General features: G+C 46.1%; 1 protein-coding gene, 1 long non-coding RNA gene and 8 other non-coding genes across 10 annotated transcripts; 5 read left to right on the top strand and 5 right to left on the bottom strand.

Annotated features, from left to right (window-relative positions):
* Positions 1-37446: 37446 nt before the first annotated feature.
* Positions 37447-60439, top strand: LOC140400025 (histone H2B-like). Its single transcript, XM_072489515.1, has 2 exons — positions 37447-37542; positions 59207-60439. Exon 2 carries the CDS (start codon positions 59279-59281, stop codon positions 59663-59665), a length of 387 nt encoding a protein of 128 aa, XP_072345616.1. The 5' UTR covers positions 37447-37542; positions 59207-59278; the 3' UTR covers positions 59666-60439.
* On the bottom strand, positions 37498-59037 carry LOC140400026 (uncharacterized). The gene is made up of 2 exons (XR_011937983.1): positions 58935-59037; positions 37498-37769 (listed from the first exon to the last, which is right to left on the bottom strand). It is a non-coding gene; the product is annotated as an uncharacterized lncRNA (long non-coding RNA).
* Positions 60440-65395: 4956 nt separating the features above from the next.
* On the top strand, positions 65396-65467 carry trnag-ucc (transfer RNA glycine (anticodon UCC)). The gene has a single exon. It is a non-coding gene; the product is annotated as a tRNA-Gly (tRNA).
* Positions 65468-71435: 5968 nt separating this feature from the next.
* On the bottom strand, positions 71436-71526 carry trnap-agg (transfer RNA proline (anticodon AGG)). Its single transcript is given in 2 exon segments — positions 71436-71471; positions 71491-71526. It is a non-coding gene; the product is annotated as a tRNA-Pro (tRNA).
* A 5024-nt stretch (positions 71527-76550) lies between these two features.
* trnas-uga (transfer RNA serine (anticodon UGA)) lies at positions 76551-76632 on the bottom strand. The gene has a single exon. It is a non-coding gene; the product is annotated as a tRNA-Ser (tRNA).
* Positions 76633-81908: 5276 nt separating this feature from the next.
* On the top strand, positions 81909-81981 carry trnak-cuu (transfer RNA lysine (anticodon CUU)). Its single transcript has one exon. It is a non-coding gene; the product is annotated as a tRNA-Lys (tRNA).
* Positions 81982-94733: 12752 nt separating this feature from the next.
* Positions 94734-94806, bottom strand: trnak-cuu (transfer RNA lysine (anticodon CUU)). The gene has a single exon. It is a non-coding gene; the product is annotated as a tRNA-Lys (tRNA).
* Positions 94807-95194: 388 nt separating this feature from the next.
* Positions 95195-95276, top strand: trnal-uaa (transfer RNA leucine (anticodon UAA)). The gene has a single exon. It is a non-coding gene; the product is annotated as a tRNA-Leu (tRNA).
* Positions 95277-99327: 4051 nt separating this feature from the next.
* Positions 99328-99418, top strand: trnap-cgg (transfer RNA proline (anticodon CGG)). Its single transcript is given in 2 exon segments — positions 99328-99363; positions 99383-99418. It is a non-coding gene; the product is annotated as a tRNA-Pro (tRNA).
* Positions 99419-105370: 5952 nt separating this feature from the next.
* trnag-ucc (transfer RNA glycine (anticodon UCC)) lies at positions 105371-105442 on the bottom strand. Its single transcript has one exon. It is a non-coding gene; the product is annotated as a tRNA-Gly (tRNA).
* Positions 105443-144179: the final 38737 nt, after the last annotated feature.

The raw sequence follows: 144179 nt of genomic DNA, 5'->3' as shown, positions 1-144179 counted from the left end.
AAATGCAATGTTGTCATTCATGCAAATGCAATGTCGTCTTTTAAAATCTTTCCTACTTCAAGACTGTGACAAAAACAACTTTACACCTTGGTTTCGATAAAACTAACTTTGTCTTTATTGACCAAAGTCTGCATGCAGATGGCTACAGGTTAGAGAGAGAGAGAGAGCTGTTAAGGTAAACCTGCTCATTCTTTCTCAAGCTCGCAAAGACATGGAGAAAACGTTCAATATTTATACAAAAGCTGTATCATTTTACAAAAACAGACCTTGTTCAAAAATGTCAATACAGTCATAACTTCTGATCAAACATGTTGTCATGGAAAGACCCTGACTCGGCTTATTTGCAGTATTTTGTCTTTAGAGGGTTTAAGACGTGGTCCTATTTTGTTTTTACCTCTGCCCTCATGATGCCTTGACGCAGATGAACCTAGGACATGAGGAGGTTGTGTTATTAGGACATTCCTAGATCGTGGCTTTGTTATCAGGTTTTAATAAGGTCAGGCACTATTTTCCCTCTTCTGGCCTTGTATGATACAATTATGTGGATTCTTAGCTTTGTCTAGTTTGTCAGGGTCTGATCTTGGCACTTAGCCGACACAGCTGTCCGACACTTGGTTACATAAATTGGCTATTTTTCCCATCATGCTATTGCTGAGTTTGTACACTTTCACATCAAGAGGCTTGGAATATAAAAGCAGGGATGTACTTCTGAAGCTTTATAAAGCATTAGTTAGGCCCCATTTAGAATACTGTGAGCAATTTTGGGCCCCACACCTCAGGAAGGACATACTGGCGCTGGAGCGGGTCCAGCGGAGATTCACACGGATGATCCCAGGAATGGTAGGCCTAACATACGATGAACGTCTGAGAATCCTGGGATTATATTCATTGGAGTTTCGGAGGTTGAGGGGAGATCTAATAGAAACTTACAAGATAATGAATGGCTTAGATAGGGTGGATGTAGGGAAGTTGTTTCCATTAGCAGGGGAGACGAGGACCCGGGGGCACAGCCTTAGAATAAAAGGGAGTCACTTTAGAACAGAGGTGAGGAGAAATGTCTTCAGTCAGAGAGTGGTGGGTCTGTGGAATTCATTGCCACAGAGGGCGGTGGAGGCCGGGACGTTGAGTGTCTTTAAGACAGAAGTTGATCAATTCTTGATTTCTCGAGGAATTAAGGGCTAAGGAGAGAGAGCGGGTAAATGGAGTTGAAATCAGCCATGATTGAATGGTGGAGTGGACTCGATGGGCCGAATGGCCTTACTTCCGCTCCTATGTCTTATGGTCTTAAAACTGACACCCACTCTTCTGCTCACACTCTCTCTCTCACACACACACACCGTTAACTGAATATTACAAGGTTTTAGACATCACTGAGAATCTCACACACGCTCTCACTCACGCACACACTCATAAACCATTAACTGAGCAGTAAGCAGTAAAATATATGTTATGTACCATAGAGTGACAGTGAGGATAAAGCACCCACTCATACACACACACTCTCTCACACACACCAGTGAGCATCATATATCACGGAGAAACAATGAGGGCAAATCACACTTTCACACTCTCCATACAGGCACTATCTCTCACACACACTCATGCTCTCTCACACACCAGTCACTGAGCAGTAAACAGTTAAATATGCATTGTATGTCTCAGGGGGATAGTGAGGGTAAAACACACTCTCGCCACTCTCACATACTCACACACTCCAGCAACTGAGCAGTGAGCAGCAAAATATGTTGTATATGATAGACAGACAGTCAGGGTAAAACACACACTCGCACACTCTCCAACACCTGTTACTGAGCAGTAAAATGTGTTATATATCACAGAGATGATGTGGAGATGCCACCGTTGGACGAGGGTGAGCACAGTAAGAAGTCTTACAACACCAGGTTAAAGTCCAAAAGGTTTGTTTCGAAGCACCACCTGTGGGACTTGAACCTGGTGTTGTTAGAACATAGAACAGTACAGCACAGAACAGGCCCTTCGGCCCTCGATGTTGTGCCGGGCTTTGTCCGAAACCAAGATCAAACTATCCCTCTCCCTGTCATTCTGGTGTGCTCCATGTGCCTATCCAATAACCGCTTGAAAGTTCCTAAATGTCCGACTCCACTATCACAGCAGGCAGTCCATTCCACACTCTAACCACTCTCTGAGTAAAGAACCTACCTCGGACATCCCTCCTATATCTCCCACCGCAAACCTTATAGTTATGCCCCCTTGTAACAGCTACATCCTCCCGAGGAAATAGTCTCAGAACGTCCGCTCTATCTATCCCCCCTCATCATCAATATAAACCTCTATTAAGTCGCCTCTCATCCTCCTTCACTCCTATGAGAAAAGCTCTAGATCCATCAACCTTTCCTCATAAGACCTACCCTCCAATCCAGGCAGTATCCTGGTAAATCTCCTCTGCACCCTTTCCAATACTTCCACATCCTTCCTATAATAAGGTGACCAGAACTGCATACAATACTCCAAATGTGGTCTCATCAGGGTCGTGTAAATTGCAGCATAACCCCACGGCTCTTAAACACAAGCCCCTGTTAATAAACACTAACACGCTATAGATCTTCTTCACGGCTCTGTCCACTTGAGTGGCAACCTTCAGAGATCTGTGGACATGAACCCCAAGATCTCTCTGTTCCTCCACATTCCTCTGAACCCTGCCGTTGACCCTGTAATCCGCATTCAAATTTGTCCGACCAAAATGAATCACCTCGCACTTATCAGGGGTTAAACTCCATCTGCCAATTTGCGGCCCAGCTCTGCATCTTATCAATGTCTCTTTGCAGCCTACAACAGCCCTCCACCTCATCCACTACTCCATCAATCTTGGTGTCATCAGCAAATTTACTGACCCACCCTTCAGCCCCCTCCTCCAAGTCATTGATAAAAATCACAAATAGCAGAGGACCCAGCACTGCTCCCTGTGGTACACCGCTGGTAACTGGTCTCCAGTCTGAAAATTTTCCATCCACCACCACCCTCTGTCTTCTATGTGATAGCCAGTTACTTATCGAATTGGCCAAATTTCCCTCGATCCCATACCTCCTTACTTTCTTCATGAGCTGACCATGGGGAACCTCATCAAAAACCTTACTGAAATCCATGTATAGTACATCAACTGCTCTACTTTCATCTGCACACTTCGCTCCTCAAAGAATTCAATCAAATTTGTGAGGCAAGACCCTTCACGAATCCTTGTTGACAATCCCGGATTAAGCTGCATCTTTCCACATGGTCATTAATCTTATCCCTCAGGACACTTTCCATGAACTTATCGACCACCGAGGGCAGCACGGTGGCACAGTGGTTAGCATTGCTGCCTACGGCGCTGAGGACCCGGGTTCGAATCCCGGCCCTGGGTCACTGTCCGTGTGGAGTTTGCGCATTCTCCCAGTGTCTGCGGGGGTTTCACCCCCACAACCCAAAGATGTGCAAGTTAGGTGGATTGGACAAGCTAAATTGCCCCTTAATTGGGCAATCTTTCCAAATGGTCATTAAACCTATCCCTCAGGACCCTTTCTACTAACCTACCGACCACCGAAGTAAGACTAACCGGCCTATAATTACTAGGGTCATTCCTATTGCCTTTTTTGAACAGAGGAACAACATTCGCCACTCTCCGGTCCTCTGGCACTATCCCCGTGGACAGTGAGGACCCAAAGATCAAAGCCAAAGGCTCTGCAATCTCATCCCATGCCTCCCAAAGAAACCGAGGATATTTCCCATCTGGCTCAGGGGACATGTTGCCCCTCAGATTTTTCAAAATTCCTCATAAATCTTCCCTCAGAACATCTACCTCCTCCAGACTACCCGCCTGTCTCACACACTCATCCTCAAAAACATAGCCCCTCTCTTTGGTGAACACTGAAGAAAAGTATTCATTCAACGCCTCTCCTGTCTCTTCTGATGCCACACAGAAGTTCCCACTACTGTCCTTGACCGGCCCTAACCTCACCCTGGTCATTCTTTTATTTTTCACATAAGAGGAAAAAGCCTTGGGGTTTTCATTGATCCGACCCGCCAAGGACTTCTCATGCCCCCTCCTAGCTCTCCTAAGCCCTTTTTTAAGCTCATTCCTTGCTACTTTCTAACCCTCAAGCGACCCTACTGAACCTTGTTTTCTCATCCTTACATACGCTTCCTTTTTCCTCTTGACATGACATTCAACCTCTTTTGTGAACCATGGTCCCCTCACATGGGCATTTGCTCCCTGCCAGACAGGGACATACCTATCAAGGACACGCAGTATTTGTTCCTTGACCAAGCTCCACTTTTCATTTGTGCTTTTCCCTGACAGTTTCTGTTCCCATCTTATGCTTCCGAATTCTTGCCTAATCGCATCATCATTACCCCTCCCACAATTATTATTATTTTTAAAAAAATAATTTTTATTAAAGGTTTTCATAAAATATCAATAACAAAATGAAAAAGAAACCCAACAGGGTTAAGTACAAAACACAGTCCAGAAAAACAACCCTCCATATCCCCCTCCCGCCCTGTACATAAATAATAAATTAACATTGACACCCTGACTTAATACAACAAGTATATCCAACCCCTCAGACCCTCCAGTGTAAATAACAAAACCAAAAAAAATAAAGTGACCCCCCCCCCCCCCCCCCCCCCGCCCGAGTTGCTGCTGCCATTAACCAATGTCTACCGCTCTGCCAGGAAGTCTAAGAACGGTTGCCACTGCCTAAAGAACCCTTGTACCGACCCTCTCAAGGCGAATTTCACCCTCTCCAACTTAATAAACCCCGCTATATCGTTGATCCAGGATTCCACGCTTGGCCGCCTCGCATCCTTCCACTGAAGAAGAATCCTTCGCCGGGCTACCAGGGATGCAAAGGCCAGAATTCCGGCCTCTTTCGCCTCCTCTGCTCCCAAATTTTGAGGGCAGCCACCACCACCGGGCTCGTGGTATACCTGCTTGGAGGGAGCGGCAGCGGTGCCGTTGCCAGCGCCCCCAGTCTCGTACCCACACAAGATGCCGTCTCCAGCCTCTTCCATGCGGCCCCCTCCCCCTCCATCACCGACTTGCGCACCATCGTCGCATTGGCGGCCCAGTAGTATCCACAGAGGTTGGGCATCACCAGTGCCCCCCTATCTCTCCTCCGCTCCAGGAACACCCTTCTCACCTTCGGGGTCCGTCGCGCCCACACAAACCCCATTATACTCCTGTTAACCCGCCTGAAAAAGCCTTCGGGATAAACACGGGGAGGCACTGGAACAGGAATAAAAACCTTGGGAGCACCGTCATTTTGATTGACTGCACCCTACCCGCCAAGGACAGCGGCAACGCGTCCCACCTCTTGAACTCCTCCTCCATTTGCTCCAACAGCCTTGTAAGGTTAAGCCTATGCAGGGCCCCCCAGCTCCTGGCCACCTGGACTCCCAGATACATGAAGCTCCTCTCCGCCTTTTTTAGTGGGAGCTCACCAATCCCCCTCTCCTGGTCCCCTGGATGAACTACGAACAGCTCGCTCTTCCCCATGTTGAGGATGTACCCCGAAAAGTCCCTGAATTCCCTAAGAATCCTAATTACTTCTGGCATTCCTCCCACCGGGTCCATCACATACAGCAGCAGGTCGTCCGCATAAAGTGACACCCTATGCTCCTCCCCACCACGCACCAACCCCCTCCAGTTCCTTGACTCCCTCAGTGCCATAGCCAGGGGTTCAATCGTCAGTGCGAAGAGCAGGGGGGATAGAGGACACCCCTGTCTCATCCCTCGGTGCAACGGAAAGTACCCTGACCTCTTCCTGTTTGTGGCCACACTCGCCATCGGGACCTCATACAACAGCCTAACCCACCTGACAAACCCCTCCCCAAACCCAAACCTCTTCAGCACCTCCCACAGATACCCCCACTCTACCCTATCGAAGGCTTTCTCAGCGTCCATCGCTACCACTATTTCCGCCTCCCACTCCCTCACCGGCATCATGATAACGTTCAAAAGCCTCCGCACATTCGCGTTCAACGGTCTCCCCTTCACAAACCCCGTCTGGTCTTCATGGATGATCTGCGGCACACAATCCTCAAGGCTAAGACCTACGCCAGCACCTTGGCATCTACATTTAGCAAGGAAATCGGTCTGTAAGATCCACACTGCAGGGGATCCTTGCCCGCTTCAGGATCAAGGAGATCAGTGCCCGGGACATCGTCGGGGGCAAAGCCCCCTCCTCCCTTGCCTCATTGAAGGTCCTAACTAACAGCGGGCCCAACAGGTCCAGATATGTTTTCAAGAATTGGACCGGGAAACCATCCGGCCCCTGTTCCTACCTTGCCTGCATGCTTCCTATCCCTTTAATCAGCTCCTCCAGCCCAATTGGGGCCCCAAATCCCGCCACCAGTCCCTCTTCCACCTTTGGAAACCTCAATTGGTCCAGGAAGCGGCCCATCCCTCCCCCCTCCCGTGAGCTCGGATCGGTACAATTCCTCGTAGAAGTCCCTGAAGACCCCATTGATGCCCGCTCCACTCCGCGCCCCCCCCCCCCCCCCCCCACTGTCCTTAACTTAGCTGCGTCCTGCTTCTGAAGCTGATGTGCCAGCATCCGGCTTGCCTTTTCCCCATACTCGTAAATCGCCCCCTGGGCCTTCCTCCACTGCACCTCCGCCTTCCTGGTGGTCACCAGGTCGAATTTGGCCTGGAGGCTGCGCCTCTTCCTCAGCAATCCTTCCTCGGGCTCCTCCGCATACCTCCTGTCTACCCTCACCATCTCCCCCACCAGCCTCTGTCCCCACTCCCTCCGCTCCTTGTGGGCCCTAATGGAGTTCAGCTCTCCCCTCACCACCGCCTTCAGTGCCTCCCATAGCATCCCCACTCGGACCTCCCCGTTGGCGTTGGTCTCCAGGTACCTCTCTATACTTCCTCGGACCCGCTCGCTCACCTCCTCGTCCGCCAACAGCCCCACCTCCGAGCGCCACAGCGGGCGCTGGTCCCTCTCCTCCCCCATCTCCAAGTCCACCCAATTCGGGGCGTGGTCCTAAATGGCTATTGCCGAATACTGAGTATCCTCTACTCTCGCTATCAACGCCCAACTCGAGATGAAAAAGTCGATTCGGGAATAACCCTTATGGACATGTGAGAAGAATGAAAATTCCCTAGCCCCCGGCCTTGCAAATCCCCAAGGGTCCACCCCTCCCATCTGGTCCATAAACCCCCCTCAGCACTCTAGCCGCCGCCGGCTTCCTACCCGTCCTAGACCTGGAGCGATCCAGTGTCGGGTCCAGCACCGTGTTAAAGTCTCCCCCCATTATCAGGCCCCCCACTTCCAAGTCTGGGATCCGACCCAACATACGCCGCATAAAACCCGCATCGTCCCAGTTTGGGGCATACACATTGACCAGTACCACCCTCTCTCCCTGCAACTTACCACTTACCATCATGTACCTGCCGCCATTATCTGCCACAATGCTCAACGCCTCAAACGACACCTTCCTTCCCACCAAGATCGCCACCCCTCGATTTTTGGCATGCAGCCCCGAGTGAAACACCTGACCTACCCACCCTTTCCTCAATCTTACTTGGTCTGCCACCTTCAGGTGTGTCTCCTGAAGCATAACCACATCCGCCTTGAGCCCCTTCAGGTGAGCGAACACGCGGGCCCGCTTAATCGGCCCATTCAGTCCCCTTACATTCCAGGTTATCAGCCGGATCAGGGGGCTTCCCGCCCCCCTCTCCCGCCGACTAGCCATGGCCCCTCCTTGGCCAGCCACGTGCCCACACCCCACACCCGGCCCGTTCCCCACAGCGGCATACCCCCGTCTAGTCCCCCCCCACCCCCACACTCTCCAGCTCCTCCTTGACCATAGCAGCAGCTCGATTTCCCCCCCCACTCAACCCCCCTCCCCCGGTTAGGACCCATCCTAGCTGATTTACTCCCCCCATTGCACTTCTGCAAGTCAGCTGTCTCCTGCTGACCCCGGCCACTCCCGCCTCTCCTTCGACTCCTCCCATTGTGTGGCACACCCTCCTCTCCCGTCCCCATCCATAGGCTCTCCCCCTCCCCCTTCTGTTCTAAGCGCGGGAAACAACCCTCGCTTCCCCGCCCCGGCCCCGCCCCCTCCAGTCTTCAGCGTGGGAAAAAGCCCGCGCTTTCCACCTACCAGGCCCCGCCACCTCTGACGCAGCTCCTTTTACAGGCCCTGTCCCCTCACCCCTGACTCGGGCCTCCCCCTCCCCCGCGGGGCCCCATCTCACCTTCAAGAGCCCCCCCGACCAACCCAACCAAAACAGTGCCCAACCCGTCCCAGCCACCTTCTCCGACCCAAAAGAGAAAAAACACAAAGAAAAAGAAACCCGGAGCAATACAAAAGCCCCCCCCCTCGAAACAAAAATAAACATAGCATATCAACCATAGTCCCCAATCGCCCATCCCGACCCTCAATCTGTGTCCAACTTCTCGGCCTGAATAAAGGCCCACACCTCCTCCGGAGACTCAAAATAGTGGTGCCGGTCCTTGTAGGTAACCCACAGTCGCGCCGGGTGCAACATGCCAAACTTCACCCCCTTCCTGTGCAGCACCGCCTTCGCTCAATTGTACCCGGCCCTCCTCTTCGCCACCTCCGCACTCCAGCCCTGATATATCCGAACCTCCGCGTTCTCCCACCTGCTGCTCCTCTCCTTCTTGGCCCACCTGAACACACATTCCCGATCGACGAACCGATGGAACCTCACCAGCACCGCCCGCGGAGGCTCGTTAGCCTTGGGCCTCCTCACCAGCACTCGATGGGCCCCTTCCAGCTCCAGGGGCTCCTGGAAGGACCCCGCTCCCATCAGCGAGTTCAACATGGTGACCACATAGGCCCCCACGTCCGGCCCCTCCAGCCCCTCCGGGAGGCCCAGAATCCGCAGATTCTTCCACCTCGACCGATTCTCCATCTCCTCGAACCGCTCCTGCCATTTCTTGTGGAGCGCCTCGTGCGCCTCCACCTTTCCTGCCAGGCCTAAGATCTCGTCCTCATTGTCAGAGATCTTTTGTCGAGCCTCGCGGATCGCCACTCCCTGGGCCGTCTGTGTCTCCAGCAGCTTATCAATAGAAGCCTTCATCGTCTCGAGCAGGTCCATTTTATTCTCTCTGAAGCAGCGCTGGATACCCTCCTGCTGCTCTTCCGCCCACTGCATCCACGCTGCCTGGTCTCCGCCCGCCGCCATTTTGTCCTTCTTCCCTCGCACCTTCTTCGGGTCCACCACCACCTTTTTTTTCACCCCGCTCCTAGTTGAAGCCATATACTGACGGGGAGCTGTTGTAGACTCCTTCCCACACTGGGAAACGTCGAAAAAGTGCCGTTGGGGGCATTGAAAAGAGCCCAAAAGTCCGTTTTTGTGGGAGCCGCCGAATGTGCGACTTAGCTCCGCATAGCCGCAACCGGAAGTTCCCCCCTCCCCCAATTATAAACCTTGCCCTGCCGTATGGCCCTATCCCTCTCCAGCAAGACTTCTTGCTGTTTTCACAGAGGGACAGTGAGGGTACAACACATGCTTACACGCGCTCTCCCCACACACACACTCTCTCTCACACACACGCCAGTTACTGAGCAGTGAAATATGTTATTTTTGATAGACAGTGAGGATAAAACACTCACACACCTGTGACTGAGCAGTAAAATATGTTATATATCACAGAGAGACAATGAAGGTAAAACACACACTCTCTCCCCCCACACACTCACACTCCTGCAGACTATTTCTCACACTCACACCCTCCCTCACACAGACTGACACACTCACTTGCACACGCTCCCTCACACACACACTCTTTCATATTCACACTTTCTGATACTCACACTCTCTGACACAACAGTTACTGAGTAAAAAGCAGTAAAATATGCATCATCTATCATAGAGACAATGATGGTAAAACACACGCTCACTCTCTCTCTCACACACACCAGTAACTGGGCAGGAACAGGAAAATATGTGCAATATATCAAAGAGAGATAGAGGGTAAAATGCAAACATGCTCACACACACACATGCTCACACACACACATGCTCACACACACACATGCTCACACACACACATGCTCACACACACACATGCTCAAACACACACATGCTCACACACACACATGCTCACACACACACATGCTCACACACACATGCTCACACACATGCTCACACTCACACATGCTCACACTCACACATGCTCACACTCACTCATGCTCACACTCACATGCTCACACACATTCATGCTCACACACATTCATGCTCACACACACTCATGCTCACACACACTCATGCTCACACACACACATGCTTACACACACACATGCTTACACACACACATGCTTACACACACACATGCTCACACACACACATACTCTCTCACACGCACTCGCTCTCACACGCGCACTCGCGCTCTCACACGCGCTCGCTCTCACACGCGCTCGCTCTCACGCACGCGCTCGCTCTCACACGCGTTCGCTCTCACACGCGTTCGCTCTCACGCGCGTTCGCTCTCACGCGCGCTCGCTCTCACACGCGCGTGCGCTCTCACACACGAGCTCGCTCTCACACACGCGCCCAATCTCACACACGCGCTCGCTCTCACACACGCGCTCGCTCTCACGCGCACTCGCTCTCACGCGCACTCGCTCTCACACACATTAATGCGATCACTCACACTCTCTCACACACATAAACACACACTCACTCATCAATAACTGATCAGTCAGCAGAAAATACGTGTTATATATCATAGAGTGATATTGAAAATAAAACACACGCACACACACTCACATTCTCTCACTCTGACACACCAGTAACTGAGCAGGAAGCAGTAAAATATGCATTATATATCACAGAGACATTGAGGATAAAACTCACACACACTAACTTAGCAGTAAACAGTAAGTATGCGTTATGTATCACAGCGAGATTGCGAGTCTTGACGAACAAGGCAGATGAAGTGAGAACATGGGGTTATGATGTATTTGCTGTCACTGAATCACAGTTGGGAGAGGGGAAGGATTGGAAGCTCAATATTCCAGGATACAGGATCTCCAGGAGAGATAGGGCAGGAGGTAAAAGAGGAGGGAGTGTCACAATTTTGATCAGAGAATGAATTACAGCAGTAAGGAGAGATGACATCTTAGAAAGCTCTTCAACTGGATTGGATTTTGTTCATTGTCACGTGTACCGAGGTACAGTGAAAAATATTTTTCTGCGAGCAGCTCAACAGATCATCAAGTACATGAAAAGAAAAGGAAATAAAAGAAAATACATAATAGGGCAACACAAGGTACACAATGTAACTACATAGACACCGGCATCGGGTGAAGCATACAGGGGTGTAGTGTTAATGAGGTCAGTCCATAAGAGGGTCGTTTAGGAGTCTGGTAACAGTGGGGAAGAAGCTGTTTTTGAGTTTGTTTGTGCGTGTTCCCAGACTTTTGTATCTCCTGCCCGATGGAAGAAGTTGGAAGAGTGAGTAAGCCGGGTGGGAGGGGTCTTTGATTGTGCTTGCCGCTTTCCCCAGGCAGCGGGAGGTGTAGATGGAGTGAATGGATGGGAGGCAGGTTCGTGTGATGGACTGGGCTGTGATCACGACTCTCTGAAGTGTCTTGCGGGTTTGGGCCGAGCGGTTGCCATACCAGGCCGTGATGCAGCAGCTAGGATGCTTTCTATGGTGCATCTGTAAAAGTTGGTAAGAGTTAATGTGGACATGCCAAATTTCCTTAGTTTCCTGAGGAAGTAAAGGCCCTGTTGAGATTTCTTGGTGGTAACGTCGATGTGGGTGGACCAGGACAGATTTTTGGAGATGTGAACCACTAGGAATTTGAAACTGCTAACAATCTCCACCTCGGCCTCATAGATGCTGACAGTGGTGTGTCCAGTTCTTAGCTTTCTGAAGTCAATGACCGGCTCTTTAGATTTGCTGGCATTGAGGGAGAGGTTGTTGTCGCTACACCACTCCACTAGGTTCTCGATCTCCATCCTGTATTCTGACTCGTCATTATTTGCGATTCGGCCCACTATGATCGTATCATCAGCAAACATGTGGATGGGGTTGGAAACAAATTTTGCCACGCAATCATGTGTGTACAAGGAGGATAGTAAGGGGCTAAGTAGGCAGCCTTGCGGGGCCCAGATATTAGAACTATACTGAAGCCAAATGGGAAGAACTTAAAAACCAAAAAGGAGCAATCACATTGCTGGAGTGTTCCATTGGCCCCCTAACCATCCGAGAGAAATAGAAGAGTGAATATGGAGGCAAATTTCAGAGAAGTGGAAAAGTAATAGGGTTGTGATAGTGGGAACAGTGGGGGATCGCAACTTCCTCAATATGAACTGGGGTAGTCATAGTGTGAACGGTTTAGAGGGAGCGTAATTCTTAAAATGCATCCATGAGAACTTTTTAAGCCAGTACGTAGAAGGACAGACAAGAGAGGAGCGGTCTTGGGCTTCATTTTCAGTAACGAAGCTGGACAAGTGGTTGAAGTATCGTTGGGGGAGCATTTTGCAGACAGTGATCATAACTTCATTAGATTCAAGATAGTTCTGGAAAAGGAGATGGATGGACCTGAGATCAAAGTTCACAAATGGAGGAAGGCTGATTTTAATAAGATCAGATATGATTTGGCCAGAGTTGATAGGGAGCAGACACCATTAGGTAAATCTGTGACAGAACAGTGGGACACATTCAACAAGGAAATAGGGAGAGTACACGGCCAACATGTTCCAATCAAGAAAAGGGTGGGACCAACAAATCCAGTCAACCATGTATATTGAGGGATATACAGCGTTGGATAAGTAGAAAAGGGGAGGCTGGTGGCAGATATCAAGGGCTCAAAACAGCAGAAGTGCTAGAGGTGTATCGAATGTGCAAGAGGGGACTTAAAACGGAAATGAGGAGAGCAAAAAGGAGACATGAAGATAGAACATTACAGCGCAGTACAGGCCCTTTGGCCCTCGATGTTGTGCCGACCTGTGAAACCACTCTAAAGCCCATCTACACTATTCCCTTATCGTCCATATGTCTATCCAATGACCATTTGAATGCCCTTAGTGTTGGCGAATCCACTACTGTTGCAGGCAGGGCATTCCATGCCCTTACTACTCTCTTAGCAAAGAACCTACCTCTGTCCTATATGCTTTGTTATTCAATGTTACATTTCTGATAATGACTTCAGCTGATGATTTAAGATCTCACTGCATCCGTTGAAAAAAATACAGAGGTTTGTCCTGGAACTCGCCCTGCTTACTCTTCAAATGTCTTTGACAATTTGAGGTTTAAACATTCATTTGCCAGTAATTCCCTGCATGTAACACCCATGAAATTTGACTCCTGATTGCAGTGGCACAATTTATAAACCCACCCCTCAAATACTCATCGTTGTGCTGCTTTGTTCCTGTTTTCAGCTTCTTCATGGGTTGTTCACCAGAGGCCCTGGAGTTCACTCCAGCACTGCTGGCAGCTGCAAAATGGAGGAATCTCTCTCGGGCCCAGAACACGTGATGTCAGCGTACGGGGCGTGTGACCTGCTCGCTGGCGCCGCCTCCGGTGGGAGGACTCGAGAATTTGCTGAAAATAACTGGCCTGGGACTGTGCACTGACATCAGGAGGAGCCGGTCCACCTTGCGCACTACTTGATAAGGCAGGAACGCGCGGGATGGCCGTTAATCTTAAAACGGCCATCACAGCCAGCACTTTTAAAAGCTGGTCGTGACCATTGGCCATTCCTCCTGCAATCTGGATTATCGCCAACATCCTGTAACCTTCCCGAGATCCACCCACAGGTCACGACCGTGAGCTTTAAAATGCAAGGCCTATGGTACCCTTGTCTCTAATAGCCGATGCACAGAGTTTAAGAACAGGCAGGTTTGCTGGAACTATAAAACGTTAGTTAGGCCTCAGCTGGAGTAATACAATCACACTCACAATGTATCAGAGAGTGAGTAAATCCCACACTCACACACTGTATCAGAGAGTGAGTAAATCCCACACTCACACACTGTATCAGAGAGTGAGTAAATCCCACACTCACACACTGTATCAGAGAGTGAGTAAATCCCACACTCACACACTGTATCAGAGAGTGAGTAAATCCCCCACACACACTGTATCAGAGAGTGAGTAAATCCCACACTCACACACTGTATCAGAGAGTGAGTAAATCCCACACTCACACACTGTATCAGAGAGTGAGTAAATCCCCCACACACACTGTATCAGAGAGTGAGTAAATCCCACACTCACACACTGTATCAGAGTGAGTAAATCCCACACTCACACACTGTATCAGAGAGTGAGTAAATCCCACACTCACACACTGTATCAGAGATGGAGGAAATCCCACACTCACACACTGTATCAGAGAGTGAGTAAATCCCACACTCTCACACTGTATCAGAGAGTGAGTAAATCCCTCACTCACACACTGTATCAGAGAGTGAGTAAATCCCCCACACACTGTATCAGAGAGTGAGGAAATCCCACACTCACACACTGTATCAGAGATGAGTAAATCCCACACTCACACACTGTATCAGAGAGTGAGTAAATCCCACACTCACACACTGTATCAGAGAGTGAGTAAATCCCACACTCACACACTGTATCAGAGAGTGAGTAAATCCCACACTCACACACTGTATCAGAGAGTGAGTAAATCCCTCACTCACACACTGTATCAGAGAGTGAGTAAATCCCCCACACACTGTATCAGAGAGTGAGGAAATCCCACACTCACACACTGTATCAGAGAGTGAGTAAATCCCACACTCACACACTGTATCAGAGAGTGAGTAAATCCCTCACTCACACACTGTATCAGGCAGTGAGTAAATCCCACACTCTCACTGTATCAGCGAGTGAGTAAATCCCACACTCATACACTGTATCAGAGAGTGAGCAAATCCCACACTCTCACACTGTATAAGGGAGTGAGTAAATCCCACACTCACACACTGTATCAGAGAGTGAGTAAATCCCTCACTCACACACTGTATCAGAGAGTGAGTAAATCCCCCACACACTGTATGAGAGAGTGAGGAAATCCCACACTCACACACTGTATCAGAGAGTGAGTAAATCCCACACTCACACACTGTATCAGAGAGTGAGTAAATCCCACACTCTCTCACTGTATCAGGGAGTGAGTAAATCCCCCACACACACACTGTATCAGGGAGTGAGTAAATCCCACACACACACTGTATCAGGGAGTGAGTAAATCCCACACTCTCACACTGTATCAGAGAGTGAGTAAATCTCACACTCGGGCACTGTATCAGAGAGTGAGTAAATCCCACACTCGCACAGTATCAGTGAGTGAGTAAATCACACTCTCACACACTGTATCAGACAGTGAGTAAATCCCACACACACACACTGTATCAGTGAGTGAGTAAGCCCCACACTCACACACTGTATCAGAGTGAGTAAATCCCACACACACACACTGTATCAGAGAGTGAATAAATCCCACACTCTCACACAGTATCAGAGAGTGAGTAAATCCCACAGTCGCACACTGTATCAGAGAGTGAGTAAATCCCACACTCTCACACAGTATCAGAGAGTGAGTAAATCGCACACTCACACACTGTGTCAGAGAGTGAGTAAATCCCACACTCTCACACAGTATCAGAGAGTGAGTAAATCCCACACTCTCACACTGTATCAGAGAGAGTAAATCCCACAGTCACACAATGTATCAGAGAGTGAGTAAATCCCACACACACACACTGTATCAGAGAGTGAGTAAATCCCACACTCACACACTGTATCAAAGAGTGAGTAAATCCCACACACACACTGTATCAGAGAGTGAGTAAATCCCACACTCACACACTGTATCAGAGAGTGAGTAAATCCCACACACACACTGTATCAGAGAGTGAGTAAATCCCACACTCACACACTGTATCAGAGAGTGAGTAAATCACACATTCACACTGTATCAGAGAGTGAGTAAATCCCACACTCACACACTGTATCAGAGAGTGAGTAAATCCCACACTCACACACTATCAGAGAGTGAGTAAATCCCACACACACACTGTATCAGCGAGTGAGTAAATCCCACACTCACACACTGTATCAGAGAGTGAGTAAATCCCCCACACACACACTGTATCAGAGTGAGTAAATCCCACACTCTCACACTGTATCAGCGAGTGAGTAAATCACACACACACACACTGTATCAGAGAGTGAGTAAATCCCACACTCACACACTGTATCAGAGAGTGAGTAAATCCCCCACACACACTGTATCAGAGAGTGAGTAAAGCCCACACTCACACACTGTATCAGAGAGTGAGTAAAACACACTCTCACACTGTATCAGAGTGAGTAAATCCCACACTCACACACTGTATCAGACAGTGAGTAAATCCCACACACACTGTATCAGAGAGTGAGTAAATCCCACACTCACACACTGTATCAGAGAGTGAGTAAATCCCCCACACACACTGTATCAGAGAGTGAGTAAATCCCACACTCACACACTTTATCAGAGAGTGAGTAAATCCCACACTCACACACTGTATCAGTGAGTGAGTAATTCCCACACTCAAACACTGTATCAGAGTGAGTAAATCCCACAGTCACACACTGTATCAGAGAGTGAGTAAATGCCACACACTCTCACTGTATCAAAGAGTGAATAAATACCACACTCACACGCTGTATCAGAGAGTGAGTAAATCCCACACTCACACACTGTATCAGAGCGTGAGTAAATCCCACACTCACACACTGTATCAGAGAGTGAGTAAATCCCACACTCACACACTGTATCAGAGAGTGAGTAAATCCCACACTCACACACTGTATCAGAGTGAGTAAATCCCACACTCACACACTGTATCAGAGTGAGTAAATCCCACACTCACACACTGTATCAGAGAGTGAGTAAATCCCAGACACTCACACTGTATCGGAGAGTAAGTGTATTCCACACTCAAACTACATCAGAGAGTGAAGAAATCACACACTCTCACACTGTATCAAAGAGAGAGTAAATCCCACACTCACACTGTATCACAGAGAGAGAAAATCCCACACATACACTGTACCAGAGAGTGAGTAAATCCCACACTCTCACACTGTATCAGAGAGAGTAAATCCCACAGTCACACAATGTATCAGAGAGTGAGTAAATCCCACACTCTCACACTGTATTAGAGAGGGAGTAAATCCCACACTCACACACTGTATCAGACAGTGAGTAAATCCCACACTCACACACTGTATCAGACAGTGAGTAAATCCCACACACACACTGTATCAGAGAGTGAGTAAATCCCACACTCACACACTATCAGAGAGTGAGTAAATCCCACACTCACACACTGTATCAGAGAGTGAGTAAATCACACACTCACACTGTATCAGAGAGTGAGTAAATCCCACACTCACACACTGTATCAGAGAGTGAGTAAATCCCCCACACACACTATCAGAGAGTGAGTAAATCCCACACTCACACAGTATCAGAGAGTGAGTAAATCCCACACACTCACACTGTATCAGAGAGTGAGTAAATCCCCCACACACACACTGTATCAGAGTGAGTAAATCCCACACTCTCACACTGTATCAGCGAGTGAGTAAATCACACACACACACACTGTATCAGAGAGTGAGTAAATCCCACACTCACACACTGTATCAGAGAGTGAGTAAATCCCCCACACACACTGTATCAGAGAGTGAGTAAAGCCCACACTCACACACTGTATCAGAGAGTGAGTAAAACACACTCTCACACTGTATCAGAGTGAGTAAATCCCACACTCACACACTGTATCAGACAGTGAGTAAATCCCACACACACTGTATCAGAGAGTGAGTAAATCCCACACTCACACACTGTATCAGAGAGTGAGTAAATCCCCCACACACACTGTATCAGAGAGTGAGTAAATCCCACACTCACACACTTTATCAGAGAGTGAGTAAATCCCACACTCACACACTGTATCAGTGAGTGAGTAAATCCCACACACTCACACTGTATCAAAGAGAGAGTAAATCCCACACTCACACTGTATCACAGAGAGAGAAAATCCCACACATACACTGTACCAGAGAGTGAGGAAATCCCACACTCTCACACTGTATCAGAGAGAGTAAATCCCACAGTCACACAATGTATCAGAGAGTGAGTAAATCCCACACTCTCACACTGTATTAGAGAGGGAGTAAATCCCACACTCACACACTGTATCAGACAGTGAGTAAATCCCACACTCACACACTGTATCAGACAGTGAGTAAATCCCACACACACACTGTATCAGAGAGTGAGTAAATCCCACACTCACACACTATCAGAGAGTGAGTAAATCCCACACTCACACACTGTATCAGAGAGTGAGTAAATCACACACTCACACTGTATCAGAGAGTGAGTAAATCCCACACTCACACACTGTATCAGAGAGTGAGTAAATCCCCCACACACACTATCAGAGAGTGAGTAAATCCCACACTCACACAGTATCAGAGAGTGAGTAATTCCCACACTCAAACACTGTATCAGAGTGAGTAAATCCCACAGTCACACACTATCAGAGAGTGAGTAAATCCCACACACTCACACTGTATCAAAGAGTGAGTAAATCCCACACTCACACACTGTATCAGAGTGAGTAAATCCCACACTCTCACACTGTATCAGAGAGTGAGTAAATCCCACAGTTACACAATGTATCAGAGAGAGAGTAAATCCCACACTCACACACTATGTCAGTGAGTGAGTAAATACCACACTGTATCAGAGAGAGTAAATCCCACACACACACACTGTATCAGAGAGTGAGTAAATCCCACACTCTCACACAGTATCAGAGAGTGAGTAAATCCCACACTCACACATTGTATCAGACAGTGAGTAAATCCCACACACTCTCACTGTATCAGAGAGTGAGTAAATCACACACTCACACACTGTATCAGGGAGTGAGTAAATCCCACACTCACACACTGTATCAAAGAGTGAGTAAATCCCACACTCTCACACTGTATCAGAGTGAGTAAATCCCACACTCACACACTGTATCAGACAGTGAGTAAATCCCTCACACACTGTATCAGAGAGTGAGTAAATCCCACACTCACACACTATCAGAGAGTGAGTAAATCCCACACTCACACAGTGTATCAGAGAGTGAGTAAATCCCCCACACACACTGTATCAGAGAGTGAGTAAATCCCACACTCACACACTGTATCAGAGCATGAGTAAATCCCACACTCACACACTGTATCAGAGAGTGAGTAAATCACACACTCTCACACTGTATCAGACTGAGTAAATCCCACACTCACATACTGTATCAGACAGTGAGTAAATCCCTCACACACTGTATCAGAGAGTGAGTAAATCCCACACTCACACACACTATCAGAGAGTGAGTAAATCCCACACTCACACACTGTATCAGAGAGTGAGTAAATCCCCCACACACACTGTATCAGAGAGTGAGTAAATCCCACACTCACACACTGTATCAGAGCGTGAGTAAATCCCACACTCACACACTGTATCAGAGAGTGAGTAATTCCCACACTCAAACACTGTATCAGAGTGAGTAAATCCCACAGTCACACACTGTATCAGAGAGTGAGTAAATGCCACACACTCTCACTGTATCAGAGAGTGAGTAAATCCCACACTCACACACTGTATCAGAGAGTGAGTAAATCCCACACTCACACACTGTATCAGAGAGTGAGTAAATCCCACACACACACTGTATCAGTGAATGAGTAAATCCCACACACACACTATCAGAGAGTGAGTAAATCCCACACACACTGTATCAGAGAGTGAGTAAATCCCACACACACACACTATCAGAGAGTGAGTAAATCCCACACTCACACACTGTATCAAAGAGTGAGTAAATCCCACACTCACACTGTATCACAGAGAGAGATAATCCCACACATACACTGTATCAGAGAGTGAGTAAATCCCACAGTCACACAATGTATCAGAGAGAGAGTAAATCCCACACTCACACACTATGTCAGTGAGTGAGTAAATCCCACACTGTATCAGAGAGCGTAAATCCCACACACACACACTGTATCTGAGAGTGAGTAAATCCCACACTCTCACACTGTATCAGAGAGAGTAAATCCCACAGTCACACAATGTATCAGAGAGTGAGTAAATCCCACACACACACACTGTATCAGAGAGTGAGTATATCACACACTCTCACACTGTATCAGAGAGTGAGTAAATCCCCCACACACACACTGTATCTGAGTGAGTAAATCCCACACTCACACACTGTATCAGAGAGTGAGTAAATCCCACACACACACTGTATCAGAGAGTGAGTAAATCCCACACTCTCACACTATCAGAGAGTGAGTAAATCCCACACTCACACACTGTATCAGAGAGTGAGTAAATCGCACACACACACTGTATCAGAGAGTGAGTAAATCCCACACTCTCACACTATCAGAGAGTGAGTAAATCCCACACTCACACACTGTATCAGAGAATGAGTAAATCCCACACTCACACACTGTATCGGAGAGAGTAAATCCCACAGTCACACAATGTATCAGAGAGTGAGTTAATCCCACACTCACACACTGTATCAGAGAGAGAAAATCTCACAGTCACACAATGTATCAGAGAGTGAGTAAATCCCACACTCACACACTGTATCAGAGAGTGAGTTAATTCCACACTCACACACTGTATCGGAGAGTAAGTGTATTCCACACTCACACTACATCAGAGAGTGAAGAAATCCCACACTCACACACTGTATCAGAGAGTGAGTAAATCCCACAGTCACACAGTATCAGAGAGTGAGTGTCAGAGAGTGAGTATATCCCACACTGTATCAGAGAGTGAGTAAATCCCCCACACACACTATCAGTGAGTAAATCCCACACACACTATGTCAGTGAGTGAGTAAATCCCACACTCACACACTATCAGAAAGTGAGTAAATCCCACACTCACACTGTATCAGAGAGTGAGTAAATCCCACACTCACACACTGTATCAGAGAGTGAGAAAATCCCGCACTCTCACACTGTATCTGAGAGTGAGTAAATCCCACACTCTCACTGTATCAGAGAGAGTAAATCCCACAGTCACACACTGTATCAGAGAGTGAGTAAATCCCACACTCACACGCTGTATCAGAGAGAGTAAATCCCACACTCACACACTGTATCAGAGTGAGTAAATCCCACACACACACTGTATCAGGGAGTGAGTAAATCCCACACTCACAGACTGTATCAGAGAGTGAGTAAATCCCACACTCACACACTGTATCCGAGAGTGAGTAAATCCCACACACACTATCAGAGAGTGAGTAAATCCCACTCACACACTATCAGAGAGTGAGTAAATCTCTCACTCACACACTGTATCAGAGAGGGAGTAAATCCTACACTCACACACTGTATCAGAGAGTGAGTAAATCCCACAGTCACACACTGTATCAGAGAGTGAGTAAATCCCACAGTCACACACTGTATCAGAGAGTGAGTAAATCCCACACTCACACACTGTATCAGAGAGTGAGTAAATCCCACACTCACACACTGTATCAGAGAGTGAGTAAATCCCACATTCTCACACTATCCATGAGTAAATCCCACACTCGCACATTCCAAGAGGCTCACAGTTCCTGAAGGAATCCCACACTCCCGCACAGTCTCTCTGTGGTTAATGTTCCCTCTCACCGACAGCCAGGTGACTTTTCCCGGTGAATCTTTACGCACTGACAAACTGGGACTGGAGACATTCTTTCTGAAATGTACTTCCTGTTTGTAATATGATTGTAATCTGAGGTTTATGATTGGTGGAAAATCCTAATTCTGATTGGTCTGTTTTTATATCCAGTCAATTAAGCAGAACATAACTGGCTGTCCTCATTCTCACAATGTCCAATCACAATCATTCCTTTCCCCATTCCTCATTAGCATAGAAGTGAGGCTCTGTCTATTTAATCAGCGCTCGGAAGGGGTTTGCTTTATTTCTGGGTGAAATTGACGATGGCTGACGAGAAGAAACCAACATCGAAACCAGCTTCCAAGAAGGGAGCCAAGAAAGTCATTAAGAAACCGGCAGTCAAGGGCGGCAAGAAGCGGCGAAGGTCGAGGAAGGAGAGTTACTCCATCTACATCTACAAAGTGATGAAGCAGGTTCACCCCGACACCGGCATCTCCTCCAAGGCCATGAGCATCATGAACTCGTTCGTCAACGATATTTTCGAGCGCATCGCGGGTGAGGCTTCCCGCCTGGCCCATTACAACAAGCGCAGCACCATCAGCTCCCGGGAGATCCAGACCGCCGTGCGCCTGCTGCTGCCCGGGGAACTGGCCAAGCACGCCGTGTCGGAAGGGACAAAGGCGGTGACCAAGTACACCAGCTCCAAGTAAAACTCCACAATGGACTCAAAACCACCCCAAACACAACGGCTCTTTTAAGAGCCACCCACAATCTCTGTGAAAAAGCTTCACCATCTTTTCCCGCATTGACTTGAGAAATCTCTTTGTGGAGGATAGAGATTTGTCCCGTTCCAGAATGTTGTGAATGTGGCTTCGTACCCGCCCGTCACAGACACTTTCACACAGAAGAGAATCAAACAGAATTGAGAGCGGATTTTAAACCCAGTCTGGCATTTGTGACGGACAATGAGGAGAAACACAATTTCAGGAGGGAATTATTTAAATTTAATGATAACTATATTCAGAGTTTAACAACTGGTGAGTTAAATTCATAAGGAAATTTTTTTTTTCTCTCGGGTGTTGTATTTACCCCTCCCGGAACAGACTAAAGGCGGGAATGAAGAGGTTATTTTAGGGCTGATCTGTTTATTCCGCAGTTTTCCCAGGGGACGGAACCAGCGAGATTTGAGCACACACAGGACCTGAGTCCATTGCAGCGCTTTAAGATCTGCCTCTCCCCGGCCCTCCCTATTCTCCGGACACAAAGCTGCCTGTTCCACCGGCTGGATAGAGTCGGGGATTCTCTCCACACTTCCCAGTGTAACATTCCCGGCCGCTTTCAGGAGAGAGGCTCCGAAATCAGCCATTTCTCTCTGTCCCTGTGAAGCCTGTGTGAAGGAGTTGGTTGGTAATCTCGATGTTTCTGCTTTTGCAGTGAGCTGAGATTTGCTCTGTTTTAAATTGCTGAACGGGGTCTTATTACCGCCGGTTACAGAGAAGAGATTGACAAGTTCAATCTGTTACTAAAATAGCGCCTGGATTCTGGGAGGGAAAAATCAATAAACAGATCACCAAGTGTGAGATTCAAATAGTTTCCTGAACATTGAGCCGGTCCGTTATTTGGGATTTTCCTGCACTGAAATTGGCGGGATTTTGGGATTTGTAAATGTCAGCCAATCAAAACCTGTAGCTCCTTCTCTCCAGCTCTCCGATTGGTTCAGGCAGAATTCACTCCGCCGCCTTGGCTTTGTGCTGAAAGCTGTTATTATTCTGTTATTTTCACAGCCCCCAAATCACCTCATTAGCAGCTGTTTTTAGCGGGAACGGAGCCTTCTCCCAATTCCTGAAATGTTCATTGATCCATCATTTTATTCCCAGTAATTCTCCGCAGGGTAACAGTCCGGAGTGGGATGATTCCAGAGCGGAATAAGGAGAGTCTGAGGACTCAATCCCACTCCCTGTTTTCAGTGAAGGACACTCGGTCCTGACTGAAGACTAAACGGAGCGTTTTCCTTCCGGGAATGCTGTGAACAGGGATTGATTCCGGGACAGTTAGAAAGCGAGAGGAGAATGAATCACATTTAAACTAAATGTTAAACCCGCGCCTGTGATTGGTGACGGGAAGCGCTGAATTAAACCAAATAAATAGAAGGGATTTGAAATCTCTGACTGAGGACGACATTTATTTGAATTCGCTCCTTTGCCACAATGAAATTGGCGGCTTTTTGAAATGGACAAATTCTCAGCTTCTGCCGGTTGTTGTGGGTAAATCCCGCCCTCTTCTGTTTCCAGTGAGCTGATTGGTGCAGAATATAGGCAAATGAGGTGAACTGAGCAGCGACCAATCAGAGGAGCTGTCAGTTTATAAAAGAGTAAATGCTGCAGAAATTGTTCATTGTGTGAAAGTGTTTGTGAGATTGGGACAATGTCTGGAAGAGGAAAGACCGGCGGTAAAGCTCGGGCCAAGGCCAAGTCTCGCTCCTCCCGGGCTGGACTGCAGTTCCCGGTGGGCCGTGTTCACAGGCTCCTGAGAAAGGGCAACTATGCCCAGCGTGTGGGGGCCGGAGCCCCGGTCTATCTGGCTGCTGTGCTCGAGTATCTGACCGCTGAAATCCTCGAGCTGGCCGGCAACGCGGCCCGGGACAACAAGAAGTCCCGCATCATCCCCAGGCACCTGCAGCTGGCCGTCCGCAACGACGAAGAGCTCAACAAGTTGATGGGAGGGGTGACCATCGCTCAGGGCGGGGTGCTGCCTAATATCCAGGCCGTGCTGCTGCCCAAGAAAAGCAGCGCTGGCTCCGGCAAGAAGTGAAGCGACCATTCTTTAATCTAATAACCCAAAGGCTCTTTTCAGAGCCACTCACTTTATCTGAAAAGGGGCCAACTATTGTCTGTCCCTCAGATTCTGCTCGGCTACTTAATGTGCAAATGTTTCACGCTTTATGACATCAATCCGCAGCGCATTCTGTGCAGATTATTTACATGTTCAGTATTTATGATACATGTGAATTGACGGTGTTTATTGGGGATAAAAGTCTGAACTGAATTGATCTTAGTTTCAATAATATTCCTCAAATAAGTAAGTCTGTTACTTGTAATCTATCCGCAAGTGACTCCGCTCTATTTAATGTGTAGATGACTATATCTGTAAGTGGGTTACTGTGTGACTCGCTTCATACTCGGAGCCTCAGATTAACCTCAACCCCTGGCTCACAATTTGCAGGAAAGTTTTTATGGAAGCAGTTTATTGGGGTAAGAAATCCTGGGTAACTGAAATTGTACATCCAATAAAAATGTTTTGATATTACATACTGTGCGGCAAAACTGACAACACCATCGTTTATAAACTATGAATTTTCTTTGAGATATGGAGACGAGAAACGTCATTATGATGCAGAGTAAATTGTGAGAATTCCCCTCAAACCTCCTCCTGCTGTGATGTCAACTTTTCTGTGAGTGAGTTGGCCTTTACGGTATTTCTACCTATCTATCGATCCATCCATTTATCTATGCAAGTTTCTACCTCACTATCTACATATCAATCGTTGGACTCGAAACGTTAGCTCTTCTCTCCCTACACATGCTGCCAAACGACGAGTTGCCATTACAGAGACCTGGTTGAGGGAAGGGCAGGATTGGCAGCTAAACGTTCCAGGATTTAGATGTTTCACGCGGGATAGAGGGGGATGTAAAAGGGAGGCGGAGTTGCGCTACTGGTTCGGGAGAATATCACAGCTATACTGCTAGAGGACACCTCAGAGGGCAGTGAGGCTATATGGGTAGAGATCAGGAATAAGAAGGGTGCAGTCACAATGTTGGGGGTTTACGACAGGCCTCCCAACAGCCAGCGGGAGATAGAGGAGCAGATAGGTAGACAGATTTTGGAAAAGAGTAAAAACAACAGGGTTGTGGTGAATGGAGACTTCAACTTCCCCAATATTGACTGGGACTCACTTAGTGCCAGGGGCTTAGACGGGGCGGAGTTTGTAAGGAGCATCCAGGAGGGCTTCTTAAAACAATATGTAGACAGTCCAACTAGGGAAGGGGCGGTACTGGACCTGGTATTGGGGAATGAGCCCGGCCAGGTGGAAGATGTTTCAGTAGGGGAGCATTTCGGTAACAGTGACCACAATTCAGTAAGTTTTAAGGTACTGGTGGACAAGAATAAGAGTGGTCCTAGTATGAATGTGCTAAATTGGGGGAAGGCTAATTATAACAATATTAGGCGGGAACTGAAGAACATAAATTGGGGGCGGATGTTTGAGGGCAAATCAACATCTGACATGTGGGAGGCTTTCAAGTGGCAGTTGAAAGAAATTCAGGACCGGCATGTTCCTGTGAGGAAGAAGGATAAATACGGCAATTTTCGGGAACCATGGATGACGAGAGATATTGTAGGCCTCGTCAAAAAGAAAAAGGAGGCATTTGTCAGGGCTAAAAGGCTGGGAACAGACTAAGCCTGCGTGGAATATAAGGAAAGTAGGAAGGAACTTAAGCAAGGAGTCAGGAGGGCTAGAAGGGGTCACGAAAAGTCATTGGCAAATAGGGTTAAGGAAAATCCCAAGGCTTTTTACACGTACATAAAAAGCAAGAGGGTAGCCAGGGAAAGGGTTGGCCCACTGAAGGATAGGCAAGGGAATCTATGTGTGGAGCCAGAGGAAATGGGCGAGGTACTAAATGAATACTTTGCATCAGTATTCACCAGAGAAGAAATTGGTAGATGTTGAGTCTGGAAAAGGGTGTGTAGATAGCCTGGGTCACATTGAGATCCAAAAAGACGAGGTGTTGGGTGTCTTAAAAAATATTAAGGTAGATAAGTCCCCAGGGCCTGATGGAATCTACCCCAGAATACTGAAGGAGGCTGGAGAGGAAATTGCTGAGGCCTTGACAGAAATCTTTGGATCCTCACTGTCTTCAGGGGTTGACCCGGAGGACTGGAGAATAGCCAATGTTGTTCCTCTGTTTAAGAAGGGTAGCAAGGATAATCCCGGGAACTACAGGCCGGTGAGCCTTACTTCAGTGGTAGGGAAACTACTGGAGAGAATTCTTCGAGACAGGATCTACTCCCATTTGGAAGCAAATGGACGTATTAGTGAGAGGCAGCACGGTTTTGTGAAGGGGAGGTCGTGTCTCACTAACTTGATAGAGTTTTTCGAGGAGGCCACTAAGATGATTGATGCAGGTAGGGCAGTGGATGTTGTCTATATGGACTTCAGTAAGGCCTTTGACAAGGTCCCTCATGGTAGACTAGTACAAAAGGTGAAGTCACACGGGATCAGGGGTGAGCTGGCATGGTGGATACAGAACTGGCTAGGCCATAGAAGGCAGAGAGTAGCAATGGAAGGATGCTTTTCTCATTGGAGGGCTGTGACCAGTGGTGTTCCACAGGGATCAGTGCTGGGACCTTTGCTCTTTGTAGTATATATATATAAATGATTTGGAGGAAAATGTAACTGGTCTGATTAGTAAGTTTGCAGACGACACAAAGGTTGGTGGAATTGCGGATAGCGATGAGGACTGTCGGAGGATACAGCAGGATTTAGATTGTTTGGAGACTTGGGCAGAGAGATGGCAGATGGAGTTTAATCCGGACAAATGTGAGGTAATGCATTTTGGAAGGTCTAATGCAGGCAGGGAATATACAGTGAATGGTAGAGCCCTCAAGAGTATTGAAAGTCAAAGAGATCTAGGAGTACAGGTACACAGGTCATTGAAAGGGGCAACACAGGTGGAGAAGGTAGTCAAGAAGGCATACGGCATGATTGCCTTCATTGGCCGGGGCATTGAGTATAAGAATTGGCAAGTCATGTTGCAGCTGTATAGAACCTTAGTTAGGCCACACTTGGAGTATAGTGTTCAATTCTGGTTGCCACACTACCAGAAGGATGTGGAGGCTTTAGGGAGGGTGCAGAAGAGATTTACCAGAATGTTGCCTGGTATGGAGGGCATTAGCTAGGAGGAGCAGTTGAATAAACTCGGTTTGTTCTCACTGGAACGAAGGAGGTTGAGGGGAGACCTGATAGAGGTCTATAAAATTATGAGGGGCAGAGACAGAGTGGATAGTCAGAGGCTTTTCCCCAGGGTAGAGGGGTCAATTACTAGGGGGCATAGGTTTAAGGTGAGAGGTGCAAGGTTTAGAGTAGATGTACGAGGCAAGTTTTTTACGCAGAGGGTAGTGGGTGCCTGGAACTCGCTACCGGAGGAGGTGGTGGAAGCAGGGACGATAGTGACATTTAAGGGGCATCTTGACAAATACATGAATAGGATGGGAATAGAGGGATACGGACCCAGGAAGTGTAGAAGATTGTAGTTTAGCCGGGCAGCATGGTCGGCACGGGCTTGGAGGGCCGAAGGGCCTGTTCCTGTGCTGTACATTTTTGTTCAAACCTGCTGAGATTTTCCAGCATTATCTCTTTCGTATTTATCCCTCCATATCTGTCGGTCTTTCTACCCATTAATCTATCTAAGTTACTCTTTCGAAGGGTCGGTGCAGTCTCGATGATTACGAGGTATTGTTGATGTTTGTATCAGCAATCACCGCAAGTCTAGTGAATTGGGCTGTAATTAAATACAGGCTGGCCCACAACTATTTGAAGCCTACTTGTGACAACAAGCGATGTTCATTTCATAAATTAATTCCATCCTATTAATTCTGGTATGTGATAATTTCACTAAAGCTTCCTGAAGCCGATGCTTATATTCGAAATCACGTCAAATGAGTATTGGGGGGTGAAGCTCCCTTCCTGACAGACTTGGTGGCTCTTAAAAGAGCCTTTGTTGTTGTTATTGGTGAAGCCGAGGTTTAGGCGCGTTCCCCGCGGATGCGGCGGGCCAGCTGGATGTCTTTGGGCATGATGGTGACTCGCTTGGCGTGGATGGCGCACAGGTTGGTGTCCTCAAAGAGCCCCACCAGGTAAGCCTCGCTGGCCTCCTGCAGGGCCATGACGGCGGAGCTCTGGAAGCGCAGGTCTGTCTTGAAGTCCTGAGCGATCTCTCGCACCAGGCGCTGGAAGGGCAGTTTGCGGATCAGCAGCTCGGTGGATTTCTGGTAGCGGCGGATCTCCCTCAGAGCCACAGTGCCGGGTCTGTAGCGATGGGGCTTCTTCACTCCGCCCGTGGCTGGAGCGCTCTTGCGGGCCGCTTTGGTAGCCAGCTGTTTGCGAGGAGCTTTGCCTCCGGTCGATTTGCGCGCTGTCTGCTTGGTCCTGGCCATGATGTGAAACGCGTGAAACGCACACGCTGAGAATGCTGGCGCCGCTCTCTCGCTGCCTATTTAAGACATTATAGTGACCGCCCACTTCTCCTCATTGGATGCAGCCCGAACCCGTGGACAATTTTGAAAAGAGCGATGATTGGGAAGGATATCAGTGCCCTGATTGGTGGACCTGCAACTGACACCCCATCAATTTCAAAAAGCCCGCCAATTTCACAGGGACCAGGAACGGATATTTAACAAAACCGAAAAAATCAATTTCAAGTTGTAAATATCAAAAACTTCTCAATGATTCCTTCTCCAATTTTTGTCTCGGATTGGACGCAACCGAGAGAAGATGAATAAAATCGAGCAGGTACATAATTCCCGCTCGCATTACAATGTCAGTGTTCACTATGTGCGGTTACAGGTTTGACTTTGGGGAATGGTTGTTTCAGACTGTACAACGCATCTATGTCGCCTTGCAATGAGAAAACAAATCAATGATGGGAAATGATTTCCTGCTCTAACGCTACCCGTCTTAACAGAAAACCGCGGTTTCCAAGCTGACTCGCTAAACCAGCTCGATGAGTTATGCTGCTGCCATTCTAAGGTCAGTGCTCTCAATGTGAGGATTTGGGCGGCTCTTAAAAGAGCCTTTGTGTTTTATTAAATTGTCAAATGGATTTTCTCAGCCGCCGAATCCATAGAGAGTGCGGCCCTGGCGTTTGAGAGCGTAAACCACATCCATGGCGGTGACGGTCTTGCGCTTGGCGTGTTCAGTGTAGGTGACGGCGTCCCTGATCACATTCTCCAGGAAAACCTTCAGCACCCCGCGAGTCTCCTCATAGATCAAACCCGAGATGCGCTTGACGCCGCCACGGCGAGCCAGGCGGCGGATTGCTGGTTTGGTGATGCCCTGGATGTTATCACGAAGCACTTTGCGGTGCCGCTTTGCTCCGCCTTTGCCCAGTCCTTTGCCTCCTTTCCCTCTGCCAGACATGATGCTTGTTCAGTCAAATCGCTGCTGAATGAGAGACGAGCTGCTGCTCTTTCCTTTATTATACAGCCCGCCCCGACCTGACCGAGAGAGAGAGGCGGGGAGCAGACCGAGTGACAGACAGAGCAGTGAAATGTCTTTGATCATCCAGCTCCGCCTCCTGCCTGCTCCAACCCACATTTTATATTCCAAACAGAAGTGAAAAGAGGGCGCTGAACAACACGTACAAACTGTAACATCAGACAGCAGCTAGTTAGAAACGCGGATCTATTAAATCCAGACTTGTCAGTAATATTCCCGCCTCAGTTCGCTCCTTTCTAGAACCAGCCCAACTATCTGCTCCCATTTCAACCCCAGCTCCTATTCCATCCCCACACAACTCCTCTCCCAGACGGGTTGGGAATTTTACCAACATCCCTTCCAGCTGATATAGTGTTTAAGTTGTCAGGCGGGATTTCTCCGCCATGTTAACTCTTTTACAGACTCTCCCCTGAATCTGTGAATAATGAAACTAACACAAACTGTGACTGTTCCCCCGGACACATCCCCGGTTCGGAAGAGACAGCAACATCCCTGTTTTAGTGCAGAGTGGGGGGGGGAGGCCCGGTGCAGAGCATGTCAGCGAGTGAGCGGCAATACAGGATTGACATTTCTGTCTGAAATCTGCTCCCAGCACCGGGACAGCGATTCATTGGTCGGGGGATCAGCTCTTTCCTGAGAGATGTGTGTGGCTCTGAGAAGAGCCTTTGGGTTCAGAGGTTTACAATTTGCTCGCCTTCTTTCACTTCTTTGCTGGTTTCTTAGCCTTTACTGATTTCACTTTGGGCTTGGCCTTCAATTGGGTCGGATTTATTCTGCCCGTGGTCTTTTTCACAAGTGACTTTTTCTTCGGGGCTGCTTTCTTCGCGCTCTTTTTGGGAGTTGCCGCCTTCGTGGCTGCTGGTTTCTTGGGAGATTTCTTTGCTGCTGGTTTCTTGGGAGATTTCTTGGTTGTTGGTTTCTTGGGAGATTTCTTGGCTGCTGGTTTCTTGGGCGATTTCTTGGCTGCTGGTTTCTTGGGCGATTTCTTGGCTGCTGGTTTCTTGGGAGATTTCTTGGCTGCTGGTTTCTTCACTGAAGGTTTCTTGCCTGCTCCGGTCTTTCTCACTTTCCCCCCGGTTGTCTTCTTAACGATCTTGAAGGAGCCGGAGGCGCCCGTGCCCTTGACCTGAGCCAAGCTGCCGTTGTCCACACTCCTCCTGACACTTTGCTTGATCTGGGCCCCCCGTTTATCCACATCGACCCCTTTGCTCCGCAGCGCCTTCTTTATGGCCTGTAAGGAAATCCCCTTGCGATCGCCGCTTTCCGCCACAATCTGGAGGATCAGCTCGCCCAGCCCGGGACCTTCTTGTTTCTTCCGGGGAACCGCCTTCTGCTTCTTGACAGCCTTGACTGGGGCGGCGGCTGGAGGAGCCGTTTCGGCGGCTGCACTGTCGCTCATGTCCGAGACTCTGCACAAAATCTCTCCGTCAATGTGGGTGAGAAATGAAGCCTCTGGTGGCGGCACTGAGCAACTTAAAGGCAGCGAGCGGACGGGGCGGAGACAACCTGCTCTCAGCTCCAGGCTGCTGCTGCCTCTCTGTGTTTTTCTCTCGTCCCAAACTCTCCAATTCCACTCAAATTCCAGCTCCACAGTGTCCCAGGATAATTCCTTCCTGTCTCTCACACTCTCATGTTTGCTGTAGAAAAGGTTTCACGCGATTTGAAGGCTCCATTTTGCATTTAAACCCGTTTTACTGATGCACTGTTCGCGCTCTCTCACCCGATCGCTCTCATTTTCCCAACCTTTCCACAGAAATCTGGAAAGCAGCATCGAAACTGCCCTGAAATCCAACTTGGAAAAGTAGGAGGGGAACAGGGGGACTGTTGGAATGAAAAATATTTCCATTTAGTCCCAGAGGGATTGGGAGATCTCCTGGTCAGAGCGGACACACAAACACAGTTGGTTTCTCCTGTTTGGTCCGCCCCTTTCACACACTCTCTCTTCCACAATATTCACATCCACACACAAGGTCTGGAAATGACATTTCCCAGGGCAGAATTCTCCCTCTTCTCAACACTTGTTTCCCAATCCGTGTCTTAATTATAGATTTTCATCTCACTTACTGATCAATTCTCTGAGTTTTCTGTTTACCTAAATACCCGGCAGCAGCCAGTCATATTTTTAAATCTAAATTCATTGATGACACACCTCCCTTAAAGGTGAAAATACAATTGATCTCTCTATCAGTGGAGATTTTCCTATTTGATGTGATCCTCCTGCACTGCCCGGTAACACTGAACCCCAAACTCAACAAACAGGGACCCCCAGTTAAAGAATAATCCCACCCCCTCTGAGAGTAGAGCTTTTCACAGTGACACACACATTCTGACCATTCTGATCCCAATAGCAAATTTAAAAAATAAAGATGGACTCGCAGAGCCGGACTTTCTGTGTGGAGGAGGGACAGTGACCGTCTCACCCACAACACGGCAGCTGTGTTCACAGTGAGGGCCAGTGTTTCTCGTGTTATCACTGTATCCAGTGTTCACAGTGAGGACCAGTGTTACACGTGTTATCACTGTGTCCAGTGTTCACAGTGAGGACCAGTGTTACACGTGTTATCACTGTATCCAGTGTTCACAGCGAGGGCCAGTGTTACACGTGTTATCTCAGTGTCCAGTGTTCACAGTGAGGGCCAGTGTTACACGTGTTATCACTGTACCCAGTGTTCACAGTGAGGGCCAGTGTTGCACGTGTTATCACCATGTCAAGTGTTCACAGTGAGGGCCAGTGTTACACATGTTATCACCGTGTCCAGTGTGCACAGTGAGGGCCAGTGTTACACGTGTTATCACTGTATCCAGTGTTCACAGTGAGGGTCAGTGTTACACCAGTTGTCACTGTGTCCATAACACTCCTGATGAAATATTGAAAATTTGAGACAGAGAAAAATAGAGAGTGACAGAGAAACAAGGATAAGGATGAACTCATAGAGCTGGACTTTCTGTGTGGAGGGGAGACACTTCCACAATCCGGGCACCTGGAAATCAGAGGAATATTTACAACCAGGGGAGTTTCCATCCAGGAGAGTGTTTAAAATTAGTGAGTGTAAACCAGGAGAGTGTGCAAAACCATGAGAATGTGCACAATAAAAGGTGTGTAAACCAGAGAGTGTGTAAACCAGGGTAGTGTGTACAACAGGGGAATGTATAAAGCAGGGAGTGTATTCACCAGATGATTGTGTGAATCATGAGAATTGTAATAGCAGAGAAGTGTGTAAATCTAAAGGTGAACAAAGAAAAGTACAGCACAGGAAAAGGCCCTTCGTCCCTCCAAGCCTGTGCCGACCATGCTGCCCGACTAAACTACAACCTTCTACACTTCCTGGGTCCGTACCCCTCTATTCCCATCCTATTCATGTATTTGTCAAGATGGCCCTTAAATGTCACTATCGTCCCTGCTTCCACTACGTCCTCTGGCAGCTAGTTCCAGGCACCCACTACCCTCTGTGTAAAAAAGACTTGCCTCGTACATCTACTCTAAACATTGCCCCTCGCACCTTAAACCTATGCCCCCTAGTAATTGACCCCTCTACCCTGGGGAAAAGCCTCTGACTATCCACTCTGTCTATGCCCCTCATAATTTTGTCTATCTCTGTCAGGTCGCCCCTCAACCTCCGTCGTTCCAGTGAGAACTAACCAAGTTTATTCAACCGCTCCTCATAGCTAACGCCCTCCATACCAGGCAACATCCTGGTTAATCTCTTCTGCACTCTCTCTAAAGCTTCCACATCCTTCTAGTAGTGTGGCGACCAGAATTGAACACGATACTCCAAGTGTGGCCTAACTAAGGTTCTGTACAGCTGCAACATGACTTGCCAATTCTTATTCACAATGCCCCGGCCAATGAAGGCAAGCATGCCGTGTGCTTTCTTAACTACCTTCTCCACCTGTGTTGCCCCTTTCAGTGACCTGTGGACCTGTACTCCTAGATCTCTCTGACTTTCAATACTCTTGAGAGTTCTACTATTCAATGTCTATTCCCTACCTGCATTAGACCTTCCAAAATGCATTAGCTCACATTTGTCCGGATTAAACTCCATCTGTCATCTCTCCGCCTAAGTCTCCAGACAATCTAAACCCTGCTGTATCCTCTGACAGTCATCATCACTACCGCAATTCCACCAACCTTTGTGTCATCTGCAAACTTACTAATCAGACCAGTTACATTTTCCTCCCAATCATTTATATATACTACGAACAGCAAAGGTCCCAGCACTGATCCCTGTGGAACACCACTAGTCACAGCACTCCAATTAGAAAAGCATCCTTCCATTTCCACTCTCTGCCTTTATGACCTAGCCAGTTCTGTATCCACTTTGCCAGCTCACCCCTGATACCATGTGACTTCACCTTTTGTACCAGTCTACCATGAGGGACCTTTGACAAGGCCTTACTGAAGTCATTATAGACAACATCCACTGCTCTACCTGCAGCAATCATCTTTGTGACCTCTTCGGAAAACTCTATCAAGTTAGTGAGACATGAACTCCCCTTCACAAAACCATGCTGCCTCCCACTAATATGTCCATTTGGATAGAGAGTGAACCAGGAGAGTGAGTGAACCAGGAGAGTGAGTGAACCAGGGGAGCGAGTGAACCAGGGGAGCGAGTGAACCAGGGGAGCGAGTGAACCAGGGGAGCGAGTGAACCAGGGGAGCGAGTGAACCAGGGGAGCGAGTGAACCAGGGGAGCGAGTGAACCAGGGGAGCGAGTGAACCAGGGGAGCGAGTGAACCAGGGGAGCGAGTGAACCAGGGGAGCGAGTGAACCAGGGGAGCGAGTGAACCAGGGGAGCGAGTGAACCAGGGGAGCGAGTGAACCAGGGGAGCGAGTGAACCAGGGGAGCGAGTGAACCAGGGGAGCGAGTGAACCAGGAGAGCGAGTGAACCAGGAGAGCGAGTGAACCAGGAGAGCGAGTGAACCAGGAGAGCGAGTGAACCAGGAGAGCGAGTGAACCAGGAGAGCGAGTGAACCAGGAGAGCGAGTGAACCAGGAGAGCGAGTGAACCAGGAGAGCGTGTGAACCAGGAGAGCGTGTGAACCAGGAGAGCGTGTGAACCAGGGTAGTGAGTGAACCAGGAGAGTGAGTGAACCAGGGGAGTGAGTGAACCAGGAGAGTGAGTGAACCAGGGGAGTGAGTGAACCAGGGGAGTGAGTGAACCAGGGGAGTGAGTGAACCAGGGGAGTGAGTGAACCAGGGGGTTGAGTGAACCAGGAGAGTGAGTGAACCAGGAGAGTGAGTGAACCAGGAGAGTGAGTGAACCAGGAGAGTGAGTGAACCAGGGGAGTGAGTGAACCAGGGGAGTGAGTGAACCAGGGGAGTGAGTGAACCAGGGGAGTGAGTGAACCAGGGGAGTGAGTGAACCAGGAGAGTGAGTGAACCAGGAGAGTGAGTGAACCAGGGGATATAGTGAACCAGGAGAGTGAGTGAACCAGGAGAGTGAGTGAACCAGGAGAGTGAGTGAACCAGGAGAGTGAGTGAACCAGGAGAGTGAGTGAACCAGGAGAGTGAGTGAACCAGGAGAGCGAGTGAACCAGGAGAGCGAGTGAACCAGGGGAGCGAGTGAACCAGGGGAGCGAGTGAACCAGGGGAGCGCGTGAACCAGGGGAGCGCGTGAACCAGGGGAGCGCTTGAACCAGGGGAGCGCGTGAACCAGGGGAGCGCGTGAACCAGAGGAATGAGTGAACCAGGGAAGTGAGAGAACCAGGGAAGTGAGTGAACCAGGGAAGTGAGTGAACCAGGGGAGTGAGTGAACCAGGTGAGTGAGTGAACCAGGGTAGTGAGTGAACCAGGGTAGTGAGTGAACCAGGGTAGTGAGTGAACCAGCGGAGTGAGTGAACCAGGGGGTTGAGTGAACCAGGGGAGTGAGTGAACCCAGAGGTGGAACAGTGGTTCGCACTGCTGCCTCACTGTGCCAGGGACCTGGGTTCAATTCTAGCATTGGGTGACTGCCTGTATGGCGTTTGCATGTTCTCCCCGTGTGTGTAGGTGGGTTTCCTCCGGGTGCTCCGATATCCTCCCACAGGCCATAGATGTGCAGGTTTGGTGGGTCGGCAATGCTGAATTCCCGCTGTGTCCAAGGGTGTGTCGGTTCAGTGGGGTTACGGGTTTATGGGGATAAGGCGGCGAGTGGGCGGAGCTGGGGCGCTCTTTCAGAGGGTCGCTGCAGACTCGATGGGCCGAATTGCCTCCTTCACACTGTAGTAATTCTGTGGTTCAGTGGAAAGGTAGTTTGCAGAAAGTGTGAGTTTGAGGGGCTGAGTGACAGTGTAATAACAAACAAGCTGCAGGCAATGACTGCAAATTGAATCTCTCATTGGGACAAACACACAGCTACAAAGCTGATTGGTTGAGCCCGAGGGCGCAGGGCCACTTGCAGCCACACACACAGTCCCCCCAACACGGGCTCTAGAGGAGGTTTTGCCCGATATGTAATGACAGTGAAAAGGGGAATATTCCCATTGATTCTCAATGCTGAATTGCGGCGGGGATGTGCGCATGCCCGGTGTAACCCTCCCCTGCTTGTCGTCATTCTGAGATTGGGAGCGCATGCGCAGCCCCTCCCCCACACTCTCCATTTGGTCAGTGAGTGGAATCGCTTTGTTGAAGCTGAGGGAAATGTCAATGTCAGGGCCCAGGTCAGCGAGGAAACAGCGTTCTCATTGCAGCAGCACCTCCATCTGGGAGTGTGAGCAAAGAGGCTCAGAGATCATTACTGACTCGGGGGGAGTTCAGGGAGAATCGGGGGCTGTTTGCAAGAGGCGCAGCGGAGCACGATCTTGTGCCGGGACTTGGAGTGAACCGGGGGGGGGGGGCGTGGATGGAGAGCTCTTTCTGGGCCTGGCTTATTGTCTGATTCTGGGTTAGAATTTGGAGAGTATTTTCTTTCTTTTACTGATTGGGGGCAGCACGGTGGCATCGTGGTTAGCACGGTTGCTTCACAGCTCTAGGGTCCCAGGTTCGAATCCCGGCTTCGTCACTGTCTGTGCGGAGTCTGCACATTCTCCCCGTATCTGCGTGGGTTTCCTCCGGGTGCTCCAGTTTCCTCCCACAGTCAGATGTGCGGGTTAGGTGGAATGGCCATGATAAATTGCACTTAGTGTCCAACACTGTCCAACAGCACACATGGGCTGGTTTCGCACACTGGGCTAAATCGCTGGCTTTTAAAGCAGACCAAGTGCAGGCCAGCAGCACGGTTCACTTCCCGTACCAGCCTCCCCGAACAGGCGCTGGAATGTGGCGACTAGGGGCTTTTCACAGTAACTTCATTTAAAGCCAATTTGTGACAATAAGCGATTTTCTTTTCATTTCACATGGTTAGGTGGGGTTACTGGGTAAGGGTGGAGGCGTGGAACGCTCTTTACAAAGATGGGCTCGATGGACCGAATGGCCTCCTTTTGCACTATAAATTCTGTGATTATCAGTTGAAAGAATAGACTGATCTATCATTGGCCTCATCTGACCCTGATTTACAAGAGATATGCTTTCTTCCCCCTAGTTCAACAGATGAAGAAATGAGTTCCAAGAACAAGATGATGATTCCTCATGTGCCGCCATCTCCTTCTAACTGACAGTAAGTACAATATTAATCCAACATTGCAGAGACACAGACACAACATCAACTCCACCGTCACAGAGAACAGAAGCAGTCACACTCACATTGACCTCAAGTCCCAGATAAACATGTCCAATCCAACAGTGATACACGAGAGGGCAGGTGGGATAATTTTCCACAATTCGTCCTCCCTCCCTCCATATCATGGAACGTTGGATCAACTTGTTCTGATAACAGCTTTTCATCTGTAAAGTAACCAGTATAGTATTAATTAGGTATAGATTCAGCAATCAATGTGGATGTAATCCATTTGCACTTTTTTTGCACCTTAGTGCAAAATACATAATAATAATCGCTTCTTGTCACAAGTAAGCTTCAATGAAGTTACTGTGAAAAGCCCCTAGTCGCCACATTCTGGCACCTGTTCGGGGTGGCAGTTACGGGATTGAACCCGCGCTGCTGGCCTTCTTCTGCATTACAAGCCAGTTGTTTAGCCCACTGTGCTAAACCAGTCCCTGGTTTATCTCGAACGATCTCCGATATAACGGTACAGTGTCATTTTCATGAGACGTGGATACAGATCATTTGTTATATCAATATTATCACTAAAAGTAATAATGGAAGATCAATATTGAACCAAAAGTTCACCATTAACTCAGAACAGATATTGACAAGAACAGAAAACACAATAAAATCATGCTCATCAGAGAGGTGGACAGATAGAGATTAAACCCAGAATTCTCTAACAGAGATAGACAGCTACAAATGCAAGCACACAGAACAGAGGCAGAGAGTTATAGAATCAAATTGATTTTTCACTAACACATGACCCATAACAGAGACAGACAGCTACAGTGGAAAACACACACTCTCACACACATTCAGACACCAACAACTGAGCAGAAAGCAGTAAAATATGCCATAGATCATACACAGACAGTGAGGGTAAAACACACTCACACATTCTCCCACAGTAAGCAGTAAAATATGCATTATCTATTACAGAGAGACAGTGAGGGTAAAACACACACTCATATTTTCTTATGCACATGTTCACTCACAAGTAACTTAGCAGTAAGCACTACATAAGCATTATATATCGCAGAGTCTGAGGGTGAAACACACACACACCAATCACTGAGCATTAAGCAGTAAAATATGTTATATAGAGCACAGAGTAACAGTGAGGTTTATACACACTCACTCACACTCTTTCTCTCATACACTCTCTCTCTCTCACACACACACCCATGCACTGTCTCTCCCACAGACACTCACAAATCCAGAACATAGTAGTAATCAATAAAATATTAATTATATATCACAGAGAGACAGTGAGGTTAATACACACGCACTCACTCACTCTCTCTCTCTCTCACACACCAGTCACTGAGCAGGAAGCAATTAAATATGTGACATATATCACAGAGATACAGTGAGGGTAAAACATGCACTCACACTCTCTCTCACATGCACACTCTCTCGCCAACACACCAGTCACTGAGCAGTAAGCAATAAAGTATGCGATATATACCACAGAGATACAGTGAGGGTAAAATATGCATTCACTCTCTCACTCACACGCGCTCACTCAGACAGTCACACAGCAGTAACTGAGCAGTAAGCTGTACAATATGTGTTATACACCATAGAGAGACAGTGAGGGTAAATCACACACTCGCGCTGTCTCTCACACACTGTCTCACATTTTACTGCTTACTGAGCAGTAAAATATTTGTTACATATCAGAGAGAAACAGTGAGGGTAACACACACACACACACTCTGTCTCTTGCACACACTCTCAGACACAGTCACACACACTCACAAACACTCTCTCTCTCATAGAAACCCTACAGTGCAGAAGGAGACCATTCAACCCATCGTGTCTGCATTGACCCTCTGAATGAGCACGCCACGCTAAGACCAATCTCCCACCCTCTCCTTGTAACCCCACCGAGGGTCAGTTTAGCATATCCAAACCCCATAACTTGCATATCTTTGGACTGTGGGAGGAAACCGGAGGAAACCCAAACAGACACGGAAGAATGTACAAACTCCACACAGTCGCCCGAAGTCGGAATCGAACCCAGGTCTCTGAAGCTGTCAGGCAGCAGTGCTTACCACTGTGCTACCCTGCTGCCCATCAGCAGCACATCCACTTTTCACCCTGTTGCTCTCTCACGCACATACACAAACACTCACTATCCCTCACACATACAGACTCTCCCTCACACACACTCTCACTCCCTCACACACACACTACCTCACACACACTCTCACTCACACACTCTCACTCACACTCACTCCCTCACACACACTGTCACTAACACTCACTATCTTACTCGCACACTTTCACTCACACTCACTATCTCACTCACACGCTCTGTCACACTCCTTCCCTCTCACTCACACACTCTCGCTCACACTCACTCCCTCACACACACTCGGACTGACACTCACTATCTCACTCACACACTTTCGCTCACAGTCACTATCTCACTCACACACTCTCACTCACTCCCTCTCACACACACACTCTCTCTTGCACACTATCTCACTCACACACTCACACATACTCACTCCCTCTCACACACACTCACTCCCTCTCACACACACTCACTCCCTCTCACACACACACCATCTCACTCTCACTCTCATTTATGCTCACTATCTCGCACATTATCTCACTCCCTCTCACACATACTATCTCACGCACACACACGCTATTTACTGAGCAATAAGCTGTATAATATTTGTGATGTATCACAGAGAAACAAAGAGGGCAAAACACACACACAACTGTCACACACACTTACGCTCTCTCTCACACAAAGATGCTGCTTCTCTCTCTCACACACTCTCTCTCTCACACACACTCAGTCACTCTCACTCACACACATACCAGTCACTGAGCAGTAAGCAGTTAAATATGTGATATATATCGCAGATACATAGTGAGGGTAAAACACACACACACCTGTAAGAGTAAAATATGTGTTATATATCACAAATACATAGTGAGGGTAAAAAACACACACACACCTGTAAGAGTAAAATATGTGTTATATATCACAGATAAATAGTGAGGGTAAAACACACACACACCTGTAAGAGTAAAATATGTGTTATATATCACAGATACATAGTGAGGGTAAAACTCACACACACCTGTAAGAGTAAAATATGTGTTATATATCACAGATACATAGTGAGGGTAAAACACACACACACCTGTAAGAGTAAAATATGTGTTATATATCACAGATACATAGTGAGGGTAAAACACACACACACCTGTAACAGTAAAATATGTGTTATATAATCACAGATACATAGTGAGGGTAAAACTCACACACACACCTGTAAGAGTAAAATATGTGTTATATATCACAGATACATAGTGAGGGTAAAACACACACACACACTTGTCAGAGTAAAATATGTGTTATATATCACAGATACATAGTGAGGGTAAAACACACACACACCTGTAAGAGTAAAATATGTGTTATATATCACAGATACATAGTGAGGGTAAAACTCACACACACCTGTAAGAGTAAATAATGTGTTATATATCAAAGAGAGACAGTGGGGGAAAATACACACAGGCTCACACACACACAATCTCATACAAACTCACACCCCAGTAACAGAGCAGCAATCACTAACATATGTGTTATATATCAAAGACAGTGAGGGTAAAACTGACAGCCAAACTCACTCACACACACACACACACACACACACACACACACACACAACAATAACTGAGCAGTAAGCAGTAAAATGTTATATATCATAGAAACAATGAGGATAATACTCACACTCTCTCACTTACCCACTCTCACTCACCAGTAAATGAACAGTAAGCAGTACAATATGTGTCCTATATCACAGAGAGATATGGAGGGTCAAACACACTCTCACACACCAGTACCTCTGTGAATCAATCTTATCATAAACTTTCTTGTCACAAGTAGGCTTACATTAACACTGCAATGAAGTACCTGTGAAAATCCCCTAGTCGCCACATTCTGGCACCTGTTTGGGTACACGGAGGGGGAATTCAGAATGTCCAAATTACCTAGCAGCATGCCTTTCGGGACAATCGACCCATGAGTGTGTGCAGTAACCTCACTGTCTCTCTGTGATATATAATGAATATTCCACAGCTTATTGCTCAGTTACTGGTGTGAGGGAGTGTGTGTGTGTGTGTGTGTGTGTGTGTGAGAGAGAGAGAGAGAGTGTGTGAGTATGTGTGTACCCTCACTGTCTCTCTCTGCTTTATAACTCATATATTTCACTCTCTCCCGCATTCTCTCTCTCACACACTCGTACACTATCTCATTCACACACACCAGTAACTAAGCGGTAAAATATGAATTATATATCGCAGAGAGACAGTGAGGGTAAAACACACACTCACACTCTATTTCTCTGGCAAACACTAACTCTCACACACACTCACGCTCTCTCTCACTCTCTCGCTCTCTCTCTCACTGACTCTCTCTCTCACACACACACACACACGTCACTGAGCAGTAAGCAGTTAAATATGCGCTATATATCACAGAGGGACAGTGAGGGTAAAACACACACTCGCACATCAGTAACTGAGCAGTAAAATATGTGTTATGTATCACAGAGACAATGAAGGTACTCACACCAGAGACACACACACAGATTATTTCTCACACTCATACACTCACACACACACAGTGACACATTCAGAGGTGAGGGTAAAACATACACTCACACTCTATTTCTCTGGCAAACACTAACTCTCACACACACTCACACTCTTGCTCCCTCTCTCACAGACTCTCACACACACCAGTCACTGAGCAGTAAGCAGTTAAATATGTGTTATATATCGCAGAGGGACAGTGAGGGTAAAACACACTCTCCACTCTCACACTTAAGTAACTGAGCAGTAAGCAGTAAAATATATTATATATGATAGCCAGATAGTGAGGATAAACACGCACTCCCACACCAGTAACTGAGCAGTAAAATATGTGAAATATCAGAGACAATGAAGGCAAAACACACACACTCACAAGCAGACTATATCTCATACTCATACACTCTTGCACACACAGTGACACATTCTCTCGCACACACTCACACATACTCTGATATTCACACACACTTTGACACAAGAGTAACTGAGCAGTAAGCAGTAAAATATGCATCATATATCACAGAGACCGTGATGGTAAAACACACTCTCACTCTCTCGCGCACACACACACACACACACACACACACACACACACCGGTAACTGAGCAGCAACAGCAAAATATGTTATATATATCAAATAGTGACAATGTCAAATACACATAGGCTCACTCGCTCACGCACCCACTCCCCCTCTCACGCACCCACTCCCCCTCTCACGCACCCACTCCCCCTCTCACGCACCCACTCCCCCTCTCACGCACCCACTCCCCCTCTCACGCACCCACTCCCCCTCTCACGCACCCACTCCCCCTCTCACGCACCCACTCCCCCTCTCACGCACCCACTCCCCCTCTCACGCACCCACTCCCCCTCTCACGCACCCACTCCCCCTCTCTCTCACCCACTCCCTCTCTCTCTCTCTCTCACGCACCCACTCTCTCTCTCTCTCACACCCTCTCAAACATACCTGTAACTGAATGGCAGACACTAATATATGCATTATATATCACAGAGGCAGTGAGGAGAAAACTGACACCCACGTGCACACACTTCTGCTCACACTCTCTATCACACACTCACTCACACACCGCACTCCAGGAACTGAACAGTAAGCTGTAAAATATGTGTTATACTTCACTGAGAGTCTCACACACACTCTCACTCACACACACACTTACACACCATTAACTGAGCAGTAAGCTGTAAAATATTTGTTGTATCTCACCGCGAAACAATGACGCAAAACACATCCTCACACTCTCACTCGATCATACAAACACTATCTCTCACACACACTCAAGCTCTCTCTCACGCACGCTCAGGCTCTCTCACGCACGCTCAGGCTCTCTCACGCACGCTCAGGCTCTCTTACGCACGCTCAGGCTCTCTCACGCACGCTCAGGCTCTCTCACGCACACTCAGGCTCTCTCACGCACACCCAGGCTCTCTCACGCACACCCAGGCTCTCTCTCGCACACCCAGGCTCTCTCTCGCACGCCCAGGCTCTCTCTCGCATGCCCAGGCTCTCTCACGCACGCTCAGGCTCTCTCACGCACGCCCAGGCTCTCTAACGCACATCCAGGCTCTCTCTCTCACACACACAAGTCACTGAGCATTAAGCAGTTAAATATGCGTTTTGTATCGCAGAGGGACAGTGAGGGTAAAACACACTCTCGCCACTCTCACACTTCAGTAACTGAGCAGTAAGCAGTAAAATATGTTATATATCACAGAGAGACAATGACGGTAAAGCACACACATACTCTCTCCCCTCACACTCCTGAAGACTATTTCTCACACTCACACACTCTGTCACATGGACTGACACACTCTCTTGCACACAGTCCCTCACACACTCTCAGACTCTCACATATTCACACACTTTCTGATACTCACAAACTCTCTGACACAACAATATCTGAGTAATAAGTAGTAAAATATGCATCATACATCAAAGAGAGACAATGAGGATAAAATACACATAAGTGCACTCTCTCACAAACACACATACATGCTCGCACACACATTCTCACACATACACACTTTCACACACACATGCACGCTTATTCTCACACACATGCTCTCTCACACACATGCGCTGTCTCTCTCTCTCTCACACACATGCTCTCACATACCAGTAATGAGCAGCAGACACTAATATATGCATTATATATCACTGAGACAATGAGGGGAAAACTGACACACACACACACACACAAACGTTCGCTCTCACACTCACACTCTCTCTCACACTCACACTCTCTCACACACACACTGAAAGTAAGCAGTAAAATATGTGTTATGTATCAATGAGAGACAGTGAGGGTAATACACACTTTCGCACACATTCATGCCGACTCTCTCGCACACACGAACACACACTTACTCATCAATATCTGATCAGTAAGCAGTAGAATATGTGTTATATATCATAGAGTGACATTGAAAATAAAACACACGCACACATACTCACATTCTCTCACTCTGACACACCAGTAACTGAGCAGGAAGCAGTAAAATATGCATTATATATCACAGGGACATTGAGGATAAAACTTACACATACACAAACCGCTAACTGAGCACTAAACTGTAAGTATGCATTATATATCACAGCGAGATTGGGAGTCTGACGAACAAGGCAGATGAAGTGAGAATCTGGGGTTTGATGTATTTGCTGTCACTGAATCACGGTTGGGAGAGGGGAAGGATTGGGAGCTCAATATTCCGGCATATAGGATCTCCAGGAGAGATCGGGCAGGAGGTAAAAGGGGCGGGGGTGTCACAATTTTGATCAGGGAATGAATGACATCAGTAAGGAGAGACGGCATCTAAGAAGGCTCTTCAACTGAAGCCAAATGGGTATATCTTAAAAACCAAAAAGGAGCAATCACATTACTGGAGTGTTCTATAGTCCCCTAACCATCCGAAAGATATAGAAGAGCAAATATGTAGACAAATTTCAGAGAAGTGGCAAAGTAATAGGAGTGTGATAGTGGGATCAGTGGGGGATTCCAACTTCCCCAATATGAACTGGTGTAGTCATAGTGTGAAAGTTTAGAGGGAGCGGAAATCTTAAAATGCATCCATGAGAACTTTTTAAGCCAGTACGTAGAAGGACAGACAAGAGAGGAGCGGTCTTGGACTTCATTTTCAGTAACAAAGCTGGACAAGTGGTTGAAGTATCGTTGGGGGAGCATTTTGCAGACCGTGATCATAATTCATTAAGTGCAAGATAGTTCTGGAAAAGGACATGGATGGACCTCAGATCAAAGTTCACAAATGGAGGAAGGCTGATTTTAATAAGATCAGATATGATTTGGCCAGAGTGGATCGGGAGCAGACATCTTTCGGTAAATCTGTGACAGAACAGTGGGACACATTCAACAAGGAAATAGGGAGAGTACACGGCCAACATGTTCCAATCAAGAAAAGGGTGAGACCAACAAATCCAGTCAACCATGTATATTGAGGGATATACAGCGTTGGATAAGTAGAAAAGGGGGGGGGCCTGTGGGAGATATCGAGGGCTCAAAACAGCAGAAGCGTCACAGGTGTACAGAATGTGCAAGAGGGAACTTAAAACGGAAATTAGGAGAGGAAAAAGGAGACGTGAAAGGATACTTGCAGGTAAAATTAAGTTGTTTTACAAGTAACCACTCAGGTTAGACTGATTGGTCTGTAGTTTCCTGGTTTATCCTTTCCTCCCTTCTTCAATAATGGTACCACCTTGGCAATCCTCCAGTCCGCCAGCGCCTCTCCTGTGGCCAGAGAGGAATTGAAAATTATTGCCAGTGTCCCTGCTATTTCCTCACTCAGCAGCCTGGGATACATTTCATCTGGCCCTGGAGCTTTGTCTACTTTGAAGCCTCCCACTCAGAACCTCCTCTCTGTCTATATTAATCTCTTTAGCTTTATGACAGTCCTTCTCCCTGATTTCTATACCCACACTGTCCTTCTCACGGGTGAACACTGACACAAAGTACTCATTTTAAACCCTACCTACATCCTCCGGTTCCACACACAAGTTACCACTGTGCTCTGTCATGGGCCCTACTCTGTACCGAATTATCATTTTACCTTTAATGTGTAAACTATTGGAAGCAATTCTGAGACACAGAATTAATCTGCATTTGTAGTGGCAGGGATTAATCAGGAACAGTCAGCATGGTTTTGTTCAGGGGAGGACATGTCTGACCAACTTGATTGAATTTTTTTTAAAGAGGTGAACAGGTGTGTAGATGAGCGAAATGCATTTTGACGTAGTCTACTTGGACTTCAGCAAGGCTTTTCATCAGGTCCCACATGGGAGACTGATAGCGAAGGTCAGTTTCTATGGGACATAAGGAAATTTGGCAAATTGGATCCAAAATTGGCTGAGTGGTAGGAAGCAGAGGCAGTTGGTGGAGGAGTGTTTTTCTGACTGGAAGACTGTCCAGTGGGTTCCCACAGGGATCAGTGTTGAGGCCCTGGCTGTTTGTGGTTGATACAAATGCTTTAGATATGAATATAGGAGGGTTGATCAGTAAGTTTGCAGATGATGTGAAATTTGGTGGGGTGGTAAATATTGAGGAGGATAGCCTCCGAATACAGGAGGACACAGATGGACTGATCAGTGGCAAATGGAATTCAATCTGGAAGAGATGCAGTTGGGCAGGACAAACAAGACAAGAGAATACATGATAAATGGCAGGACGCTGGGAGGCACGAAGGACCGGAGGAATCTTGGTGTGCATGTACACCAGTACCTTAACATAGAACAGTTGGATACAATGGTTAAGAAAGCCTTTGGCAGTGTGTATCAAACTTTTTAACCGGGGTCCCATTTTTACCAACCTCCCATCCTTCGGGACCCACGCTGGGCGGCCTTTGCGACCATCGCCGGCTGATCTTTGCGACCCACCATTTTCACTTGACTTTAATGTGACAGGTGGGCCTGCTTGGTCCCCACGATCTCACTTGCTTTGTTATTCAATGTTACATTTCTGAAAATGACTCCAGCTGGTGATTTAAGATCTCACTGCATCCATTGAAAAAAATACAGAGGTTTGTCCTCGAACTCGCCCTGCTTAGTCTTCAAACGTCTTTGACATTTTGAGGGTTTTAAACTTTCATTTGCCAGTAATTCCCTGCATGTAACACCCATGAAATTTGACTCCTGATTGCAGTGGCACAATTTATAAACCCACCCCTCAAATAATCATCATTGTGCTGCTTTGTTCCTGTTTTCAGCTTCTTCATGGGTTGTTCACCAGAGGCCCTGGAGTTCACTCCAGCACTGCTGGCAGCTGCAAAATGGAGGAATCTCTCTCGTGCCCAGAACACGTGATGTCAGCGTACGGGGCGTGTGACCTGCAGTCTGCCGCTGCTTCCGGTGGGAGGACTCCAGAGTTTGCTGGTAAAAACTGGCCCGGGACAACGCACTGACATCAGGAGGAGCCAGTCCAACTTGCTGAGCTCCGGACCTGCGCACTACTTGACAAGGCAGGCATGCGCGGAATGGCCGACAATCTCAAACGGCCATCACGGTCGGCATTTGTAAACACTAGACGTGACCATTGGCCATTCCTCCCGCGATCTGCATCACCAGCACCCTCCTGAAACCTGCCAGCGATCCACCCACAGGTCACGACTCTGAGCTTGAAAACCCCGGGCCTGTGCTATCCTTGTCTCTATTAGCCGAGGCACAGAGTTTAAGAACAGGCAGGTTATGATGGAACTGTATAAAACATTGGTTAGGCCTCAGCTGAGTAATACGCACATTCACACTGTATCACAGAGTGAGTAAATCCCGCACTCACACAATGTATCAGAGAGAGAGTAAATTCCACACTCACACACTGTATCAGAGAGAGTAAATCCCACACTCACACACTGTATCAGAGAGAGAGTAAATTCCACACTCACACACTGTATCAGAGAGAGTAAATCCCACACTCACACACTGTATCAGAGAGTGAGTAAATCCCACACTCACACACTGTATCACAGTGAGTAAATCCCACACTCACACAATGTATCAGAGAGAGAGTAAATTCCACACACACTCACTGTATCAGAGAGAGTAAATCCCACACTCACACACTGTATCAGAGTGAGTAAATCCCATACTCACACACTATATCAGAGAGTGAGTAAATCCCACACACACTGTATCAGAGTGAGTAAATCCCACACTCACACACTGTATCAGAGAGTGAGTGAATCTCACACTCACACACTGTATCAGAGAGTGAGTAAATCCCATACTCACACACTGTATCAGAGAGTGAGTAAATCCCACACTCACACACTGTATCAGAGTGAGTAAATCCCACACTCACACACTGTATCAGAGAGTGAGTGAATCTCACACTCACACTGTATCAGAGAGTGAGTAAATCCCACACTCACACACTGTATCAGAGAGTGAGTAAATCCCACACTCACACACTGTATCAGAGAGAGAGTAAATCCCACACTCACACACTGTATCAGAGAGTGAGTAAATCCCCCACACACACTGTATCAGTGAGTGAGTAAATCCCACACTCACACACTGTATCAGAGAGTGAGTAAATCCCATACTCACACACTGTATCAGAGAGTGAGTAAATCCCACACTCACACACTGTATCAGAGTGAGTAAATCCCACACTCACACACTGTATCAGAGAGTGAGTAAATCCCATACTCACACATTGTATCAGAGAGTGAGTAAATTCCACACTCACACACTGTATCAGAGAGTGAGTAAATCACACACTCACACACTGTATCAGAGAGTGAGTAAATCTCACACTCACACACTGTATCAGAGAGTGAGTAAATCCCACACTCACACAATGTATCAGAGAGTGAGTAAATCCCACACTCACACACTGTATCAGAGAGTGAGTAAATCCCATACTCACACACTGTATCAGAGAGTGAGTAAATCCCACACTCACACACTGTATCAGAGTGAGTAAATCCCACACTCACACACTGTATCAGAGAGTGAGTAAATCCCATACTCACACATTGTATCAGAGAGTGAGTAAATTCCACATTCACACACTGTATCAGAGAGTGAGTAAATCTCACACTCACACACTGTATCAGAGAGTGAGTAAATCCCACACTCACACAATGTATCAGAGAGTGAGTAAATCCCACACTCACACACTGTATCAGAGAGTGAGTAAATTCCACACTCACACACTGTATCAGAGAGTGAGTAAATCCCACACACACACACTGTATCAGAGAGTGAGTAAATCCCACACACACACTGTATCAGAGTGAGTAAATCCCACACACACTGTATCAGAGAGTGAGTAAATCCCACACTCACACACTGTATCAGAGAGTGAGTAAATCCCACACTCACACACTGTATCAGAGAGTGAGTAAATCCCACACTCACACTGTATCAGAGAGTGAGTAAATCCCACACTCACACTGTATCAGAGAGTGAGTAAATCCCACACTCACACACTGTATCAGAGAGTGAGTAAATCCCACACTCTCACACTGTATCAGAGAGTGAGTAAATCCCACATTCACACACTGTATCAGAGAGTGAGTAAATCCCACATTCACACACTGTATCAGAGAGTGAGTAAATCCCACACTCACACTGTATCAGGGAGTGAGTAAATCCCACACACTCACACTGTATCAGAGAGTGAGTAAATCCCACTCACACACTGTATCAGAGAGTGAGAAAATCCCACACTCACACACTGTATCAGAGAGTGAGTAAATCCCCACACACCCTGTATCAGAGAATGAGTAAATCCCACATTCACACACTGTATCAGAGAGTGAGTAAATCCCACACTCACACCCTGTATCAGAGAGTGAGTAAATCCCACACTCACACCCTGTATCAGAGAATGATTAAATCCCACATTCACACACTGTATCAGAGAGTGAGTTAATCCCACACTCACACTGTATCAGAGAGTGAGTGAATCCCACACACACACTTCTGGATAACTGGGGCTCTTTCTGGGGAAGGTGGGACCTCTACAGACAGGATGGTCTACATCTGAACCTGAGGGGCACAAATATCCTGGGGGGGAGATTTGTTAGTGCTCTTTGGGGGGGTTTAAACTAATGCAGCAGGGGCATGGGAACCTGGATTGTAGTTTTAGGGTAAGGGAGAATGAGAGTATAGAGGTCAGGAGCACAGATTTGACGTCGCAGGAGGAGGCCAGTGTTCAGGTAGGTGGTTTGAAGTGTGTCTACTTCAATGCCAGGAGTATACGAAACAAGGTAGGGGAACTGGCAGCATGGGTTGGTACCTGGGACTTCGATGTTGTGGCCATTTCGGAGACATGCATAGAGCAGGGACAGGAATGTATGTTGCAGGTTCCGGGGTTTAGGTGTTTTAGTAAGCTCAGAGAAGGAGGCAAAAGAGGGGGAGGTGTGGCGCTGCTAGTCAAGAGCAGTATTACGGTGGCGGAGAGGATGCTAAATGGGGACTCTTCTTCCGAGGTAGTATGGGCTGAAGTTAGAAACAGGAAAGGAGAGGTCACCCTGTTGGGAGTTTTTTATAGGCCTCCTAATAGTTCTAGGGATGTAGAGGAAAGGATGGCGAAGATGATTCTGCATATGAGCGAAAGTAACAGGGTAGTTATTATGGGAGACTTTAACTTTCCAAATATTGACTGGAAAAGATATAGTTCGAGTACAATAGATGGGTCGTTTTTTGTACAGTGTGTGCAGGAGGGTTTCCTGAAACAATATGTTGACAGGCCAACAAGAGGCGAGGCCACGTTGGATTTGGTTTTGGGTAATGAACCAGGCCAGGTGTTGGATTTGGAGGTAGGAGAGCACTTTGGGGACAGTGACCACAATTCGGTGACGTTTACGTTAATGATGGAAAGGGATAAGTATACACCGCAGGGCAACAGTTATAGCTGGGGGAAGGGCAATTATGATGCCATTAGACGTGACTTGGGGGGGATAAGGTGGAGAAGTAGGCTGCAAGTGTTGAGCACACTGGACAAGTGGGGCTTGTTCAAGGATCAGCGACTGCGTGTTCTTGATAAGTATGCACCGGTCAGACAGGGAGGAAGGCGTCGAGCGAGGGAACCATGGTTTACCAAGGAAGTGGAATCTCTTGTTAAGAGGAAGAAGGAGGCCTATGTGAAGATGAAGTGTGAAGTTTCGGTTGGGGCGATGGATAGTTACAAGGTAGCGAGGAAGGATCTAAAGAGAGAGCTAAGACGAGCAAGGAGGGGACATGAGAAGTATTTGGCAGGAAGGATCAAGGAAAACCCAAATGCTTTCTATAGGTATGTCAGGAATAAGCAAATGACTAGGGAAAGAGTAGGACCAGTCAAGGACAGGGATGGGAAATTGTGTGTGGAGTCTGAAGAGATAGCCGAGATACTAAATGAATATTTTTCGTCAGTATTCACTCAGGAAAAAGATAATGTTGTGGAGGAGAATGCTGAGCCCCAGGCTAATAGAATAGATGGCATTGAGGTACGTAGGGAAGTGGTGTTGGCAATTCTGGACAGGCTGAAAATAGATAAGTCCCCGGGACCTGATGGGATTTATCCTAGGATTCTCTGGGAGGCCAGGGAAGAGATTGCTGGACCTTTGGCTTTGATTTTTTTGTCATCATTGGCTACAGGAATAGTGCCAGAGGACTGGAGGACAGCAAATGTGGTCCCTTTGTTCAAAAAGGGGAGCAGAGACAACCCCGGCAACTATAGACCGGTGAGCCTCATGTCTGTAGTGGGTAAAGTCTTGGAGGGGATTATAAGAGAAAAGATTTATAATCATCTAGATAGGAATAATATGATCAGGGATAGTCAGCATGGCTTTGTGAAGGGTAGGTCATGCCTCACAAACCTTATTGAGTTCTTTGAGAAGGTGACTGAACAGGTAGACGAGGGTAGAGCAGTTGATGTGGTGTATATGGATTTCAGCAAAACGTTTGATAAAGTTCCCCACGGTAGGCTATTGCAAAAAATACAGAGGCTGGGGATTGAGGGTGATTTAGAGATGTGGATCAGAAATTGGCTCGCTGAAAGAAGACAGAGGGTGGTGGTTGATGGGAAATGTTCAGAATGGAGTACAGTCACAAGTGGAGTACCACAAGGATCTGTTCTGGGGCCGTTGCTGTTTGTCATTTTTATCAATGACCTAGAGGAAGGCGCAGAAGGGTGGGTGAGTAAATTTGCAGACGATACTAAAGTCGGTGGTGTTGTCGATCGTGTGGAAGGATGTAGCAGGTTACAGAGGGATATAGATAAGCTGCAGAGCTGGGCTGAGAGGTGGCAAATGGAGTTTAATGTAGAGAAGTGTGAGGTGATTCACTTTGGAAGGAATAACAGGAATGCGGAATATTTGGCTAATGGTAAAGTTCTTGAAAGTGTGGATGAGCAGAGGGATCTAGGTGTCCATGTACATAGATCCCTGAAAGTTGCCACCCAGGTTGATAGGGTTGTGAAGAAGGCCTATGGAGTGTTGGCCTTTATTGGTAGAGGGATTCAGTTCCGGAGTCGGGAGGTCATGTTGCAGCTGTACAGAACTCGGGTACGGCCGCATTTGGAGTATTGCTTACAGTTCTGGTCACCGCATTATAGGAAGGACGTGGAGGCTTTGGAGCGGGTGCAGAGGCGATTTACCAGGATGTTGCCTGGTATGGAGGGAAAATCTTATGAGGAAAGGCTGATGGACTTGAGGTTGTTTTCGTTGGAGAGAAGAAGGTTAAGAGGAGACTTAATAGAGGCATACAAAATGATCAGGGGGTTGGATAAGGTGGACAGTGAGAGCCTTCTCCCGCGGATGGATATGGCTGGCACGAGGGGACATAACTTTAAACTGAGGGGTAATAGATATAGGACAGAGGTCAGAGGTAGGTTCTTTACGCAAAGAGTAGTGAGGCCGTGGAATGCCCTACCTGCTACAGTAGTGAACTCGCCAACATTGAGGGCATTTAAAAGTTTATTGGATAAACATATGGATGATAATGGCATAGTATAGGTTAGATGGCTTTTGTTTCGGTGCAACATCATGGGCCGAAGGGCCTGTACTGCGCTGTATTGTTCAATGTTCTATGTTCTATGTATCAGAGAGTGAGTAAATCCCACACTCACACACTGTATCAGAGAGTGAGTAAATCCCACACTCACACTGTATCAGAGAGTGAGTGAATCCCACACTCGCACTGTATCAGAGAGTGAGTGAATCCCACACTCACACACTGTATCAGAGTGAGTAAATCACACATTCACACACTGTATCAGAGAGTGAGTAAATCCCACACTCACACACTGTATCAGAGAGTGAGTAAATCCCACACTCACACTGTATCAGAGAGTGAGTGAATCCCACACTCACACTGTATCAGAGAGTGAGTGAATCCCACACTCACACACTGTATCAGAGAGTGAGTAAATCCCACACACACACACTGTATCAGAGTGAGTAAATCACACATTCACACACTGTATCAGAGAGTGAGTAAATCCCACACTCACACACTGTATCAGAGAGTGAGTAAATCCCACACTCACACTGTATCAGAGAGTGAGTGAATCCCACACTCACACTGTATCAGAGAGTGAGTGAATCCCACACTCACACACTGTATCAGAGAGTGAGTAAATCCCACACACACACACTGTATCAGAGTGAGTAAATCCCACACTCACACACTGTATCAGAGAGTGAGTAAATCCCACACTCACACACTGTATCAGAGAGTGAGTAAATCCCACACTCACACACACTGTATCACAGAGTGAGTAAGTTCCACACTCACACACTGTATCAGAGAGTGAGTAAATCCCACACTCACACACTATATCAGTGTGTGAGCAAATCCCACACTCTCACACTGTCAGAGGGGGAGCAAATCCCACACTCACACACTATATCAGAGTGTGAGAAAATCCCACACTCTCACACTGTCAGAGGGGGAGCAAATCCCACACTCACACACTTTAGAACATAGAACAGTACAGCACAGAACAGGCCCTTCGGCCCTCAATGTTGTGCTGAGCCTTATTGATAACCAAAATCAAGCTATCCCACACCCTGTCATTCTGGTGTGCTCCATGTGCCTATCCAATAAGCGCTTGTAAGTTCCTGAAGTGTCCGACTCCACTATCACAGCAGGCAGTCCATTCCACATCCTAACCACTCTCTGAGTAAAGAACCTACCTCGGACATCCCTCCTATATCTCCCACCCTGAACCTTATAGGTATGCCCCCTTGTAACAGCTACATCCACCCAAGGAAATAGTCTCTGAACGTCCGCTCTATCTATCCCCTTCATCATCATATAAACCTCTATTAAGTCGCCAGTCATCCTCCTCCACTCCAAAGCGAAAAGCCCTCGCTCGCTCAACCTTTCCTCATAAGACCTATCCTCCAAGCCAGGCATCATCCTGGTCAATCTCCTTTGCACCCTTTCCAATGCTTCCACACCCTTCCTGTAGTGAGGAGACCAGAACTGCACACAATACTCCAAATGTGGTCTCATCAGGGTCCTGTACAGTTGCAGCATAACCCCACGGCTCTTAAAGTCAAGCCCCCTGTTAATAACGACTAACACACTATAGGCCTTCTTCACGGCTCTGTCCACTTGAGTGGCAACCTTCAGAGATCTATGGACATGTACCCCAAGATTTCTCTGTTCCTCCACATCCCTCAGAACCCTGCCGTTGACCCTGTAATCCACATTCAAAATGAATCACCTCGCACTTATCAGGGTTAAACTCCATCTGACATTTTTCAGCACAGCTCTACATCGTATCAATTTCTCTTTGCAGCCTACAACAGCCCTCCACCTAATCCACTACTCCACCAATCTTGGTGTCATCAGCAAATTGACTGACCCACCCGTCAGCCCCCTCCTCCAAGTCATTGATAAAAATCACAAATAGCAGAGGACCCAGCACTGATCTCTGTGGTACACGGCTGGTAACTGGTCTCCATCCTGAAAATCTTCCATCCACCACCCCTCGTCTTCTATGTGATAGCCAGTTACTTATCCAATTGGCCAAATTTCCCTCTTTCCCACACCTCCTTACTTTCTTCATGAGCCGACCATGGGGAACCTTATCAAACGCCTTACTAAAATCCATGTATACGACATCAACTGCTCTACCTTCATCTACACACCTAGTAACCTCCTCAAAGAATTCAATCAAATTTGTGAGGCAAGACTTACCCTTCACGAATCCGTGTTGACTATCCCGGATTAATCTGCATCTTTCCAAATGGTCATAAATCCTATCCTTCAGGACCTTTTCCATTACCTTACCGACCACCGAAGTAAGACTAACCGGCCTATAATTACCAGGGTCATTCCTATTCCCTTTCTTGAACAGAGGAACAACATTCGCTGCTCTCCAGTCCTCTGGCATGGGCAGGGGCAGCACGGTAGCATAGTGGTTAGCACAATTGCTTCACAGCTCCAGGGTCCCAGGTTCGATTGCCGGCTTGGGTCACTGTCTGTGCGGAGTCGGCACGTTCTCCCCGTGTGTGCGTGGGTTTCCTCCGGGTGCTCCGGTTTCCTCCCGAGTCCAAAGATGTGCAGGGGCTGGTTTAGCACAGGGCTAAATCGCAGGCTTTTAAAGCAGACCCAGGCAGGCCAGCAGCACGGTTCAATTCCCGTACCAGCCTCCCTGAACAGGCATCGAAATGTGGCGACTAGGGGCTTTTCACAGTAACTTCATTTGAAGCCTACTTGTGACAATAAATGATTTTCATTTCATTTCATTTTCAGGTTAGGTGGATTGGACATGGTAAATTGCCCTCAGTGTCCAAAATTGGGGTTACTGGGTTATGGCGAGACGGTGGAGGTGTGGGCTTGGTAGGGTGCTTTTTCCAAGGGCCAGTGCAAACTCGATGGGCCGAATGGCCTCCTTCTGCACTGTAAAATCTATGTCAGTGGACACTATCAACGTGGACAATAGGGACCCAAAGATCAAAGGCTCTGCAATCTCATCCCTTGCCTCCCAAAGTATCCTAGGATATACCCCATCCGGCCCGAGGGACTTGTCGACCCTAAGGTTTTTCAAAATTGCTAAAACATTCTTCCTTAGAACATCTACCTCCTCCAGCCTACCCGCCTGTATCACACTCTCATCCTCAAAAACATGGCCCCTCTCCTTGGTGAACACTGAAGAAAAGTATTCATTCAACGCCTCTCCTATCTCTTCTGACTCCATGCACAGATTCCCACTACTGTCCTTGACCGGCGCTAACCTCACCCTGGTCATTCTTTTATTTCTCACATAAGAGTAAAAAGCCTTGGGGTTTTCCTTGATCCGATCCGCCAAGGACATCTCATGCACCCTCCTAGCACTCCTTGGCCCTTTCTTTAGGTTTTTCCTTGCTACCTTGTAACCCTCAAGTGACCCAACTGAACCTTGTTTCCTCATCCTTACATACGCTTCCTTTTTCCTCTTGACAAGCCATTCAACCTCTTTTGTGAACCATGGTTCCCTCACACAGCCATTTCCTCCCTGCCTGACAGGGACATATCTATCAAGGACACGCAGTATTTGTTCCTTGAACACGCTCCATTTTTCATTTGTGCCTTTCCCTGACAGTTTCTGTTCCCATCTTATGCTCCCTAATTCTTGCCTAATCGCATCACAATTACCCCTCCCCCAATTATAAACCTTGCCCTGCCGTATGGCCCTATCCCTCTCCATTGCAATAGCGAAAGACACCGAATTGTGGTCACTATCTCCAAAGTGCTCTCCCACAAACAAATCTAACACTTGGCCCGGTTCATTACCCAGTACCAAATCCAATGTGGCCCCACCTTTTGTCGGCCTATCCACATATTGTGTCAGGAAACTCTCCTGCACACACTGTACAAAAACTGCCCCAACCTATAGAGGTTCCAATCAATATTTGGAAAGTTAAAGTCAGCCATGACAACTACCCTGTGACCTCCACACCTATCCATAATCGGTTTTGCGATTTCTTCCTCCACATCTCTATTACTATTTGGGGGCCTATAGAAAACTCCTAACAACGTGACCGCTCCTTTCCTATTTCTAACTTCAGCCCATATTACCTCAGTAGGTAGATCCCCCTCGAACTGCCTTTCTGCAGCCGTTTAACTATCCTTGATTAACAATGCTACTCCTCCACCTCTTTTACCACCTTCCCTGCTCTTACTGAAACATCTAAACCCCGGAACTCCCAACAACCATTCCTGTCCCTGTTCGAACCATGTCTCCGTAATGCCCACAACATCGTAGTCCCAGGTACCAATCCACGCTCCAAGTTCACCGATCTTATTCCGGATGCTCCTTGCATTGAAGTAGACTCACTTCAACCCACCTTCTTGTCTGCCGGTACACGCCTGCGACCTTGATACCCTCCTCAGTACCTCACTACTCTCAACTCTGGCTTCTGGACTACAGCTTGTTTCCCGATCCCCCAGACAAATTAGTTTAAACCCCCCTGAAGAGCCGTAGCAAATTTCCCTCCCAGGATATTGGTGCCCCTCTGGTTCAGGTGCAAACTGTCCTGTCTGTACAGGTCCCACCTTCCCCAGAATGTGCTCCAATTATCCACGTAACTGATACCCTCCCCCCTACACCATCCCTGCAGCCACGTGCTTATCTGCACTCTCTGCCTGTTCCTCAACTCGCTAGCACGTGGCAGCGGCACAAACCAGAGATGACAACATGGTTTGTCGTGGCTCTCAGCTTCCACCCTAGCTCCCGGAATTCCTGTTTTAAATCCCCGACCCTTCTCTTACCTTTGTCGTTGGTACCGATGTGAACCGCCCAATTTCAATACAGGTAAAAATAAAAAATTTAGCCAGCAACCACTGCGCCCTGCACGATAACAGCAATCAGCTGTTATGGGCCCGCACAAACAATTTAAATCTTTACTCCTTACCCAGCAGTCACTCTGTCCTCACTCCGACCGAATTCAGCTGCAAACCCCCAACAGTAAATTTTTAAAAATTTACTCCCCTTAACAAGCACTCACTCAGCAACCACTGCGCCCCACACGATAACAGATTTATATGAGACTGAGTAAATTCCACACTCACACACAGTATCAGAAAGTGAGCAAATCCCACACTCACACTGTATCAGAGAGTGAGTAAATCCCACACTCACGCACTGTATCTGAGAGTGAGTAAATCCCACACACACACTGTATCAGAGCGTGAGTAAATTCCACACTCACACACTGTATCAAAAACTGATCAAATCCCACACTCACACACTGTATCGGAGAGTGAGTAAATCCCACACTCATACACTGTATCGGAGAGTGAGTAAATCTCACACTCACACACTGTATCAGAGAGTGAGTAAATCCCACACTCACACACTGTACCATATAGTGAGTAAATCCCACTCACACAGAGTATCAGATAGTGAGTAAATCCCACACTCACACACTGTATCAGAGAGTGAGTAAATCCCACACTCACACACTGTACCATATAGTGAGTAAATCCCACTCACACAGAGTATCAGATAGTGAGTAAATCCCACACTCACACACTATATCAAAAGTTGAGCAAATCCCACACTATATCAGAAGTTGAGTAAATCCCACACTCTCACACTATCAGAGTGAGTAAATACCTCACTCACACACTGTATCAGAGTGTGTAAATCACACACTCAAACACTGTATGAGAGAGTGAGTAAATCCCTCACTCACACATTGTATCAGAGTGGTCTTTCCCCATTGCGCCTTGTGAGCAAATCCCACACTCTCACACATTACAAGACACTCACAGTTGCTGAAGGAATCCCAGACTGCCGCACAATCCCTCTCACCGACAGCTAGGTGACATTTCCCGGTGAATCTTTACACATTGACAAACTGGGACTGGAGACATTCTTTCTGAAATGGATTTCCTGTTTGTAGTAAGAAGGTTTCTGATTGGTGCAAAATCCTTAATCCGATTGGTCTGTTGTTATATCCAATCAAATAATCAGAACATAACTGGCTGTCCTCGTTTTCACAATGTCCAATCACAATCATTCCTTTCCCCATTCCGCATTAGCATAGATGTGAGGCTCTGTCTATTTAATCAGCGCTCGGAAGGGGTTTGCTTTATTTCTGGGTGATATTGACGATGGCTGATGAGAAGAAACCAACATCGAAACCAGCTTCCAAGAAGGGAGCCAAGAAAGTCATTAAGAAACCGGCAGTAAAGGGCGGCAAGAAGCGGCGACGGTCGAGGAAGGAGAGTTACTCCATCTACATCTACAAAGTGATGAAGCAGGTTCACCCCGACACCGGCATCTCCTCCAAGGCCATGAGCATCATGAACTCGTTCGTCAGCGATATTTTCGAGCGCATCGCGGGTGAGGCTTCCCGCCTGGCCCATTACAACAAGCGCAGCACCATCAGCTCCCGGGAGATCCAGACCGCCGTGCGCCTGCTGCTGCCCGGGGAACTGGCCAAGCACGCCGTGTCGGAAGGGACAAAGGCGGTGACCAAGTACACCAGCTCCAAGTAAAACTCCACAATGGACTGAAAACCACCCCAAACACAACGGCTCTTTTAAGAGCCACCCACAATCTCTGTGAAAAAGCTGCACCATCTTTTCCCGCATTGACTTGATGAGAAATCTCTTTGTGGAGGATAGAGATTTGTCCCGTTCCAGAATGTTGTGAATGTGGCTTCATACCCGCCCGTAACAGACAGTTTCACACAGAAGAGAATCAAACAGAATTGAGAGCCGATTTTAAACCCAGTCTGGCATTTGTGACGGACAATGAGGAGAAATACAATTTCAGGAGGGAATTATTTAAGTTTAATAACCATATTCAGATTTTACAACTGGTGAGTTAAATTAATCAAATTGTTTTTTTATGTTTCCTCTGGGGTGATCTGGGCGCCGCTTCATGAATCCTGTTTTCCCAGTGAGCTGAGATTTGCTGCGTTTTAAATTGATGAACGGGGTGTTATTACCGCCGGTTACAGATAAGAGGTTGACAAATTCAAACTGTTCCTAATATAGCGCCTGGAAACTGGGACTGCAAAATATAATAAACCGATCACAAAGTGAGATTCAAATCGTTTCCTGAACATTCCACTGCAGTGAAATTGGCGGGATTTTGGAATTTGAAAACATCAGCCAATCAAATCCTACTATGTCGTCTCCCTTGGCCCTGTGATTGGTTAGTTATTGAATTGACAAGTGTTAACCAATCAAAGCTGGAGACTTGCTGTTGATACTGAAAGCGGTTTCAATGATTATTAATTGGGATTAAACTGATGAAATCTGTAACTTCTTCCGGACTGTACTTGAGATTTAAAATATAATTTGTTTCCACAGACAAATACCAGAATATTCTGAAGATGAATAAATGTGGTGTTTCCTCCACACAAGTTACAGGGAAGAGTGTCGCCAGCTCCTTCCCACACACAGTCCATACATTGTCACTGACAGAGGAAAGAGACAGAGACAGGTCATCAGTTCCACAGTCTCAGGCAGCAGAAATAGTTCCAGAGACATATTTTCAACCCATCAATCTAACAGAGCAGGAGAGACAGACGCTGTGTCCATGTCACCCTAACGGGGCCCCATAAATCCCAGTCCAAATTCTCACCCACTCTCATCATTACTGTATCAGATCCACAATAGCACAGCCTTAGTGAAATAATAAATATAAGAGAAAACTGACACGTGATTGCCGGTTAAAAGTTACACAATTAACCTTAATAATGTACTCTGAGATTCGAGTTAAATACCAGTCACATCGCGCAATAGAGGGTTTAGAAGTGGCTGCACAAATCCCCAGAGTGTGTCCTCACAAATACATTAGCTGCAAACCCAAATATCTGCTACATTCTCAGATTGAGATATGTTGAAAGCGACAAAGATACAAACTCTGATTCTCGTTTAAAACTCACCCAATTTATGAAAATAAAAGATACAATCTCATTTCGATGTCTATGAACTGAGCTGTAACTTGCAAACTATTACAAAATCCTCACTCACTCTGTTCCAGATGGAAGACACTGTAGCGATTCCAGACTGTGGTCCATTTTACATTCATGTCAAAATTCTGACTCCGAATCAGACGGAGTGTCAGAGATCAAATCAATGTGTACAACCTGAGTTAAACTTCCAGAGCAATCCAGTATCAGATTGAAGGTTACATTATTTTTCACTATTGTGTTCTGATATTAAATGCTCACGTTGTTTGCTTAAAACCTCCCACATCAGTAGTCTCTTTCTGTGCTGGAAATTTACGTGGAATGAATGCAAATTTATAAACAGTCCCAGAGATTGAAGGTCACATCCTCAATCCCATCCTCACAGTGAGTCACGAAGCCTGACAGATACAGGATTATTCTCAAACACATGTTCAGAGTAAGATACAGCAGCCATACCTCCAAGACCTGATCTGTAACAGTTTCAGACTCACAGAATAACACCGTGTCCCCTCGTGACATACCCTTCTACTGAGTTGAACAGGTGCGCCCTAACCGCCCTGTCTATACCCATTATAATCTTGTACTCTTCGATCAGGTCACCCCTCAGTCTTCTCTGTTCCAGCAAAAAAAATCAAGCCTATCCAACCTCTCTTCATACCTTAAATGTTCCATCCCAAGCAACATCCTGCCGAATCACCTCTGCAACCCATCCAGTGCAGTCACGTATTTCCAAAATGTGGTGACCAGAATTGCACACGGTACTCCAGCTGTGACCTCCCCAACATTCTATACAACTCCACCATGACCGATCTGTTTCTGTAATCTGTGCCCGGATTGATAAAGTATTTCATATGCCTTTCCAGCACCCTATTAACCTGCGCACCTGCCTTCAGAGATCTCTGGACAAACACTCCAAGGTCCCTTTGTTCCTCAGGACTTCCCAGTGTCAGGCCATTTACATTAATCCGAGAATAATAATATAATATTCTTTATTGTCACAAGTAGGCTTATATTAACACGGCAATGAAGTTACTGTGAAACCCCCCGACCAAGTGGATCACATCTAATTTTTCAGCGTTAAATTCCATCAGCCACTTTTCTGCCCATTTGACCATCCCGTCTGTATCTTCCTGTAACTCAAGACACTCAACCGCACTGTGAGCTTGAAACTCAGTGAAAGGATTACACCCTCCTCTCGGAATCTGATCACCACCTCAATCCCAACATTCAGCTTGGGTGGGCAGACAAGACGACTTCCTTCCCGCAGCCCCCCAGCACAGACTGGATAATATCCCAAACTCGTATCCTGCTATTGTCACATTGCTCCACCACCTTGTTCTATTCACAAAACGCCAGGAATCTCAACCCAAATCCTCAGACCATTGATTCTCTCTTAAACCAACATCTTGTCCCTGATTAAGTCCATCGTGGGAAGCGGGGCTCCGTATTCCGAGTTCCTCTGCATACACCCGGGTGCTGTTGATGGACCAAAAGAGGCTTCAAACCTGAAAGAAAGCCTCTCTCACAGCCCTGTGAGCATGTCTCCATTAGACGGTGCAGTCAATACCTGCAGAGTGCATCACAATGGAGAGAAGTGTGAGCAATTTCAGCGTCACAATTCTGTGGAAATAGAGTATTCGAAATGAAACATTATTGGAAATACTGAACAGATCCTCTGGGATCAGGACTCAACAGGGGAACAGGCGCTTGAACAGATTAAGCTACAGAGCGTGAGGATGTTCAGCTAATCACAAGGGAATGCTGGAAATACGGTACGGATCTGTAGTTACTGTGAAAAGCGAAATAGTTAACATTAAAATAGAAAGGCATGGATGTTAGGAAACTAAGGGAAATAAATAGTGATGTCTTGAGAAGTGTGCATATTACAGAGGAGGAGGTGCTGGAAGTCTTAAAGCGCATCAAGGTAGATAAATCCCCGGGACCTGATGAAATGTATCCCAGGATGTTGTGGGAGGCTAGGGAGGAAATTGCGGGTCCCCTAACCGAGATATTTGAATCATCGGCAGCCACAGGTGAGGTGCCTGAAGATTGGACAGTGGCGAATGTTGTGCCCTTGTTTAAGAAGGGCAGCAGGGAAAAGCCTGGGAACTACAGACCGGTGAGCCTAACGTCTGTAGTAGGTAAGTTGCTAGAAGGTATTCTGAGAGACAGGATCTACAAGCATTTAGAGAGGCAAGGACTGATTCGGGGCAGTCAGCATGGCTTTGTGCGTGGAAAATCATGTCTCACAAATTTGATTGAGTTTTTTGAGGGAGTGACCAAGAAGGTAGATGAGGGCAGTGCAGTAGACGTTGTCTACATGGACTTTAGCAAAGCCTTTGACAAGGTACCGCATGGTAGGTTGTTGCAGAAGGTTAAAGCTCACGGGATCCAGGGTGAGGTTGCCAATTGGATTCAAAATTGGCTGGACGACAGAAGGCAGAGGGTGGTTGTAGAGGGTTGTTTTTCAAACTGGAGGCCTGTGACCAGTGGTGTGCCTCAGGGATCGGTGCTGGGTCCACTGTTATTTGTGATTTATATTAATGATTTGGATGAGAATTTAGGAGGCATGGTTAGTAAGTTTGCAGATGACACCAAGATTGGTGGCACAGTGGATAGTGAAGAAGGTTATCTAGGATTGCAACGGGATCTTGATCAATTAGGCCAGTGGGCCGACGAATGGCAGATGGAGTTTAATTTAGATAAATGTGAGGTGATGCATTTTGGCAGATCGAATCAGGCCAGGACCTACTCAGTTAATGGTATGGCGTTGGGGAGAGTTATAGAACAAAGAGATCTAGGAGTACAGGTTCATAGCTCCTTGAAGGTGGAGTCGCAGGTGGACAGGGTGGTGAAGAAGGCATTCGGCATGCTTGGTTTCATTGGTCAGAACATTGAATATAGGAGTTGGGACGTCTGGTTGAAGTTGTACAAGACATTGGTACGGCCACACTTGGAATACTGTGTGCAGTTCTGGTCACCCTATTATAGAAAGGATATTATTAAACTAGAAAGAGTGCAGAAAAGATTTACTAGGATGTTGCCGGGACTTGATGGTTTGAGTTATAAGGAGAGGCTGGATAGACTGGGACTTTTTTCCCTGGAGCGTAGGAGGCTTAGGGGTGATCTTATAGAGGTCTATAAAATAATGAGAGGCATAGATAAGGTAGATAGTCAACATCTTTTCCCAAAGGTAGGGGAGTCTAAAACTAGAGGGCATAGGTTTAAGGTGAGAGGGGAGAGATTCAGAAGGGCCCAGAGGGGCAATTTCTTCACTCAGAGGGTAGTGAGTGTCTGGAATGGGCTGCCAGAGGTAGTAGTAGAGGCGGGTACAATTGTGTCTTTCAAAAAGCATTTAGATGGTTACATGGGTAAGATGGGTATAGAGGGTTATGGGCCAAGTGCGGGTAACTGGGACTAGCTTAATGGTAAAAACTGGGCGGCATGGACTGGTTGGGCCGAAGGGCCTGTTTCCATGCTGTAAACTTCTATGATTCTATTTCACAACCTGACCTTTCATTGGAACGACCTGTTTCTCTCTCCACAGAAGCTGCCGGATCAGCTGAATATTTGCAGCATTTTCTGTCTTTGTTTCAGATTTGCAGCATCCGCAGTATTTTGGTTTTGGGTCAAAGGACAATGAGTTGCCTTTCCTGCTCTGAGGGTTATTGCAGGTCCCTCTGGCTGTGATTGTCGCTGATTCGGCCAAACATTTACAATCTATCATTAATTGACCGCGAGAATGGGCGGTGAGGGGATTCTGGAACCGCTGCAAGTCCATGTGGTGTATGTACACACACAGTGCTGTTAGGGAGGGGTTCCAGGTTTGGATGGTGCCTCGCGGAGTAAAGTTGTGGGATTCGAGCCCTGACCTCCAGAGGAGACTGCGACCTGAATTCGGCCATCCTGACGTATTCGAAAGGTTAGGTGCGATTGGGCCGAAGTCGGGTGGTCTTTCCGTGGGTCAGTACCGACTCGATGGGCCGTATGGCCTCCTTCTGCACTGGAGCCATTCTACGATAGGGTGAAAACGGCAGCATCAGGACACAAGGACAAGTTGCGGTCTCAGGCCAGAGTAAGTGTCCAAAGTAATGACACACACAACATTAGAAATCAATGAGATAAATACATTTATTGTGGACTGGTGCCATCTCCTGGCAGAACGGGAGCCGTGCGACACGGACACTCTCATTCAGGAGCATTTTAAATTGGAGTGAAATAACTTACGCTCAGTATGAATGTGTTCCAAAACAGTTTATCAAGCTAATCTAAACTACCAATTGGAATCTGATTCTTTCAGTGAGCGATGGTGGTATAGTGGTGAGCATAGCTGCCTTCCAAGCAGTTGACCCGGGTTCGATTCCCGGCCATCGCAATAAAAAGCTGGTTGTATATTTTTGCGCCACTTCGTGAGTTTCAAACCGAGAAAGAGAAACAGTTCCGAACTCAGAATTTGGGCGCAATTGGGGAGTGAAATAAGTAACTTTCTCATCATTTTTTAATGTAGTTTCAATATGGACAGTGTTTCACTATTCACCCACAAGCCGTCAAACAACAGCTAAAAGCCGCAGCTTTTTCACTTCACCCTCATGAAGTGGACCAAACAGAGACACAACAGACACGTTACAGACGAGGATGGGATTTGAAGCCACGTGTACAGAGCACAATGGATTATTGTGCATCACCTTAACCACGTGGTACAGCTGCTTTACTTCAGGGCCTTTTCGTATCCTTCAATCTAACTTCTTTGCGTTTCTTTCGCACAGTTGCTGATGTACAGAACACAGTCAAAGTGTAAATAAATAAAAATAATCTCTGAGTTAATTTGCGCTTGTGGCGCAACGGGAGCGCGCCTGACTCCAGATCAGAAGGTTGCGTTGGAATCACGTCAGGCGCACGGAGCTTTTCTGCAGCTGGTTCCAGGAATTTCTCTCTGTAGAAATGTTCTCGAAATGACTCCATTCCACGATGCAAATAATATATTTCATATTTACCCGGTTGAGCAAATTTGTCAAATAGCAGGAAATTCATCTCCTCCTGTTGAAGCAGAATGACAGTGAGTTCAGTAAGAAATGTTTACAAACAACAGCAATTTCTTTCTGCTCAATGTACACAGTTATAGTGATCTGTATTAAACAGCAGGAGCGGGAACCGCAGTCCGCAGTCTTCACCTTCACGGTGAGTCTGAATTTCAGTTTGGGGGTTTCAGAGAGAGCGGATGTTATTGTGGAAACTGAAGTCACTTTTCCTGTGAATGGAGCCGGTTCAAGAGCCCTGGCCGGCCTGAGAGCCCCGGAGCCTCAATGAATCTTCACAGCTCACAGAGTGAAGGGCTTTTCCACTTTGAAAATGACCATGTCCGGCAGCTGGAGCTTTCCCTTGTATTTTCTGGGATCTGGGAAAGAGCGGATCACCAAACAATAGAAATGAAACACATAGAATCGCAGTATTTATTTACATGGGCTGAACATCAGTGCGCATGGCCTAATGGATAAGGAGTCTGACTTTGGGGAATCTAGTGATGATATCAGAAGATTGCAGGTTCGAGGTCCTGCCGCGGTCGTTTTATACAGAAATCCGGTATAACTTGCTGACAATCCAGTTTTCCTTCCTCAGCTCAGTTCATTCAATTCTCTCTCATCTCAGTATTTCGTTTACCCCCTAATTAATCCACAATATCTGTTTGATTTGGATAAAGAAATGATTATGTATCAAGCGGTTCAATACAATTCTGTGGAGGGAATTCTAATGTCCTCAGGAAGATGGTTAGAGTCATAGAGTCATAGATGTTGACAGCATGGAAACAGGCCCTTCGGCCCAGCTTGACCATGCCGCCCGGTTTCTATCACTAAGCTAGTCCCACTTGCCCGCATTTCGCCCATATCCCTTCCTACCCACCCTGCCCATGTAACTGTCCAACTGGTTTTCAAAAGATAAAATCGTGCCCGCTTCCTCCCCACTGCCACTGCCTCACGAAGCCCGTTCCAGATGCCCATCACCCTCTGTGTGAGGAAATTTCCCTTCTGGTCTCTTTTGTATCTCTCCATTCTCACCTTAAACCTATGCCCTCTCCTTCTAGACTTCTCTACCTTTGGGAAAAGATGCCGACTACCTTAGCTATTCTCTTCATTATTGTATAGACATCTGTAAGTTCACCCCCAAGACTCATACGGTCCAGGGGGGAAAGTCCCAGCCTAACTAGCCTCTCCTTATAAATCACCATCAAGTCCTGGGAACACCCTCGTAAATCTCTTCTGCACTCTTTCTAGTTTAACAATATGCTTCCTATAATAGGGTGAGCATCACCGAACACAGCATACCGTGTGTGGTCTTACCAATGTATTGTGCAACTTGGTAGCACGGTAGCATTGTGGATAGCACAATTGCTTCACAGCTCCAGGGTCCCAGGTTCGATTCCAGCTTGGGTCACTGTCTGTGCGGAGTCTGCACATCCTCCCCGTGTGTGTGTGGGTTTCCTCCGTGTGCTCCGGTTTCCTCCCACAGTCCAAAGATGTGCAGGTTAGGTGGATTGGCCATGGTAAATTGCCCTTAGTGTCCAAAATTGCACTTAGTGTTGGGTGGGGTTACTGGGTTATGGGGTTAGGGAGGAGGGGTTGACCTTGGGTCGGGTGCTCTTTCCAAGTGCCGGTGCAGACTCGGTGGGCCGAATGGCCTCCTTCTGCACTGTAAATTATATGGTCTATAAACTCCAGCAAGACGTTCCAACTCCTGTATTCAATATTCTGTCCAATAAAACCGAGCATACTGAATGGCTTCTTCACCATCCTGTCCACTTGCGACTCCAGCTTCAAGGAGCTGTGAACCTGTACTCCTAAATCTCTTTGTTCTGTAACTCTCCCCAACTCCCTACCATTAACTGAGTAGGCCCTGCCCTGATTTGATCGACCCAAATGCATAACATCGCACTTATCCAAATTAAACTCTATTTGCCATTCATCGGCCCACTGGCCCAAGATGTTTAATAATGAGCTGAATCAACTGTTTTTTTGTTCAGAGGGATGTGAGATTATGTTACTGGATTGGGAATCCAGAGGCCAGAACGAATCTTTGGAACACGGAATAAATCCCACCATTCAAATTCACTGATATAATAGATTTTCAGGGGCGGGGGGCGGGGCTTGACAGAATAGATGCTGAGAAGCTGGTTCACCATGTGGGAGAGTCTTGGACCAGAAGGAATAATCTCAGAATAAGTGGCCGCCCATTTCAAACAGAAATGATGAGTAGTTTCTTCTCTCGGAGTATAGTGTATCTGTAGAAATGTTTGCATGAACCGAATAGGGCTGTAAAGGGTGGGTCAGTTAACATGTTGATATTATGATTTTGAACATCTCGATCATATCTCCTCTCTGCCTTATCCCCTCCAAGGAGAACGTTCCCACTATCTCCAATCTAGCCTCATAAATGGAATCAATCGTGTAAACCTCTTCTGCACGCTGCCCAATACATCCACAGCCTTCCAATATTGTGGCTCCCAGAGCTGTGCAAAATATTCCATCTGATGTCTAACTGGAGCCTTGTACAGATTCAGCATAACCTCCTTCCTCTTGTTCTCTTTTCCATTCGTTATAAAGCCCAGAATAAGATATGTTTTATTGCCTGCTCTCTCCACCCGTCCACCTTCAATGATCTATCCACATATACACCCAGCTCTGTCTGCTCCTTCACCCCATAAATAGTTGAGGGGCAGCACGGTAACATAGTGGTGAGCACTATGGCTTCACAGCGCCGTGTCTCAGGTTCGATTCCCGCTTGGATCACTGTCTGTGTTCTCCGTGGGTTTCGTCCGGGTGCTCCGGTTTCCTCCCACACTCTAAAGATGTGTAGGTTAGGTGGATTGGCCAGGCTAAATTGCCCTTAGGTTAGATGGGGTTGCTGGGATACGGGGAAATGGTGGAAGTGTGGGCTTCATGGGGGTGCTCTTTGAAGAGCCGGTGCAGATTCCATGGTCCGAATGGCCACCTTCTGCACTGTAAATTCTATGATTCTATACTTCCCTACCAAAATGCATCATCTCACACGTCTCCAGACTGAAAATCATCTTTTGTCGTTTGAAGTTCTAGACTGTCCGCGTCTCACTTTCCAAAATTTCCAAGATTGTACCATCCCCAAACTTTGAAACTGTTCCCTGTACACCATGATCTAGCACATTGTTATATATCAGGGACAGCAAATGTTCCAGTAGGAACCCATGTGGAACACTACAAACCTTCTTCCAGTCCGAAAATTCTCTATTGACCATTATATTCTGTTAGTGATTATTCAACCACATTTATATCCATATTGCTACTGTCCCTTTTATTCCAGGAGGTACACATTTCGCTAATTCTGTGCAGTTTTAGTTTCCTTCTTTAGGGAAAGATGTAAATATGTTGGAGATGGTTCAGAGACGGTTTCCTCGATTGGTGCCAGGAATGAGCCTTTCGTCAGTGGTAGGGAAATTACTGGAGAGAATCCTTCGAGACAGAATCTACTCCCATTTGGAAGCAAATGGACGTATTAGTGAGAGGCAGCATGGTTTTGTGTCTCACTAACTTGATAGAGTTTTTCGAAGAGGTCACAAAGATGATTGATGCAGGTAGGGCAGCGGATGTTGTCTATATGGACTTCAGTAAGGCTTTTGACCAGGTCCCTCATGGTAGACTGGTACAAAAGGTGAAGTCACACGGGATCAGGGGTGAGCTGGCAAGGTGGATACAGAACTGGCTAGATCATAGAAGGCAGAGAGTAGCAATGGAAGGGTGCTTTTCTAATTGGAGGGCTGGGACTAGAGGTGTTCTGCAGTGATCAGTGCTGGGACCTTTGCAGTTCGTAGTATATACAAATGATTTGGAGGAAAATGTAACTGGTCTGATTAGTAAGTTTGCAGATGACACAAAGGTTGGTGGAATTGCGGATAGCGATGAGGGTTGTCAGAGGATACAGCAGGATTTAGATCTTTTGGAGATTTGGGCGGAGAGATGGCAGATGGAGTTTAATCCGGACAAATGTGAGTTAATGCATTTTGGAAGGTCTAATGCACGTAGGGAATATACAGTGAATGGTAGAACCCTCAAGAGTATTGAAAGTCAGAGAGATCTATGTCTACAGGTCCACAGGTCACTGAAAGGGGCAACACAGGTGGAGAAGGTAGTCAAGACATACGGCATGCTTGCCTTCATTGGCCAGGGCATTGAGTACAAAATTGGCAAGTCATGTTGCAGCTGTCTGGAACCTTAGTTAGGCCACACTTGGAGTATCGTGTTCAATTCTGGTCGCCACACTACCAGAAGGATGTGGAGGCTTTAGAGAGGGTGCAGAAGAGATTTACCAGGATGCTGCCTGTTATGGAAGGAATTAGCTATGAGGATCGGTTGAATAAACTCTGTTTGTTCTCACTGGAATGACGGACGTTGAGGGGCGACCTGATAGAGGTCTACAAAATTATGAGGGGCATAGACAGAGTGGATAGAGAGAGGCTTTTCCCCAGGGTAGAGGGGTCAATTACTAATCAATTACATAGATTTAAGGTGCGAGGGCAAGGTTTAGAGGAGATGTACAAGGCAAGTTTTTTACAGAGAGGGTAGTGGGTGCCTGGAACTCGCTGCTGGAGAAGGTGGTGGAAGCAGCGACGATAGTGACATTTAAGCGGTATCTTGACAGATACATGAATAGGATGGGAATCGAGGGATACCGACCCAGGAAGTGGAAAACATTTTAGACTCGTCATTGGTCAGGCAGCATGGTCGGCACGGGCTTGACGGGCCGAAGGGCCTGTTCCTGTGCTGTACTTTTCTTTGTTCTTTGTTGGTCTTTGAGCGGGTTTGCTATTGAGGAACGGTTAGACAGACTGCACTTGTTTCCAGTGGAGATGTGAAGAGTGACAGTTGATTTGATTGAAGTGCATCAGATTTTGAATGGTCTTGACAAGGTGGACGTGGAAAGGATGTCACTGCTTGTGGGCGAGACCAGAACTACTGGGCAGTTAAAAACAAGGATGTCGCCCTTTTCGGATGGAGATTTGGAAATTTCTCCCTCTCAGAGAGTTGTGCGACTTTGGAACTCTGCCTCAGAAGGCGGCGGAAGCGGGACATTGATTATTCTTAAGGCGGACATTCAGCAAATAAATCAAAGGTTTATCGGGGTTACATACACCCATTGCATTCAGCCAGCTACCTGGATGCACAGGCGTTCGTTTGTTTTACTAATTTGAGGATACATTCAGCGTCCAACACCATGGTGAAACGGTCTTTAAATAACGTGTTCGTTTCTTCACGTGTTCTCTGGGGCTCGGGGCTCAAACCTACTCCCGACTTCAATGATCGTCGTGATAAAAATAAACAGGGCTTGTCCGGGATTTGAACCCGGGACCTCTCGCATTTTATCGCAAATGGAAGCCCCTAAGCGAGAATCATACCCCTAGACCAACGAGCCAAATCACAGTTAAGACTTACTCAAACCAGCTTATCATTGCCTCCCGAAGCTTATTGTATCAGCTCAATGCGCTTCTGAATTCCTGTTCAATTTCGTTTCGTTGTGAAAATAAATTCAAAAGAAACAATTTTTGTCCCTTGCTTTTCGTACTGGGATCATTGGGTAAATTGGTTAATTTTGGTTAGTTGGCCTCCACTGCGAACAGAATAAAAGACATACGGGACCAGTCTTTGCCGTTGCTGAGTAAGCACTGTGCAATGGTCACTCCGAACGATTCTGTCATGAAGCTGCTCTTCAAGTATTCTCTTTCTCAATCTGCTGAAGGCTGAGCTGACACATTGGAGGTGAGGGCGAATCCTGTCTGCTGGATCTGCCTTTTTTCAGTGAAGGCTTCCGGCCATGGAAAATGGTCCACATTTTCCACGATCTCGCCATTTTATTCTGTGTGCCATTCTATGTGAGTGTTCACAACATAATTCAGCTCTTGGTATTCACCATGATTCACCATGAAGCGCAACACCTCCATACTCCCAGAACGCCTCGATCCACTGCAATTCGCATACCTCTGCAACCGGTCCACATCAGACGCCATTTCATAGAATTTACAGTGCAGAAGGAGGCCATTCGGCCCATCGAGTTTGCACCGGCTCTTTGAAAGAGCACCCTACCCAAGCCCACACATGCACCCTATCCCCATAACCCAGTAACCCCACCAAACACTAATGGCAATTTTGGACACTGAGGGCAATTGAGCATGGCCAATCCACCTAATCTGCACATCTTTGGACTGGGGGAGGAAACCAGAGCACCCGGAGGAAACCCACGCAAACAAGGGGAGAATGTGCAGACTCCGCACAGACGTTGACCCAAGCCAGGAATCGAACCTGGGACCCTGGAGCCGTGAAGCAATTGTGCTAACCACTATGCTACCGTGCTGCCCCTAACTGTTTCTCTGGCCCGACACTCATCCCTGGAGCATCTCGAAAACAAGGACTCCTACATCAGACTCCTATTTATTGACTCCAGCTCCGCCTTCAACACCATAATCCCAGCCAAGCTCATATCAAAGCTCCAAAACCTAGGACTTGGCTCCCCACTCTGCAACTGGATTCACGATTTTCCGATCAACAGACCACAATCAGTAAGAAAGAATAACAACACCTCCTCCACAATAGTCCTCAACACCGGGCCTCTGCAAGGCTGCGTACTTAGCCCCCTACTCTACACCCTGTACGCACACGACTGTGTGGCAAAACTTGGTTCCAACACCATCTACAAGTTTGCTGACGATACGACCATAGTGGGCCGGATCTCGAATAACGATGAGTCCGAATACAGGAGGGAGATAGAGAACCTAGTGGAGTGGTGTCGCGACAATAATCTCTCCCTCAATGCCAGCAAAACTTAAGAGCTGGTCATTGACTTCAGGAAGGAAAGTACTGTACACACCACTGTCAGCATCAACGGGGCCGAGGTGGAGATGGTTAGCAGTTTCAAATTCCTAGGGGTGCACATCTCCAAAAATCTGGCCTGGTCGACCCACTCCGATGCTACTACCAAGAAAGCACAACAACCCCTATACTTCCTCAGAAACTAAGGAAATTCGGCATGTCCACATTAACCCTTACCAACTTTTACAGATGCACGAAAGAACGCATCCTATCGGGCTGCATCACAGCCTGGTATGGCAACTGCTCGGCCCAGGACCGCAAGAAACTTCAGAGAGTCGTGAACACCGCCCAGTCCATCACACAAACCTGCCTCCCATCCATTGACTCCATCTACACCTCCCGCTGCCTGGGGAAAGCAGGCAGCATAATCAAAGATCCCTCCCACCAGCTTACTCACTCTTCCAACTTCTTCCATCGGGCAGGAGATACAGAAGTCTGAGAACACGCACGAACAGACACAAAAACAGCTTCTTCCCCACTGTCACCAGACTCCTAAATAACCCTCTTATGGATTGACCTCATTAACACTACACCCAGTATGCTTCATCCGATGCCAGTGCTTATGTAGTTACATTGTATATGTTGTGTTGCCCTATTATGTATTTTTTTTAATTCCCTTTTCTTCTCATGCACGATTTTGATCTGTTGAGATGCTCGCAGAAAAATACTTTTCACTGTACCTCGGTACACGTGACAATAAACAAATCCAATCCAATCCAATCCAGTCAGTGGTGTTGTGTGGAAAGTAGGATTCAGTCTGTGGAACTCTGTGTCCCATACACTATATGTTCAGAGTGACCATTGCACAGTCCTTGTGGAGACAAGGCCCCATCTTCACATTGAGGATTCGCTCCATTGGGTTATTTGACACTACCACCCTGCTAAATGCAATCAATTTTGAAATATAATTCATGTATATTTCAGTCTCTGACACTGTATGACAGAGTCAGATTTATTCCATATTTGTAATATTCCGGTAATTCCTAGGATTGTTGCACATCTACTGTAACAATCTGTCTTTGGGATTCAGTTAAATCGCGTTGTGAGTGTCTCTGGGACTGTCTGAGAGTCTGTCATTCATTCAGTATCTTTCATTCTCTGAAATTCTGTGTGAAGGTGGAACTAAATCTGTAATGATCAATCTCTGATATTGTTATTGAGTGGAGAAAATCATTATGTTCTTTGCCAATTTCCGTTAAAACGTCTGCATATCAGAATCATGACAACACTTTCAGTGGCGTTGCGCTTGTGTGTCCGTTGGGGAAGGGGCATATAGGCATTTGGGTGGTGAATGAATCTTTATCTGTCAGTCTCTGATGTGCGCAGTAAGAAGTCTGACAACACCAGGTTAAAGTCCAACAGGTGTGTTTCAAACACTAGCTTTCGGAGCGCTGCTCTTTCCTCAGGTGTATGAAGAGATATGTTCCGGAAACATGTATATAGACAAAGTCAAAGATGTAAGAGAATGCTTTGAATGCGAGCATTTGCAGGTAATTAAATCTTTACAGATCCGTAGATAGGGGTAACCCCAGGTTAAAGAGGTGGGAATTGTCTCAAGCCGGGACAGTTGGTAGGATTCCGCAATCCCAGGCCAGATGGTGCGGGGCGAATGTAATGCGACATGAATCCAAGGTCCCGGTTGAGGCCGTACTCATGTGTGCGGAACTTGGCTATAAGTTTCTGCTCGGCGATTCTGCGTTGTCGCGCGTCCTGAAGGCTGCCTTGGAGAACGCTTTCCCCGAGATCAGAGGCTGGATGCCCTTGACTGCTGAAGTGTTCTCCGATGTGTTCTCCGGTGTGACATGTGAATATTCGAGTCATTCTCTACCTGCAGTCTCTGCTGCTGTGTGTGGCACAGGTCTCCCCAGACCAACGAGCCAGCCGCTGATTTGATCTCACTTAAAACAACTTTTAATTGCGTCCCAAAGCCCATCAGTTTCCCCTCAATTATAAATCAGAAATGTGAATGGACAATGTGACATTTATCTCTCTGATCTGGAGCTGATCAGAAGCAGTGATGTCAGATTTCACCACTCGCCAAGTCGGTCTGTGGATGCGCCTCGCCAATCACGTGGGTAATGTCATTCTGCCAGTCAGTGGGTTCAGTTGGCATTTTAGGAGAAATTCGAAGCCATCATGACTTCATCAGTGGCCTCATGGTTAAGGTGTGAGTGATGTTAATCATGATGCGATCAAATGTGTGTCTGTTTCAGTCTTTCCGCGGGGAGTTTTCATGCTGAGGAGAAACATGTTGAACATGGCCTGGGAATGTTTCACTCCGGTCCATTCCCAACATTTCCTGCCCTGATGGGATGGGCTTTTCCTTCCAAACTGCACCCGCTGCAAACAGATTCCCCAAATTAACGAACAAAACAAAAACACGCGCAACTGATCTTTTAAGAAATTATGACATTTTCTCTGAAAACAATATACCAACATTGATTAATATTGGTTAAATATCCTTTATAAAGTATTGTTTTATACGTTTAGTGTAGTTTATTAAAAAATGCTGATTACCAGACCCTATAAATTCAGAGTCAAAGGGAGCACCGGTCTTTTGTGTGGTCAGTGGTTTGTTTATGGAGCTGAGTAAATATTCCGGAGCAGAGCCGCTCCGAGCAGGGTTCTAACCTCCTCGGGAATACAATAATGTGGGTTTGCCGTTTCTGCCCACACATCTGGATTGGAATGGAGCTGCTGCTGCCTGGGGAGCTGGACAAGCAAGAGGCACAGATATTGACCAACTGCACCCGCTGCAAATAGATTCCCCAAATTACCGAACAAAACAAAAACACGCGCAACTGATCTTTTAAGAAATTATGACATTTTCTCTGAAAACAATATACCAACACCTCTTGAAGATTTGATTTGCTGTAACAATTCACTCTGAACTGTCTCAATGTCAGCCGTAATTCCTTCCCAGCTCACACACAGGCGCTGACTGGTTAAAAGTCTGCTTCACTTTTCTAGGTCCGGCTCAATAAAATCAATCACAGGCCCATGATCTGCTTTCCTCCTGTTCTCAGACACATCCACTTTGTACAAGGGCGCACTAACTGGTTTTCAGAGTAAGAGTCAGACTGCAGTCACCTCGTTCTCTCTCGATCCCTTTATCTCAGAGACACCTCACAACCAGGAATGGAACTTCTCACTGAGCCAAGAATGGAATAGTTTGTCGATTCTTCCACTGATTCAGGACCGTCCATCACCAGGACGTGTTTGTCCAAAAGAGTTGGGATGAGATGGGGCTGAGTTTCACTGTGTATCCAATCAGTCCCCGGAGAAGCACAAAAACAGTAAGTGAGGGAGAGAGAAAGAAACAAAGAAACAGATAGAGAGATAAAATATGTTCTATTTCTGCCACGATCTTTTTACAGAGATATACATGCAGCTGAATGAAAGCAAACCACGTTTCCATCTTTATATTTCGTTCAGTTTCCCCCCCCAAAATGTTAAATATCGGACTGAACTCGATGAAGGTTCCAACCGTTTATTTGCAGCCAATCAGAATTCCGATTCATTCCGGAGTCAGCGGCTTGTCCGCCGAGTTGAACAAACATTTCGAATCACAGTCGCTGCGAACAAAACTCGAACCTGCGCGGGGAACGCCCATTGGATTTCAATCCCAACGCCTTAACCACTTGGCCATCGCAGCTGTGTCTGGTATGCCATTCATTAATAATTTGGTCGATAGAATACATTCTAAAACCAGCCTGGAATAACTCCAGGAAGTTATTGCATTCAAACGATCAACGGGGCACGGGGTTTATGTGAGGAGGGGTTGAATCTTCGTGGGAAATGACCATTGGATTTGGAGAGAATCCTTGAGAGACTCGAAAACCTCAGCTCCCTAAACGCACAATTCCACTGATTAAATAGTTTGTGGAACAACATCAGTTACATTGGAAATATATTAGAAATTCAAATGCAGCAGCACTACACTTCCGAGTCTGGAAGAAAATTAAAATGATGAATCAAGAAATTACAGAGGGAGACCTGTGCAGACCGAAAGGTCACGTGATGACGCAACTAACATGATCACGTGTCTGGATTCCGGCAGTTCCCCGGATCGCGGTCAGAGCACAAGCCAGGAGCCGCTGCTCAACTATTAAATCAGTTATTTTTATTCCAACTCCTTGGTCGCCAGTCATTGAGAGACCAGCATTTCTACATGGTGTCAGCAGTGGGCAGTGTGGCAGAAGGTCTCCACCGCATCAACATCCTTGGATCATAGAATCGTAGAATATCCAGCGCAGAAGGAGGCCATTCGGCCCAACGTGGACTGCTTAACCACTTCCTTACCTTGCAGGTCAGCTGTTCGGAAGAGAGAGAGAGCCGGGACCTTGGAAACAGCGCGGGAGTTTGAAAAAGCGCGGGAGCTGCGAGTCAGAGCGGAGAGTTTAAAAGGTCGCGGCGTGGGTGAGGTAAGTACTGCTTAACAACTTCCAGACCTTGCAGGTCAGCTGTTAGTTTCGGGAGATCAGTTTCGGAAGCAGGCCTATTGGCCGACTGTATATCAGGAAGGATACAAAGGGTGTGGCTGAAGTGCCTTTAGAAACAGAGTGCTGGAGGCAAACAGAGTGTATCTGAGTTTGGGTAAGACAGAGTTCGGGTAAGAGGTGAGTGAAGGCTGTGTTTTATTTTTGGAGTTTGGTGTTTGGGGTTGAGTTTTTCCCCCCCCCCCCCCCCCAAAAAAAAAAAAATCCAATTAATTAAGTAAATTAATTAACTAGTTAAGGGAATTTGGTGCTCATCTTAAGGAGGTGCAGAGAAGCAGACCTGTGAGGGAGCCTCGGGAGCAATTACATCACAGCCAGCAGGTAAGTGATTGGCTTGTAGCTGGTAAGTGATTTCTCTCTCTTTGACTTTCTCTTAGCTGTGTAGTGCAGTTCAAATTTAACTTCAGGTTTAAGTCATGGCAGGAGAGCTCAGACCCGTGTCATGCTCCTCTTGTGAGATGTGGCAAGTCAGGGACCCTTCTGGTGTCCCTGACTCCTTCATCTGCAAGAAGTGTGTCCAACTGCAGCTCCTGTTAGACCGCTTGACGGCTCTGGAGCTGCGGATGGACTCACTTTGGAGCAACCGCGATGCTGAGGAAGTTGTGGATAGCACATTCAGTGAGTTGGTCACACCGCAGATTAAAATTACTGAGGCAGATAGGGAATGGGTGACCAACAGACAGAGGAAGAGTAGGAAGGCAGTGCAGGGATCCCCTGCGGTCATCTCCCTCCAAAACAGATTTACCGTTTTGGAAACTGTTGGGGGAGATGGCTCACCAGGGGAAGGTGGCAGCAGCCAGGTTCATGGCACCGTGGCTGGCTCTGCTGCACAGAAGGGCGGTAAAAAGAGTGGCAGAGCTATAGTGATAGGGGATTCAATTGTAAGGGGAATAGACAGGCGTTTCTGTGGACGTAAACGAGAATCCAGGTTGGTATGTTGCCTCCCTGGTGCAAGGGTCAAGGATGTCTCGGAGCGGCTGCAGGGCATTCTGGAGGGGGAGGGTGAACAGCCAGCTGTCGTGGTGTATATAGGCACCAACGATATAGGTTCAAAACGGGATGAGGTCCTACAAGCTGAATTTAGGGAGTTAGGAGTTAAACTAAAAAGTAGGACCTCAAAGGTAGTAATCTCAGGATTGCTACCAGTGCCACGTGATAGTCAGAGTAGGAATGACAGGATAGCTAGGATGAATACGTGGCTTGAGAGATGGTGCAAGAGGGAGGTTTTCAAATTCCTGGGACATTGGGACCGGTTCTGGGGGAGGTGGGACCTGTACAAATCGGACGGTCTGCATCTGGGTGGGACTGGAACCAATGTTCTCGGGGGTGTGTTTGCTAGTGCAGTTGGGGAGGGTTTAAACTAATGTGGCAGGGGGATGGGAACCGATGTAGGAAGTCAGTGGGGACAGAAACAAAAGGCAGGAAGGGAGAGTGTGTAAAGCATGACCAGAGAAAGCAGGGCAGAGAGCAAGGAAGGTTTACATTAAACTGCATTTATTTCAATGCAACGGGCCTGATGGGCAAAGCAGATGAACTCAGGGCATGGACGGGCACATGGGACTGGGATATTATAGCTATGACTGAAACATGGCTAAGGGAGGGGCAGGACTGGCAGCTCAATGTTCCGGGGTACAGATGCTATAGCAAGGATAGAACAGGAGGTAAGAGAGGAGGGGGAGTGGCGTTTTTGATTAGGGAGAACATCACGGCAGTACTTAGAGGGGATATATCCGAGGGTTCGCCCACTGAGTCTATATGGGTGGAACTGAAAAATAAGAAGGGAGAGATCACCTTGGTAGGACTGTACTACAGGCCCCCAAATAGTCAGCGGGAAATTGAGGAGCAAATATGTAAGGAGATTACAGATATCTGCAAGAATAATTGGGTGGTAGTAGTAGGGGACTTTAACTTTCCCAATATTGACTGGGACAGCCATAGCATTAGGGGCTTGGATGGAGGGAAATTTGTTGAGTGTATTCAGGAGGAATTTCTCATTCAGTATGTGGATGGACCGACTAGAGAGGGGGCAAAACTTGACCTCGTCTTGGGAAATAAGGAAGGGCAAGTGACAGAAGTGCTAGTGAGGGATCACTTTGGGACAAGTGACCATAACTCCATTAGTTTTAAGATAGCTATGGAGAATGATAGGTCTGGCCCAAGAGTTAAAATTCTTAATTGGGGCAAGGCCAATTTTGATGGTATCAGACAGGAACTTGCAGAGGTAGATTGGGGGAGACTGTTGGCAGGCAAAGGGACGGCTGGTAAATGGGAGGCTTTTAAAAATGTGTTAACCAGGGTGCAGGGTAAGTACATTCCCTTTAGAGTGAAGTGCAACGCTGGTAGAAGTAGGGAACCCTGGATGACTCGAGATATTGAGTCTCTGGTCAAAAAGAAGAAGGAGGCATATGACGTACATAAGCAACTGGGATCAAGTGGATCCCTTGAAGAGTATAGAGATTGTCGAAATAGAGTTAAGAGGGAAATCAGGAGGGCAAAAAGGGGACATGACATTGCTTTGGCAAATAATGCAAGGGAGAATCCAAAGAGATTCTACAGATACATAAAGGGGAAAAGAGTAACTAGGGACAGACTAGGGCCTCTTAAGGATCAACAAGGACATCTTAAGGATCAACAAGGACATCTATGTGCAGAGCCACAAGAGTTGGGTGAGATCTTGAATGAATATTTCTCATCGGTATTCACGGTGGAGAAAGGCATGGATGTTAGGAAACTAAGGGAAATAAATAGTGATGTCTTGAGAAGTGTGCATATTACAGAGGAGGAGGTGCTGGAAGTCTTAAAGCACATCAAGGTAGATAAATCCCCGGGACCTGATGAAATGTATCCCAGGATGTTGTGGGAGGCTAGGGAGGAAATTGTGGGTCCCCTAACAGAGATATTTGAATCATCGGCAGCCACAGGTGAGGTGCCTGAAGAATGGAGAGTGGCGAATGTTGTGCCCTTGTTTAAGAAGGGCAGCAGGGAAAAGCCTGGGAACTACAGACCGGTGAGCCTAACGTCTGTAGTAGGTAAGTTGCTAGAAGGTATTCTGAGAGACAGGATCTACACGCATTTAGAGAGGCAAGGACTGATTCGGGGCAGTCAGCATGGCTTTGTGCGTGGAAAATCATGTCTCACAAATTTGATTGAGTTTTTTGAGGGGGTGACCAAGAAGGTAGATGAGGGCAGTGCAGTAGACGTTGTCTACATGGACTTTAGCAAAGCCTTTGACAAGGTACCGCATGGTAGGTTGTTGCAGAAGGTTAAAGCTCACGGGATCCAGGGTAAGGTTGCCAATTGGATTCAAAATTGGCTGGACGACAGAAGGCAGAGGGTGGTTGTAGAGGGTTGTTTTTCAAACTGGAGGCCTGTGACCAGTGGTGTGCCTCAGGGATCGGTGTTGGGTCCACTGTTATTTGTGATTTATATTAATGATTTGGATGAGAATTTAGGAGGCATGGTTAGCAAGTTTGCAGATGACACCAAGATTGGTGGCACAGTGGATAGTGAAGAAGGTTATCTAGGATTGCAACGGGATCTTGATCAATTAGGCCAGTGGGCCGACGAATGGCCTTTTGGCAGATCGAATCAGGCCAGGACCTACTCAGTTAATGGTATGGCGTTGGGGAGAGTTATAGAACAAAGAGATCTAGGAGTACAGGTTCATAGCTCCTTGAAGGTGGAGTCGCAGGTGGACAGGGTGGTGAAGAAGGCATTCGGCATGCTTGGTTTCATTGGTCAGATCATTGAATACAGGAGTTGGGACGTCTTGTTGAAGTTGTACAAGACATTGGTACGGCCACACTTGGAATACTGTGTGCAGTTCTGGTCACCCTATAATAGAAAGGATATTATTAAACTGGAAAGAGTGCAGAAAACATTTACTAGGATGTTGCCGGGACTTGATGGCTTGAGTTATAAGGAGAGGCTGGATAGACTGGGACTTTTTTCCCTGGAGCGTAGGAGTCTTAGGGGTGATCTTATAGAGGTCTATAAAATAATGAGGGGCATAGATAAGGTAGATAGTCAACATCTTTTCCCAAAGGTAGGGGTGTCTAAAACTAGAGGGCATAGGTTTAAGGTGAGAGGGGAGAGATTCAGAAGGGCCCAGAGGGGCAATTTCTTCACTCAAGAGGGTAGTGAATGTCTGGAATGGGCTGCCAGAGGTAGTAGTAGAGGCGGGTACAATTGTGTCTTTTAAAAAACATTTAGATAGTTACATGGGTAAGATGGGTATAGAGGGTTATGGGCCAAGTGCGGGCAACTGGGACTAGCTTAATGGTAAAAACTGGGCGGCATGGACTGGTTGGGCCGAAGGGCCTGTTTCCATGCTGTAAACTTCTATGATTCTGTGTTAGCACTGCCCCTCCGAATGAGCACCGCAGCTACTCTCTACAGGAAGAGGTTTAATAGCTAGTTTAATGCAGCACCAGCCCGGCTAGCTCAGTCGGTAGAGCATGAGACTCTTAATCCCAGGGTCGTGGGTTCGAGCCCCACGTTGGGCGGTCTATATTATGATCTGAAAATATTGATGCTGAACGAACTGTTTTGACAACAGGAACACAAGGTTATGTCGCTGGACTGGGAATATAGAGGTCTGAACTAACCCTTGGTGGCAAGACTTAATAAATCTGGAATTTAAATTTCGTCTCAGTAATGGCGCAGAAAGGTTCTGCTTCAGAGGGGCCATATTTCCAGAACAGGAAACACATTTGCACAATAGGGAATGATTTGACACAATTTGCTGCATCTTTATCTTATGCAGCAACCATTTGTGTGGCACCTTGTCAAAGGCTTTCTGGAAACCCAAATAGACCACATCCATTGCCTCCCCGTTATCTACCGCACTGGTAATGTCGTCAAAAAATTCCACTAAATTAGTTAGGCACGACCTGCCCTTTATGAACCCATGCTGCGTCTGCCCAATGGGACAATTTCCATCCAGATGCCTCGCTATTTCTTCCTTCACGATAGATTCCAGCATCTCCCTACTACCAAAATTAAGCTCACAGGCCTATAATTACCCGCTTTCTGCCTACCTCCTTTTTTAATCAGTGGTGTCACGTTTGCTAATTTCCAATCCGCCGGGACCACCCCAGAGTCTAGTGAATTTTGGTAAATTATCACTAGTGCATTTGCAATTTCCCTAGCCATCACTTTTAGCACTCTGGGATGCATTCCATCAGGGCCAGGAGACTTGTCTACCTTTAGCCCCATTAGCTTGCCCATCACTACCTCCTTATTGATAACAATCCTCTCAAGGTCCTCACCTGTCATAGCCTCATTTCCATCAGTCACTGGCATGTTATTTGTGTCTTCCACTGTGAAGACCGACCCAAAAAACCTGTTCAGTACCTCAGCCATTTCCTGATCTCCCATTATTAAATCTCCCTTCTCATCCTCTAAAGGACCAATATTTACCTCAGCCACTCTATTAAAAAAAATATATGTTTGGAGAAAATTTTACTTTCTGTTTATATATTCTGAGCAAGTTTACTCTCATAATCTATCTTACTCTTCTTTATAGCTTTTTTAGTAGCTTTCTGTTGCCCCCGAAAGATTTCCCAGTCCTCTAGTCTCCCACTAATCTTTGCTACTTTGTATGCTTTTTCCTTCAATTTGATACTCTCCCTTATTTCTTTAGATATCCACGGTCGATTTTCCCTCTTTCTACCGTCCTTCCTTTTTGTTGGTAGATACCTTTGCTGAGCACTGTGAAAAATAGCTCAGAAGGTTCTCCACTGTTCCTCAACTGTTTCACCATAAAGTCTTGGCTCCCAGTCTACCTTAGCTAGTTATTTTCTCATCCCACTGTAAACTCCTTTCTCTCAGCACAAAACACTAGTGTTTGATTTTACTTTCTCAGTCTCCATCTGTATTTTACATTCCACCATATTGTGATTGCTCCTTCCGAGAGGATCGCTAACTATGAGATCCTGAATCAATCCTGTCTCATTACACAGGACCAGATCTACGACCGCTTGTTCCCTCGTAGGTTCCATTACATACTGTTCTAGGAAACTGTCGTGGATACATTCTTTCAACTCCTCCTCAAGGCTGCCTTGACCGACCTGGTTAAACCAATCGACATGTAGATTAAAATCCCCCATGTTAACTGCTGTACAATTTCTACATGCACCAGTTATTTCTTTGTTTATTGCCTGCCCCACCATAATGTTACTATTTGGTGGCCTATAGATTACTCCTATCAGTGACTTTTTTGCCTTACTATCCTGATTTCCACCCAAATGGATTCAACCTTGTCCTCCATAGCACCGATGTCATCCCTTATTATTGCCCGGATGTCATCCTTAAATAACAGAGCTACACCACCTCACTTACCATCCACTCTGCCCTTCCGAATAGTTTGATACACTCGGATATTTAACTCCCAGTCGTGACCATCCTTTAACCATGTTTCAGTAATGGCCACTAAATCATAGTCATTCACGATGATTTGCACCATCAACTCATTTACCTTATTCCGAATACTACGAGCATTCAGGTAAAGTACACTTATGTTGGCTTTTTTACCTCTGTTCTGAATCTTAACACCTCGATCAGTAGCCTCTCCTAAGTTATATTTCCTCTTAACTTTTCTCCTAATTTTCCTTGTGGTTGAACCCATAATGTTGTGTAACAACCTGCTGCGTCGCTTACCATTAATGTTTTTACTTCCCGTTTTATTCCTTTTAGTATTCCTGGTCCTATTCATGGAGCTCCCCTCAGTCACTGTACCTTGTACTGTCGCTCTTTTTGATTTTTGACTATGGCTTCTCTGCCTTACACTTTCCCCCTTACTGCCTTTTGTTTCTGTCCCTGTTTTACTACCTTCCAAATTCCTGCGTCGGTTCCCATCCCCCTGCCACATTAGTTTAAACTCTCCCCAACAGCTCTCGCGAACACTCTCCCTAGGACATCAATTCCAGCCCTGCCCAGGTGCAGACCGTCCGGTTTGTACTGGACCCACCACCCCCAGAACCGGTTCCAATGCCCCAGGAATTTGAATCCCTCCATCTTGCACCATCTCTCGAGCCACGCATTCATCCTATCTATCCTCACATTCCTACTCTGACTAGCTCGTGGCACTGGTAACAATCCTGAGATTACTACCTTTTGAGGTCGTACTTTTTAGTTTAACTCCTAAATCCCTGAATTCAGCTTGTAGGACCTCATCCCGTTTTTTTAACCCATATCATTGTTGCCTATGTGAACCACGACAGCTGGCTTTTCACCCCGCCCCCCCCCCCCCCCAGAATGTCCTGCAGCCACTCCGAGACGTCCTTGACCCTTGCACCAGAGAGGCAACATACCATTCTGGAGCCTCGATTGTGTCCGCAGAACCGCGTGTCTATTCCACTTACGGTTGAGTCTCCTGTCACTATAGCCCTGCCATTCTTCTTCCTGCCCGGCTGCGCAGCTGAGTCAGCCACGGTGCCATGAACCTGGCTGCTGCTGCCTTCCCTGGTGAGCCATCTCCCTCAACAGTATCCAAAGCGGTATATCTGTTTTGCAGGGAGATGACCGCAGGGGACACCTGCACTGCTTTCCTACTCTTGCTCTGTCTTTTGGTCTCCCATTTTCTATCTCCTTCAGTACCTTTCACCTGCGGTGTGACCAACTCGCTAAACGTTGTTTTAACAAGGATTTTAGAGACAAATAGCAGAACATTGCACAATGTCAGGGTATAAGACGTAGGAGCATAAGTAAGCCATTCAGCCCATCGAATATGCTCCGTATTGCAATGAGATCATGCTTGATCTGATATATGACGTGTTATGACCTCATACGGTGGCACGTTGTCACAGTGGTTACCTCACAGCGCCAGCGATCCGGGTTTAATTCCAGCCTTTGGTCACTGACTGTGTGGAGTTTGCACTTTCTCTCCATGTCTGTGTGGGTTTCCTCCGGGTGCTGAGATTTCCTCGCACAGTCCAAATGTGTGCGGGTTAGGTGGAGTGTCCATGCTAAATTGTTCCTTGGTGTTCAGAAAGTTGGGTGGTGTTGCAGGGATGTGGTGGGGACACAGAGGCTCTTTCCGAATATCGTTGCAGAGTCAATTGGCAGAATGGCCTCCTTTTACATTTTAATGATTTCATGATAACCCGGCTTTTTATCTCTAGATTTCATGATGAACCTTTAAAACCAACGTTCCAGCCAAGCCTCAGGTAGCAGTAACTCCTCAATGGTCGTTAATTTCCACGCTGTCAATCATTTGGTCAGTCTGAGGAAGTCACATCCTGGAAATGTCACACATTGATCCAGTTCTAAAGTAAATTAAGTCGCTCTAGTCCCTGATGACCATAGGCTGCTTTCCCCTTTGAGGGTGAGATCTGGCTGGTGCTGATTTAACCTGAGGATCATAAGACCATAAGACATAGGAATGGAAGTGAGGCCATTCGGCCCATCGAGTCCACTCCACCATTCAATCATGGCTGATTTCAAATCCATTTACCCGCTCTCTCTCCATAGCCCTTAATTCCTCGAGAAATCAAGAATTTATCAACTTCTGTCTTAAAGACACTCAACATCCCGGCCTCCACCGCCCTCTGTGGCAATGAATTCCACAGACCCACCACTCTCTGGCTGAAGAAATGTCTCCTCATCTCTGTTCTAAAGTGACTCCCTTTTATTCTAAGGCTGTGCCCCCGGGTCCTAGTCTCCTCTGCGAATGGAAACAAATTCCCTACGTCCACCCTATCTAAGCCATTCATTATCTCCATACCTCAGGCGAGGGGCAAGGTTGTGAAGGCTGGGTTTTCATGATTCAGTTCTATTATAACCGTGTGATCAGAATCTAATGAACCTGTTGTTGTCTCTGTTAATATTGTCTCATGGTAAGGCAAACATCACCGATTGAATAGACGAGTGATCGTTCTTCAGTCTTGTCATGGACGGACCCGCTGAATATTGAGGCACTTTCTGAAAAGTTTACCTTTCTACCAGGAATAGTCTCATCCCAACACAAGAATTTATCTTTAATCTGCTCCAAGTATACTTTCACGACTCGCTGAAAGAATATAATCCCTATTTCCTGGGGAATTAAGCCAGGCAGGAGTAGAAACCTGTAACTCCATGATCAGACTATGTCCATCGTGAAGTGTGTGTTCCGATGATCGACGGATTCCTCTGCGATGCCGGGAGGTTTTGTTTTTGCTGTCAAATGATGGTTGATTCCAGTCTTTCAGCGAGGGCCTTTCACACTGTGTGGAAATATCTTGGACATGATATTGAAGTGTTTCCTATCAGTCCATTCACAAAAGTCCCTGAATATGCTGGGAATTCGTTTTATTGACAAAATCTGCATTTCCATCATTGAACACCGGGCTGAAATGAAATGAAAATCGGTGATTGTCACAAGGAGGCTTCAAATGAAGTTACTGTGGAAAGCCCCTAGTCGCCACAGTCCGACGCCTGTTCGGGAGGCTGGTACGGGAATTGGACCGTGGTGCTGGCCTGCCTTGGTCTGCTTTCCAAGCCAGTGATTTAGCCCTGTGCTAAATCAACCTCGGAAGACAAAGAGGCGGATATTTTCCATCAATTCATGGATGCAACACGAATTAAGACTTTTTGACGCATGGGTTTGTGGGTTGAGGTGGCCGAGTGGTTAAGGCGTTGGACTGCTAATCTATTGTGCTCTCTGTGCGTTCGGATCCCATCGTCGTCGATTTTTCATCCGCTGGTTGCTCGGAAGTGGGACTCATTTTTCCAAGATGGGTCTGCAATAACTGATGTGACAATCCAGTCCAAGTTGTCGGGCCAGATTGCAGCGACTTGTGTTGGAAAAGCGAGCATTCAAAATTCAGTCTTGTTCTGATTGAGATGAATTGATCGGGTAGTGAGAGAGGAACCACTTTGATTTGATTTATTGTCCCATGAAAAGTATTTTTCTGCTACCAAGGGAACATACACATTACATAGATAGTAGACAGAAAAAGAATAATCGACACAGTGCATTGCCAAATGGTACATGGACAAACAGTGATTGGTTACAGTGCGGAACAAGTGGACAAACAAAGCAAACCCATGAGCAAGAGCAGCATAGGGCGTCGTGAATAGTGTTCTTACACGGAACAGATCAGTCCGAGGGAGAGTTGTTGAGGAGTCTAGTAGCTGTGGGGAAGAAGCTGTTCCTATGTCTGGATGTGCGGGTCTTCAGACTTCAGTGCCTTCTGCCTGATGGAATAATCAGTAAAAAGGTAAAACCTGGGTGGGAGGGTCTCTGATAATGTTGTCTGCTGTCCTGCGGCAGCGGGAGTTGGAGACAGAATCACTGTGCGGCTGGCAAGCTTGTGTGATACGTTGGGCTGATGTCACCACACTGCAGTTTCTTGCGACCTTGGGCCGAGCAGTTGCGATCCCAAGCTGTGATGCAGCCCGATAGGATGCTCTCTGTGGTACATCTGTAGACGTTTGTGAGAGTCGATGCAGACATGACGAATTTCCTCTCCTTCCGTAGGAGGTAGAGACGATGTTGGGTTTCTAGACTGTTGCATCAACATGAGTGGACCAGGACAGACTGTTGGTGAGGGTGACACCCAGAAATGTAATGCTATCCACCATCTCCACTTCGCAGCCATTGATGCAGACGGGTGTGTGTGTTGTGCAACGCTTCCTGGCGTCGATGATCAGTTTCTTGATCTTTCCGACATTTAGAGACAGGCTGTTTTATGTACACTATGCAACCAAGTGATTTATCTACCTTCTGTGTCTGATTTGTCATTGTTTGCGATACGACCTACCACCGTGGTATCATCCACAAACTTATAGATTGAGTTGGAGCTAAATCCTGCCACACAGGATATGCCTCCATATTCAGCGGGTCCGGCCATGACAAGACTGAAGAACGATCACTCGTCTATCCAGTCAGTGAGGTTTGCCTCACTGTGAGACAAGATTGTCTAAGAGAACACCAGATAAATTAGATTCAGATCACACGGTTATACTAGAACTGAATCATGAAAATCCCGCTTTCTCATAATTCCCGTTCCAGCCTCCCCGAACAGGCGCCGGAATGTGGTGACTCGGGCTTTTCACAGTAACTTCATTGAAGCCAACTTGTGACAATAAGCGATTATTATTATTATTATTGCTCGTCGCCTGAGGTATGGTGATCCTCAGGTTAAATCACCACCAGTCAGATCTCACCCTCAAAGGGGAAAGCAGCCTATGGTCATCAGTGACTAGAGCGACTTAATTTACTTTAGAACTGGATCAATGTATGACATTTCCAGGATGTGACTTCCTCAGACTGACCAAATGATTGACAGCCGGGAAATTAACGACCATTGCGGAGTTACTGCTACCTGGGGCTTGGTTGGAATGTTGGTTTTAAAGTTTCATCATGAAATGTAGAGATGAAAACCCGGGAAAGTGGACATGAGGGTTATCATGAAATCATTCAAATGTAAAAGGAGGCCATTCTGCCCATCGACTCGGCACCGATTCTCTGAAAGAGCCTCTGTGTCCCCACCACATCCCTGTAACACCACCCAACTTTCTGAACACCAAGGAGCAACTTAGCATGGACACTCCACCTAACCCGCACACATTTGGACTGTGCGAGGAAATCGCAGCATCCGGAGGAAACCCACACAGACACGGAGAGAAAGTGCAAGCTCCACACAGTCAGTGACCAAAGGCTGGAATTGAGCCGGATCGCTGGCGCTGTGAGGTAACCACTGTGACAATGTGCCACCGTATGAGTTCATAACACGTCATATATCAGGTCAAGCATGATCTCATTGCAATACGGAGCATATTCGATGGGCTGAATGGTTTACTTATGCTTCTATATCTTATACCCTGACATTGTGCAATATTCTGCTATTTGTCTCTAAAACCTTGTTAAAACAATGTTTAGCGAATTGGTCACATCGCAGGTGAAAGGTACTGAAGGAGATAGAAAATGGGTGACCAAAAGACAGAGCAAGAGTCGGAAAGCAGTGCAGGTGTCCCCTGCGGTCATCTCCCTGCAAAACAGATACACCGCTTTGGATACCGTTGAGGGAGATGGCTCACCAGGGGAAGGCAACAGCAGCCAGGTTCATGGCACCGTGGCTGACTCAGCTGCGCAGCCGGGCAGGAAGAAGATTGGCAGGGCTATAGTGATAGGTGACTCAATCGTAAGGGGAATAGACAGGCGGTTCTGCGGACACAATCGAGACTCCAGGATGGTATGTTGCCTCCCTGGTGCAAGGGCAAAGGATGTCTCGGAATGCCTGCAGGACATTCTGGGGGGGGGGGGGGGGGGGGGGGTGAACAGCCAGCTGTCGTGGTGCACATAAGCACTGATGATATAGGTTAAAAAAACGGGGTGAGGTCCTACAAGCTGAATTCAGGGAGTTAGGAGTTAAACTTAAAAGTAGGGCCTCAAAGGTAGTAATCTCAGGATTGCTACCAGTGCCACGAGCTAGTCAGAGTAGGAATGTGAGGATAGATAGGATGAATGCGTGGCTCGAGAGATGGTGCAAGAGGGAGGGATTCAAATTCCTGGGGCATTGGAACCGGTTCTGGGGGTGGTGGGACCAGTACAAACCGGACGGTCTGCACCTGGGCAGGGCTGGAATTGATGTCCTAGGGAGAGTGTTCGCTAGAGCTGTTGGGGAGAGTTTAAACTAATGTGGCAGGGGGATGGGAACCGACGCAGGAATTTGGAAGGTAGTAAAACAGGGACAGAAACAAAAGGCAGTAAGGGGGAAAGTGTAAGGCAGAGAAGCCATAGTCAAAAATCAAAAAGGGCGACAGTACAAGATACAGTGACTGAGGGGAGCTCCGTGAATAGGACCAGGAATACTAAAAGGAATAAAACGGGAAGTAAAAACATGAATGGTAAGCGACGCGGCAGGTTGTTACATGACTTTATGGGTTCAACCACAAGGAAAATCAGGAGAAAGGTTAAGAGGAAATATAACTTAGGAGAGGTTACTGATCGAGGTGGTAAGATTCAGAACAGAGGTAAAAAAGCCAACATAAGTGTACTTTACCTGAATGCTCGTAATAATCAGAATAAGGTAAATGAGATGGTGGTGCAAATCATCGTGAATGACTATGATTTAGTGGCCATTACTGAAACATGGTTAAAGGATGGTGTCGACTGGGAGTTAAATATCCGAGTAAATCAAACTATACGGAAGGGCAGAGTGGTTGGTAAGTGAGGTGGTGTAGCTCTGTTATTTAAGGATGACATCTGGGCAATAGTAAAGGATGACATCGGTGCTATGGAGGATAAGGTTGAATCCATTTGGGTGGAAATCAGGAATAGTAAGGCAAAAAAGTAACTGATAGGAGTCATCTATAGGCCAACAAATAGTAACATTATGGTGGGGCAGGCAATAAACAAAGAAATAACTGATGCATGTCGAAATTGTACAGCAGTTAACATGGGGGATTTTAATCTACATGTCGATTGGTTTAACCAGGTCGGTCAAGGCAGCCTTGACGAGGAGTTCATAGAATGTATCCAAGACAGTTTCCTAGAACAGTATGTAATGGAACCTACGAGTGAACAAGCGGTCGTAGATCTGGTCCAGTGTAATGAGACAGGATTGATTCAGGATCTCATAGTTAGGGATCCTCTCGGAAGGAGCGATCACAATACGGTGGAATTTAAAATACAGATGGAGACTGAGAAAGTAAAATCAAACACGAGTGTTTTGTGCTGATAGAAAGGAGTTTACAGTGGGATGAGAGAAGAACTAGCTAAGGTAGACTGTGAGCAAAGACTTTATGGTGAAACAGTTGAGGAACAGTGGACAACCCTACAAGCGATTTTTCACAGTGCTCAGCAAAGGTATATACCAACAAAAAGGAAGGACGGTAGAAAGAGGGAAAATCGACCGTGGATATCTAAGGAAATAAGGGAGAGTATCAAATTGAAGGAAAAAGCATACAAAGTAGCAAAGATTAGTGGGAGACTAGAGGACTGGGAAATCTTTAGCGGGCAACAGAAAGCTACTAAAAAAGCTATAAAGAAGAGTAAAATAGATTATGAGAGTAAACTTGCTCAGAATATAAAAACAGAGAGTAAAATTTTCTACAAATATATTTTAAAATAAATAGTGACTAAGGTAAACATTGGTCCTTTAGAGGATGAGAAGGACCAATGTTTAGGGGCAGCACGGTAGCATTAGGAGCTTGTAGGGGCAGCACGGTAGCATTGTGGATAGCACAAATGCTTCACAGCTCCAGGGTCCCAGGTTCGATTCCGGCTTGGGTCACTGTCTGTGCGGAGTCTGCACATCCTCCCCGTGTGTGCGTGGGTTTCCTCCGGGTGTTCCGGTTTCCTCCCACAGTCCAAAGATGTGCGGGTTAGGTGGATTGGCCATGCTAAATTGCCCATAGTGTCCAAAATTGCCCTTAGTGTAGGGTGGGGTTACTGGGTTATGGGGATAGGGTGGCGGTGTGGACCTTGGGTAGGGTGCTCTTTCCAAGAGCCGGTGCAGACTCGATGGGCCGAATGGCCTCCTTCTGCACTGTACATTCTATGATTCTATGATTCTATGAAGGGAGATTTAATAATGTGAGATGAGGAAATGGCTGAGTAACTGAACAGGTTTTTTGGGTCGGTCTTCACAGTGGAAGACACAAATAACATGCCAGTGACTGATGTAAATGAGGCTATGACAGGTGAGGACCTTGAGAGGATTGTTATCAATAAGGTAGTAGTGATGGGCAAGCTAATGGGGCTAAAGGTAGACAAGTCTCCTGGACCTGATGGAATGCATCCCAGAGTGCTAAAAGAGATGGCTAGGGAAATTGCAAATGCACTAGTGATAATTTACCAAAATTCACTAGACTCTGGGGTGGTCCCGGCGGATTGGAAATTAGCAAACGTGACACCACTGTTTAAAAAAGGAGGGAGGCAGAAAGCGGGTAATTATAGGCCAGTGAGCTTAACTTCGGTAGTAGGGAAGATGCTGGAATCTATCGTCAAGGAAGAAATAGCGAGGCATCTGGATGAAAATTGTCCCATTGGGCAGACGCAGCATGGGTTCATAAAGGGCAGGTCGTGTCTAACTAATTTAGTGGAATTTTTTGAGGACATTACCAGTGCGGTAGATAACGGGGAGCCAATGGATGTGGTATATCTGGGTTTCCAGAAAGCCTTTGACAAGGTGCCACACAAATGGTTGCTGCATAAGATAAACATGCATGGCATTAAGGGGAAAGTATTAGCATGGATAGAGGATTGGTTAGTTAATAGAAAGCAAAGAGTGGGGATTAATGGATGTTTCTCTGGTTGGCAATCAGTAGCTAGTGGTGTCCCTCAGGGATAAGTGTTGGGCCCACAATTGTTCACAATTTACAGAGGTGATTTGGAGTTGGGGACCAAGGGCAATGTGTCCAAGTGTACAGACGACACTAAGATGAGTGGAAAAGCAAAAAGTGCAGAGGATACTGTAAGTCTGCAGAGCGATTTGGATAGGCTAAGTGAATGGGCTAGGGTCTGGCAGATGGAATACAATATTGACAAATGTGAGGTTATCCATTTTGGTAGGAATAACAGCAAAAGGCATTATGATTTAAATGATAAAATATTAAAACATGCTGCTGTGCAGAGAGAACTGGGTGTGCTAGTGCATGAGTCACAAAAAGTTGGTTTACAGGTGCAACAGGTGATTAAGAAGGCAAATGGAATTTTGTCCTTCATTGCTAGAGGGATGGAGTTTAAGACTAGGGAGGTTATGCTGCAATTGTATAAGGTGTTAGTGAGGCCACACATGGAGTAGTGTGTTCAGTTTTGGTCTCCTTACTTGAGAAAGGACATACTGGCACTGGAGGGTGTGCAGAGGAGATTCACTAGGTTAATCCCAGAGCTGAAGGGGTTGGATTACGAGGAGAGGTTGAGTAGACTGGGGCTGTACTCGTTGGAATTTAGAAGGATGAGGGAGGATCTTATTGAAACATATAAAGATTATGAAGGGAATAGATAGGATAGATGCGGGCAGGTTGTTTCCACTGGCAGGCGAAAGCAGAACTAGGGGGCATAGCCTCAAAATAAGGGGAAGTAGATTTAGGACTGAGTTTAGGAGGAACTTCTTCACCCAAAGGGTTGTGTATCTATGGAATTCCTTGCCCAGTGAAGCAGTAGAGGCCCCTTCATTAAATGTTTTTAAGATAAAGATAGATAGTTTTTTGAAGAATAAAGGGATTAAGGGTTATGGTGTTAGGGCCGGAAAGTGGAGCTGAGTCCACAAAACATCAGCCATGATCTCATTGAATGGTGGAGCAGGCTCGAGGGGCCAGATGGCCTACTCCTGCTCCTAGTTCTTATGTTCTTATCTGGACCACAGACTCCGAGTGCCGACTGCGTCTGGTTATGTGGCGGAGAGAAGGTGATTGTGGAATCCATGTCGTACCCATCAAACTCTGCTACTCACCTGACTGAGATTTGTTCTGGATCTGGAAATCACAGGTAGTGTTCGCGAGTGGAGGGAACACTCTGCAACTCAGTCTGTGGAACAGTTTGTGAGAGCAGGGTTCCTTCAATATGAGTCAATATCTAGTACTGTATGTGAGGGTGGGATTCAGTTTCTATCAAACATTGGTACTGAATGTCAGTGTGGAAATCTTTCTGTATCTATCAATCACAATGTCTGTTTGGGAAAAGTGAGATTAATACGTAACATCAGCACGGCTGTGACAGACAGAGAAAGACACACAGTAAAGCAGGAAGAGACTATCAGGACACACACACAATGACACACAGAAAAGGTGCCGAGCAAACCAGCAAGATACTGAGATGGAAAAACTGGTTATTTACGAAAATGTGTTTCCTGCTGCACACATATAGGCCCTGTTTGTAAATGTATATCCTGCTGTGTAACCGTGTTCTCTGCTGTGTAAATGAGCTCTCTGCTGTGTAACCGTGCTCTCTGCTGTGTAACTGAGCTCTCTGCTGTGTAACCGTGCTCGCTGCTGTGTAACTGAGCTCTCTGCTGTGTAACTGTGCACCCTGCTGTGTAACTGAGCTCTCTGCTGTGTAACTGCTCTCTCTGTCGTGGAACCGTGACTCTGCCTGTGACAGATCTTCACTGTGGTTGTGTCAAATCATTCCCTGTTGTGGAAATATGGCCTCTCTGAAGCAGAACCTTTCTGCGCCATTACTGAGACGAAATTTCAATTCCAGATTTATTAAGTCTTGCCACCAAGGGTTAGTTCAGACCGCTGGATTCCCAGTCCAGCGACATAACCTTGAGTTCCTGTTGTCAAAACAGTTCGTTCAGCATCAATATTTTCAGATAATAATATAGACCGCCCAACGTGGGGCTCGAACCCTCGACCCTGGGATTAAGAGTCCCATGCTCTACCGACTGAGCTAGCCGGGCTGATGCGGCACTAACTATTAAACTTCTTCCTGTCGAGAGTCGCTACGGTGCTCATTCGGAGGGTTAGTCTTGACTCGTTGGGCCGAATGGCCTCCTTCTGAGCTGGATATTCTACGAATTTATGATCCAAGGATGTTGATGCGGTGGAGTCCTTCTGCCATACTGCCCACTCCTGACACCATGTAGAAATGCTGGTCTCTCAATGACTGGCGACCAAGGATTTGGAATAAAAATAACTGACTTAATAGTTGTGCAGCTGCTCCTGGCTTGTGCTCTGACCGCGATCCGGGGAACTGCCGGAATCCCGACACGTGATCATGTTAGTTGCGTCATCAGATCATCATGTATTCTATCGACCAAATTACTAATGAATGACACATTGGACGCACCTGCGATGGCCGAGTGGTTAAGGCGTTGGGCTTAAACTCCAGTGTGGTTTTCCCGCGCAGGTTCGAGCCCTGCTCGCAGCGACTTTGATTCGGAATGTTTGTTCAACTCCTCCCACAAGCCGCTGACTCCGGAATGAATCGGAATTCCGATTGGCTGTAAATAAACGGTTGGAACGTTCTTCGAGTTCAGTCCGATATGTAAGATTTTTTTGGGAAACTGAACAAAATATAAAGATGGAAACGTGATTTGCTTTCATTCAGCTGAATGTATTTCTGGGTAAAAAGATCGTGTTAGAAATGGAACATATTTTATCTCTCTATCTGTTTCTTTGTTTCTTTCTCTCTCCCTCACTCACTGTTTTTGTGCTTCTCCGGGGACTGATTGGATACACAGTGAAACTCAGCCCCATCTCACCCCAACTCTTTTGGACGAATACGTCCTGGTGATGGACGGTCCTGAATCAGTGGAAGAATCGACAAACTGTTCCATTCTTGGCTCTGTGAGAAGTTCCATTCCTGGTTGTGAGGTGGCTCTGAGATAAAGGGATCGAGAGAGAACGAGGTGACTGCAGTCTGACTCTTACTCTGAAAACCAGTTAGTGCGCCCTTGTAGAAAGTGGATGTGCCTGAGAACAGGAGGAAAGCAGATCATGGGCCTGTGATTGATTTTATTGAGCCGGACATTGAAAAGTGAAGCAAACTTTTAACCAGTCAGCGCCTGTCTGAGAGCTCGGAAGGAATTACGGCTGACATTGAGACAGTACAGAGTGAATTGTAACAGCAAATCGAATCTTCAAGAGGTGTTGGTATATTGATTTCAGAGAGAATGTCATAATACCATAAAAGATCAGTTGCGCTTGTTTTTGTTTTGTTCGGTAATTTGGGGAATCTGTTTGGAGCGGGTGCAGTTGGTCAATATCTGTGCCTCTTGCTTGTCCAGCTGCCCGTGCAACAGCAGCTCCATTCCTATCCAGATGTGTGGACACAAACGGCAAACCCACATTATTGTATTCCCGAGGAGGTTCTAAACCCGCTCGCAGCGGCTCTGCTCCGGAATATTTACTCAGCTCCATAAACAAACCACTGACCACACAAAAGACCGGGGCTCCCATTGCCTCTCATTGATGGTTTTCACCCAATTTGGCTGTTTAAGGAATGAAAGCAAAAATTTATCGCGTCTGGTAATCAGCATTTTTAAATAAACTACACTAAACGTATAAAACAATACTTTATAAATGATAATTAACCAATATTAATCAATATTAATAATGTTTCCTGCAACGATTGGAAGGAAAAGCCCATCCCATCAGATCAGGATATGTTGGGAATGGACCGGAGTGAAACATTCCCAGACCATGTCCAACATGTTTCTCCTCAGCATGAAAACTCCCCGCGGAAAGACTGAAACAGACACTCATTTGATCACATCATGATTAACATCACTCACACCTTAACCATGAGACCACTGGGGAAGTCATGATGGCTTCGAATTTCTCCTAAAATGCCAACTGAACCCAATGACTGGCAGAATGACATAAACACGATATTGCCGACGCGCAACCACAGGCCGACTTGTCGAGTGGTGAAATCTGACATCACTGCTTCTGATCATCACCAGAACAGAGAGATAAATGTCCATTGTTCATTCACATTTCTGATTTATAATTGTGGGGAAACTGATGGGCTTTGGGACGCAATTAAAAGTTATTTTAACTGAGATCAAATCAGCGGCTGGCTCGTTGGTCTGGGGAGACCTGAGCCACACACAGCAGCAGAGACTGCAGATAGAGAATGACTCGAATATTCACATGTCACACCAGAGAACACATCGGAGAACACTTCAGCAGTCAAGGGCATTCAGCCTCTGATCTCCGGGTAAGCGTGACAACAGAATCGCCGAGCAGAAACTTGTAGCCAAGTTCCGCACACATGAGTACGGCCTCAACCGGGACCTTGGATTCATGTCGCATTCCATTCGCCCCGCACCATCTGGCCTGGGATTGCGGAATCCTACCAACTGTCCCGGCTTGAGACAATTCCCACCTCTTTAACCAGGGGTTACCCCTATCTCTGGATCTGGAAAGATTTAATTACCTGCAAATGCTCGTATTCAAAACATTTTCTTCCATCTTTGACTTTGTCTATATACATGTTTCCGGAACATACCTCTTCATACACCTGAGGAAGGAGCAGTGCTCCGAAAGCTAGTGTTTGAAACACACCTGTTGGACTTTAACCTGGTGTTGTCAGACTTCTTACTGTGCACATCAGAGACTGAGAGGTAAAGATTCATTCACCACCCAAATGCCTATATGCCCCCCCCCCCCCAACGGACACACAAGCGCAATGCCACTGAAAGTGTTGTCATGATTCTGATATGCAGACGTTTTAACGGAAACTGGCAAACAACAGAATGATTTTATCCATTCTATAACAATATCAGAGATTGATCATTACAGATTTAGTTCCACCTTCACACAGAATTTCAGAGAATGAAATATACTGAATGAATGACAGACTCTCAGACAGTCCCAGAGACTCTCTCAAAGCGATTTAACTGAATCCCAAAGACAGATTGTTACAGTAGATGTGCAACAATCCTAGGAATTACCGGAATATTATAAATATGGAATGAATCTGACTCTGTCATACAGTGTCAGAGACTGAAATATACATGAATTATATTTCAAAATTGATCGCATTTAGCAGGGTGGTAGTGTCAAATAACCCGATGGAGCGAATCCTCAATGTGAAGATGGGGCCTTGTCTCCACAAGGACTGTGCAATGGTCACTCTGAACATATAGAGTATGGGACACGGAGTTCCACAGACTGAATCCTACTTTCCACACACCACTGACTGGATTGGATTGGATTTGTTTATTGTCACGTGTACCGAGGTACAGTGAAAAGTATTTTTCTGCGAGCAGCTCAACAGATCATTAAGTACATGAGAAGAAAAGGGAATAAAAGAAAATACATAATAGGGCAACACAACATATACAATGTAACTACAAAAGCACTGGCATCGGATGAAGCATACAGGGTGTAGTGTTAATGAGGTCAGTCCATAAGAGGGTCATTTAGGAGTCTGGTGACAGTGGGGAAGAAGCTGTTTTTGAGTCTATTCATGCGTGTTCTCAGACTTCTGTATCTCCTACCCGATGGAAGAAGTTGGAAGAGTGAGAAAGCTGGTCGGAGGGATCTTTGATTATGCTGCCTGCTTTCCCCAGGCAACGGGAGGTGTAGATGGAGTCAATGGATAGGAGGCATGTTTGTGTGATGGACTGGGCGGTGCTCACGACTCTCTGAAGTTTCTTGCGGTCCTGGGTCGAGCAGCTGCCATACCAGGTTGCGATGCAGCCAGCTAGGATGCTTTCTTTGGTGCATCTGTAAAAGTTGGTAAGGGTTAATGTGGACATGCCGAATTTCCTTAGTTTCCTGAGCAAGTATAGACGCTGTTGAGCGTTCTTGGTAGTAGCATCGAAGTTGGTGGACCAGGACAGATTTTTGGAGATGTGCACCCCTCGGAATTTGAAACTGCTAACCATCTCCACCTCGGCCCTGTTGATGCTGACAGGGGTGTGTACAGTACTTTCCTTCCTGAAGTCAATGACCAGCTCTTTCGTTTTGCTGGCATTGAGGGAGAAATTGTTGTTGCCACACCACTCCACTCAGTTCTCTATCTCCCGCCTGCATTCTGACTCGTCGTTATGCGAGGTCCGGCCCACTATGGTCGTATCGTCAGCCAACTTGTAGATGGAGTTGGAACCAAGTTTTGCCACACAGTCGTGTGTGTACAGGGTGTAGAGTAGGGGCCTAAGTATGCAGCTTTGCGGAGGCCCGGTGTTGAGGACTATTGTGGAGGAGGTGTTGTTGTTCATTCTTACTGATTGTGGTCTGTTGGTCAGAAAATCGAGAATCCAGTTGCAGAGTGGGGAGCCAAGTCCTAGGTTTTGGAGCTTTGATATGAGCATGGCTGGGATTATGGTGTTGAAGGCGGAGCTGTAGTCAATAAATAGGAGTCTGATGTAGGAGTCCTTGTTTTCGAGATGCTCCAGCACAATTGAGCTGAGACAATAAGCTTCGGGAGGCAATGATAAGCTGGTTTGAGTGAGTCGCAAATGTGATTTGGCTCGTTGGTCTAGGGGTATGATTCTCGCTTCGGGGCTACCATTTGTGATAAAATGCGAGAGGTCCCGGGTTCAAATCCCGGACGAGCCCTGTTGTTGCTTTTTTTAAAATCACGACGATCATTGAATGAAGTCGGGAGCAGGTTTGCGCCCCAGAGAATATATCAGTGCTGAACACGTGAAGAAACGAACACATCATTTAAAGACCGTTTCACCATGGTGTAGGACTCTGAATGTATCCTCAAACATGTAAAACAAACGAACGCTTGTGCATCCAGGTAGTTGGCTGAATGCAATGGTTGTATGTAACCCCGATAAATCTTTGATTTATTTGCTGAACAAGAATCTTTCAATCTCTGCCTTAAAAATAATCAATGTCCCGCTTTCGCCGCCTTCTGAGGTAGAGTTCCAAAGTCGCACAACTCTCTACGAGGGAGAAATTTCCCCATCTACGTCCGAAAAGGGTGACATCCGTTTTTTTCACTCCCACAAGCAGTGACATCCTTTCCACGTCCACCTTGTCAAGACAATTCAAAATCTGATGTACTTCAATCAAATCAACTGTCAGTCTTCACATCTCCACTGGAAACAAGTGCAGTCTCTCGAACCTTTCCTCAATAGCAAACCCGCTCAAAGAACAACAAAGAACAGAGACAAGTACAGCACTGGAACAGGCCCTTCGGCCCGTCAAGCCCGTGCCGACCATGCTGCCTGACCAATGACGAATCTAAAATATTTTACACTTCCTGGGTCGGTATCCCTCGATTCCCATCCTATTCATGTATTTGTCAAGATGCCGCTTAAATGTCACTATCGTCGTTGCTTCCATCACGTTCTCCAGCAGCGAGTTCCAGGCACCCACTGCCCTCTCTGTAAAAAAACTTGCCTTGTACATCTCCTCTAAACCTTGCCCCTCGCACCTTAAACCTATGTAATTGACTAGTAATTGACCCCTCTACCCTGGGGAAAAGCCTCTGTCTATCCACTCTGTCTATGCCCCTCATAATTTTGTAGACCTCTATCAAGTCGCCCCTCAACGTCCGTCATTCCAGTGAGAACAAACCGAGTTTATTCAACCGATCCTCATAGCTAATGCCCTCCATAACAGGCAGCATCCTGGTAAATCTCTTCTGCACCCTCTCTAAAGCATCCACATCCTTCTGGTAGTGTGGCGACCAGAATTGAACACGATACTCCAAGTGTGGCCTAACTAAGGTTCTAGACAGCTGCAACATGACTTGCCAATCTTGTACTCAATTCCCTGGCCAATGAAGGCAAGCATGCCGTAGCCGTCTTGGCTACCTTCTCCACCTGTGTTGCCCCTTTCAGTGACCTGTGGACCTGTAGACATAGATCTCTCTGACTTTCGATACTCTTGAGGCTTCTACCATTTACTGTATATTCCCTACCTGCATTAGACCTCCCAAAATGCATTACCTCACATTTGTCCGGATTAAACTCCATCTGCCATCTCTCCGCCCAAATCTGCAAAAGATCTAAATCCTGCTGTATCCTCTGACAAACCTCATCGCTATCCGCAATTCCACCAACCTGTGTGTCATCTGCAAACTTACTAATCAGACCAGTTACATTTTCCTCCAAATCATTTATACACACTACGAACTGCAAAGCTCCCAGCACTGATCACTGTGGAACACCACTAGTCCCAGCCCTCCAATTAGACAAGCACCCTTCCATTGCTACTCTCTGCCTTCTATGATCTAGCCAGTTCTGTATCCATCTTGCAAGCTCACCCCTGATCCCGTGTGACTTCACCTTTTATACTAGTCTACCATGAGGGACCTTGTCAAAGGCCTGACTGAGGTCCATATAGACAACATCCACTGCCCTACCTGCATCAATCATCTTTGTGGCCTCTTCGAAAAACTCTATCAAGTTAGTGAGACACAAAACCATGCTGCCTCTCACTAATATGTCCATTTGCTTCCAAATGGGAGTAGATTCTGTCTCGAAGGATTCTCTCCAGTAATTTCCCTACCACTGACGAAAGGCTCATTCCTGGCACCAATCGAGGAAACCTTCTCTGAACCGTCTCCAACATATTTACATCATTCCCTAAATAAGGAAACTAAAACTGCGCAGAATTAGCGAAATGTGTAGCTCCTGGAATAAAAGGGACAGTAGCAATATGGATATAAATGTGGTTCAATAATCAGAAACAGAGTATAATGGTCAATAGAGACTTTTCGGACTGGAAGAAGGTTTGTAGTGTTTCACATGGCTCCCTACTGGAACATTTGCTTTCCCTGATATAGAACAATGTGCTAGATCATGGTGTACAAAGAACAGTTTCAAAGTTTGGGGATGGTACAAACTTGGAAATTTTGGAAACTGTGCCATGGACAGTCTAGAACTTCAAACGACAAAAGATGATTTTCAGTCTGGAGACGTGTGAGATTATGCATTTTGGTAGGGAAGTATAGAATCATAGAATTTACAGTGCAGAAGGTGGCCATTCGGACCATGGAATCTGCACTGACTCTTCAAAGAGCACCCCCCTGAAGCCAACACCTCCACCCTATCCCCGCACCCCAGCAACCCCATCTAACCTAAGGGCAATTTAGCCTGGCCAATCCACCTAAACTGCACATCTTTGGAGTGTGGGAGGAAACTGGAGCACCCGGACGAAACCCACGGAGAACACAGACAGTGATCCAAGTGGGAATCGACCCTGAGACCCGGCGCTGTGAAGCCATAGTGCTAACCACTATGTTACCGTGCTGCCCCTCAACTATTTATGGGATGTAGGAGCAGACAGAGCTGGGTGTATATGTGGATAGATCATTGAAGGTGGACAGGTGGAGAGAGCAGGTAATAAAGCAAATCTTATTCTGGGCTTTATAACGAGTGGAAAACAGAACAAGAGGAAGGAGGTTATGCTGAATCTGTACAAGGCGCCAGTTAGACATCAGATGGAATATTTTGCACAGCTCTGGGAGCCACAATATTGGAAGGCTGTGGACGTATTGGGCAGCGTGCAGAAGAGGTTTACAGGATTGATTCCATTTAGGAGGCTAGATTGGAGATGTTGGGAACGTTCTCCTTGGAGAGGATAAGGCAGAGAGGAGATATGATGGAGATGTTCAAAATCATAATATCAACATATTAACTGACCCACCCTTTACAGCCCTATTCGGTTCATGCAAACATTTCTACAGATACACTATACTCCGAGAGAAGAAACTACTCATCATTTCTGGTTTAAATGGGCGGCCACTTACTCTGAGATTATTCCTTCTGGTCCAAGACTCTCCCACATGGTGAACCAGCGTCTCAGCATCTATCCTGTCAAGCCCCGCCCCCCGCCCCTGAAAATCTATTAAATCAGTGAATTTGAATGGTGGGATTTATTCCGTGTCCCAAAGATTCGTTCGGGCCTCTGGATTCCCAGTCCAGTAACATAATCTTACATCCCTCTGAACAAAAAATCAGTTGATCCAGCTCATTATTAAACATCTTGGGCCAGTGGGCCGATGAATGGCAAATAGAGTTTAATTTGGATAAGTGTGATGTGATGCATTTGGGTCGATCAAATCAGGGCAGGACCTACTCAGTTAATGGGAGGGAGTTGGGGAGAGTTACAGAACAAAGAGATTTAGGAGTACAGGTTCACAGCTCCTTGAAGCTGGAGTCGCAAGTGGACAGGATGGTGAAGAAGCCATTCAGTATGCTAGTTTTTATTGGACAGAATATTGAATACAGGAGTTGGGACGTCTTGCTGGAGTTCATAGATCATAGAATTTACAGTGCAGAAGGAGGCCATTCGGCCCACCGAGTCTGCACCGGCTCTTGGAAAGAGCACCCTACCCAAGGTCAACACCTCCACCCTATCCCCATAACCCCACCCAACACTAAGGGCAATTTTAGACACTAAGGGCAATTGTATCACGGCCAATGCACCTAACCTGCACATCTTTGGACTGTGGGAGGAAACCGGAGAAAACCCACGCACACACGGGGTGGATGTGCAGACTCCGCACAGACAGTGACCCAAGCTGGAATCGAACCTGGGACCCGTGAAGCAATTGTGCTATCCACAATGCTACCGAGTTGTACAATACATTGGCAAGACCACACACGTTATGCTGTGTTCAGTTATGCTCACCCTATTATAGGAAGCATATTGTTAAACTAGAAAGAGTGCAGAAGAGATATACGAGGGTGTTCCCAGGACTTGATGGTGATTTATAAGGAGAGGCTAGTTAGGCTGGGACTTTCCCCGCTGGACTGTATGAGTCTTGGGGTGAACTTACAGAAGTCGAGACAATAATGAAGAGCATAGCTAAGGTAGTCGGCATCTTTTCCAAAAGGTAGAGAAGTCTAGAATGAGAGGGCATAGGTTTAAGGTGAGAATGGAGAGATACAAAAGAGAGCAGAAGGGAAATTTCCTCACACAGAGGGTGGTGGGCATCTGGAACGGGCTTCGTGAGGCAGTGGCAGTGGTGAGGAAGCGGGCACGATTTTATCTTTTGAAAAGCAGTTGGACAGTTTCATGGGCAGGGTGGGTAGAAAGGGATATGGGCGAAATGCGGGCAAGTGGTACTAGCTTAGTGATAGAAACTGGGCGGCATGGTCAAGCTGGGCCGAAGGGCCTGTTTCCATGCTGTCAACACCTATGACTCTATGACTCTAACCATCTTCCTGAGGACATTAGAATTCCCTCCACAGAATTGTATTGAACCGCTTGATACACAATCATTTCTTTATCCAAATCAAACAGATCTTGTGGATTAATTAGGGGGTAAACGAAATACTAAGATGAGAGAGAATTGAATAAACTGAGCTGAGGAAGGAAAACTGGATTGTCAGCAAGTTATACCGGATTTCTGTATAAAACGACCGCGGCAGGCCTCGAACCTGCAATCTTCTGATATCATCACTCGATTTCCCCAAAGTCAGACTCCTTATCCATTAGGCCATGCGCACTGATGTTTAGCCCATTTAAATAAATACTGCAATTATATGTGTTTCATTTCTGTTTTTTGATGATCCGCTGTTTCCCAGATCCCAGAAAATACAAGGGAAAGCTCCAGCTGCCGGACATGGTCATTTTCAAAGTGGAAAAGCCCTTCACTCTGTGAGCTGTGAAGATTCATGGAGGCTCGGGGACTCTCAGGCCGGCCAGGGCTCTTTATCCGGCTCCATTCACAGGAAAAGTGACCTCAGTTTCCACAATAACATCCGCTCTCTCTGAAACCCCCAAACTGAAATTCAGACTCACCATTAAGGTGAAGACTCCGGATTGCGGTTCCCGCTCCTGCTGTTTAATACAGATCACTATAACTGTGTAGTGAGCAGAAAGAAATTGCTGTTGTTTGTAAACATTTCTTACTGAACTCACTGTCATTCTGCATTAACAGGACGAGATGAATCTGCTGCTATTTGACAAATTTGCTCAAGCAGGTAAATATGAAATATATTATTTGCATCGTGGAATGGAGTCATTTCGAGAGCATTTCTACAGAGAGAAATTCCTGGAACAAGCTGCAGAAAAACTCCGCGCGCCTGACATGATTTCAACGCAACCTTCTGATCTGGAGTCAGGCGCGCTCCCGTTGCGCCACAAGCGCAAATTAACTCAGAGATTATTTTTATTTATTTACACTTTGACTGTGTTCTGTACATCAGCAACTGTGCGAAAGAAACGCAGAGAAGTCAGATTGAAGGATACTAAAGGGCCCTGAAGTAAAGCAGCTGTACCACGTGGTTAAGGTGATGCACAATAATCCATTGTGCTCTGTACACGTGGCTTCAAATCCCATCCTCGCCTGTAACGTGTCTGTTGTGTCTCTGTTTGGTCCACTTCATGAGGGTGAAGTGAAAAAGCTGCGGCTTTTAGCTGTTGTTTGACGGCTTGTGGGTGAATAGTGGAACACTGTCCATATTGAAACCACATTAAAAAATGATGAGAAAGTTACTTATTTCACTCCCCAATTGCGCCCAAATTCTGAGTTCGGAACTGTTTCTCTTTCTCGGTTTGAAACTCACGAAGTGGCGCAAAAATATACAACCAGCTTTTTATTGCGATGGCCGGGAATCGAACCCGGGTCAACTGCTTGGAAGGCAGCTATGCTCACGACTAAACCACCATCGCTCACTGAAAGAATCAGGTTCCAATTGGTACTTTAGATTAGCTTGATAAACTGTTTTGGAACACATTCATACTTAGCGTAAGTTATTTCGCTCCAATTTAAAATGCTCCTGAATGAGAGTGTCCGTGTCGCACGGCTCCCGTTCTGCCAGGAGATGGCACCAGTCCACAATAAATGTATTTATCTCATTGATTTCTAATGTTGTGTGTGTCATTACTTTGGACACTTACTCTGGCCTGAGACCGTAACTTGTCCTTGTGTCCTGATGCTGCCGTTTTCACCCTATTTCAGTAATCGTAGAATGGCTCCAGTGCGGAAGGAGGCCATTCGGCCCATCGAGTCAGCACTGACCCACGGAAAGACCACCCGACTTCGGCCCAATCGCACCTAACCTTTCGAATACGTCAGGATGGCCGAATTCAGGTCGCAGTCTCCTCCGGAGGTCAGGGCTCGAATCCCACAACTTTACTCCGCGAGGCACCATCCAAACCTGGAACCCCTCCCTAACAGCACTGTGTGTGTACATACACCATATGGACTTGCAGCGGTTCCAGAATGAGGTGTGAGCCAGGGGTTGATGTTAATCTGAGGCTCCGAGTATGAAGCGAGACACACAGTAACCCACTTACAGAAACATCTACACATTAAAAGAGCGGAATCACTTGCGGATAGATTACAAGTTAGACTTCCTTCTTTGAGCAATCTTATTGAAACTAAGATCAATTCAGTTCACAGACTTTTATCCCCAATAAACACCGTCAATTCACATGTATCATAAATACTGAACATGTAAATAATCTGCACAGAATGCGCTGCGGATTGATGTCATAAAGCGTGAAACATTTGCACATTAAGTAGCAGAGCAGAATCTGAGGGACAGACAATAGTTGACCCTTTTTCAGATAAAGTGAGTGGCTCTGAAAAGAGCCTTTGGGTTATTAGATTAAAGAATGGTCGCTTCACTTCTTGCCGGCGGCAGCGCTGGTTTTCTTGGGCAGCAGCACGGCCTGGATATTAGGCAGCACCCCGCCCTGAGCGATGGTCACCCCTCCCAGCAGCTTGTTGAGCTCCTCGTCGTTGCGGACGGCCAGCTGCAGGTGCCTGGGGATGATGCGGGTCTTCTTGTTGTCCCGGGCCGCGTTGCCGGCCAGCTCGAGGATTTCAGCGGTCAGATACTCGAGCACAGCAGCCAGATAGACCGGGGCTCCGGCCCCCACACGCTGGGCATAGTTGCCCTTTCTCAGGTGCCTGTGAACACGGCCCACCGGGAACTGCAGTCCAGCCCGGGAGGAGCGAGACTTGGCCTTGGCCCGAGCTTTACCGCCGGTCTTTCCTCTTCCAGACATTGTCACAGTCTCACAAACACTTTCACAGAATGAACAATTTCTCCAGCATTTACTCTTTTATAAACTGACAGCTCCTCTGATTGGTCGCTGCTCAGTTCACCTCATTTGCCTATATTCTGCACCAATCAGCTCACTGGAAACAGAAGAGGGCGGGATTTACCCACAACAACCGGCAGAAGCTGAGAATTTGTCCATTTCAAAAAGCCGCCAATTTCATTGTGGCAAAGGAGCGAATTCAAATAAATGTCGTCCTTAGTCAGAGATTTCAAATCCCTTCTATTTATTTGGTTTAATTCAGCGCTTCCCGTCACCAATCACAGGCGCGGGTTTAACATTTAGTTTAAATGTGATTCATTCTCCTCTCGCTTTCTAACTGTCCCGGGCGGGAATCAATCCCTGTTCACAGCATTCCCGGAAGGAAAACGCTCCGTTTAGTCATCAGTCAGGACCGAGTGTCCTTCACTGAAAACAGGGAGTGGGATTGAGTCCTCAGACTCTCCTTATTCCGCTCTGGAATCATCCCACTCCGGACTGTTACCCTGCGGAGAATTACTGGGAATAAAATGATGGATCAATGAACATTTCAGGAATTGGGAGAAGGCTCCGTTCCCGCTAAAAACAGCTGCTAATGAGGTGATTTGGGGGCTGTGAAAATAACAGAATAATAACAGCTTTCAGCACAAAGACAAGGCGGCGGAGTGAATTCTGCCTGAACCAATCGGAGAGCTGGAGAGAAGGAGCTACAGGTTTTGATTGGCTGACATTTTCAAATTCCAAACTCCCGCCAATTTCAGTGCAGGAAAATCCCAAATAACGGACCGGCTCAATGTTCAGGAAACTATTTGAATCTCACACTTTGTTATCTGTTTATTGATTTTTCCCTCCCAGAATCCGGGCGCTATTTTAGTAACAGATTGAATTTGTCAATCTTTTCTCTGTAACCGGCGGTAATAAGACCCCGTTCAGCAATTTAAAACGGAGCAAATCTCAGCTCACTGCAAAAGCACAAACATCGAGATTACCAACCAACTCCTTCACACAGGCTTCACAGGGACAGAGAGAAAGGGCTGATTTCGGAGCCTCTCCTGAAAGCGGCCGGGAATGTTACACTGGGAAGTGTGGAGAGAATCCCCGACTCTATCCAGCCGGTGGAACAGGCAGCTTTGTGTCCGGAGAATAGGGAGGGCCGGGGAGAGGCAGATCTTAAAGCGCTGCAATGGACTCAGGTCCTGTGTGTGCTCAAATCTCGCTGGTTCCGTCCCCTGGGAAAACTGCGGAATAAACAGATCAGCCAGAAAATAACCTCTTCATTCCCGAGTTAACAGTGTCCCGGGAGCGGGAAACACATCACCCGAGAGAAAAAATAATAATTTCCTTATGAATTTAACTCACCAGTTGTTAAACTCTGAATATAGTTATCATTAAATTAAAATAATTCCCTCCTGAAATTGTGTTTCTCCTCATTGTCCGTCACAAATACCCGACTGGGTTTAAAATCGGCTCTCAATTCTGTTTGATTCTCTTCTGTGTGAAACTGTCTGTGACGGGCGGGTATGAAGCCACATTCACAACATTCTGGAACGGGACAAATCTCTATCCTCCACAAAGAGATTTCTCATCAAGTCAATGCGGGAAAAGATGGTGCAGCTTTTTCACAGAGATTGTGGGTGGCTCTTAAAAGAGCCGTTGTGTTTGGGGTGGTTTTCAGTCCATTGTGGAGTTTTACTTGGAGCTGGTGTACTTGGTCACCGCCTTTGTCCCTTCCGACACGGCGTGCTTGGCCAGTTCCCCGGGCAGCAGCAGGCGTACGGCGGTCTGGATCTCCCGGGAGCTGATGGTGTGGCGCTTGTTGTAATGGGCCAGGCGGGAAGCCTCACCCGCGATGCGCTCGAAAATATCGTTGACGAACGAGTTCATGATGCTCATGGCCTTGGAGGAGATGCCGGTGTCGGGGTGAACCTGCTTCATCACTTTGTAGATGTAGATGGAGTAACTCTCCTTCCTCGACCTTCGCCGCTTCTTGCCGCCCTTTACTGCCGGTTTCTTAATGACTTTCTTGGCTCCCTTCTTGGAAGCTGGTTTCGATGTTGGTTTCTTCTCGTCAGCCATCGTCAATTTCACCCAGAAATAAAGCAAACCTCTTCCGAGAGCTGATTAAATAGACAGAGCCTCACATCTATGCTAATGAGGAATAGGGAAAGGAATGATTGTGATTGGACATTGTGAAAATGAGGACAGCCAGTTATGTTCTGTTTATTTGACTGGAGATGTAAACAGACCAATCACATTTAGGATTTTCCACCAATCACAAACCTCATATTGCAATATTACAAACCGGAAATACATTTCACAAAGAATGTCTCCTGTCCAATTTTGTCAGTGTGTAAAAATCCACCGGGAAATGACACCTGGCTGTCGGTGAGAGGGACCCTTCACCACAGAGGGACTTTGCGGGAGGGTGGGATTCATTCAGGAACTGTGAGTGTCTTGTAATATGTGAGTGTGGGATTTACTCACTGATAGTGTGAGAATGTGGGATTTCTTCAATCTCTGATGTAGTGTGTGAGTGTGGAATACACTTACTCTCCGATACAGTGTGAGTGTGGGATTTACTCACTCTCTGACACAGTTTCTGAGTGTGGGATTTACTCACTCTCTGATACAGTGTGCGTGTGGGATTTACTCAACTCTCTGATACAGTGTGAGTGTGGGATTTACTCACTCTCTGATACAGTGTGTGACTGTGGGATTTACTCACTCTGTGATACAGTGTGTGAGTGTGGGATTTACTCAATCACTGATACAGTGTGAGTGTGGGATTTATTCACTCCCTGATACAGTGTGTGAGTGTGGGATTTACTCACTCTCTGATACAGTGTGTGAGTGTGGGATTTACTCACTCTCTGATACAGTGTGTGAGTGTGGGATTTACTCACACTGATACACTGTGTGTGAGATTTACTCTCTCTCTGATACAGTGTGTGAGTGTGGGATTTATTCACTCTCTGATACAGTTTGAGAGTGTCGGATTTACTCTCTCTCTGATACAGTGTGTGAGTGTGGGATTTACTCACTCTCTGATACAGCGTGTGAGTGTGGGATTTACTCACTCTCTGATACAGTGTGTGTGTGTGGGATTTACTCACTCTCTGATACAGTGTATGAGTGTGGGATTTACTCACTCTCTGATACAGTGTGTGTGGGATTTACTCACTCTCTGATACAGTGTGTGAGTGTGGGATTTACTCACTCTCTGATACAGTGTGTGAGTGTAGGATTTACTCACACTGATACACTGTGTGTGAGATTTACTCTCTCTCTGATACAGTGTGTGAGTGTGGGATTTATTCACTCTCTGATACAGTTTGAGAGTGTCGGATTTACTCTCTCTCTGATACAGTGTGTGAGTGTGGGATTTACTCACTCTCTGATACAGCGTGTGAGTGTGGGATTTACTCACTCTCTGATACAGTGTGTGTGTGTGGGATTTACTCACTCTCTGATACAGTGTATGAGTGTGGGATTTACTCACTCTCTGATACAGTGTGTGACTGTGGGATTTACTCACTCTCTGATACAGTGTGAGAGTGTGGGATTTACTCACTCTCTGATACAGTGTGATAGTGTGGGATTTACTCACTCTCTGATACAGTGTCTGAGTGTGGGATTTACTCACTCTGATGCAGTGTGAGTGTGGGATTTACTCACTCACAGGTACAGTGTGAGTGTGGAATTTACTCACTCTGGTACAGTATGTGAGTGTGTGATTTCTTCACGCACTGATAGTGTGAGTGTGAGATTTACTCACTCTGTGACAGTGTGCAAATGTGGGATTTACTCACTCTCTGATACAGTGTGTGAGTGTGGGATTTACTCACTCTCTGATACAGTGTGTGAGTGTGAGATTTACTCACTCTCTGATACAGTGTGTGAGTGTGGGATTTACTCACTCTCTGATACAGTGTGTGAGTGTGGGATTTACTCACTCTCTGATACAGTGTGTGAGTGTGGGATTTACTCACTCTCTGATGCAGTGTGATAGTCTGGGATTTACTCACTGCCTGATACAGTGTGTGAGTGTGGGATTTACTCACTCTCTGATACAGTGTGAGAGTGTGGGATTTACTCACTCTCTGATACAGTGTGTGTGGGATTTACTCACTCTCTGATACAGTGTGTCTGTGGGATTTACTCACTCTCTGATACAGTGTGAGTGTGGGATTTACTCACTCTCTGATACAGTGTGAGAGTGTGGGATTTACTCACTCTCTGATACAGTGTGTGTGTGGGATTTACTCACTCTCTGATACAGTGTGTGAGTGTGGGATTTACTCACTCTCTGATACAGTGTGTGAGTGTGGGATTTACTCACACTGATACACTGTGTGTGGGATTTACTCACTCTCTGATACAGTGTGTGAGTGTGGGATTTACTCACTCTGTGATACAGTGTATGAGTGTGGGATTTACTCACTCTCTGATACAGTGTGTGTGTGTGGGATTTACTCACTCTCTGATACAGTGTGTGAGTGTGGGATTTACTCACTCTCTGATACAGTGTGTGCCTGTGGGATTTACTCACTGTCTGATACAGTGTGAGAGTGTGGGATTTACTCACTCTCTGATACAGTGTGATAGTGTGGGATTTACTCACTCTGATGCAGTGTGAGTGTGGGATTTACTCACTCACAGGTACAGTGTGAGTGTGGGATTTACTCACTCTGGTACAGTATGTGAGTGTGTGATTTCTTCACGCACTGATAGTGTGAGATTTACTCACTCTGTGACAGTGTGCAAATGTGGGATTTACTCACTCTCTGATAGTGTGTGAGTGTGGGATTTACTCACTCTCTGATACAGTGTGTGAGTGTGGGATTTACTCACTCTCTGATACAGTGTGTGAGTGTGGGATTTACTCACTCTCTGATACAGTGTGTGAGTGTGGGATTTACTCACTCTCTGATACAGTGTGTGAGTGTGGGATTTACTCACTCTCTGATGCAGTGTGATAGTCTGGGATTTACTCACTGCCTGATACAGTGTGTGAGTGTGGGATTTACTCACTCTCTGATACAGTGTGTGAGTGTGGGATTTATTCACTCTCTGATACAGTGTGAGAGTGTGGGATTTACTCACTCTCTGATACAGTGTGTGAGTGTGGGATTTACTCACTCTCTTATACAGTGTGAGTGTTGGATTTACTCATTCTCTGATAGTGTGTGACAATGCAATTTACTCACTCTCTGATACAGTGTATGAGTGTGGGAGTTACTCACTGCGATACAGTGTGTGAGTGTGGGATTTACTCACTCTCTGATACAGTGTGTGAGTGTGGGATTTACTCACTCTCTGATACAGTGTGTGAGTGAGGGATTTACTCATCTCTGATACAGTGTATGAGTGTGGGATTTACTCACTGTGATACAGTGTGTGGGTGTGGGATTTACTCACTCACAGGTACAGTGTGTGAATGTGGGATTTACTCACTCTCTGATAGTGTATGTATGGGATTTACTCACTCTCTGATACAGTGTGTGTGGGAGTTACTCACTCTCTGATACAGTGTGTGAGTGTGGGATATACTCACTCTCTGATACAGTGTGTGAGTGTGGGGTTTACTCACTCTCAGATACAGTGTGTGAGTGTGAGATTTACTCACTCTCTGATACAGTGTGTGAGTGTGGGATATACTCACTCTCTGATACAGTGTGTCTGTGGGATTTACTCACTCTCTGATACAGTGTGAGTGTGGGATTTACTCACTCTCTGATACAGTGTGAGAGTGTGGGATTTACTCACTCTCTGATACAGTGTGTGTGTGGGATTTACTCACTCTCTGATACAGTGTGTGAGTTTGGGATTTACTCACTCTCTGATAGTGTGAGAGTGTGGGATTTACTCACTCTCTGTTACAGTGTGAGTGTGGGATTTACTCACTCTCTGATACAGTGTGTGAGTATGGGATTTATGCACTGCGATACAGTATGAGAGTGTTGGATTTACTCACTCTCCGATAGTGTGAGTGTGGGATTTAAAACGAAATGAAAATCGCTTATTGTCACAAGAAGGCTTCAAATGAAGTTACTGTGAAAAGCCCCTAGTCGCCACATTTCGGCGCCTGTTCGGGGAGGCTGGTACGGGAATCGAACCATGCTGCTGGCCTGCCTTGATCTGCTTTCAAAGCCAGCAATTTAGCCCTGTGCTAGGATTTACTCACTCCTTGATACAGTGTGTGTGTTGGATTTACTCACTCTCTGATACAGTGTGTGAGTGTGGGATTTACTCACTGTCTGATACAGTGTGAGAGTGTGGGATTTACTCACTCTCTGATACAGTGTGAGTGTTGGATTTACTCACTCTCTGATACAGTGTGTCTGTGGGATTTACTCACTCTCTGATACAGTGTGAGTGTGGGATTTACTCACTCTCTGATACAGTGTGAGAGTGTGGGATTTACTCACTCTCTGATACAGTGTGTGTGTGGGATTTACTCACTCTCTGATACAGTGTGTGAGTGTGGGAATTACTCACTCTCTGATACAGTGTGTGAGTGTGGGATTTACTCACACTGATACACTGTGTGTGAGATTTACTCTCTCTCTGATACAGTGTGTGACTGTGGGATTTATTCACTCTCTGATACAGTTTGAGAGTGTCGGATTTACTCTCTCTCTGATACAGTGTGTGAGTGTGGGATTTACTCTCTGATACAGTGTGTGAGTGTGGGATTTACTCACTCTCTGATACAGTGTGAGAGTGTGGGATTTACTCACTCTCTGATACAGTGTGAGTGTGGGATTTACTCACTCTCTGATGCAGTGTGATAGTGTGGGATTTACTCACTCTCTGATACAGTGTGTGAGTGTGGGATTTACTCACTGTGATACAGTGTGTGGGTGTGGGATTTACTCACTCACAGGTACAGTGTGTGAATGTGGGATTTACTCACTCTCTGATAGTGTATGTGTGGGATTTACTCACTCTCTGATACAGTGTGTGTGGGAGTTACTCACTCTCTGATACAGTGTGTGAGTGTGGGATTTACTCACTCTCAGATACAGTGTGTGAGTGTGGGATTTACTCACTCTCTGATACAGTGTGTGAGTGTGGGATTTACTCACTCTCTGATACAATGTGTGAGTGTGGGATTTACTCACTCTCTGATACAGTGTGCGAGTGTGGGATTTACTCACTCTCTGATACAGTGTGTGTGTGTGGGATTTACTCACTCTCTGATACAGTGTGTGAGTGTGGGATTTACTCTCTCTCTGATACAGTGTGTGAGTGTGGGATTTACTCAGTCTCTGATGCAGTGTGAGTGTGGGATTTACTCACTCTCTGATACAGTGTGTGAGTGTGGGATTTACTCACTCTCTGATACAGTGTGTGAGTGTGGGATTTACTCACTCTCTGATACAGTGTGAGAGTGTGGGATTTACTCACTCTCTGATACAGTGTGAGTGTGGGATTTACTCACTCTCTGATACAGTGTGAGAGTGTGGGATTTACTCACTCTCTGATGCAGTGTGTGAGTGTGGGATTTACTCACTCTCTGATACAGTGTGTGAGTGTGGGATTTATTCACTCTCTGATACAGTGTGAGAGTGTGGGATTTACTCACTCTCTGATACAGTGTGTGAGTGTGGGATTTACTCACTCTCTTATACAGTGTGAGTGTTGGATTTACTCATTCTCTGATAGTGTGTGACAATGCAATTTACTCACTCTCTGATACAGTGTATGAGTGTGGGAGTTACTCACTGCGATACAGTGTGTGAGTGTGGGATTTACTCACTCTCTGATACAGTGTGTGAGTGTGGGATTTACTCACTCTCTGATACAGTGTGTGAGTGAGGGATTTACTCATCTCTGATACAGTGTATGAGTGTGGGATTTACTCACTGTGATACAGTGTGTGGGTGTGGGATTTACTCACTCACAGGTACAGTGTGTGAATGTGGGATTTACTCACTCTCTGATAGTGTATGTATGGGATTTACTCACTCTCTGATACAGTGTGTGTGGGAGTTACTCACTCTCTGATACAGTGTGTGAGTGTGGGATATACTCACTCTCTGATACAGTGTGTGAGTGTGGGGTTTACTCACTCTCAGATACAGTGTGTGAGTGTGAGATTTACTCACTCTCTGATACAGTGTGTGAGTGTGGGATATACTCACTCTCTGATACAGTGTGTCTGTGGGATTTACTCACTCTCTGATACAGTGTGAGTGTGGGATTTACTCACTCTCTGATACAGTGTGAGAGTGTGGGATTTACTCACTCTCTGATACAGTGTGTGTGTGGGATTTACTCACTCTCTGATACAGTGTGTGAGTTTGGGATTTACTCACTCTCTGATAGTGTGAGAGTGTGGGATTTACTCACTCTCTGTTACAGTGTGAGTGTGGGATTTACTCACTCTCTGATACAGTGTGTGAGTATGGGATTTATGCACTGCGATACAGTATGAGAGTGTTGGATTTACTCACTCTCCGATAGTGTGAGTGTGGGATTTAAAACGAAATGAAAATCGCTTATTGTCACAAGAAGGCTTCAAATGAAGTTACTGTGAAAAGCCCCTAGTCGCCACATTTCGGCGCCTGTTCGGGGAGGCTGGTACGGGAATCGAACCATGCTGCTGGCCTGCCTTGATCTGCTTTCAAAGCCAGCAATTTAGCCCTGTGCTAGGATTTACTCACTCCTTGATACAGTGTGTGTGTTGGATTTACTCACTCTCTGATACAGTGTGTGAGTGTGGGATTTACTCACTCTCTGATACTGTGTGTGTGTGGGATTTACTCACTGTCTGATACAGTGTGAGAGTGTGGGATTTACTCACTCTCTGATACAGTGTGAGTGTTGGATTTACTCACTCTCTGATACAGTGTGTCTGTGGGATTTACTCACTCTCTGATACAGTGTGAGTGTGGGATTTACTCACTCTCTGATACAGTGTGAGAGTGTGGGATTTACTCACTCTCTGATACAGTGTGTGTGTGGGATTTACTCACTCTCTGATACAGTGTGTGAGTGTGGGAATTACTCACTCTCTGATACAGTGTGTGAGTGTGGGATTTACTCACACTGATACACTGTGTGTGAGATTTACTCTCTCTCTGATACAGTGTGTGACTGTGGGATTTATTCACTCTCTGATACAGTTTGAGAGTGTCGGATTTACTCTCTCTCTGATACAGTGTGTGAGTGTGGGATTTACTCTCTGATACAGTGTGTGAGTGTGGGATTTACTCACTCTCTGATACAGTGTGAGAGTGTGGGATTTACTCACTCTCTGATACAGTGTGAGTGTGGGATTTACTCACTCTCTGATGCAGTGTGATAGTGTGGGATTTACTCACTCTCTGATACAGTGTGTGAGTGTGGGATTTACTCACTGTGATACAGTGTGTGGGTGTGGGATTTACTCACTCACAGGTACAGTGTGTGAATGTGGGATTTACTCACTCTCTGATAGTGTATGTGTGGGATTTACTCACTCTCTGATACAGTGTGTGTGGGAGTTACTCACTCTCTGATACAGTGTGTGAGTGTGGGATTTACTCACTCTCAGATACAGTGTGTGAGTGTGGGATTTACTCACTCTCTGATACAGTGTGTGAGTGTGGGATTTACTCACTCTCTGATACAATGTGTGAGTGTGGGATTTACTCACTCTCTGATACAGTGTGCGAGTGTGGGATTTACTCACTCTCTGATACAGTGTGTGTGTGTGGGATTTACTCACTCTCTGATACAGTGTGTGAGTGTGGGATTTACTCTCTCTCTGATACAGTGTGTGAGTGTGGGATTTACTCAGTCTCTGATGCAGTGTGAGTGTGGGATTTACTCACTCTCTGATACAGTGTGTGAGTGTGGGATTTACTCACTCTCTGATACAGTGTGTGAGTGTGGGATTTACTCACTCTCTGATACAGTGTGAGAGTGTGGGATTTACTCACTCTCTGATACAGTGTGAGTGTGGGATTTACTCACTCTCTGATACAGTGTGAGAGTGTGGGATTTACTCACTCTCTGATGCAGTGTGATAGTGTGGTATTTACTCACTGTCTGATACAGTGTGTGAGTGTGGGATTTACTCACTCTCTGTTACAGTGTGTGAGTGTGGGATTTACTCACTCTGATGCAGTGTGAGTGTGGGATTTACTCACAAACAGGTACAGTGTGAGTGTGGGATTTACTCAGTCTGGTACAGTATGTGAGTGTGTGATTTCTTCACGCTCTGATAGTGTGAGTGTGAGATTTACTCACTCTGTGACAGTGTGCAAATGTGGGATTTACTCACTCTCTGATACAGTGTGTGAGTGTGGGATTTACTCACTCTCTGATACAGTGTGTGAGTGTGGGATTTACTCACTGTCTGATACAGTGTGAGAGTGTGGGATTTACTCACTCTCTGATACAGTGTGTGAGTGTGGGATTTACTCTCTCTGATACAGTGTGAGAGTGTGGGATTTACTCACTCTCTGATACAGTGTGTGAGTGTGGGATTTACTCACTCTCTGATACAGTGTGAGTGTTGGATTTACTCACTCTCTGATACAGTGTGTCTGTGGGATTTACTCACTCTCTGATACAGTGTGAGTGTGGGATTTACTCACTCTCTGATACAGTGTGAGCGTGTGGGATTTACTCACTCTCTGATACAGTGTGTGAGTGTGGGATTTACTCACTCGCTGATACAGTGTGTGAGTGTGGGACTTACTCACTCTCTGATACAGTGTGTGAGTGTGGGATTTACTCACACTGATACACTGTGTGTGAGATTTACTCTCTCTCTGATACAGTGTGTGAGTGTGGGATTTATTCACTCTCTGATTCAGTTTGAGAGTGTGGGATTTACTCTCTCTCTGATACAGTGTGTGAGTGTGGGATTTACTCTCTGATACAGTGTGTGAGTGTGGGATTTACTCACTCTCTGATACAGTGTGTGAGTGTGGGATTTACTCACTCTCTGATAGTGTGTGAGTGTGGGATTTACTCACTCTCTGATACAGTGTGTGAGTGTGGGATTTACTCACTCTCTGATACAATGTGAGAGTGTGGGATTTACTCACTCTCTGATGAAGTGTGATAGTGTGGGATTTACTCACTGCCTGATACAGTGTGTGAGTGTGGGATTTACTCACTCTCTGATACAGTGTGTGAGTGTGGGATTTATTCACTCTCTGATACAGTGTGAGAGTGTGGGATTTACTCACTCTCTGATACAGTGTGTGAGTGTGGGATTTACTCACTCTCTTATACAGTGTGAGTGTTGGATTTACTCATTCTCTGATAGTGTGTGAGAATGCGATTTACTCACTCTCTGATACAGTGTGAGAGTGTGGGATTTACTCATCTCTGATACAGTGTATGAGTGTGGGATTTACTCACTGTGATACAGTGTGTGAGTGTGGGATTTACACACTCTCTGATACAGTGTGTGAGTGTGGGACTTACTCACTCTCTGATACAGTGTGTGAGTGTGGGACTTACTCACTCTCTGATCCAGTGTGTGAGTGTGGGATTTACTCATCTCTGATACAGTGTATGAGTGTGGGATTTACTCACTGTGATAGTGTGTGGGTGTGGGATTTACTCACTCACAGGTACAGTGTGTGAATGTGGGATTTACTCACTCTCTGATAGTGTATGTGTGGGATTTACTCACTCTCTGATACAGTGTGTGAGTGTGGGATTTACTCACTCTCAGATACAGTGTGCGAGTGTGGGATTTACTCACTCTCTGATACAGTGTGTGAGTGTGGGGTTTACTCACTCTCTGATAGTGTGTGAGTGTGGGATTTACTCACACTCTGATACAGTGTGTGAGTGTGGGATTTACTCACTCCCTGATACAGTGTGAGAGTGTGGGATTTACTCACTCTCTGTTACAGTGTGAGTGTGGGATTTACTCACTCTCTGATACAGTGTGTGAGTATGGGATTTACTCACTCTCTGATACAGTGTGTGAGTGTGGGATTTACTCACTCTCTGATACAGTGTGTGAGTGTGGGGTTTACTCACTCTCTGATACAGTGTGAGAGTGTGGGATTTACTCACTCTCTGATAGTGTGTGAGTGTGGGATTTACTCACTCTGATGCAGTGTGAGTGTGGGATTTACTCACAAACAGGTACAGTGTGAGTGTGGAATTTACTCACTCTGGTACAGTATGTGAGTGTGTGATTTCTTCACGCTCTGATAGTGTGAGTGTGAGATTTGCTCACTCTGTGACAGTGTGCAAATGTGGTATTTACTCACTCTCTGATACAGTGTGTGAGTGTGGGATTTACTCACTCTCTGATACAGTGTGTGAGTGTGGGATTTACTCACTCTCTGATACAGTGTGTGAGTGAGGGATTTACGCACTCTCTGATACAGTGTGTGAGTGTGGGATTTACTCACTCTCTGATACAGTGTGTGAGTGTGGGATTTCCTCACTCTCTGATACAGTGTGAGAGTGTGGGATTTACTCACTCTCTGATGCAGTGTGATAGTGTGGGATTTACTCACTGCCTGATACAGTGTGTGAGTGTGGGATTTACTCACTCTCTGATACAGTGTGTGAGTGTGGGATTTATTCACTCTCTGATACAGTGTGAGAGTGTGGGATTTACTCACTCTCTGATACAGTGTGTGAGTGTGGGATTTACTCACTCTCTTATACAGTGTGAGTGTTGGATTTACTCATTCTCTGATAGTGTGTGACAATGCGATTTACTCACTCTCTGATACAGTGTATGAGTGTGGGATTTACTCACTGCGATACAGTGTGTGAGTGTGGGATTTACTCACTCTCTGATACAGTGTGTGAGTGTGGGATTTACTCACTCTCTGATACAGTGTGTGAGTGTGGGATTTACTCATCTCTGATACAGTGTATGAGTGTGGGATTTACTCACTGTGATACAGTGTGTGGGTGTGGGATTTACTCACTCACAGGTACAGTGTGTGAATGTGGGATTTACTCACTCTCTGATAGTGTATGTATGGGATTTACTCACTCTCTGATACAGTGTGTGTGGGAGTTACTCACTCTCTGATACAGTGTGTGAGTGTGGGATATACTCACTCTCTGATACAGTGTGTGAGTGTGGGGTTTACTCACTCTCAGATACAGTGTGTGAGTGTGAGATTTACTCACTCTCTGATACAGTGTGTGAGTGTGGGATATACTCACTCTCTGATACAGTGTGTCTGTGGGATTTACTCACTCTCTGATACAGTGTGAGTGTGGGATTTACTCACTCTCTGATACAGTGTGAGAGTGTGGGATTTACTCACTCTCTGATACAGTGTGTGTGTGGGATTTACTCACTCTCTGATACAGTGTGTGAGTTTGGGATTTACTCACTCTCTGATAGTGTGAGAGTGTGGGATTTACTCACTCTCTGTTACAGTGTGAGTGTGGGATTTACTCACTCTCTGATACAGTGTGTGAGTATGGGATTTATGCACTGCGATACAGTATGAGAGTGTTGGATTTACTCACTCTCCGATAGTGTGAGTGTGGGATTTAAAACGAAATGAAAATCGCTTATTGTCACAAGAAGGCTTCAAATGAAGTTACTGTGAAAAGCCCCTAGTCGCCACATTTCGGCACCTGTTCGCGGAGGCTGGTACGGGAATCGAACCGTGCTGCTGGCCTGCCTTGATCTGCTTTCAAAGCCAGCAATTTAGCCCTGTGCTAGGATTTACTCACTCCTTGATACAGTGTGTGTGTTGGATTTACTCACTCTCTGATACAGTGTGTGAGTGTGGGATTTACTCACTCTCTGATACTGTGTGTGTGTGGGATTTACTCACTGTCTGATACAGTGTGAGAGTGTGGGATTTACTCACTCTCTGATACAGTGTGAGTGTTGGATTTACTCACTCTCTGATACAGTGTGTCTGTGGGATTTACTCACTCTCTGATACAGTGTGAGTGTGGGATTTACTCACTCTCTGATACAGTGTGAGAGTGTGGGATTTACTCACTCTCTGATACAGTGTGTGTGTGGGATTTACTCACTCTCTGATACAGTGTGTGAGTGTGGGAATTACTCACTCTCTGATACAGTGTGTGAGTGTGGGATTTACTCACACTGATACACTGTGTGTGAGATTTACTCTCTCTCTGATACAGTGTGTGACTGTGGGATTTATTCACTCTCTGATACAGTGTGATAGTGTGGGATTTACTCACTCTCTGATACAGTGTGTGAGTGTGGGATTTACTCACTGTGATACAGTGTGTGGGTGTGGGATTTACTCACTCACAGGTACAGTGTGTGAATGTGGGATTTACTCACTCTCTGATAGTGTATGTGTGGGATTTACTCACTCTCTGATACAGTGTGTGTGGGAGTTACTCACTCTCTGATACAGTGTGTGAGTGTGGGATTTACTCACTCTCAGATACAGTGTGTGAGTGTGGGATTTACTCACTCTCTGATACAGTGTGTGAGTGTGGGATTTACTCACTCTCTGATACAATGTGTGAGTGTGGGATTTACTCACTCTCTGATACAGTGTGCGAGTGTGGGATTTACTCACTCTCTGATACAGTGTGTGTGTGTGGGATTTACTCACTCTCTGATACAGTGTGTGAGTGTGGGATTTACTCACTCTCTGATACAGTGTGTGAGTGTGGGATTTACTCAGTCTCTGATGCAGTGTGAGTGTGGGATTTACTCACTCTCTGATACAGTGTGTGAGTGTGGGATTTACTCACTCTCTGATACAGTGTGTGAGTGTGGGATTTACTCACTCTCTGATACAGTGTGAGAGTGTGGGATTTACTCACTCTCTGATACAGTGTGAGTGTGGGATTTACTCACTCTCTGATACAGTGTGAGAGTGTGGGATTTACTCACTCTCTGATGCAGTGTGATAGTGTGGTATTTACTCACTGTCTGATACAGTGTGTGAGTGTGGGATTTACTCACTCTCTGTTACAGTGTGTGAGTGTGGGATTTACTCACTCTGATGCAGTGTGAGTGTGGGATTTACTCACAAACAGGTACAGTGTGAGTGTGGGATTTACTCAGTCTGGTACAGTATGTGAGTGTGTGATTTCTTCACGCTCTGATAGTGTGAGTGTGAGATTTACTCACTCTGTGACAGTGTGCAAATGTGGGATTTACTCACTCTCTGATACAGTGTGTGAGTGTGGGATTTACTCACTCTCTGATGCAGTGTGATAGTGTGGGATTTACTCACTGTCTGATACAGTGTGTGAGTGTGGGATTTACTCACTCTCTGTTACAGTGTGTGAGTGTGGGATTTACTCACTCTGATGCAGTGTGAGTGTGGGATTTACTCACAAACAGGTACAGTGTGAGTGTGGGATTTACTCAGTCTGGTACAGTATGTGAGTGTGTGATTTCTTCACGCTCTGATAGTGTGAGTGTGAGATTTACTCACTCTGTGACAGTGTGCAAATGTGGGATTTACTCACTCTCTGATACAGTGTGTGAGTGTGGGATTTACTCACTCTCTGATACAGTGTGTGAGTGTGGGATTTACTCACTCTCTGACACAGTTTCTGAGTGTGGGATTTACTCACTCTCTGATACAGTGTGCGTGTGGGATTTACTCAACTCTCTGATACAGTGTGAGTGTGGGATTTACTCACTCTCTGATACAGTGTGTGACTGTGGGATTTACTCACTCTGTGATACAGTGTGTGAGTGTGGGATTTACTCAATCACTGATACAGTGTGAGTGTGGGATTTATTCACTCCCTGATACAGTGTGTGAGTGTGGGATTTACTCACTCTCTGATACAGTGTGTGAGTGTGGGATTTACTCACTCTCTGATACAGTGTGTGAGTGTGGGATTTACTCACACTGATACACTGTGTGTGAGATTTACTCTCTCTCTGATACAGTGTGTGAGTGTGGGATTTATTCACTCTCTGATACAGTTTGAGAGTGTCGGATTTACTCTCTCTCTGATACAGTGTGTGAGTGTGGGATTTACTCACTCTCTGATACAGCGTGTGAGTGTGGGATTTACTCACTCTCTGATACAGTGTGTGTGTGTGGGATTTACTCACTCTCTGATACAGTGTATGAGTGTGGGATTTACTCACTCTCTGATACAGTGTGTGTGGGATTTACTCACTCTCTGATACAGTGTGTGAGTGTGGGATTTACTCACTCTCTGATACAGTGTGTGAGTGTAGGATTTACTCACACTGATACACTGTGTGTGAGATTTACTCTCTCTCTGATACAGTGTGTGAGTGTGGGATTTATTCACTCTCTGATACAGTTTGAGAGTGTCGGATTTACTCTCTCTCTGATACAGTGTGTGAGTGTGGGATTTACTCACTCTCTGATACAGCGTGTGAGTGTGGGATTTACTCACTCTCTGATACAGTGTGTGTGTGTGGGATTTACTCACTCTCTGATACAGTGTATGAGTGTGGGATTTACTCACTCTCTGATACAGTGTGTGACTGTGGGATTTACTCACTCTCTGATACAGTGTGAGAGTGTGGGATTTACTCACTCTCTGATACAGTGTGATAGTGTGGGATTTACTCACTCTCTGATACAGTGTCTGAGTGTGGGATTTACTCACTCTGATGCAGTGTGAGTGTGGGATTTACTCACTCACAGGTACAGTGTGAGTGTGGAATTTACTCACTCTGGTACAGTATGTGAGTGTGTGATTTCTTCACGCACTGATAGTGTGAGTGTGAGATTTACTCACTCTGTGACAGTGTGCAAATGTGGGATTTACTCACTCTCTGATACAGTGTGTGAGTGTGGGATTTACTCACTCTCTGATACAGTGTGTGAGTGTGAGATTTACTCACTCTCTGATACAGTGTGTGAGTGTGGGATTTACTCACTCTCTGATACAGTGTGTGAGTGTGGGATTTACTCACTCTCTGATACAGTGTGTGAGTGTGGGATTTACTCACTCTCTGATGCAGTGTGATAGTCTGGGATTTACTCACTGCCTGATACAGTGTGTGAGTGTGGGATTTACTCACTCTCTGATACAGTGTGAGAGTGTGGGATTTACTCACTCTCTGATACAGTGTGTGTGGGATTTACTCACTCTCTGATACAGTGTGTCTGTGGGATTTACTCACTCTCTGATACAGTGTGAGTGTGGGATTTACTCACTCTCTGATACAGTGTGAGAGTGTGTGATTTACTCACTCTCTGATACAGTGTGTGTGTGGGATTTACTCACTCTCTGATACAGTGTGTGAGTGTGGGATTTACTCACTCTCTGATACAGTGTGTGAGTGTGGGATTTACTCACACTGATACACTGTGTGTGGGATTTACTCACTCTCTGATACAGTGTGTGAGTGTGGGATTTACTCACTCTGTGATACAGTGTATGAGTGTGGGATTTACTCACTCTCTGATACAGTGTGTGTGTGTGGGATTTACTCACTCTCTGATACAGTGTGTGAGTGTGGGATTTACTCACTCTCTGATACAGTGTGTGACTGTGGGATTTACTCACTGTCTGATACAGTGTGAGAGTGTGGGATTTACTCACTCTCTGATACAGTGTGATAGTGTGGGATTTACTCACTCTGATGCAGTGTGAGTGTGGGATTTACTCACTCACAGGTACAGTGTGAGTGTGGGATTTACTCACTCTGGTACAGTATGTGAGTGTGTGATTTCTTCACGCACTGATAGTGTGAGATTTACTCACTCTGTGACAGTGTGCAAATGTGGGATTTACTCACTCTCTGATACAGTGTGTGAGTGTGGGATTTACTCACTCTCTGATACAGTGTGTGAGTGTGGGATTTACTCACTCTCTGATACAGTGTGTGAGTGTGGGATTTACTCACTCTCTGATACAGTGTGTGAGTGTGGGATTTACTCACTCTCTGATACAGTGTGTGAGTGTGGGATTTACTCACTCTCTGATGCAGTGTGATAGTCTGGGATTTACTCACTGCCTGATACAGTGTGTGAGTGTGGGATTTACTCACTCTCTGATACAGTGTGTGAGTGTGGGATTTATTCACTCTCTGATACAGTGTGAGAGTGTGGGATTTACTCACTCTCTGATACAGTGTGTGAGTGTGGGATTTACTCACTCTCTTATACAGTGTGAGTGTTGGATTTACTCATTCTCTGATAGTGTGTGACAATGCGATTTACTCACTCTCTGATACAGTGTATGAGTGTGGGATTTACTCACTGCGATACAGTGTGTGAGTGTGGGATTTACTCACTCTCTGATACAGTGTGTGAGTGTGGGATTTACTCACTCTCTGATACAGTGTGTGAGTGTGGGATTTACTCATCTCTGATACAGTGTATGAGTGTGGGATTTACTCACTGTGATACAGTGTGTGGGTGTGGGATTTACTCACTCACAGGTACAGTGTGTGAATGTGGGATTTACTCACTCTCTGTTAGTGTATGTATGGGATTTACTCACTCTCTGATACAGTGTGTGTGGGAGTTACTCACTCTCTGATACAGTGTGTGAGTGTGGGATATACTCACTCTCTGATACAGTGTGTGAGTGTGGGGTTTACTCACTCTCAGATACAGTGTGTGAGTGTGAGATTTACTCACTCTCTGATACAGTGTGTGAGTGTGGGATATACTCACTCTCTGATACAGTGTGTCTGTGGGATTTACTCACTCTCTGATACAGTGTGAGTGTGGGATTTACTCACTCTCTGATACAGTGTGAGAGTGTGGGATTTACTCACTCTCTGATACAGTGTGTGTGTGGGATTTACTCACTCTCTGATACAGTGTGTGAGTTTGGGATTTACTCACTCTCTGATAGTGTGAGAGTGTGGGATTTACTCACTCTCTGTTACAGTGTGAGTGTGGGATTTACTCACTCTCTGATACAGTGTGTGAGTATGGGATTTATGCACTGCGATACAGTATGAGAGTGTTGGATTTACTCACTCTCCGATAGTGTGAGTGTGGGATTTAAAACGAAATGAAAATCGCTTATTGTCACAAGAAGGCTTCAAATGAAGTTACTGTGAAAAGCCCCTAGTCGCCACATTTCGGCGCCTGTTCGGGGAGGCTGGTACGGGAATCGAACCGTGCTGCTGGCCTGCCTTGATCTGCTTTCAAAGCCAGCAATTTAGCCCTGTGCTAGGATTTACTCACTCCTTGATACAGTGTGTGTGTTGGATTTACTCACTCTCTGATACAGTGTGTGAGTGTGGGATTTACTCACTCTCTGATACTGTGTGTGTGTGGGATTTACTCACTGTCTGATACAGTGTGAGAGTGTGGGATTTACTCACTCTCTGATACAGTGTGAGTGTTGGATTTACTCACTCTCTGATACAGTGTGTCTGTGGGATTTACTCACTCTCTGATACAGTGTGAGTGTGGGATTTACTCACTCTCTGATACAGTGTGAGAGTGTGGGATTTACTCACTCTCTGATACAGTGTGTGTGTGGGATTTACTCACTCTCTGATACAGTGTGTGAGTGTGGGAATTACTCACTCTCTGATACAGTGTGTGAGTGTGGGATTTACTCACACTGATACACTGTGTGTGAGATTTACTCTCTCTCTGATACAGTGTGTGACTGTGGGATTTATTCACTCTCTGATACAGTTTGAGAGTGTCGGATTTACTCTCTCTCTGATACAGTGTGTGAGTGTGGGATTTACTCTCTGATACAGTGTGTGAGTGTGGGATTTACTCACTCTCTGATACAGTGTGAGAGTGTGGGATTTACTCACTCTCTGATACAGTGTGAGTGTGGGATTTACTCACTCTCTGATGCAGTGTGATAGTGTGGGATTTACTCACTCTCTGATACAGTGTGTGAGTGTGGGATTTACTCACTGTGATACAGTGTGTGGGTGTGGGATTTACTCACTCACAGGTACAGTGTGTGAATGTGGGATTTACTCACTCTCTGATAGTGTATGTGTGGGATTTACTCACTCTCTGATACAGTGTGTGTGGGAGTTACTCACTCTCTGATACAGTGTGTGAGTGTGGGATTTACTCACTCTCAGATACAGTGTGTGAGTGTGGGATTTACTCACTCTCTGATACAGTGTGTGAGTGTGGGATTTACTCACTCTCTGATACAATGTGTGAGTGTGGGATTTACTCACTCTCTGATACAGTGTGCGAGTGTGGGATTTACTCACTCTCTGATACAGTGTGTGTGTGTGGGATTTACTCACTCTCTGATACAGTGTGTGAGTGTGGGATTTACTCTCTCTCTGATACAGTGTGTGAGTGTGGGATTTACTCTGTCTCTGATGCAGTGTGAGTGTGGGATTTACTCACTCTCTGATACAGTGTGTGAGTGTGGGATTTACTCACTCTCTGATACAGTGTGTGAGTGTGGGATTTACTCACTCTCTGATACAGTGTGAGAGTGTGGGATTTACTCACTCTCTGATACAGTGTGAGTGTGGGATTTACTCACTCTCTGATACAGTGTGAGAGTGTGGGATTTACTCACTCTCTGATGCAGTGTGATAGTGTGGTATTTACTCACTGTCTGATACAGTGTGTGAGTGTGGGATTTACTCACTCTCTGTTACAGTGTGTGAGTGTGGGATTTACTCACTCTGATGCAGTGTGAGTGTGGGATTTACTCACAAACAGGTACAGTGTGAGTGTGGGATTTACTCAGTCTGGTACAGTATGTGAGTGTGTGATTTCTTCACGCTCTGATAGTGTGAGTGTGAGATTTACTCACTCTGTGACAGTGTGCAAATGTGGGATTTACTCACTCTCTGATACAGTGTGTGAGTGTGGGATTTACTCACTCTCTGATACAGTGTGTGACTGTGGGATTTACTCACTCTCTGATACAGTGTGAGAGTGTGGGATTTACTCACTCTCTGATACAGTGTGATAGTGTGGGATTTACTCACTCTCTGATACAGTGTCTGAGTGTGGGATTTACTCACTCTGATGCAGTGTGAGTGTGGGATTTACTCACTCACAGGTACAGTGTGAGTGTGGAATTTACTCACTCTGGTACAGTATGTGAGTGTGTGATTTCTTCACGCACTGATAGTGTGAGTGTGAGATTTACTCACTCTGTGACAGTGTGCAAATGTGGGATTTACTCACTCTCTGATACAGTGTGTGAGTGTGGGATTTACTCACTCTCTGATACAGTGTGTGAGTGTGAGATTTACTCACTCTCTGATACAGTGTGTGAGTGTGGGATTTACTCACTCTCTGATACAGTGTGTGAGTGTGGGATTTACTCACTCTCTGATACAGTGTGTGAGTGTGGGATTTACTCACTCTCTGATGCAGTGTGATAGTCTGGGATTTACTCACTGCCTGATACAGTGTGTGAGTGTGGGATTTACTCACTCTCTGATACAGTGTGAGAGTGTGGGATTTACTCACTCTCTGATACAGTGTGTGTGGGATTTACTCACTCTCTGATACAGTGTGTCTGTGGGATTTACTCACTCTCTGATACAGTGTGAGTGTGGGATTTACTCACTCTCTGATACAGTGTGAGAGTGTGGGATTTACTCACTCTCTGATACAGTGTGTGTGTGGGATTTACTCACTCTCTGATACAGTGTGTGAGTGTGGGATTTACTCACTCTCTGATACAGTGTGTGAGTGTGGGATTTACTCACACTGATACACTGTGTGTGGGATTTACTCACTCTCTGATACAGTGTGTGAGTGTGGGATTTACTCACTCTGTGATACAGTGTATGAGTGTGGGATTTACTCACTCTCTGATACAGTGTGTGTGTGTGGGATTTACTCACTCTCTGATACAGTGTGTGAGTGTGGGATTTACTCACTCTCTGATACAGTGTGTGACTGTGGGATTTACTCACTGTCTGATACAGTGTGAGAGTGTGGGATTTACTCACTCTCTGATACAGTGTGATAGTGTGGGATTTACTCACTCTGATGCAGTGTGAGTGTGGGATTTACTCACTCACAGGTACAGTGTGAGTGTGGGATTTACTCACTCTGGTACAGTATGTGAGTGTGTGATTTCTTCACGCACTGATAGTGTGAGATTTACTCACTCTGTGACAGTGTGCAAATGTGGGATTTACTCACTCTCTGATACAGTGTGTGAGTGTGGGATTTACTCACTCTCTGATACAGTGTGTGAGTGTGGGATTTACTCACTCTCTGATACAGTGTGTGAGTGTGGGATTTACTCACTCTCTGATACAGTGTGTGAGTGTGGGATTTACTCACTCTCTGATACAGTGTGTGAGTGTGGGATTTACTCACTCTCTGATGCAGTGTGATAGTCTGGGATTTACTCACTGCCTGATACAGTGTGTGAGTGTGGGATTTACTCACTCTCTGATACAGTGTGTGAGTGTGGGATTTATTCACTCTCTGATACAGTGTGAGAGTGTGGGATTTACTCACTCTCTGATACAGTGTGTGAGTGTGGGATTTACTCACTCTCTTATACAGTGTGAGTGTTGGATTTACTCATTCTCTGATAGTGTGTGACAATGCGATTTACTCACTCTCTGATACAGTGTATGAGTGTGGGATTTACTCACTGCGATACAGTGTGTGAGTGTGGGATTTACTCACTCTCTGATACAGTGTGTGAGTGTGGGATTTACTCACTCTCTGATACAGTGTGTGAGTGTGGGATTTACTCATCTCTGATACAGTGTATGAGTGTGGGATTTACTCACTGTGATACAGTGTGTGGGTGTGGGATTTACTCACTCACAGGTACAGTGTGTGAATGTGGGATTTACTCACTCTCTGATAGTGTATGTATGGGATTTACTCACTCTCTGATACAGTGTGTGTGGGAGTTACTCACTCTCTGATACAGTGTGTGAGTGTGGGATATACTCACTCTCTGATACAGTGTGTGAGTGTGGGGTTTACTCACTCTCAGATACAGTGTGTGAGTGTGAGATTTACTCACTCTCTGATACAGTGTGTGAGTGTGGGATATACTCACTCTCTGATACAGTGTGTCTGTGGGATTTACTCACTCTCTGATACAGTGTGAGTGTGGGATTTACTCACTCTCTGATACAGTGTGAGAGTGTGGGATTTACTCACTCTCTGATACAGTGTGTGTGTGGGATTTACTCACTCTCTGATACAGTGTGTGAGTTTGGGATTTACTCACTCTCTGATAGTGTGAGAGTGTGGGATTTACTCACTCTCTGTTACAGTGTGAGTGTGGGATTTACTCACTCTCTGATACAGTGTGTGAGTATGGGATTTATGCACTGCGATACAGTATGAGAGTGTTGGATTTACTCACTCTCCGATAGTGTGAGTGTGGGATTTAAAACGAAATGAAAATCGCTTATTGTCACAAGAAGGCTTCAAATGAAGTTACTGTGAAAAGCCCCTAGTCGCCACATTTCGGCGCCTGTTCGGGGAGGCTGGTACGGGAATCGAACCGTGCTGCTGGCCTGCCTTGATCTGCTTTCATAGCCAGCAATTTAGCCCTGTGCTAGGATTTACTCACTCCTTGATACAGTGTGTGTGTTGGATTTACTCACTCTCTGATACAGTGTGTGAGTGTGGGATTTACTCACTCTCTGATACTGTGTGTGTGTGGGATTTACTCACTGTCTGATACAGTGTGAGAGTGTGGGATTTACTCACTCTCTGATACAGTGTGAGTGTTGGATTTACTCACTCTCTGATACAGTGTGTCTGTGGGATTTACTCACTCTCTGATACAGTGTGAGTGTGGGATTTACTCACTCTCTGATACAGTGTGAGAGTGTGGGATTTACTCACTCTCTGATACAGTGTGTGTGTGGGATTTACTCACTCTCTGATACAGTGTGTGAGTGTGGGAACTACTCACTCTCTGATACAGTGTGTGAGTGTGGGATTTACTCACACTGATACACTGTGTGTGAGATTTACTCTCTCTCTGATACAGTGTGTGACTGTGGGATTTATTCACTCTCTGATACAGTTTGAGAGTGTCGGATTTACTCTCTCTCTGATACAGTGTGTGAGTGTGGGATTTACTCTCTGATACAGTGTGTGAGTGTGGGATTTACTCACTCTCTGATACAGTGTGAGAGTGTGGGATTTACTCACTCTCTGATACAGTGTGAGTGTGGGATTTACTCACTCTCTGATGCAGTGTGATAGTGTGGGATTTACTCACTCTCTGATACAGTGTGTGAGTGTGGGATTTACTCACTGTGATACAGTGTGTGGGTGTGGGATTTACTCACTCACAGGTACAGTGTGTGAATGTGGGATTTACTCACTCTCTGATAGTGTATGTGTGGGATTTACTCACTCTCTGATACAGTGTGTGTGGGAGTTACTCACTCTCTGATACAGTGTGTGAGTGTGGGATTTACTCACTCTCTGATAGTGTATGTATGGGATTTACTCACTCTCTGATACAGTGTGTGTGGGAGTTACTCACTCTCTGATACAGTGTGTGAGTGTGGGATATACTCACTCTCTGATACAGTGTGTGAGTGTGGGGTTTACTCACTCTCAGATACAGTGTGTGAGTGTGAGATTTACTCACTCTCTGATACAGTGTGTGAGTGTGGGATATACTCACTCTCTGATACAGTGTGTCTGTGGGATTTACTCACTCTCTGATACAGTGTGAGTGTGGGATTTACTCACTCTCTGATACAGTGTGAGAGTGTGGGATTTACTCACTCTCTGATACAGTGTGTGTGTGGGATTTACTCACTCTCTGATACAGTGTGTGAGTTTGGGATTTACTCACTCTCTGATAGTGTGAGAGTGTGGGATTTACTCACTCTCTGTTACAGTGTGAGTGTGGGATTTACTCACTCTCTGATACAGTGTGTGAGTATGGGATTTATGCACTGCGATACAGTATGAGAGTGTTGGATTTACTCACTCTCCGATAGTGTGAGTGTGGGATTTAAAACGAAATGAAAATCGCTTATTGTCACAAGAAGGCTTCAAATGAAGTTACTGTGAAAAGCCCCTAGTCGCCACATTTCGGCGCCTGTTCGGGGAGGCTGGTACGGGAATCGAACCGTGCTGCTGGCCTGCCTTGATCTGCTTTCATAGCCAGCAATTTAGCCCTGTGCTAGGATTTACTCACTCCTTGATACAGTGTGTGTGTTGGATTTACTCACTCTCTGATACAGTGTGTGAGTGTGGGATTTACTCACTCTCTGATACTGTGTGTGTGTGGGATTTACTCACTGTCTGATACAGTGTGAGAGTGTGGGATTTACTCACTCTCTGATACAGTGTGAGTGTTGGATTTACTCACTCTCTGATACAGTGTGTCTGTGGGATTTACTCACTCTCTGATACAGTGTGAGTGTGGGATTTACTCACTCTCTGATACAGTGTGAGAGTGTGGGATTTACTCACTCTCTGATACAGTGTGTGTGTGGGATTTACTCACTCTCTGATACAGTGTGTGAGTGTGGGAACTACTCACTCTCTGATACAGTGTGTGAGTGTGGGATTTACTCACACTGATACACTGTGTGTGAGATTTACTCTCTCTCTGATACAGTGTGTGACTGTGGGATTTATTCACTCTCTGATACAGTTTGAGAGTGTCGGATTTACTCTCTCTCTGATACAGTGTGTGAGTGTGGGATTTACTCTCTGATACAGTGTGTGAGTGTGGGATTTACTCACTCTCTGATACAGTGTGAGAGTGTGGGATTTACTCACTCTCTGATACAGTGTGAGTGTGGGATTTACTCACTCTCTGATGCAGTGTGATAGTGTGGGATTTACTCACTCTCTGATACAGTGTGTGAGTGTGGGATTTACTCACTGTGATACAGTGTGTGGGTGTGGGATTTACTCACTCACAGGTACAGTGTGTGAATGTGGGATTTACTCACTCTCTGATAGTGTATGTGTGGGATTTACTCACTCTCTGATACAGTGTGTGTGGGAGTTACTCACTCTCTGATACAGTGTGTGAGTGTGGGATTTACTCACTCTCAGATACAGTGTGTGAGTGTGGGATTTACTCACTCTCTGATACAGTGTGTGAGTGTGGGATTTACTCACTCTCTGATACAATGTGTGAGTGTGGGATTTACTCACTCTCTGATACAGTGTGCGAGTGTGGGATTTACTCACTCTCTGATACAGTGTGTGTGTGTGGGATTTACTCACTCTCTGATACAGTGTGTGAGTGTGGGATTTACTCTCTCTCTGATACAGTGTGTGAGTGTGGGATTTACTCAGTCTCTGATGCAGTGTGAGTGTGGGATTTACTCACTCTCTGATACAGTGTGTGAGTGTGGGATTTACTCACTCTCTGATACAGTGTGTGAGTGTGGGATTTACTCACTCTCTGATACAGTGTGAGAGTGTGGGATTTACTCACTCTCTGATACAGTGTGAGTGTGGGATTTACTCACTCTCTGATACAGTGTGAGAGTGTGGGATTTACTCACTCTCTGATGCAGTGTGATAGTGTGGTATTTACTCACTGTCTGATACAGTGTGTGAGTGTGGGATTTACTCACTCTCTGTTACAGTGTGTGAGTGTGGGATTTACTCACTCTGATGCAGTGTGAGTGTGGGATTTACTCACAAACAGGTACAGTGTGAGTGTGGGATTTACTCAGTCTGGTACAGTATGTGAGTGTGTGATTTCTTCACGCTCTGATAGTGTGAGTGTGAGATTTACTCACTCTGTGACAGTGTGCAAATGTGGGATTTACTCACTCTCTGATACAGTGTGTGAGTGTGGGATTTACTCACTCTCTGATACAGTGTGTGAGTGTGGGATTTACTCACTGTCTGATACAGTGTGAGAGTGTGGGATTTACTCACTCTCTGATACAGTGTGTGAGTGTGGGATTTACTCTCTCTGATACAGTGTGAGAGTGTGGGATTTACTCACTCTCTGATACAGTGTGTGAGTGTGGGATTTACTCACTCTCTGATACAGTGTGAGTGTTGGATTTACTCACTCTCTGATACAGTGTGTCTGTGGGATTTACTCACTCTCTGATACAGTGTGAGTGTGGGATTTACTCACTCTCTGATACAGTGTGAGCGTGTGGGATTTACTCACTCTCTGATACAGTGTGTGAGTGTGGGATTTACTCACTCGCTGATACAGTGTGTGAGTGTGGGACTTACTCACTCTCTGATACAGTGTGTGAGTGTGGGATTTACTCACACTGATACACTGTGTGTGAGATTTACTCTCTCTCTGATACAGTGTGTGAGTGTGGGATTTATTCACTCTCTGATTCAGTTTGAGAGTGTGGGATTTACTCTCTCTCTGATACAGTGTGTGAGTGTGGGATTTACTCTCTGATACAGTGTGTGAGTGTGGGATTTACTCACTCTCTGATACAGTGTGTGAGTGTGGGATTTACTCACTCTCTGATAGTGTGTGAGTGTGGGATTTACTCACTCTCTGATACAGTGTGTGAGTGTGGGATTTACTCACTCTCTGATACAATGTGAGAGTGTGGGATTTACTCACTCTCTGATGAAGTGTGATAGTGTGGGATTTACTCACTGCCTGATACAGTGTGTGAGTGTGGGATTTACTCACTCTCTGATACAGTGTGTGAGTGTGGGATTTATTCACTCTCTGATACAGTGTGAGAGTGTGGGATTTACTCACTCTCTGATACAGTGTGTGAGTGTGGGATTTACTCACTCTCTTATACAGTGTGAGTGTTGGATTTACTCATTCTCTGATAGTGTGTGAGAATGCGATTTACTCACTCTCTGATACAGTGTGAGAGTGTGGGATTTACTCATCTCTGATACAGTGTATGAGTGTGGGATTTACTCACTGTGATACAGTGTGTGAGTGTGGGATTTACACACTCTCTGATACAGTGTGTGAGTGTGGGACTTACTCACTCTCTGATACAGTGTGTGAGTGTGGGACTTACTCACTCTCTGATACAGTGTGTGAGTGTGGGATTTACTCATCTCTGATACAGTGTATGAGTGTGGGATTTACTCACTGTGATAGTGTGTGGGTGTGGGATTTACTCACTCACAGGTACAGTGTGTGAATGTGGGATTTACTCACTCTCTGATAGTGTATGTGTGGGATTTACTCACTCTCTGATACAGTGTGTGAGTGTGGGATTTACTCACTCTCAGATACAGTGTGCGAGTGTGGGATTTACTCACTCTCTGATACAGTGTGTGAGTGTGGGGTTTACTCACTCTCTGATAGTGTGTGAGTGTGGGATTTACTCACACTCTGATACAGTGTGTGAGTGTGGGATTTACTCACTCCCTGATACAGTGTGAGAGTGTGGGATTTACTCACTCTCTGTTACAGTGTGAGTGTGGGATTTACTCACTCTCTGATACAGTGTGTGAGTATGGGATTTACTCACTCTCTGATACAGTGTGTGAGTGTGGGATTTACTCACTCTCTGATACAGTGTGTGAGTGTGGGGTTTACTCACTCTCTGATACAGTGTGAGAGTGTGGGATTTACTCACTCTCTGATAGTGTGTGAGTGTGGGATTTACTCACTCTGATGCAGTGTGAGTGTGGGATTTACTCACAAACAGGTACAGTGTGAGTGTGGAATTTACTCACTCTGGTACAGTATGTGAGTGTGTGATTTCTTCACGCTCTGATAGTGTGAGTGTGAGATTTGCTCACTCTGTGACAGTGTGCAAATGTGGTATTTACTCACTCTCTGATACAGTGTGTGAGTGTGGGATTTACTCACTCTCTGATACAGTGTGTGAGTGTGGGATTTACTCACTCTCTGATACAGTGTGTGAGTGAGGGATTTACGCACTCTCTGATACAGTGTGTGAGTGTGGGATTTACTCACTCTCTGATACAGTGTGTGAGTGTGGGATTTCCTCACTCTCTGATACAGTGTGAGAGTGTGGGATTTACTCACTCTCTGATGCAGTGTGATAGTGTGGGATTTACTCACTGCCTGATACAGTGTGTGAGTGTGGGATTTACTCACTCTCTGATACAGTGTGTGAGTGTGGGATTTATTCACTCTCTGATACAGTGTGAGAGTGTGGGATTTACTCACTCTCTGATACAGTGTGTGAGTGTGGGATTTACTCACTCTCTTATACAGTGTGAGTGTTGGATTTACTCATTCTCTGATAGTGTGTGACAATGCGATTTACTCACTCTCTGATACAGTGTATGAGTGTGGGATTTACTCACTGCGATACAGTGTGTGAGTGTGGGATTTACTCACTCTCTGATACAGTGTGTGAGTGTGGGATTTACTCACTCTCTGATACAGTGTGTGAGTGTGGGATTTACTCATCTCTGATACAGTGTATGAGTGTGGGATTTACTCACTGTGATACAGTGTGTGGGTGTGGGATTTACTCACTCACAGGTACAGTGTGTGAATGTGGGATTTACTCACTCTCTGATAGTGTATGTATGGGATTTACTCACTCTCTGATACAGTGTGTGTGGGAGTTACTCACTCTCTGATACAGTGTGTGAGTGTGGGATATACTCACTCTCTGATACAGTGTGTGAGTGTGGGGTTTACTCACTCTCAGATACAGTGTGTGAGTGTGAGATTTACTCACTCTCTGATACAGTGTGTGAGTGTGGGATATACTCACTCTCTGATACAGTGTGTCTGTGGGATTTACTCACTCTCTGATACAGTGTGAGTGTGGGATTTACTCACTCTCTGATACAGTGTGAGAGTGTGGGATTTACTCACTCTCTGATACAGTGTGTGTGTGGGATTTACTCACTCTCTGATACAGTGTGTGAGTTTGGGATTTACTCACTCTCTGATAGTGTGAGAGTGTGGGATTTACTCACTCTCTGTTACAGTGTGAGTGTGGGATTTACTCACTCTCTGATACAGTGTGTGAGTATGGGATTTATGCACTGCGATACAGTATGAGAGTGTTGGATTTACTCACTCTCCGATAGTGTGAGTGTGGGATTTAAAACGAAATGAAAATCGCTTATTGTCACAAGAAGGCTTCAAATGAAGTTACTGTGAAAAGCCCCTAGTCGCCACATTTCGGCGCCTGTTCGGGGAGGCTGGTACGGGAATCGAACCGTGCTGCTGGCCTGCCTTGATCTGCTTTCAAAGCCAGCAATTTAGCCCTGTGCTAGGATTTACTCACTCCTTGATACAGTGTGTGTGTTGGATTTACTCACTCTCTGATACAGTGTGTGAGTGTGGGATTTACTCACTCTCTGATACTGTGTGTGTGTGGGATTTACTCACTGTCTGATACAGTGTGAGAGTGTGGGATTTACTCACTCTCTGATACAGTGTGAGTGTTGGATTTACTCACTCTCTGATACAGTGTGTCTGTGGGATTTACTCACTCTCTGATACAGTGTGAGTGTGGGATTTACTCACTCTCTGATACAGTGTGAGAGTGTGGGATTTACTCACTCTCTGATACAGTGTGTGTGTGGGATTTACTCACTCTCTGATACAGTGTGTGAGTGTGGGAATTACTCACTCTCTGATACAGTGTGTGAGTGTGGGATTTACTCACACTGATACACTGTGTGTGAGATTTACTCTCTCTCTGATACAGTGTGTGACTGTGGGATTTATTCACTCTCTGATACAGTGTGATAGTGTGGGATTTACTCACTCTCTGATACAGTGTGTGAGTGTGGGATTTACTCACTGTGATACAGTGTGTGGGTGTGGGATTTACTCACTCACAGGTACAGTGTGTGAATGTGGGATTTACTCACTCTCTGATAGTGTATGTGTGGGATTTACTCACTCTCTGATACAGTGTGTGTGGGAGTTACTCACTCTCTGATACAGTGTGTGAGTGTGGGATTTACTCACTCTCAGATACAGTGTGTGAGTGTGGGATTTACTCACTCTCTGATACAGTGTGTGAGTGTGGGATTTACTCACTCTCTGATACAATGTGTGAGTGTGGGATTTACTCACTCTCTGATACAGTGTGCGAGTGTGGGATTTACTCACTCTCTGATACAGTGTGTGTGTGTGGGATTTACTCACTCTCTGATACAGTGAGTGAGTGTGGGATTTACTCACTCTCTGATACAGTGTATGAGTGTGGGATTTACTCAGTCTCTGATGCAGTGTGAGTGTGGGATTTACTCACTCTCTGATACAGTGTGTGAGTGTGGGATTTACTCACTCTCTGATACAGTGTGTGAGTGTGGGATTTACTCACTCTCTGATACAGTGTGAGAGTGTGGGATTTACTCACTCTCTGATACAGTGTGAGTGTGGGATTTACTCACTCTCTGATACAGTGTGAGAGTGTGGGATTTACTCACTCTCTGATGCAGTGTGATAGTGTGGTATTTACTCACTGTCTGATACAGTGTGTGAGTGTGGGATTTACTCACTCTCTGTTACAGTGTGTGAGTGTGGGATTTACTCACTCTGATGCAGTGTGAGTGTGGGATTTACTCACAAACAGGTACAGTGTGAGTGTGGGATTTACTCAGTCTGGTACAGTATGTGAGTGTGTGATTTCTTCACGCTCTGATAGTGTGAGTGTGAGATTTACTCACTCTGTGACAGTGTGCAAATGTGGGATTTACTCACTCTCTGATACAGTGTGTGAGTGTGGGATTTACTCACTCTCTGATACAGTGTGTGAGTGTGGGATTTACTCACTGTCTGATACAGTGTGAGAGTGTGGGATTTACTCACTCTCTGATACAGTGTGTGAGTGTGGGATTTACTCTCTCTGATACAGTGTGAGAGTGTGGGATTTACTCACTCTCTGATACAGTGTGTGAGTGTGGGATTTACTCACTCTCTGATACAGTGTGAGTGTTGGATTTACTCACTCTCTGATACAGTGTGTCTGTGGGATTTACTCACTCTCTGATACAGTGTGAGTGTGGGATTTACTCACTCTCTGATACAGTGTGAGAGTGTGGGATTTACTCACTCTCTGATACAGTGTGTGAGTGTGGGATTTATTCACTCTCTGATACAGTGTGTGAGTGTGGGACTTACTCACTCTCTGATACAGTGTGTGAGTGTGGGATTTACTCACACTGATACACTGTGTGTGAGATTTACTCTCTCTCTGATACAGTGTGTGAGTGTGGGATTTATTCACTCTCTGATTCAGTTTGAGAGTGTGGGATTTACTCTCTCTCTGATACAGTGTGTGAGTGTGGGATTTACTCTCTGATACAGTGTGTGAGTGTGGGATTTACTCACTCTCTGATACAATGTGAGAGTGTGGGATTTACTCACTCTCTGATGAAGTGTGATAGTGTGGGATTTACTCACTGCCTGATACAGTGTGTGAGTGTGGGATTTACTCACTCTCTGATACAGTGTGTGAGTGTGGGATTTATTCACTCTCTGATACAGTGTGAGAGTGTGGGATTTACTCACTCTCTGATACAGTGTGTGAGTGTGGGATTTACTCACTCTCTTATACAGTGTGAGTGTTGGATTTACTCATTCTCTGATAGTGTGTGAGAATGCGATTTACTCACTCTCTGATACAGTGTGAGAGTGTGGGATTTACTCATCTCTGATACAGTGTATGAGTGTGGGATTTACTCACTGTGATACAGTGTGTGAGTGTGGGATTTACACACTCTCTGATACAGTGTGTGAGTGTGGGACTTACTCACTCTCTGATACAGTGTGTGAGTGTGGGATTTACTCACACTGATACACTGTGTGTGAGATTTACTCTCTCTCTGATACAGTGTGTGAGTGTGGGATTTATTCACTCTCTGATTCAGTTTGAGAGTGTGGGATTTACTCTCTCTCTGATACAGTGTGTGAGTGTGGGATTTACTCTCTGATACAGTGTGTGAGTGTGGGATTTACTCACTCTCTGATACAGTGTGTGAGTGTGGGATTTACTCACTCTCTGATAGTGTGTGAGTGTGGGATTTACTCACTCTCTGATACAGTGTGTGAGTGTGGGATTTACTCACTCTCTGATACAATGTGAGAGTGTGGGATTTACTCACTCTCTGATGAAGTGTGATAGTGTGGGATTTACTCACTGCCTGATACAGTGTGTGAGTGTGGGATTTACTCACTCTCTGATACAGTGTGTGAGTGTGGGATTTATTCACTCTCTGATACAGTGTGAGAGTGTGGGATTTACTCACTCTCTGATACAGTGTGTGAGTGTGGGATTTACTCACTCTCTTATACAGTGTGAGTGTTGGATTTACTCATTCTCTGATAGTGTGTGAGAATGCGATTTACTCACTCTCTGATACAGTGTGAGAGTGTGGGATTTACTCATCTCTGATACAGTGTATGAGTGTGGGATTTACTCACTGTGATACAGTGTGTGAGTGTGGGATTTACACACTCTCTGATACAGTGTGTGAGTGTGGGACTTACTCACTCTCTGATACAGTGTGTGAGTGTGGGACTTACTCACTCTCTGATACAGTGTGTGAGTGTGGGATTTACTCATCTCTGATACAGTGTATGAGTGTGGGATTTACTCACTGTGATAGTGTGTGGGTGTGGGATTTACTCACTCACAGGTACAGTGTGTGAATGTGGGATTTACTCACTCTCTGATAGTGTATGTGTGGGATTTACTCACTCTCTGATACAGTGTGTGAGTGTGGGATTTACTCACTCTCAGATACAGTGTGCGAGTGTGGGATTTACTCACTCTCTGATACAGTGTGTGAGTGTGGGGTTTACTCACTCTCTGATAGTGTGTGAGTGTGGGATTTACTCACACTCTGATACAGTGTGTGAGTGTGGGATTTACTCACTCCCTGATACAGTGTGAGAGTGTGGGATTTACTCACTCTCTGTTACAGTGTGAGTGTGGGATTTACTCACTCTCTGATACAGTGTGTGAGTATGGGATTTACTCACTCTCTGATACAGTGTGTGAGTGTGGGATTTACTCACTCTCTGATACAGTGTGTGAGTGTGGGGTTTACTCACTCTCTGATACAGTGTGAGAGTGTGGGATTTACTCACTCTCTGATAGTGTGTGAGTGTGGGATTTACTCACTCTGATGCAGTGTGAGTGTGGGATTTACTCACAAACAGGTACAGTGTGAGTGTGGAATTTACTCACTCTGGTACAGTATGTGAGTGTGTGATTTCTTCACGCTCTGATAGTGTGAGTGTGAGATTTGCTCACTCTGTGACAGTGTGCAAATGTGGTATTTACTCACTCTCTGATACAGTGTGTGAGTGTGGGATTTACTCACTCTCTGATACAGTGTGTGAGTGTGGGATTTACTCACTCTCTGATACAGTGTGTGAGTGAGGGATTTACGCACTCTCTGATACAGTGTGTGAGTGTGGGATTTACTCACTCTCTGATACAGTGTGTGAGTGTGGGATTTCCTCACTCTCTGATACAGTGTGAGAGTGTGGGATTTACTCACTCTCTGATGCAGTGTGATAGTGTGGGATTTACTCACTGCCTGATACAGTGTGTGAGTGTGGGATTTACTCACTCTCTGATACAGTGTGTGAGTGTGGGATTTATTCACTCTCTGATACAGTGTGAGAGTGTGGGATTTACTCACTCTCTGATACAGTGTGTGAGTGTGGGATTTACTCACTCTCTTATACAGTGTGAGTGTTGGATTTACTCATTCTCTGATAGTGTGTGACAATGCGATTTACTCACTCTCTGATACAGTGTATGAGTGTGGGATTTACTCACTGCGATACAGTGTGTGAGTGTGGGATTTACTCACTCTCTGATACAGTGTGTGAGTGTGGGATTTACTCACTCTCTGATACAGTGTGTGAGTGTGGGATTTACTCATCTCTGATACAGTGTATGAGTGTGGGATTTACTCACTGTGATACAGTGTGTGGGTGTGGGATTTACTCACTCACAGGTACAGTGTGTGAATGTGGGATTTACTCACTCTCTGATAGTGTATGTATGGGATTTACTCACTCTCTGATACAGTGTGTGTGGGAGTTACTCACTCTCTGATACAGTGTGTGAGTGTGGGATATACTCACTCTCTGATACAGTGTGTGAGTGTGGGGTTTACTCACTCTCAGATACAGTGTGTGAGTGTGAGATTTACTCACTCTCTGATACAGTGTGTGAGTGTGGGATATACTCACTCTCTGATACAGTGTGTCTGTGGGATTTACTCACTCTCTGATACAGTGTGAGTGTGGGATTTACTCACTCTCTGATACAGTGTGAGAGTGTGGGATTTACTCACTCTCTGATACAGTGTGTGTGTGGGATTTACTCACTCTCTGATACAGTGTGTGAGTTTGGGATTTACTCACTCTCTGATAGTGTGAGAGTGTGGGATTTACTCACTCTCTGTTACAGTGTGAGTGTGGGATTTACTCACTCTCTGATACAGTGTGTGAGTATGGGATTTATGCACTGCGATACAGTATGAGAGTGTTGGATTTACTCACTCTCCGATAGTGTGAGTGTGGGATTTAAAACGAAATGAAAATCGCTTATTGTCACAAGAAGGCTTCAAATGAAGTTACTGTGAAAAGCCCCTAGTCGCCACATTTCGGCGCCTGTTCGGGGAGGCTGGTACGGGAATCGAACCGTGCTGCTGGCCTGCCTTGATCTGCTTTCAAAGCCAGCAATTTAGCCCTGTGCTAGGATTTACTCACTCCTTGATACAGTGTGTGTGTTGGATTTACTCACTCTCTGATACAGTGTGTGAGTGTGGGATTTACTCACTCTCTGATACTGTGTGTGTGTGGGATTTACTCACTGTCTGATACAGTGTGAGAGTGTGGGATTTACTCACTCTCTGATACAGTGTGAGTGTTGGATTTACTCACTCTCTGATACAGTGTGTCTGTGGGATTTACTCACTCTCTGATACAGTGTGAGTGTGGGATTTACTCACTCTCTGATACAGTGTGAGAGTGTGGGATTTACTCACTCTCTGATACAGTGTGTGTGTGGGATTTACTCACTCTCTGATACAGTGTGTGAGTGTGGGAATTACTCACTCTCTGATACAGTGTGTGAGTGTGGGATTTACTCACACTGATACACTGTGTGTGAGATTTACTCTCTCTCTGATACAGTGTGTGACTGTGGGATTTATTCACTCTCTGATACAGTGTGATAGTGTGGGATTTACTCACTCTCTGATACAGTGTGTGAGTGTGGGATTTACTCACTGTGATACAGTGTGTGGGTGTGGGATTTACTCACTCACAGGTACAGTGTGTGAATGTGGGATTTACTCACTCTCTGATAGTGTATGTGTGGGATTTACTCACTCTCTGATACAGTGTGTGTGGGAGTTACTCACTCTCTGATACAGTGTGTGAGTGTGGGATTTACTCACTCTCAGATACAGTGTGTGAGTGTGGGATTTACTCACTCTCTGATACAGTGTGTGAGTGTGGGATTTACTCACTCTCTGATACAATGTGTGAGTGTGGGATTTACTCACTCTCTGATACAGTGTGCGAGTGTGGGATTTACTCACTCTCTGATACAGTGTGTGTGTGTGGGATTTACTCACTCTCTGATACAGTGAGTGAGTGTGGGATTTACTCACTCTCTGATACAGTGTATGAGTGTGGGATTTACTCAGTCTCTGATGCAGTGTGAGTGTGGGATTTACTCACTCTCTGATACAGTGTGTGAGTGTGGGATTTACTCACTCTCTGATACAGTGTGTGAGTGTGGGATTTACTCACTCTCTGATACAGTGTGAGAGTGTGGGATTTACTCACTCTCTGATACAGTGTGAGTGTGGGATTTACTCACTCTCTGATACAGTGTGAGAGTGTGGGATTTACTCACTCTCTGATGCAGTGTGATAGTGTGGTATTTACTCACTGTCTGATACAGTGTGTGAGTGTGGGATTTACTCACTCTCTGTTACAGTGTGTGAGTGTGGGATTTACTCACTCTGATGCAGTGTGAGTGTGGGATTTACTCACAAACAGGTACAGTGTGAGTGTGGGATTTACTCAGTCTGGTACAGTATGTGAGTGTGTGATTTCTTCACGCTCTGATAGTGTGAGTGTGAGATTTACTCACTCTGTGACAGTGTGCAAATGTGGGATTTACTCACTCTCTGATACAGTGTGTGAGTGTGGGATTTACTCACTCTCTGATACAGTGTGTGAGTGTGGGATTTACTCACTGTCTGATACAGTGTGAGAGTGTGGGATTTACTCACTCTCTGATACAGTGTGTGAGTGTGGGATTTACTCTCTCTGATACAGTGTGAGAGTGTGGGATTTACTCACTCTCTGATACAGTGTGTGAGTGTGGGATTTACTCACTCTCTGATACAGTGTGAGTGTTGGATTTACTCACTCTCTGATACAGTGTGTCTGTGGGATTTACTCACTCTCTGATACAGTGTGAGTGTGGGATTTACTCACTCTCTGATACAGTGTGAGAGTGTGGGATTTACTCACTCTCTGATACAGTGTGTGAGTGTGGGATTTATTCACTCTCTGATACAGTGTGTGAGTGTGGGACTTACTCACTCTCTGATACAGTGTGTGAGTGTGGGAT

Source organism: Scyliorhinus torazame, chromosome 24 (genome assembly GCF_047496885.1).
Source record: "Scyliorhinus torazame isolate Kashiwa2021f chromosome 24, sScyTor2.1, whole genome shotgun sequence".
NCBI lineage: Eukaryota > Metazoa > Chordata > Chondrichthyes > Carcharhiniformes > Scyliorhinidae > Scyliorhinus > Scyliorhinus torazame.
This window is presented reverse-complemented; position numbering and strand designations above follow the sequence as displayed.

Coding starts and splice junctions, on each gene's coding strand:
- LOC140400025 (XM_072489515.1), top strand. CDS start 59,279: ATGGCTGATGAGAAGAAACCAACATCGAAACCAGCTTCCAAGAAGGGA.